This window comes from Notechis scutatus, chromosome 6 (assembly GCF_049901735.1).
Source record: "Notechis scutatus isolate UNSWTSFEM ecotype Mainland chromosome 6, rNotScu1.2, whole genome shotgun sequence".
Lineage (NCBI taxonomy): Eukaryota > Metazoa > Chordata > Lepidosauria > Squamata > Elapidae > Notechis > Notechis scutatus.
Window position 1 is genome coordinate 39292375 of NC_142014.1, and position 144179 is coordinate 39436553.

The 144179-nt window shown below is 36.9% G+C and overlaps 5 protein-coding genes across 13 annotated transcripts; 2 read left to right on the forward strand and 3 right to left on the reverse strand.

Moving 5' to 3' along the window:
* Positions 1–1511: 1511 nt before the first annotated feature.
* Positions 1512–38095, reverse strand: CAPS2 (calcyphosine 2). Of its 8 annotated transcripts, XM_087968007.1 has the most exons (20): positions 37332–37413; positions 36205–36294; positions 33990–34036; positions 32242–32287; positions 29086–29211; positions 27952–27984; positions 27474–27662; positions 26435–26557; positions 24826–24893; positions 21045–21164; positions 19134–19208; positions 18227–18322; positions 18042–18135; positions 13654–13772; positions 10842–10918; positions 10252–10406; positions 8853–8972; positions 8206–8302; positions 5960–6043; positions 3740–3978 (listed from the first exon to the last, which is right to left on the reverse strand). In XM_087968007.1, the coding sequence occupies exons 2-20, from the start codon at positions 36265–36267 to the stop codon at positions 3890–3892; spliced, it is 1821 nt and encodes a 606-aa protein (XP_087824133.1). In that variant the 5' UTR covers positions 36268–36294; positions 37332–37413; the 3' UTR covers positions 3740–3889. The 8 variants fall into 8 exon arrangements, with proteins under 8 accessions (XP_087824136.1, XP_087824133.1, XP_087824131.1 ...); XM_087968010.1 differs by lacking the exons at positions 27952–27984; positions 37332–37413 and adding an exon at positions 37475–37593 and having other exon boundaries at positions 1512–3978; XM_087968005.1 differs by lacking the exons at positions 3740–3978; positions 37332–37413 and adding an exon at positions 37813–37920 and having other exon boundaries at positions 5714–6043.
* An 82-nt stretch (positions 38096–38177) lies between these two features.
* CCDC107 (coiled-coil domain containing 107) lies at positions 38178–46752 on the reverse strand. Its single transcript, XM_026667712.2, has 6 exons — positions 46448–46752; positions 45292–45497; positions 44290–44356; positions 42710–42800; positions 41292–41401; positions 38178–40897 (listed from the first exon to the last, which is right to left on the reverse strand). Exons 1-6 carry the CDS (start codon positions 46599–46601, stop codon positions 40623–40625), a joined length of 903 nt encoding a protein of 300 aa, XP_026523497.2. The 5' UTR covers positions 46602–46752; the 3' UTR covers positions 38178–40622.
* A 7262-nt stretch (positions 46753–54014) lies between these two features.
* On the forward strand, positions 54015–72233 carry LOC113412239 (GLIPR1-like protein 1). Its single transcript, XM_026667710.2, has 6 exons — positions 54015–54332; positions 56929–57174; positions 66036–66142; positions 70970–71058; positions 71441–71473; positions 71806–72233. Exons 1-6 carry the CDS (start codon positions 54150–54152, stop codon positions 71958–71960), a joined length of 813 nt encoding a protein of 270 aa, XP_026523495.2. The 5' UTR covers positions 54015–54149; the 3' UTR covers positions 71961–72233.
* A 2486-nt stretch (positions 72234–74719) lies between these two features.
* Positions 74720–80786, forward strand: LOC113412241 (glioma pathogenesis-related protein 1-like). Of its 2 annotated transcripts, XM_026667711.2 has the most exons (5): positions 74720–75053; positions 76697–76942; positions 78034–78143; positions 79867–79949; positions 80149–80303. In XM_026667711.2, the coding sequence occupies exons 1-5, from the start codon at positions 74871–74873 to the stop codon at positions 80283–80285; spliced, it is 759 nt and encodes a 252-aa protein (XP_026523496.1). In that variant the 5' UTR covers positions 74720–74870; the 3' UTR covers positions 80286–80303. The 2 variants fall into 2 exon arrangements, with proteins under 2 accessions (XP_026523496.1, XP_087824137.1); XM_087968011.1 differs by lacking the exon at positions 76697–76942 and having other exon boundaries at positions 74740–75053; positions 80149–80786.
* KRR1 (KRR1 small subunit processome component) lies at positions 80126–88083 on the reverse strand. Its single transcript, XM_026667709.2, has 10 exons — positions 87916–88083; positions 86547–86722; positions 85632–85766; positions 85350–85475; positions 85118–85201; positions 84245–84301; positions 82899–83069; positions 82243–82320; positions 82027–82120; positions 80126–81211 (listed from the first exon to the last, which is right to left on the reverse strand). The coding sequence occupies exons 1-10, from the start codon at positions 87983–87985 to the stop codon at positions 81066–81068; spliced, it is 1137 nt and encodes a 378-aa protein (XP_026523494.1). The 5' UTR covers positions 87986–88083; the 3' UTR covers positions 80126–81065.
* Between the last annotated feature and the right edge of the window lie 56096 nt (positions 88084–144179).

Here is a 144179-nt window from a genome sequence, read left to right on the forward strand (position 1 = left end):
TAGCCAGCAGCAGGTGTGGACGGCTGAGGAGAGCGAGGACTCAGATGAGGGGCCAGGACCATTAGGGAGTGGACTGCTGCCTTCAGAGATTGTAGGGGCTGGCAGCAGCAATGAGGAGGTTCTTGAGGAGCCTGTGCCAAGTGCGCAGGTGCGCAGGGTTGCTCGCAGGAAAGAGCAGCTGCAGCAGCACAGATGATTCAGGAGTAAGACTGCAAGGTAATGACTCCTCCTTCAAGAAGATAAAAGCCAGCTGTGAATAGGACATTCTTTGCAGGAAGCAAAGATGTTTTGAAACTCAGCCTCAGTATCTTAAGTTGGTATTTGAAGACTGTTGTGTTGTGAAATATTTCTTACCTGTTATTCTTGGCAGACTCACAGAGTTTTGGCGAAGCTTGTGCTTATCAAAGTTAATTAGTTTGCAGCAGCCTTTTAACCGGGGATTCGTAAGAATCATTAAAAGGTTTCTGTTCCATTTGGTTTGTGTTTGTTTTATTGGAAAAGGGTTTGGGTCAGAACAACTTACTGCAGCATCCCCATTAATGTGATCAAAACATGGACACTTGGCAACTGGCATTTATTTATGACAATTGCAGAGTCCCAAGGTCATGTAATTATCCTGCAAACTTCTGACAAGTAAAGTCAATGGAGAAGCCAGATTCATTTAACTACAGTGTAAGTATCTTAACAATTGCAGTGATTCACTTAATAACTGTAGCAAGAAAGGTTGTAAAATGGAGCAAACTCACTTAACAACTGTCTTGCTTAGAAACAGAAATATTGGGCTCAGTTCTGGTCATAAGTGCAGGACTGCTTGTACTGTGATAAAGATGTAACTGAGATACAGGCCCATAATGAACAAACCTACAATAGGGATCAACTAAGATTATCTATAACCAAATCATTTGATTTGTTAACAAATACATAGAACATGTAATTGCACTGTTTCATTTTACTTTCTATAGTTATCCAAATAACTAAAATAGAGAAAGTATTTTGTGTTCTGCTTCTTCTGCAATAGAAATAAAGCATAGAAATCAAACTAATGTTAATTAATAGGTCCCAAGAATTACATATAGTATATTTTTATGTTATCACAATAACTGTTCACTAAAAACAGAACTCATTTATAACTGTAATAAAAATGATATATACTAACTGGTGCTTTTTCCCATATCTTTAGAAATATAGACTAAATACTTAACTAATAATGCACTTTAATTTAATCGTTTAATGTTTAAACAATGATTGAATTTTAATTCATTTTTAAAAGTTAAACCATAGAACTATTTATAAGTTGAACATTTTCTTAGAATACATAGCTAAATGATCAGAATACAAACAGAGAATTAGTAACATAATGTCTCTCTTTTCAAGAATTATGGATTTTTCCCCCTTCAATTTTTCATCTGCCTTTGTATTCAAGAAAGAAATCTTAAAAGAAAATGTGTTAATTCTATACCTCATTAAAACATTTCCCAGAATAAATCTACATATACCAAGAGTGCATTTTCATAATCAATCAATTCTTTAATATAGTTATTGCACAGTTAGACAGGAATAAAAGAAGATAAAGTACTATACAGAAGTTAAAATAAAGCTGGAGTACAATATGGATGAAGTATTAAATACTGGGAAATTTTAAAAATGATTAGATTACTAGAAAACAGAATACTAGATTACTAACATGGTAAAATGCTGAAATATTACCCTCCACATCCCTATTATCCTTATCCCCTTCTTCCTAGCTTTCCCTCTCTTCTGTTCCATTTCCGGATTATGTGGCAGATTACCAAATAGAATTTTGTCTCTGGCCATATAAAGTTGGGGTCATGAGCTTTAAATAAATTTCCATTGCAATTTCCAGGAGGTTTAATTTATATCTGTGAATTATGAAGCCAAAATTGGAGCTTATCAGTCTAGGTTTTATTCATCTTTGCAAATAACAAGACTGCCTACCTTGTTTATAAAATTTATAGGCCACCCATCTTACCTCAAGGTAACTCTTAAGCAGACTTCCAGTTTGGAAACCTGGATATTAATATAGGGGCCAAGATGGAAGAAGACCAAATCTTTCTAAAATCATTCTGCTCAAATTTCCTACATATCCCAGATGGATGAACTCCTTCCACTTTCCTACTGACATAGGAGATCAAGTAAAAGTATATAGAATAGCAGATACCATTTTTCAAATGGGAGGATTGTTGAACTTTGCTGAAGTTAGTAAATGAATCAAGCCCTGCTCTATAGCTAACTATTTTAGTTTGCAATCATGTACTTGTATACTATTTAAAAAACCTAGAAATATCCACGTTGATGTTTAGTTACAATTAGCACTGCATTACTCAGAGTATTTTATACTTAACACTATCCTTAATTATCTATGAACTGAAATCAGCTAACAAGGAATATTCTACTTGAGGACACTGAATCAATCAGTGGCTCTACAATAAATGCTCCAAGTTGTAAAATTTGCATCAAATTCAACATTTCTGCCATATTTGCATTAACTACCTTAAATAAGTAGCAGTTCTACATCTGCTTTATATTGCAGGATGAAAAACATATTTCTTGCCCTGTTTCATGGAGGCTTGAAGTTCATGATAGCAGTAATCTTTCAATCAGCTTTCTACTATTTACAAATTACAGCAAGTTGTAAATCCCAGTCACTATAACCCAAAAGTAGTCATAGATGTACATTTCCCCAAATAAATGCTCCTAGAAAATCTCCCTTAAGTGACACCATTTAAAATAATCAGATTCAGCCTGCTGAAGATCTGCACTAAGTACAATTCAGCATAGTTAGATAGTAGCAGATTGAGAATGGCAAGCAGCAAAGTGAAAAGATTCTAGATGTGGAAGGCATTGTGGAAATTCTTTGCATTACTCACCTACTTCTGACACTGAAATTACTGACATATCAATGATGATTAGTTCTTAAGCAGATTATGGGGGTGGGTGGGTTTGATGTGCCATAAGATGTGCTAAATTTTATTAATGCTGCTATTGCAAAATTCAACTGGGCAAGATTAATTTCCAAAACTTAGAATTTAGTAGAAATAAATATTCAGAGTTCTCACTGTTGTATCTCCTGCCTTGACTCCCTTTTATTGTCAGGGAGATCTAATAAAATCCATTAAGATTAGTTCCTTCTTGCATCCAAGTCTTCTGAAAAAATATCACATTAAAATTGGCTAAATAAAAAGTAAAGTCATATTCTGTTATTCTCATCTTCAGGCACTGAAAGCATATTGTACCCTGAACTAGGCTGCCAAGACTACTAGGCACTATTTCTATAAATACGGATTGCTCTGAAACCTCCCTCTGCATGTCTTCTCCTCTGTTGTTCCTTATATACCTTCTTGGCAGCTATCTAATCTGCTCAATTAGAAAATTATATCTGAAGGATCCTCAATCCTGTCATTCAGTAATTTACTCTCTTGACATCGGCCTATTTCCCTTCATCTTTTGTTAGTAGAAAGGCATTGTTTTCCAATGGAATGTATGAGTCAATAAAGATTGAAACAGTAATCCTTGCTGAGATTCCTGAGTTCCATTCAGACAATCCCGATATGCATCCTGATGAGTGTATGTATAGAAAGATTCCATTTTTTCCCTTTAGGTGAAACATTAAATGTGCTGCAAACAAACTGAACACAGCTTTCACACAACCCCAGCAGCATTTGTCTGTTGTGACTTGAATGAGCTTTTCAAATACCTTAGCCTACAGAGAATATATTTTGACTCAATTCATGAAATGGTTTTAAAACAGCATGACTTTTTTCCCTCCCAACCTCCCAAGTTCAAGCTCTCAAGACTTGGAAGTGAAGACAAATACTACTGTTATGTGGCCTTGAGGATGTCTAAACAGCACAGATCATATAAGACTGATTCATAGTATTCTAAATGATCTCCAAAACTTCATGTCTGCGTGTCCAGGATTTAACAGAGATGAATCAATTTTTGGGTTCCGAAAAGGTTCTGGCAACAAATTAGAGTTAAGATCAATTAAACTGTAATTTAAAGTGAATCCTTTTTAGCAAAGTTAATGAATTATGATAATTGTAGAACTGAATTATAACATACTGAAGGAATACACCATTTTTAAAATCAAAATACAGTAATTTCAAAATGGTTTGTTTACAATATAAAATTAACATATACTAAATGTTAATATTAATTAACATATACTAAAAATCTAGATACAGTATTTAGATGAATTTAAAAAGCACATTATAATATATTTTAAGTACAAACCCCACACATATAAACAGTGGAATTAGTGAATTACAAAGTACACAATGAGACACTTTTGTTTCTATGTACATTCATATGCTTTTAAAAAGTTCTAAGAATATATTCATAAAAGCCTATCTGTACAATCTGACTGCACTAAATTAACTAAAACAAAATGTATCTTGTTAACATATAAACAGAATATAACAAAAAAATCACTTAAACATGCTATTCTATCTGGATAGATACAATCAACCTAAACTTTTCTATGCTTATATATTCTGGAATTAAAACAGTCACTACCAGGACAACTAAAATAAAAAATTTCATTTTAATAAAGGGCCTTCATATATGACATATATGATACAATTATTTAACTATACCCTTGACATAGCACAACATTATAGTTCTATCATGTGTGTGTTTGTGTGTGTATGTATAAATGTATATATATATTTGTTTTCTTAAGATATATATATATATATATATATATATATATATATATATATATATATATATATATATATATATATATATGTGTGTGTGTGTGTGTGTGTGTTTTCGTAGATTTTCACGGGTACAGGTATGTAGGTCTAAGTGTGTTTGGGTCTTTTCCCATGTAACATTAAGAGTATCTTAGCGACGTTTCGGCGAGGTCCCACTCGCCATCCTCAGGCTAGTGCTTTCGGTTTCTGCTTGCACTGGCACGAAGCCGAAAGCACCAGCCTGAGGATGGCAAGTGGGACCTCGCCGAAATGTCGCCAAGATACTCTTAATCTTACACGGGAAAAGACCCGAACACACCTAGACCTACATGTATGTGTCTGTATGTGTCTGTATGTATATATATACATATACATACACACACACACACACACACACACATATATATATATATTCTGAGGTTTTCGCGGGTATTTGTATGTGGATCTTTGGTTATTCGGGTTTTCTCCTACGTAAAATTGGAAGTATCTAGGCGACGTTTCGATGAAGTCTCATTCATTATTTTCAGGCTTGTGTCTTCAGCTTTGTGCTTCAAATCCCCCACCAACTAAGACTAACCTGAGCACAACCAAGCCCCCACCTGAACAGAACACACCCCCAGCCAATCAGAACACAGCCAAACCCCCAACCAATGAGAACACACCCCCATCCAATCAGAACACAGCCAAGCCTCCACCCAATCAAGTCACACCCCCACTAGCAGTTAAAAGGAAGAAGCAGCTGCAAGCTCACATTATTCTGAGAAGCACAAAGCTGAAGACACAAGCCTGAAGATGGTGAATGAGACTTCATCGAAAGGTCGCCTAGATACTTCCAATTTTACGCGGGAGAAAACCCGAATAACCAAAGATCGATCTATTATCTATCTATCTATCTATCTATCTATCTATCTATCTATCTACCCAGTTTCACAATTCATTGATTAAACATATTATTCTTTTACATGTGATATTGTCTGAGGCAATTTGAGAAAAAAAAAATACTATTTTAATGCTGCAGGAAAAGAAACAAGCCATGCTTTAAACATTACTGTACCTTCAGATGAGGAAGGCCAATTTATTAAAGCTATTTAGAATTTAACAAATGTTCAGAGTCTCTATTCCTAATTTTTAACATTAAAATTTTCACTTCTAAATTCCCCAGGAATTCCTTAATATGTTAATAAAATCTTCATCATCCAGAATGCCAATACTTAATCCTTCATAATAATCCTCAAATTCACCAAAAGAAACTTCACTGGGATTGCTGCAGGCATCCTCCAGTGTTTCGAGAAATGAAGATTTAATTTCTTCCTGTGTTGCATTACCTGTTAAAATATTTACTATTAAAGTTGTTACTGAGTATGTTAAAGTTGCAGTAAAATATTAAAAAATAAAAATTAAACCTGTGTTCCAGACTATGTTAAAGATTTCCTAAGAAAAGCAAGTAAAGACAGAACATTCAAGGGATATCTTAGTAAAAGTGACTTGTGTAGGAGTCCAGGAGGCAAATGACAAAATGTGCATCACCATGGCACAATGCAAATTGTTGTTACTTAGATACTAGCATACAACAGCAGTATGTAAATACAAAATAGAGGGATTGTTTTGTTTTATAATGTCACTGCACAGATGCTTACAATAATTCTGTCTCATACTTTAAGCCTACACCCCAAACTTTGCAATATCTTTCTCCAAATATAGTAGACTACAATATACACCAAATGAAGGCCCTGGGCATGCTCAGGTTGTAAAGATTTCCGAAGATGCTGAAAGAAAATAGCATCATTATGTTGGCAGCTAATTGAAAAATGAATCTGGTCTTGGGTATTCCTTTGATCAACATAGGAATGTTGTCTTATGCTATCAGCATAACTGCATTCAGCAGGCAAATATTTGAGACTGCATATGAATTAAATACCTCATACTGAATCATCTTGAGCTTTTAAAAAAATATTCTTGTTTCTTTCCATTCCATTTTTAAAAGGTATGTTTATAATATTTTTGAATGATCAAGCAGGTGCTGAAAAAGCAGGTGCTTGCAAATTATTTAGTAACGTTAAGGCTGATGTAATGGAAACATGATATACGCATAATGAATAGTCCTTATCTGCAGAAAAAAATAAGTAATGTCAGTCTGTCTGGAAAGCCATACAGCTAAAGAAATTACCATTAGAATACAGTTCCATGGTAAGGATCTTAAAATCAAATAATTTTAGAAGCTCAGAGGTAGAATGTAAATTTGCCCCAAAAGATTGAAGATATATAATAAGGATTACCCAAAGCAGATATAATAAATTAAAGTCTTTCTTAAACTGAATGACTATAATGGCTATAATCTCTCTGCACCTAAGAAATGGTAGCAATACAAACCAATAATTACTTCATTAGTAATTAGACTGTGCCATATTGGATCATCATTTCAGAGATATTTCCTTACCTAAACAGAAAAACAGAATGACCACAGACAGGCAAGAAAGCAGTGAGACTGGCAGTGATTTCCCGCTGACTTCCCCTTGACTTTCCTAGTGAGAAGCTGGTAGGGAGCATCAGAAATTGATCTTCCTTCTTTCTTTCCTTCTCCCCTCCTCCTTTCTTCCCCCTTCCTATTATTGCCCCTTCCTTCCTTCCTTCCTTCCTTCCTTCCTTCCTTCCTTCCTTCCTTCCTTCCTTCCTTCCTTCCTTCCTTCCTTCCTTCCTTCCTTTCCTTTCCTTCCTTCCTTCCTTCCTTCCTTCCTCCTCCCTCCTCCTCCCCTCCCTCCCTCCCAGTCTTACTTCCCTGCCTTCTCTCCTTCCCTTCCCCTCTTTCCCTCACTCCATGTCATTCTGCTATTATCTTCCTTCCTCCCCATCCCTTCCTCCCTTCCTCCCATCCCTCTCCCTTTCTCCTTCCCTTGAATTTCTGATAGCTTTCCATTCATTTTGCTTGTGGGAAGCTTGCACAGGAAAAGTAAGATGGGAAACCAGCAGAAGTTGCCAGATCAAGGGCAGCAGTCAAGTAAGATGCTAATGCCAGGTGTGGGTTCAGGTTAGGAATGTATATGGGATGTGTGAGAGGTGCCATCTAGGTTTGGAAGGATATGTGGGTGTGTGCCATAGATGTCGAATGGGTTGGGAGGGTAAACAGGTGAATGGGAAGGATGCCCATGGGTATATAAGAGGTGAGGGTGGGATGGGTAGGGTCTGCGGGAGAGTGGAATAGGTCAAGAAAGATGCAAGCAAATGGCTGCTGCTAGGTGGGGACTACAGCGAGGAACTGCAAAACTGGCTGGGAAACTGTCATGGAACACTGAAAATGAAGATCACATGACCACAGTAACAGCCAGTAGTACTGAAGCAGCCACAAATTTCATTCCCTTGGGAGTCATGGGTCCCAGATTTAGATCTGTAAATTAGCTGATTTGAGGTACCTAGATTCAAAAATGTTTGCCCTTCTAATGCACTGTTTCACCTAGTTATGACAACAAGAGTTTTAGTAGTATATAGATACCTGCTATAACCTGAGGATGTTTTCTAGCACAATAACATTTCTTTATATCTACCATAGGGACCCTGCCAATTTTATTGTAATCCAGCTTCATATAAGCCTAAAAATAATCAGAAAAAAATGTGAGCATCAAATATATGGAAAAAAATGTTTATACAAATCTGGTATTTTTATATAAAAATAAACAAAGTAATATTAACAAAACTAAATCAACATGCTGCATGTAGAATCTATATTTGTAGAATAACTGACCTTACCTAAATGTTTGGAAAAAGAAAGAAATTAAAGAAGAAATTGGTACACCTAACTGAAATCAACTTTAGTGCAAGTAAGCTTTTAAATTTTCCTCAGGACAGTAAATTTTGTTCAATCAATATTATAACAATATATTTTCTACTTATAAATCTGAAAGATTTTTTTTCTCAATACTACCAATTCCTTAACACATTTCCACTGTTGCATAAACAATAAAGAATTTTCTCACTGACTCACTTATTTTCACACTAACGATTTTCTTCAGAGGACAAAGAAAGATTTTTTCTCACAGTAAACCAAATCTTAACATTCTCCCACCCAAAATCAGTGAAACATTATACAGATTAAGAGTATTCAACTTTTTAATATATGAATTATAGTCTTAAAATACTTACTTTCCTAACAAATGCTTTTCTGTATTCATTCATTTCTCCAAGAATAGCACGTGTAAATTCAGTGTAATCAAGTTCACCATTATTGTCCTCATGTAGAACTAACCATAAAGATTCAAATTCCTAAATTTTAAATACAAAGTCAAATTGTTGTACAAAGTGCTGCATGTATAACTAACAATATAAGTACTGTGACATAAACATTAGCAAAACCCAAATTAATGTTTCAGGGCAGTCATCTAAAAATTGGGCATTTCTTTAAAAAACCTGATATTGAATATTAAAATACCAACATTAATATTTAGTGTTTCAGGTGTCACCAAAGCAGCAGATCAAACAATCCATCAGGTTGTAGAAGGGAAGAGAAAGACTAACTAGCTTCATTCACTTTCTTCATATTCACTATATCAGCAACAATCAGGTAAGTAAATAGTAATTTATCTCCAGGTTATGTTACAGCTCTCTCCTATTGGCTAGAACAGTGAAGATGAAGCATGCATGTCAAAAGTGATACATCACTATGTTTTGGATGACATGCCAGCATTCACCAACAACCAATAACTATTCTCGAAATGTATCCTGTTCTTGTGCAATTTTTGGAGGCTACAGTGTGGAAAAATGGGGTGTGCTGCATTCAGCCTTTAGACCCACCAAAAGTTGCATGAGAGGGCTGTGGATCCTCTGGAGCCTCTGAAAATCATGCAAGAATGGGGCATGGTTTCACATGGTTTTCGGAGATACAGAATAGCATTCTTCGAAGCTACTTCAAGAATGAAGGCCTCATAAATCCCAGAGTAGCCGCAGGTAGGCCACGGGGGCCTATCAAAAGAAAGAGAATATGGCCTAAAAGTAAGCAGCAGGCTGGTCCTGCCTGAGGGGCAATTGCACTGTTCCCCAAGCTCAAGAGTTATTTTTCATGAATGTCCAAGTAACTAAATCCTTTTAGTATTATATTTATTTATATATGAATGCATTCATATTGTCTAACCTGTTAATTAAACTTATGTGGGGTAACATCAGATTGAAATACATAAGAAATAAAAATAATGACTGTAAAAAGCACAATGCAAAATAGCCCAAAATTATGAAAGCCTTATACTTTGGCCCTGGAGGGCATTATCAAGATTTTCTGCCTGACTTGGCAGTCCACAGACCATCCTGCAATAATATTATGTTTTTTCCTCATATGAAAAGTCTAACTGGAGTCTCTTAAATTCCCAAATCTGAAAAATTATACATGTTCTTCAATACAACACCATCTCATCCTTCCACTTTATCTGGCCTATTCCTTTTCGGTAAATTGTATCTTTCAATCTTTGCAAATTGCTCAATTACATCGCACCATGTTGAAGTAATGCCTATTAAATTATATCTACTCGCTTATATAAGGATTTCAACATACCTCTTCAGTCACTTCTAAATGAAATGCTTTTAATGCTTGCCTGTAGTCTGCTTTTGTAATAATTCTATTTTGCTTCTTGTCCAGTTCACGGAAATATTTTCCTAGTCCTGAAACAATACGAACTCCTCTTTTACTTAATTTTGTTCTCAAATTATCTAGAGAAGAAATTTAAAATGGTGGATTAAAATTATGCTTTTCTCTTAAGTATAGTAATTGTTTTTAAATATGTAAAAGTGTGACCTAATCTGCCTCAATATTGCCTTTTAATGATATAGTATGATAAATTGAAGGATTATTTTCTAATCCTGCTATATTAGGGAATTACTGGAAATGCTCAGAATTTATCCTAGAATTTATCCTTTATATGTTCTGCATATAAAGAATTATCCCATTCTGAGAGAACATTGCTAATATCAAAGAAAATTCTCACTATTTTTTCTATATCAAAAAAATATATTATCTACAATCAAAAGCCTATTCTGAAAGTATACTGAAATATAATTACCATAGAATAAAATACAATCTAGGTTCCATGAAAATATTTTTAAAGAACTCATAGATGAGAATTATAGCAAACAGAATATACAAACCTTGAACATTCCTCAAAGTTTTCTTCCGATCATCTTCTTCCTTGATAGGATTTTCCTCATTTTCCACATTATAGGTCCTAAAATATACACATTTGCTGAGCAGTCATAAATACAGAAGGTTATTTTCTTAGATATGTATATTCTACATATAAATTAGGAAAAACAGATTTTCTGCTTGTAAAATATTTTATATGGATTCATATTATCTAAAAACTTTGAAATAAAGTTATTCTAAAGTTTTAAAATTAGCCTCCCAAATGTAGCAAGACATGAAAGTATTTTATGCAGGAATATATGTAGGCAGTAAAGCATTGCAGGATGGCTTCATAGATGCAACAAAGAGATCTGTATTTACTCTTGAGAGGTTGGACAGTTTTTGAAATACAGGGGTTATTTGTTACCCAGTGCATGTGATTATTAAATCTCACTCAGCTTGAGCAAAGGATAGCCCAAATTGATAGTTTTATAATAGAGTACAGACCCTTCTTTTGAACTTTGAAGCTACATTTTAACCAGATTACAGGTGAAACAGTCCAGTAGATAAGTAATTTCACCTTATCTAAAGAGATAAATTCCAGTTATGAGTTATAAATTCTAGTTTTGAGTATATGTATTAGAAAAAAGCAAGTTCAGAAATATTCTGTTTCTTGAGGAATTAAAAGAAACAAAGTTTTAATTTGTTCAAGGTGAATCTTGAGAATTAAATCAATAATCTCATTTGGGTATATTTTCTAGTCAGGGATAATAGAAGATATGAGAGAGGAAGGGGATTTTGTGTTAATAGATTTGAGTTGTTACTGTGTGATAGTATCAAAGCTATACTATACTTTGCATTATATTAGGCTTCATATCACAACCAGGTCCAGGTCCTTGATTTGTGCATTTTAGTGTTTCATTGTTGGTTTATTTTGGCATGCACTTTTGACTTAGCCAGGACGAGTGCTAGGTAGTAACAACAGCTCTTCACCAGTACCAAAGCAATCTGGAACTGCTATTGATTTTCCACACTGCATCACATGGCTATTAATATGGAAATACTCTAGGAAATTAAAGTGGCAACTAAACACAGTCACATAGGATTCCAGACCAGAAAAAAATTGCATTGTCAGACATTATCTAAAAACATTTAATGAATCTATTAAATCTGCAAAGGCAAAAAAAACCCCAAAAAACACTGTGCAATCAAGTAGTGCTCGAAATAACCATAATGAACAAGGGTCTTCAAACTTGGCAACTTTAAGACTTGTGGACTTCAACTGCCAGGATTCCTGAGCTAACATGACTGAAGGAGGAATTCTGGGAGTTGAAGTCCACAAGTCTTAAAGCTGTCAAGTTTGAAGACCCCTGCATTAGAAGATACTGAATATATATTATTTTCCTCCATTTTACCACTTTTCACTTTAGTAGCCACAATCTGAACAAACTATTTCTGAACTTTCTTTTAATACAGACCCATAGATACTTGCAATCATCCATTCAAGATGTATCATGCCAGGCTTAGCTGAGATCACAACCATCTTCTTTATCTTTACTTCCGAGAAATCCATTAGATGCCAAAGATGTTTCTTTGAAAGTCTGATTGTTACATTAGCAAAACTCCTCACCAACACCTATTTTATATAAATCTTTAATATTCCTGCTCCTACTGGTACTTACTGACCCAGTCCACAAACTGCCTAATTATGGATTATTGAACAAGCCACCATAGGATAGGTACATATGATATGCAAATATACTAAGCCAAAAAATGACTTATACCTTACAATTTACTACTCATAATCTCTAAATTCATTAAACATACCAAGGCAAAGCCAAATAAACTACATTGTATATCAAAGTAATATATTATCTCAGTCTCTATATCTTATAATCTACTATTTTTGAAGATTATAGCATATTGTCTACCATGATATTGTCATTTATCTCAAACTGTCTACCGTGGACCTCACCCCATTATTAAGAGGTCCTTAAAGGAGGCGTGCATAAGTGCACCAGCATGCCTACTGTCCCTGTCTTACTGTCTCCATTTATCTGAATTTACTTCCTTTGTTCATGTTTATGTTCATACCTATACTTGTTATCTTGTACATGTTTGACAAATAAAAATAAATAAATAAATATTATTCTTATTACCCCAAATATTTCATATTGATTTATTTCTAATCTCTTACATTTATTAGACTATCATTAAAGTTCTAGAAACAGCAACAAGAATAAGAGAGAAGCATGAAATAACCATTACAGTAAGAAACTGGCAAGTCTTTTCCTCTATTTACAGATTTTCCTTTATAAACAATAATGTAACTGCCAATCAATTCTCACTGTTGAAATGAAACTATTAAACTAGTCTTAACTAATCAAATTTTCTTCATATGTATTAAGAACTGGTTTGGAATTCTTGGACCTATAGTTTCAATATTTCTGAGGGAGCTACCTTACATATAGTTCTGCAATTCTTTTTTTGTTTTAATTATATAAAACTGCAATTTGAAGGAAAAATTAGCTTTGACTTGAAATGAAAAAAAGTAAGATGCCATTTTGAATTGTATTGTACCACTCTTCAAAAAATTCAAAATTGCATTTTTTAGAAAGAGTAATTAATGTTAGATGTACTTATGCATTTTTCTGTGTGTTCTGGAGCAGTTTCTATCTTCTACAAATAGTCATATATTAACATTCTGTTATGTGTACTTCTAATCAGGTATTAATATTTATGCTGGAGAAATACAAACAAACCCTCAAGCCAATAGGTATATAAAATATTTTTGATCAACAAAGAGGATTCATGAGCAGATAGTCTAATTCCACTTACTTTAGAAAAGTTTTCGCCATTTCATCAATATTTGTGACACGGATTGTAAACAATGGTTTCTGCTTAACACTTTCAGGAAGGCCAGGATGCTGGAGACTCAAAAAAGTTAGGTCTGCCCCCTGTGATCAATAATATAAGAATGATTTAAAAGTAGTCAATTTTTAGTCTACTCTACAAAATATCAGTACAGTATTAAAGAGGTGAATTATTTCAAATATGTCTAACTTTGAGAAACTAGAAAGCATGATGCAACACCAGACAAAATCTTTTATGTTATCCATTCAGTTTTCTACAAGAACATTAATCTTAAATGGACAACATCTGTCTACTGTTCTCTCTTCAGTTATCTTTTCTCCCTCAGTCTCCAAATGATCTCCTCTAAATAAGCCACTTTTCTCTCACAGTGTTCTAGCAGACAATATCTAACTTCCATTATTTTGATTGTTGTACTTATTGCCTCTGGATTTAATATCACACAGCTGAGAAGAGTTGGAGTACAGGATTATAAATTTCAAGACTACAATATCCTTTTGAGATCCAGGGAAAGCAGAATTTATTCAGGGTTAAGAGCTAAATTCCTTATGAGAATATATGAACAGAACAGAAAAATTCTGTTTCTCATGTACCAGGAAAATATTTTAAGTCATTCAATTGCTCAAGTTCTTTTGTAACTTATTTGACAAATTGAAAGTAAGTAATATCTTGATTCAATTAGTCTACATCCAGTTGTTTGCAGATGCGTTGTAGCATTCTTTGTATAGAAAAAAATATGTAATTCTGAGAACTCTATAATCTTCAGTGAATCAAGAACAAAATCCAAATAGACTTTTTCATAAAGTAATTCTAGATGAATACCTTTTGTATTTTTTCATTTAATTGGTTTATTTTTTCCTCTTAATCAGGCCTGTATATATGAAGATGTTGACAAAACATAACATAGAACGCATGGTGTGTGAATAGTATATTTTTTATCTATGAAAATCAACACAGATTTCCAACAGGTAGAAATAGTTGTCAAAGGTTGCTAATCATGACTCTTGCTATTATCACATAGCCACATCAGAGACTATATATCAGCATCCAATGTATGCATTTACTGAGGCATAAGTATTCTTCACTCTGATATTCATTGAATGATTGTATTAAGGATATAAAACACTATGTTATCTGCTGTGGTTAACACTTTTTCAGTTTAATGTACAAATTCATACTTCCAAGATTTTTTGCTGTATGTTCTAATATTTTGTTAGCCAAATTACTGTCAAGTTAATACAGTGACAAATGACTCTACGTACACATTTCTTTATAGACTGAACATGCAGTTCCTCTAATGAACATCATTGCTATACCGTTATGTGTAATAATTTATTGAATTCTAAAAAAGAGACAAGTAACTATATTTTGAAAGAAATTCCTTTATTGGGCAAGGTTGAGCATCAGGATTTAGTACCCATGGCCTATGAACTTAAATCCTAAAGTTCAATATTGCCCAGCAGAAACCAGCCATAACCATCTACACCAGTAAATTCCTCAATTTTTAGAAGTTCCAATGCATGTGTTTTGATTCTCAACACTTTGATAAAAAATTGTTTATGTTATACCAAATTAAATAAATAGGGAATAACCGCTTTAAGAAGCAACGCAATCCTATTCATTTAATCATAAAAGATAGTTCAAGTTGTGGTTGGTAATCTTCCTCAACTGCCCGTCTGCCCTCTTGTGGCAAAGGGAAGATATGTAGTCTTCAGGCAACTAAAAAATAAGTAACTTTTTATTTAGCTTGGAACTAAAGAATTAGAGTAAGACCTTTCTGAATATTACTTTGGTTGTGGATCTTAGCAATGTTATCATAATAAATGCCTGCCTGCATTCTTTAAATACATTAAATCATGGTTTGAAAAACAAGTTATATTAATAATCTATCTAACAACAAACCCTGAAAATATTCAAGAAAAAAATTAAAGCAACAATTAAAAATAAAGTATCATTGTCTACCCATTACTGACAATCTTAAACCAGCCACAATGTTCTGGGTAGTACTGCCTATGACCTTTGAAATAAATTTAATTAGAAATTAGTAGAAGGAACAAGTACAAGCTGGGTTTCAAAGAGGCAGAGGAACTAGAGATTAAATTGCTAATATTTGCTGGATTATGGAGAAAGCAAGGAAGTTCTAGAAAAATAGCTGCTGCTTCAGTGAAGATGCTAAAGCCTTTGACTGTGTGGATCACAATAAACTATGGCAAATTTTTAAAGAGATGGGAGTACCAGTTCACCTTACCTGTCTCCCGAGAAGCCTGTATGTGGGTCAAGAAGCAACAGTTAGAAATGAATATGGAACAACTGATTGTTTCAAAATAGGGAGAAGAGTATGACAAGGCTGCATGCTGTCACCTTGCTTGTTTAACTAATATGCAGAGTACATCATGCAAAATGATGGGATGGATGAATCACCAGCCAGAATTAAGACTGCCAGGAGAAATATGAAGAACCTTAGATATGCAGACAATACCACTTTAATGGCAGAAACTGAAGAGGAACTAAATAATCTTTTAATGGTGGTGAAACAGGAGAGTGCAAAAATTGGCTTCAAACTCAATATTAAAAAACCTAAGATCATGGTATCTGCTCCCATCACCTCCCAACAAATAGAAGGGAAAAAATTGGAAGCAGAGACAGATTTTATTTTCTTGGACTCCAAGATCACTGCAGACGGTGACTGCAGCCATGAAATTAAAAGACATGTCCTCCTTGGGAGGAAAGCTATGGCAAACCTAAGCAGCATATTAAAAGCAAGGACATCACATTGCTGACAAAGGTTCATATAGTCAAAGCTATGATGTATGGTTTTAAGAGTTGGACCATAAGGAGAGCTAAATGCTGAAGAATTGATGCTTTTGAATTGTGGTGCTGGAGAAGACTCTTGAGAGTCCCTTGGATTGCAAGGAGATCAAATCAGTCAATCCTAAAGAAAATCAACCCTGACTGTTCTTTGGAAGGACAGATACTGAAGATGAAGCTCAAATACTTTGGCCATCTAATAAGAAGAGAGGAGTTGATGTTGAGAAAGATCGAAGGCCAAAGGAGAAGGGGACAGTAGAGAATGAGATATCACTGATCTGATAGTGTCACTGATACAATGAACATGAATTTGAACAAACTCCAGCAGACAGTGGAGAACAGGGGAGCCTGCCATGTTATGGTCTATGGCAGTGGTCGCCAACCAGTGGGCTGGGGACACTGGTGATCCGCGAGAAAATTTTGGTGGTCTGCAGAGAAATACCCTCCAAAGCAATTAATCCAGGCTGTGGGGGAACATAAAGCTGCGCCACCCACATGGCCCATGGGAACACAAGACTTGCGTCGCTTGCATTGCAAACAACATGAGGAAATGAGGGGAGAGGGGAAAGGGCAGAGCGGGGAACTTGCCCCACTTACCCTATGCGCCTGACCTGGCCACCGGGCTGGTTCTTCCCGCTTCTTTCTTCTTCTGCTTTTGACTGCATGTAAGGAAAGCAGCAAAAGTCTTTTTTTCTCTCCCCCAAACTCCACCAGAAATGAGTCTTTGGGACCCTGCAAGGCATCTTGCTCCAAGAGGTTGCACTGGCACGACAGGTCTCACAAAGACTCATTTCTGGCGGAGTTTAGGAGAAAGACTTCTGCTGCTGCTTCTGCTGCTTTCCTTGCATGAAGCCAAAAGTCTCTCTCCCCCAGAATGGAGCTAGAGACGGTATCCTGCGATCCCCAATAAGGAATGATCAATCGGTAGGAAAACAGGATGGGCTGGGGAATTTTCCTACAGACTTTTGGGGGGATTTTCCCAGGCTCTCTGGTCTGCAGGATTTAAAATTATGAGTTTGGTGGTCCCTGAGGTGCAAAAGGTTGGCCACCCTTGGTCTATGGAGTAGTAAAGAATCGGACATGACTTAGCAACTGAACAACAACAAGCAGGAAAAAATATATATCTAGCCAGGTAGAGAAAATTTTGGTCAGGGTCATTGAAAATAAATAGCTTTTGACCTGTTCATATTCAATTATTTCAAGCAGAATCACTAAAATATAAGGGATTATTTGTAGCATATTCATATTTTCAAGATCATCACAATCTTCTTAGCCCGTTTACAGGGAGGAAACACCATCCTTCCTTAATATGAGGAAGGCTCTGTGCTTCTTCCAGCTCAAAAAGCTTATAGAAACAAAAGTGTATCAGTGATACGTAGGCCAATTCTGGCTTTTAGTATTTTCTCCCCTTACTCCTGTAAAAACAGTCTACTTCTCTCCACCCTTATTTGTTCATATACATTCATGGCTCAAATCTCTACCCAACAATCATGCAGTTTCTGTACCCAAAAAGTTTCTCATACTTTCCTCCTATCCAGAATACTTACAACAAAGAAATCATTAAGAGTATATGGTTTTCCTTTCTTCTGTCCACGCTGATGCATATAAATACCCTTCAGAATGAATGGTAGAGCATTTGTTCTGCATAAAATTAAAACAAAAAAACTTGAAGTGATTTTACTAAGCATTAATGGCTAAATAAAATTATGAACTTTTACATATATATGTATACCTATTTTTACCAAACTTTCGATATTCATAAATAGTTAAAGATTTGTCACAAGTAAAGTAAAATCCAATCAGTTCTCGACAAGCATCACGTCCATTTCTATAATGAAAAAAAAGGATTAGATTCTTTATTCTTAAAAATAAAGCAGAATGAATCCTTAACTGCCAAGCAGACAGAATAGAATAGAATAGAATAGAATAGAATAGAATAGAATAGAATAGAATAGAATAGAATAGAATAGAATAGAATAGAATAGAATAGAATTCTTTATTGGTCAAGTGTGGTTGGACACACAAGGCATTTGTCTTATATTTTAAGCAAACCTCATGTTTCTAGACTTGTGTAATATCAATTTAACCAATGTGTTCTGCTACTGAGAGTTCTCCACTAATCCTGATCAGAATATGAGAATTGGAGAATGCATGTTATTTCCAAGTAGGCCCACTATGCATAAGTGATCTATCTACTTTCAGTGCCTCAAAGCTCCACCTAATTAACAGATCTAAGGACCAAACATCACATACTTTGGTATTTAGTATTTAAGATAAAAATAATTTTGACCCAAAATTGCTGCAATAGATCATTCTGCTGGACTATGACATAAGGGAGACAGATTAACAGAATAAATTATTGTAGTCACAAGATACACAATTATCAAAGGACACCAATACTATTTACTAGTTTATCCCTCCTACGTACACAGGGAAGTCAGCATTTTATCATCAATCTAGCTAGAACCTTTATAATTTCATAAAATATGCATACAGCAGGTCACCATGAGCTATAAGAAACATTGGATGAAAGTCTAATGTAAACTGTAATATTGCTATGCTATTGTACTGAAAAGCAATTGGACTAAAATGTGGTTATGGAAGTAGCAACTTCTAAAAAGAAAATTTTGTATGCATACCTTAATAATAATCTACCATCAAACCGTAATTTGTTAGAAAGCATATTTTCCGTCAGTGCTGACCTAGTCTTAATTCTGTAAGAAACAGATACAATATTATATATTATGTGAGTAAAACAAGTCGTTTTGCATGCCAACTGCTTGTAGAACAGACATGTTCTTGAATAGAGTTCAGTAGAATTATCATGAAAAGATACAGCAAAGACAAAACATAAATTCTGATTACTGCCACTACAAATAAACTTAAAATATTATCAGGTTTATATATTTCACCGGAACTATAGAATTATGTATATTTTTTCTGCTTATGAGTGTATGTATCTTCAAGAATCTGAAGCCTTTTAAGTCTTTCTAGCAGATATCAATGCTAAACAAAATCTTACTAATGATTCAAACTGTGTACTTCAGTACCATTAGCAGTAAAGTTGATTTTACTTATTTAATAAAATATCTGTGCGTATGCAACTGCACATAATAATTCATATTTTCAATAAAATAAAAGTGATGTTTTAATAAAATTATTCACAGCACTTAAAACATTCCTAGAACATTTTAGGAAATCTTAGTTCTCGGTTGCATGAACACACAGTTGAATGGACATAAGGGAGACTTTACACAAATATTATATGTAACATTAAATTATTATTCTAAGTATGCTAAGAAGTAAACACCATTCAGTATTGCCAAAAAAGAAACTGAAGGAATTTATTTATTTATTTATTTATTTATTTAAAATTATATCACTGTCTCATCTCAGTCAGTCTCAAACTCATGACTATAGGAAGCTAACAATAATTATTAAAACAGCAAAAAGCCAAAAAAAATCACTGAAACAAAAATATACAGTACATCTAATCTATAACTGAAGTAAAAACAATGCACCAACAAAAATCAACATAACCACTGTATGGACTGCATCATACATATGGATCACTAGACCCAGTGACAATATATATGAAACACTATCCCTGATTAGCTCATTTTGGGAGGAGAAATCACAAACCTTCAATAGAGATTCACAGAGAGCATATTAAATTTTAGATGGATTACAATTTTATAAAAACAGATATCAAAAAGATTGAACATAGCAGAGCAGCTGGAATTAATAATCTATTTAATTCTCATATACAGCTTCCAACCATGATTAATCTATTTCTAGCCATGTCTAATTAAATACTAATCGGAAGCACTATTCTGGACTTCTTCAGAACAATTGGTTTTTAAAAGCATGCTACTTTGATGTCACATGATTAATAGCGATTTGACAGTCTTGTCATCTATGAATGTATGTTAATTTGGAATCTAACACATCATGTGGCAGGTAATTTCATAGATGAACATCTGAAATATTCATGCTAAGTACAACATTTGACTCTGTAGATCACCCTTCATTCAGTGTGAGTGGATGATCCTAGACTCTAGTAGATTGGGAAACCACTACCTATTTAATTTCATCATAGTGCTTAATTTTTTAAACTTCTATTATGTCTTCCTTATTTTCTATTTTTAATTTTAAAAATGATTAAAATGCTCCAAAGTAACAGTAGATATCTTACAAATGGATTGCATAAAGGCATGAGCTACAAATAATGAAACTAATAATCATAGGCCTTCTTGGCTAGTGGGAGTAATAGTATTTTAATTTATTTTAATTTATTTCATGTCTACAAAATGGTGAGCAATACATTATAATTTAAACATATAGTGAAATGCAGGAAAATCTTAAAAAGATTCAAACCATTGTTAGATAAACATTTCTATTACAAAAAACAGATTTTATTTTTAAACTTATAGAGGTTCTCATTTACAGAGTATCAAGATATTTAGGTGCACAATCTGAAATTAAAAAAATCATAATAAAATAATTTTGAGGACATTATCCATAAAGCAATATAGTGTAAGATATCTTACTTTGTTTCATGTAATGTTCTTTTTCTAAAGCGCAGAGGTGCTGTGCTTAATCCAGGGAGAACAGGATCCATCTTATAAATATCTGAATTTCCATTTTGCTCTGGATCACTTATCACAGCTCTAAAAAAAAATACAGAACTGGTTCTATCAAATTAATATATAAACCTATTTAGTGCTTTATTTCAAGTTTTTTAAATTATTAATATTTACATGTTAACTAAGTGTTGTACAATCAGAGAAATATCAATAAAATTACCAATACTTTTCATGTAACATAAAAGTGCTTAAATTGTCCTATATACATTGCAACTTTTCTAAATTGTACTGATAGGAGTATAAATGCACTGTACATTATCCTCTTTGATAGCAATAAATACCCAAGTATTATGAATGTTACATATTGATATAAATTGTTATCTGTCTCATAAAAACTAATGTTAAAGTTCATAAAAACATTGAAGTGTCAGATACTACAAGTTATTTGCAAAGATTTGCTTCTGATACAGTAAACGCAGGAATCCAATACACTATGCGATGCTAATGTATGGGATCGCTCATACATTATGATTGTTCAAAATGTGAAGTATACATATTTTAATACTAAAGCAGTCCCTTCACTTGGTCTCTTGACCTCATCCATCTGGGTCTCACTTGAGCCAGCCTAGAGTAGTTGTCTGGCAGATTCAGAGAGTAGTGAAGCATAAGGTAGCACCCAACTGATCTTCCCACTCCTTATCTGTCTCTGGATCCAAGCATTTGACAACTACAAATAGCTTCTGGACAACGGATGATGGTAGTGGCATATTTTTTATTATTATTATTATTATTTTGTCAAGCGATTATAACAGGTATAAGTATAAACATAGTTATGAATACATGAAATGGATACATATAAGAAAAAAAACAGTAGGACAGGGACAGTAGGCACATTGGTGCGCTTATGCATGCCCCCTACAGACCTCTTAGGAAAGGGGTGAGGACAATAGTAGACAGTCTAAGGTTAAAGTTTTTGGGGTTTGGGGAAGAAACCACAGAGTCAGGTAGAGTATTCCAGATATTGACCACTCTGTTGCTGAAGTCGTATTTCCTGCAATCAAGTTTGGTGCGGTTTACTTTGAGTTTGTATTATTGTGTGCTCTTGTATTGTTATGGCTGAAGCTGAAGTATTCATTGACAAGTAGGACATTGCAATATATAATTTTATGTACTATACTTAGATCGGACCGAAGGCAGCATAGTTTCTAGGTTGTCTCGGTCTAAAATTTCAAGTCTGGTGGCATAAGGTATTCTGCAACGTGTAGAGGAGTAAAGAATTCTTCTTGTGAAATATTTCTGGACTTTCTCAACTGTGTTAATATCAGATACATAATGTGGGTTCCAGACCGATGAGCTGTATTCAAGTGTTGGTCTAGCAAATGTTTTGTATGTTCTAGTTAGTAGTGTGATATTACCAGAGAAAAAGCTATGCAGGATTAGGTTAACAACTCTTTATGCCTTTTTGGCTATGTAGTTACAGTGGGCTCTAGCACTTAGATCATTAGAGAGGTCTAATGATCCAAGGTCCAAGGTCCTTGACAGAGTTTGGATCATCAACAAGGTCTTGACTATTCATTGTGTATTTTATTTTTTGATTTTTTTGCCAATATGTAAGACAGAGCATTTATTTGTTGAGATTTGAAGTTGCCATTTGTTTGACCATTCTGATACATAGTCAAGGTCTTTTTGAAGGGTAGCAGTATTGTTGGTGGTGTTGAATAGCTTAACATCATCAGCAAAAAGAATGCAGTTGCTCTTAATATGATCACAGAGGCCATTAATGTAGAGTATGAACAGAGTTTTATATATATATATATATATATATATATATATATATATATATATATATATATATATATATATATATATATATATATATATATATATATATACATGCAGCTATAGATGTTCTTGGATAACACCATTAGCTCTTCAATCTGGGTACAGGCATGGTTTGGAGAAAGAATCATTCTGACAAATAACTCTCATTAAAAAAAACAAAAAGACAAAAAAGTGTGATACTTTTGACCCTGATGGATTTCTCAATGGCTCATTATATCCTTCACAACATTCCTATGGATTTTCAATTGGGTCACAGAGAATTATATTAGGTGTTATATCTCTAAAGCTATGCTGGTTCTTCGCCCAAGATTGGGACAAAATGAGGTTAAATAACCAGGAATGATTTTTTTTGGCTGCACCAGACAAGGATGGTTGAAGCATGATTTTATCATTTCTATTACTGTAGTTTTTAATTGTTGATGTGAGCCACTTAACAATTTTTTCAAGTCTTTTAAATAAATCAACAAATAAACTAGTCACACAATTAACAATATGGCATGTAGTAAGCAGAATAATGGAATAACAGAGTTGGAAGGGACCTTGGAGGTTTTCTAATCCAACCCCCTGCTCAGGCAGGAAACCCTAAAGCATTCCAGACAAATGGTTGTGATGTGCATCCTACATACTTTAGTTCAGGGGTCCCCAACCGCCGGGCGCTGGACTGGTACCGGGCCGCGGAACAAGCCTTACCGGGCCGCTGGTTGCTGGGTGCCGCCATCTTTTTGGTAAAAAAGCAATTTTCAAAAGATGGCGGCGCCAGCGTTGGTGAGCTTTTCCGGTAGAAAGCCATTTCTACCCGAAAAAGCTCACCGAAGCGCTGGCGCCACTTCATTTTTACGAAAAATCACTTCGATGACGAACCGAAGTGATTTTTCGTCAAAAGATGGCGGCGCCCAGCTGACGCCGGAACCGGGCGCGGCGCCAGCTGACGCCGGAACCGGGCCGCTGCATCGAAAAGGTTGGGGATCCCTGCTTTAGTTAACAGCCTAGAAAAAAGTCCATCTATTTCCTCTGTTTGGTTGAGTGGCCTGTTGTATACACCTATGGCAATGTCATTTTCCCCCAATATGCCTTCAAGACAGTTTTCAACATTGTTGTACTCTATTTCTGTAGATATATAGTTATTATTTATATATAATGGAACTCCACCTCCTCTTTTATTTGGTCTGTTTCTTTTAAATAATTTAAATCCCTCTAGCTTTCTATTTCATTTGTGGGTTTCATCCCACCAAGTTTCCATAATGGCAACAGTAAGCAATACTGTTGCCTTTTAATTCCCCTTTATAACCAATTATCTCACTTCCCCAAACAGGTCTCATATTCACTGATCCACTGGATCCACCACATCCAACTTTGATGTTCAGAGAAGTATAAAGTAAATAAATCAGGATACAACAGATGACTTGTGGGAGGATGGGGTGAAACAGAACAAATCTTCCCAACATATTTAACATATTTTTGCTCCCCCCGCCCCATCTGTTTGTTGCTCAGCTACCGTGATATTTCTTGTGTGTGGAAGCACGCACTTCTGCTCTTAAAAAACTGGGTTCACATATTGTATGAAATAACAATGTCATTTGTTTTTTTGACTCTGTATATCAACTAATTTCAAGTAATCCACTGTGGTTTGTAAACAATGGTTTATGGGCTAGCAGTGGTCATTTTATTTGCTGTAAATCTCTGCATAAACATCCAATATTTTTCCCAGCAAATCAACTATATATGTGAAGATGATCAGAAGCAACCATAATATTATGAAAAAGGGGGGCTACTTTAATGATTCAACAATACAGCTTTGTATGTATTTCTGCTTGTTGGGAATCATCTTTTTCAAAGGAAATACTTAGCCCTGCCATATAAATAGCACTTTTCTAGCTAATTAATTAGCATTTTATTATCTTACCTACACAATTGATCTAACATCACTTGTTCTACCACAGCTTGTTTTTTTCTTTCTGCTGCTACTTCTTCCTGCAAAGTAACCATTGAACAGAATAAAAGTATTGTTTAAAATTTTAAATATTTCAACAGTATTGCTACAAGTGTAATAAACCATAGAATTTAGCGCTCTTAACAAGAAGCAGTGAGCACTGTTGTTTTAAAAATAAAACAGACATAAAATACTACCTTGTTATAAGGTTTTACAAATAATTAATGCAGAATTTTAATCTATGAAAAAAACCATCATTTTATTGAACTGGGTTTAAGAGCAGGTTTCATCAAAAAGAAATTCTAAAAATAGTATTACATTTGTTTCAAATTGGAGTCAGACATAATTATTTATCCTAAACTGTAACTATAGTAAAATTTACTTATTGTGTAGTTGTTAAAAAGTTGTATCAGGAAACTCATGTTCTAGTCTACCCACATACACAGAACCAGTGGTGGGATTCAGTCAGTTCAGGCGAACTGGTTGTTAAATTACACAAACACACACACACGCTATCAAAGTGGATCCTGGCCGCTGCACTGCACTGCGATGGAGAAATGGGCAACGGAGCTGCCAGCTCAAGGGAAGGAGAAGACCGCTTTCCCTCTTTCTTCTCCCTGATCTTCCTTCTTCCCTCGTGCCCACAACTCCGTTTCCCATTTCTCCATTGCAGCGCAGTGCTCAGGATCCACTTTGATAGTGTAGGGGGGAAAGTAATTTAACAACCGGTTCACCCAGGGTCAGGTTGGCCATCATGGGAGGCTCATCCCACATGTGTGGCGGAGCTGGAGGACGGGGATGGGCCATGCCTCCCGTGACAGCCAACCTGACCCTGGGTGAATTGGTTGTTAATCCCATCACTGCACAGAACCCTCTAGAGGACTTTGAGAGTAATTTTCTCTGAAAACCACCTTACGAAGCTTTTTGAAGAGCAATAAGACATAGCATTATGCACACTGCCTTGCTTTCCTAAATGAAAGGAGAAAACTAAATCTAATAAATAAACAAAATTTTCTTAGTGTCAATTCAGTCATCAACCCATGCATGAACATGAACATGCTGACATGAAACTGGTTCTATGCTATCTTGATACAAATTAAACTCAGAGTTTCAAGTTGTTTAAGTAATCTTTTATTTAAATTCTTAATGGAAAATAAAAATAGTAAGGACTGAAAATAGTTTCAACAGCAGTACAATTTATTTTTTTATTTATTTGTACCTCACATTTATTATTTTTAAAATAACTCAAGGAGGCAAATATCCAATATATCTTCCTCTTCCTAATTTCCCTACAACAATCCTCAGGTGGGTGGGTGAGTGAGACAGTGACTGGCCCAAAGTCACCCACCTAGCTTTCATGGTTAAAATGGGACTAAAACTCACAATATTCCATTTTCTAGCCTGGTGCGTTAAACAGTAGACCAAATTGGCTCCATTTCATCTGTGCACAATAAAAAATCATCTATGTACTTAAGCTAGAAGGGCACTATACCAAGATATATTGGGTTGATCTTACTTATTTACATTGCTTAACTATAACTATATATGCTAATTTTTTAGCACTTTATCCTATTAAACTTACAACATCGAATTTTCTTATGCTATGCTGCATAGTATATGGGTTGTTTGTATAACCTTGCTGTAAAAGGGCTTTCTCATCAAGAATTGTGAATTCATCCACTCTTTGTTTTTCTGGCTGTAAATCCTATATGGGAACAAAACATAATATTTGGATGAAATTGGTGATTCCAGTGACTGTTATCACTACAATTTATTTCATTTTAATTCCTTGCTGCTAAAATGTGCACAGGAAATAACCTATACATATTTCCTATATCTAACTTCTCTTGAATTTTTGAGAATTCAAAAGAATATAAATACTGAGGCATTTATAAATCTTGTATACAGCAGCTGTTTCTACTGAAATAAATAAAAACCCATTATGCAAAACATGTTAACATTATCTATGACTTTAAAGGAATTTCTGAATGTTCACATATCTAAGAAATTACTATAATACATGGAATCAGCGTAACACACAAGCCAACTAAAGCTCTTCAAAACATCCCAAGCAAATCAAAAGACCCAGTAGCCCCAGAAGAAATAACAGGAGTCATCTACAATATACAGTGTAATGAATGCAACAACCGCTATGTAAAATAAATAGGCAGAAAACTGGCAGAACACATCCATGAACATCAACTAGCAGTCAGAAGATGTGCTGAAAACTTTTTAATTTCACAAGATGTCGACAGGCTTAACCACAGTTCCAAATGGAAAACTATAACCATCCTAGACCAAGCCTAGTCCTTATCAGTGCAAATTCACAAATCATCAAGGGCAAAAATAAAAATAGCAAATTAACTAGGCAACTATATCCAAATTAAAATGCAAAGAAATGGAACATGATGGAACTATAAAACGAAGAGGGAAATACAATGAGCTTCAAAGGGGAAAAATGTAGTTGATGTTGGGAAAAGAAGAATTTTGGAGAAAAAAGACAACTCCTACATTATTAGTCCATAACAAAAACCTTATGCACTACATTTGCTTTAGTGAAGCTAAGCTCCCTTCAATATTTTAGATTGAGTTGTTATGCTGGGATAATATATGGATGTTACCTTTTTTTCAGCTATCTTGCCTGGAAGTTCATGAAACAGGTTATTATTTGTTTTCTTTTTTGCAGCTCTCTGAGAATACTGCTTATAACCCTCTTTCATTTCTGTTTCATATTGCTGATATTTCAGCTTGTATATGTCTGTCGGGAGTGGCAGATTTTCTGGTATTGTTTTTTGCTCCTTTGAAGAAAGCTGCAAATAAATAATCAGAACAGTAATAATGGTATAGTATCTGAATCAATTAAACATAACATTTAAATATTTATCAATTGTCCAACTTAAGATTGTTCAGATTTGCAGAGATGCTAGATGTAACTGCAAATCTAAAGCAAAAAAATGGAAAATGGAAAGTTACATTTTTTACTAATAGGATTTGTTTCAGAGTAGTAGAACAAATATACACATATCATCACCATCATTGCAAAAGAAGTTCATATTTGTTATTTAAAAGTGTGATTCATTTACTTCTTAAATTATTTACCTCAATTTTCTTTAGATCAGGTCTCCTTGCTGCCTATACAATAAAAAGGGAAGAAAATACATATTTATAGTTCTCCTTTAAAAGTTCATTATTTAAACTAATTAACAAAATGTGATATGTTTTATTAATGAAGAACAAAATCAGTATATCTTAATACCAGAATTAGCAACATTAATTAGAAATCCTATATTTGTATTTAAAAGTAAGCGCTATTATACAAGGAAAAGTATTTCTAGGTAAGAATAACAGACCTATAGGAGAAAATACAATTCTAACATGCTGGCTGTGATAAAGAACTAAGCAGGTATTTATTTATTTATTGAATTTATATTTCCGCTGATTCACCCATGGCAACTCAGCAGCAAGATTTCTATTTTTAAATTCTGGTATCAAAATCTAGTAATCTAGGGGAAGGAAATTGTGGACCATTTTCACTGTGTCTGTTCACCCAGATATTTTATCATAATAAATGGGTCTTTCAAATAATGGCCTCTATTAACCATGCTTATAAGAGGCTTGATACTTTTTATGGCAGATGGAGTTTTAAAATAAGATTCTGAAAGTGAATATAATACATCCATAGCGTAAATAAAACTCCATACTGGATCAAGACCAGGATGGGACATATATAAAACAATAACTATGATCCCACTATCCAAAATATTATTTAAAAAACAAGGTGTTTTTTTTAATCAGTACCTTTCAGTTATTTTTAATAAAAATCCAAAGAATGGTAACTGGTATTTCAAAATGAGCAAATTAGATACTCCAATACACAAAATGCTTATGTAACTGTCATTATGACTCAGAAATTTGAAGCCTAAGAACACCAACTAGAGCACAAATTGAATCCATCCTATTTATCTTAAGGTCATGACAAATCCCACAGCTGCAATGGAATCAATCTCTTTTTTTTCTCACAATATTTTCTAATTTTTACTATCTTATCTATTTAGGAATTCTGAAGAAATGAAAACTTATGCATTATTATGTGATTACGTAAGTTTTTCCTTTAAAAAAATGCTAAGAATTTTAACTACACAGATTCAGTGTAGTTGTGTTATACACATTTACATGAAATTTGTTTCTGGAAGTGTTATGCTTGAAAATAAATCCATCCATAATCCAACTTACCTGTTCTATGTTATGATATTGAGGGTGAGTATTTTGTAATTGAGTGTCCCTCCTAAAAGATGAAGATATATGTGGAGGGCCAGTGTGAGGTCGTCCAGCATTGTAAAGTGATCCATTATCTCCATCCTAAAACATAAGAAAGCATTTATTTAACTGTAATCAAATAAACTGGACTTTCTTAGTTTTTCTTTAAAATGTTTTGCTTCTCATCCAATAAGCTTCTTCAGTTCTGAAGATTCTTGGATGAGAAGCAAAACATTTCCAAGAAGAAAACTAAAAAAATTCAATTGCCTTTTGAAAAGCACCTTTGGGACAACTGTGACATGGACGACTGAGAATCTCCACAGACATGTAATTGAATAAACTTGTCTAAAACATTTAGAAAGTTCAGATTGAGATGACAGAAATACATCCTAGTAACCCAGCACCAGTACAAATAAGCAAATGACTTAAGGAATTTCCTTGCTCAGATTTGCTACTCATCAGTATTATTTTTATGTGTAAAGAATTTAATAATAAATCAGACATTTATAATAGATACCAGGTAATTGTATCTAATTAACTCTGAAATTAAAGAATTGTTTAGTTTTATTGTATTATTGTTTATTGTAATCCAATAGACATTTAACAACCACATTACTAACTGAATAACTGCAGCGATTCATTTAACAATTGTGGCAAGAAAAGTCATAACATGAGCAAAACTCACTTAACTAATGTCTCATTTAAGCAACAGAAATGTTAAGCTCAATTGTGGTCATAAGTTGAGGAATACTTGTATAAAGAATATCCTAGCAATGATCGGAAAATTTAAACAAATAATAATAATAATGTATTAAATTTATATGCTGCCTGTTGTGGCCCACATAAGTTGAGTTTTGTAATACTTGAACGGTGGGTTTTGTAGTACTGATGCACTGCCAAACTAACATGGCTTTACCTTCTTTAATTTAGTTTACATTTTCAGCATAACTTTGTAAGAATGGAATGCTGAAGTTTTCCCTTAGCATGCTTAACTTGCTGTAACTAACTGCAAAATAAGAACTTTCTCAGGCTAAATAACAAAAGGATTTTTTTTCAACTGAGCATGTTAAGAAGTTTCACTTAGCTGAAATTATATTTTTTTCACAATGGATTCTATGGGACTCATGATGTGTTTTCCCATGCTAACATTTTACTTTTTTAATACTTTAATACAATGTTCTTTTCTATTGCTATGCTCACATATTACTGTATGCTTTAATTTTTATGATGTAACTGGACAGGTGATTATTTCTAAACCAATCAACTTTTAATTTTATTTTACAAGTTCTTTGTTGTGCTATAAACTATAAAAAGTAAATATAAACCATTTTTCAAGGTCCTCCCTTTCAAAAGTTCAGTTTACTTTATTTTCATTGCACCTCATACAACAAAATCAAATGCCATCTTCAGTGTACATCATACATAAGAAAACTATAAAAATAAAAAAAAACACACATCCTTCACATTCTATACAATTGAATTGAAAACCCCTGATACTGCATTGGTAGTACACTATACAGTAGAATTCAATATAGTTACTGCTTTGGGATAGAAGCTGTTTTTCAGCCTATTTGTCCTTGTTTTTATTGTCCTGTACCATCTGCCAAATGGTAGTAGTTCAAAAAAAGGGTGCCCAGAATGAAATGGATCTTTAAGAATGTTTTGAACTTTCTTATGGCAGTGGGAACTATAAAGCTCTTCCAAAGAGGGGAGAGGCAACCAATGATCCTCTGGGCAATGATGTTAACCCTCTGGAGTGCTGTCCTATCTGCCACTGTGCAATTGGCAAACCATACACAGGTGCAGTTAGTTAAAATACTCTCTATGCTGCAGCGGTAGAAGGTCACCAGCAATTTTTCATTCAGTTGTTTCCTGAGAAATCTGTTAGTATAATCTCTGTTGGGCCCTTTTGACTAGTGATACAATGTGAGTGCTCCAGGTCAGGTCCTCTTTTATGATAAACTTAAAAAAAAACTTAAAACTGACCACTTTTTCCACTTGGTCTCCATTGATAACCAAGGACCGGATGTCTGACCTATTCCTTCTGTAGTCCACTATAAATTCCTTGGTCTTATTGGTATTAAGGAGCAAGTTTTTGTCTCTACACCATGAAAGCAACCAGTCCACCTCATCTCGATAGGCAGACTCATCCCCCTGGAGATGAGTCCCACCACTGTTGTATCATCTGCAAATTTAATAATAGTACTACTGGTGTGAGTGGGAATGCAGTCATGTACATAAAGAGTTTAGAGTAAGGGACTCAACACACAACCCTGTAGTATATCAGTGTTAAGAATAAGGGCTGAGGAGGTATGATTACCTAATCGGACCCTCTGAGAGCGGCCAGACAGGAAATCCATAATCCAAAGGCAGATTGAATCATACTAATTGAATCATACTAATCTATGTGGAAGAGTTGTGTTAAATGCAGAACTAAAATCTACAACAAGCATCCTCACATAGTCCTCCCACCCTCACTGTTCCATATGAGTCAGAGCAATGTGAAGAAGGATGGCTATAGTGTCCTCTGTAGATCTATTTGTTCTGTATGCAAACTGGTGTTCGCATACATAGGGAGACCCCTCTTTATCAGACAAATCTAAAACTTTAAAATCATCCTCTGACTTGGTTGCTTATTATAGAAAGTAAGCCAAGGTAGAACCCACAGCCAGATTTGGCCATTACTATGAAATTAGGGTGAGAACAAGCAGCCATGGTAGTACAATTGCCAATTTGGCCTAAATTAAGCCTTATTATATTTAGCAATTTTCCCCATACTCTGGATAAATCTAATCTTAATATCCAAATTGCTGACAGCTGCTTTTGTTCTCAGAATGCATAGTACTTAGTACACACTTATCTGGACTTTTGTAAGTTAATAATAAGATGATTAAAAAATGAGTTTTTCATTTATTAAATGGCTAACTGAAAAATATAGCTGCAGATAAACTTCTTTTAAAAAGTTGATATAAATCCAGAAAAATTAGCAAATGAACAGGAAATAATAGCTAAGGTAGACCATGAGAACTGGTTTCATTTCTGTTCCAGTATTTGTATTCTAACAACTGTCATATTTAGTATTTGCATATTTTTAATAATTTCCAAAAAAAAAAAAAACCAAATAGCTATTACCTCATCTTCTGAATCTCCCAACTTTCCCAAGTCAAGACATGGCACCCTACAGAGAATTAGAAATTTAAAATTATACCGTGTTTCTCATATAATAAGGCTGGGTCTTAATTTTTTTTGAGCCCCGAAAAAATGGCTAGGCCATCTTTTCGGGGGTGACTTAATTTCCCCCCCCAACTTGCATCTTTGGGCGGGCGGCAACGGCTTGGATGTTGACTTCAGCATTGGTGGGGCACTTTGTATCGGGGTCAATGCAGGCAGCACCATATCCGGGTGTGCAACAAAAGTACTTCCTAACGGCAAGCCCCCCCACCATTCCCCCCCCCCATTTCGCATGTTTTAATATAGGCCTTAATTTGGGGGAAGGAGCTTAATTTCATTTCATGCCTATAAAACATGCTGGGACTTCCTATTGGGGGAGGCCATATTGTTGGAGAAACAGGGTAATACTTCTCTGATGTTTAGATGTCACACATCTTTTTCCTTTAGAGTAAGGTTGCTGATTTTTAAAAATAAATTAAAGAAAAAAAGCAGACCACTTTTTTTTCAAGGAAGCAAATAAAGAGAGTATTTGACATTTTTAAAAAAAATCAGCAAGTCAACACATTTAAAAATGTATCACAAAATTTTATTATTATTAAAAATTTTGCTGCCCATCTCACTATAGGGCTAATTTACAACAATAAAAAATGAAGAAATAAAAAGGAAATTTAAACAAAGCAAAAGTAAAATAAAGAGAACAATAAAATAAACCAAGAAAAAGAAAACCAAAAAATACATCAATATGACTAGCTAAAAGTAGGTGCTTTAAGTTACCAGAAGAAAGATGAGATATAAAAGTAAAAATATATTTGAGGAATTCTAATATTACACTTTTACTTCTCAATTGTATCTAGACAACCACAGAACTCCATGCAAACAGAAGCAAAGAAATGCCAATTTTTGCCAATATCCCTTTGAAATTTGCTACTTCAAATTAATATTAGCAAATGAACAATGTGACATTAGTTAAAAATACTGAAATTTCAGGGTCTCCTTGAATATTTTAAAAACACAGAAATTCCAGCCAATGAAACCTTTAATGAAACTATACAATTTCTGAATCTGACACTACCACTTACCATTCAGCAAGTTTAATTCCATCACTGAAATATTTGACAAGATTTAGAACATCATTCCCCCCAGATATTAGAACAGCCCCCACTCTAGAACTTTTTTGGAAGGCGCTAAAGACCTGGTTCTGCCAGCGGGCCTGGGGAATCCAGAGCAGGATGGAGCCCATTATATGGCTTGTGTGATCTGCTGTTGCCGGGGCAGATGGTTGGGAGTTGGGGGAGGATTTTGTTATATTGTACTATATTAATTCATTTGATACTTTTTGTTAGTTTTTATTGTTTTAAATATGGTTTTATATTCTGTAAGCCACCTTGAGTCTCCGTGGGTGAATAGGCGGCAATATAAAGTAATTAATTAATTAATTAATTAATTTTATATATATATATATATATATATATATATATATATATATATATATATATATATATATATATGATTTGATATCAGAACATAGGACATCTCTTTCTTTGCACTATTATCCCTTCTCAGATGTCTGCCAAACAAAAAAGTGACATTCCTAGATCAGCAACATTTTAAGGAAAAAAAATATTTCTTCAACTGTTTGATTTGCTTCATATTAGTATTCTATTATATTATCATATTTGCATGTACATTTTTTAAAAGGAAATACTTACTCCGCTGGTCGTGGACCATGGCTTAATCTGGTGTTTGGCCTCCAACCCTGAAAAAAAGAATATAAAGCTTTTGTTTATTTCTTTGTTTGTTTTTATGTTCCTCCATATTCAATGAAACTGTGAACATAAATAAGAATCAATTATTAAAAGAAACAAAGAAATACAATAAGAATATTGAATTTACTATAGAATAGTTTAATTCAGGAGAAATCCAAAGGAATGGAAGCTAGGATTTTAAAAGAGTTTTGGTCAGTTCAGTGGTACTTTATGGAGTAACAAGAAAGTTATTGAAAGTTTATTTCAAACATTTACATAACCACGCATCTTACACCAAACTCTGATGGATTCTTCTTTTAACACAGCTAAATAAAAATTAAGATTATTTAATTTTGTTCTGAAGTATGGTATCCAGAGCCCTAACAGATAACCTTCCTCCTCCTTTTACTATTTCATGGTATTTTCTTATATATTGGATTGGAGATAATATATAATATTATAATATATATATTTCTTTCAAATTATTTGGGGAGAAAACTTATCAACTTGCCCTTTCAAGCAGATACAGGTACATTAGCTTGTTATTTGAAAGAGTAAATTAATGCAGAAAATTACTTACAGAAGATGCTCTATTTTCCTGTTCTAATCAGAAAGCTTAAAAACCGAAATTGTTTCTTACATAATCGGTTGAAACATCACTAGGGCCATTTCACAAAAAAATAACACTTGTTTAATGAAACACTAGCTTTCCTATAACAGAAGTAAGAAATAGACAGCAAGACAGAAATTACAACTAAATTACTGCAGATTATATTATATAAACTATATAGATTATATAAACTATAACTGGTATACCCTAAGGATGCAGATACATTACAACAAAACAGTACCTATTGGAAAATAATGATAGTTTTATATATATAAAAGAAACAGAGTACTTGTAAAAATGGAGAAATGCAATTATACATCTAAACCAGCAACACGCAATGTTGGGAATATGAATCTTTTTTGCTTTTACTTTGCAAATATCTTTTATTTTCTCCATTTTCCTAACATTTAACTAGAAGAACAGATCTATGATGTGCTCTTCAAAAAGATGTCTAAAACCACTCCATGTCTGTTTTTTCTGAAATATTACTCAACATTTCCTATTAAAAAATTACACATTATGCCTCTAGCTAAACAAAAATAATCTCTAAATTATTTTATTTAGAAAACACATGTAGCTGCCCATCTTATGCACCATAACTCTGGCTGGCCTATAAACAACAAAAACAACAACAAAACATTCTAAAATAAACCTATCATGGAAACTTCCGGGGCCCAAATAATATACTCTTCCACACATCAACTATCAACTTCACTGGGATTCACCCAGTGGTGGGATTCAATTTTCTTTAGTACCAGTTCTGTGGGCGTGGCATGGCTTGGTGGGCGTGGCATGGCTTGGTGGGCGTGGCATGGCTTGGTGGGCGTGGCATGGCTTGGTGGGTGTGGCAGGGGATGGATACTATAACATCTCCATTCCCTCCCTACTCCTCAGGGAAGGTTACCACCGGTTCTCCGAACTACTCAAAATTTCCGCTACCGGTTCTCCAGAACTGGTCAGAACCTGCTGAATTCCACTTCTGACTTCACCCTCATTCTACCCCAAATCTTGAGCTCTTCAAAACCTCCTGAAGGGCTGAGAGGGGTTCTTGCCAGATCTCAGTGGGAAGGTATTCCAAACAGCAGGGTCTGTTACAGAAAAGGTATGCTTCCTAGATCTCACTAAATGGAAACATTTAAGGGAAGGAACCTGGAGTATCCCCACTCTACCTAACCTGATTAAATGAGCAGATACTATAAGTCACAGAATTTAGGCAGGGTTGCTAAACTACAGGGGGGAAGATAAGCAAGCAGGAGTCCCAATTGATCCCTTGGCCCAATCTCACAAAGTCTCATATCTGGCTATATCCGAAGCAGCACTCCTAGTCACTCTACCAGCCCTACCTCAGTGCCATGCTCCAAATCAGGAGGACACACTTTGTTTAATTAGAGAGGGAACTCTCACAAACATATACATACAAAACCAGGATTCAATTATGTACAGCCTTGTTTCTCTAGTTAATAGATGCATATACATCACAAGGTACAGTGATTTTGTGGTGTGTGTGTGTGTGTCTTTTTCAAAATGAACATTCATTTTTCAATTTTATAAAGTTAATTTTAAATGTACCTGAGAGGATAGTAGAACTTGTCTTTTTGGAGATGCAGCAATTCCTTTAACCTCCAAGTCCATCTGAACTGTTTATAACTTAAAATAGAACTGAAAAGTAAAATTATAAAGTTACTGGAGTTACTGGACCAGATGCTCTAAGAATGGTTTTGACAAAATAAAAGTGATATTTCTTTCACTTTAAATATATTTTCTACTGAACTGAAATTCTGTTCAAAAGCATTGAGCCTAATTTATTACAACAAACAGTTTCAATGCATATCATTTTCCAATCCCATCAGCAGAATACAGTAGTTTAAACCAATGGCCCTAAAGACATATATTTCTTAATACATAAACCAAAGATTAACTAATTAAGAAATAATAGTACAAGGTTTTGCTCTTAAAGCCATACAATAAAACACTTATAGGTACAATATCTACAGACTGACAATTTAACTAGAGGTGGATGATCCATTAGAATTCATACTAATTCAAATATCAATTCAATTTACAGTATCTGGAGCCACTATATGGTATTAGAGAAAGATGTGGCTGTTTTAAAGAAAACCAGGCAAATGCTGTGTTCACATCTAGGTATGTTGGAAACTCCTCTTTAAAGATTATAGACTTAATAAGCAATAATATTAATATTTTTACCTAAGCAGATATGTGTGTGGATGATAGGAAAAGGTACTATAGAGAACAATTCAAAAATACTGTAGTTTTCCCCAGATTCATTTTGCAGTGTGCAAGTTTCAAAAGAGGCACAGGCAGAACTGATCAGCTGTCTGCAGAGAGGAGGCATAGAAGAGGCAGTTTGGTGTAATGGTTTAAGGTGCTGGCCTATAAACCAGAAGACTGGGTGATTTTGATCCAGTCACTCTCTCTCTCTCTCAGTCACTCACCTCACAGAGTTGTTGTGGGGAAAATAGGAGGGGGAAGAAATATGTTCTCTGCCTTGAATTATTTAAAAATAATTAATATCCTACTTGCACGAAAACTTCAAATCGGAAGCTGGGCAGCAAGAAGAAAGCAGTAAGTTCTAGCCCTTAGAAGACCTGCTGAAAGTATTCATATTTTATCAGTCAAAATAGAGCAAAACAGAAACCTGTTGTGTTGAGAACTGGCTAGGAAATCAACTTTACTTCCTAGCGAACTAAGCAAATCTGAGGCTTTCGCGGATAGTGACAAAGCTCGATTTTCCTGCACCAGCTCAATACCTATCAGACAAAATGCCCTGCACGCCGAAAACACGCTCTGTGTTCAGAGACAGACGCTTCTTTCTTACATGAGTTGGCCCAGCTTGTTTCTGTAAAAATAACTCTTAACAGCCGTACAAAGTCAGAAGAGCGAAGGGCGAAATAGGCATCTCCAACTGTTTTCACCTTACAGTTAGAACAAGGCGTTGCAAGTCTTGTTTGTTTTGGGGGTTTTTAATGGCAGAATATTCGATCTGCGTCTCATTGCCCTTGCTGGGGGAGGCGCGCGCACTGCCATGGTTGCCAAGGTTCCCAATAAACAGGCCGAAACCCTTTCCTTTCCCCGGCGTCACGCTTTGAAAATTAAAAAGTGACATCGAAACTGGAAGAGAACGCGAATGACCGACGTTTCTCTTTTCCCACCTACGTTTTTCTCGCTCGGTCCCCGGCTCTCGCTCCTGCCGTCCTTTTTTCGAGGGTCTCTTTTAACGGAGAGTCTTCATAGCCGGGTTTTCCTTTTCCTGATTTCCATCTGGTTTTGTATTTAGGAAGAACCTGTTTGGTCCGGTGTAGGTTCTGCTTTCTTCCGCCTAACTGGGCTCCCGGTAATTTCGAAAATCATTAAAGGATTATTTATGCAAATCATGAGAATTATACTACACCGGTGTTTGTGAATCCGTGAGGATTCTGTTTTATGGGTTGGTTGGATCTTTTTTCGTAAACTGTTGTCTGGGACCTCAGTGTTGCAAATGAATAATTCTGAACAGACCCAGCTTCCTCATCCTTTCTCTATTTTTATGAATAATTTTATTAAAAGAAGATTGTACAAAGATTTTAACAACTACAGAAACATAGTAGAAATATAAAAATATTATAAAAGAAAATTAAAAGAATAACAAAAAACAAAGCATATAAAAGCAGCAAATTATCATCTACTTTGCAACAGTTAAACAGCAATTACCATTTTCACCCTCATATTGCTATCAGTTCCCTTCTTTCCATAAACAAACCTTTTAAACAAATCCTAAAATCAGTTCATTTTTATCCATTTTCAGCAAAGTTTATAAAAGTTTTCCAATGTTTTATATAGTTGTACTTCCTTTATTCATCCTTTACCCAGTTTTTCCAAAGGATAGTAAGCTCGTAATAAATGCCAAATATGCTGCAACAAATTCATATCATTTGTTCGTGATTGCATAAATCAAATTGAATTATATGGACTGTTGTAATTGAAAGCAATCCTCCACAACCTGAAGTTCTTTGTTTTAACTCCCAGAACCTATTAATTTACGACCAAATTGGTGTGAACTCTTAACTATATAGATGTCTCCATGACGACATTTGTACCTAACCTAATTTGTATCTAACCCATTCTTTAGTTCTTCAAATCTTCACTCATTGCCACTGTAACAGAATTCATTCACTTGACTGCTGGTCATCCTCTTCTCTTTCCACCTTTCCCAGCATTAGAGCTTCATTCAGAAAGCTAGGTTTTTATAGGTATCCAAAGTAAAATAATCTGAGCCTAGCTATTTGTTCATATTGCCCAAAAATCCTGACAGCTAAAGTCTATTCATTGGGAGATCATTCATACTGGAATGGGAGACCATTCATACTTGACTTACTATAGTTCTTAAACTTAGAAAGGCTGTAGAAAAGAAATAATCCATTCCAAATTGATACAAAATCATTGATATACAATATTTTGACTTGTCTACTTCATGCAACCCATAATTTGATTTATGCAATTAAAAAAGTTTATATACCACAGAATGGGTCTTGGTTATATTTATCATAATTTTAAAAAGCAGCTGGAAAGATACAACATATTTTTAAAGAACTATAATACTATCCTATCAATTTACTAGATATTACTAGCAAACTCTGTCAGATTTTATACTAGAAACTGTTGGGAGGGGAGAATATTTTAGCAATTGTATAGGCAGGCCTTAGATCTGGCCAATCCACTCTCATCTTAAAATTTTATTATCCAATAAAATATATGTTGCCAGTATTAACTTTCAATAAAGGACAAAAGATCTCCATTATTACCTAAAATTAAATGTTTCATAAGACAAACTCTTCTAACATTCTGGTAGCTATTGAATTTCCTGGCAATGGGCCACTGTTGACATATTGCTCTGTTATGGATATTCTCCAGAGTCACTACTGCCCTTATTTTATAAGCCCACCATGATAAAAGTTTAAGGAAAAAAATTCTGGACAAATTCAATGTCACAGAATTTCTACAAGGTGGGAAATTGCCCTGGTACCTCAATCAATTTATGAATATCAAAAAGTTTTATAGGGATTCAATTTGACACCTTAACATCAGCAATAAAAACCAGCTTTGAAAAAAGAATCTACCCTTGTAGAGTCTATGGTGATGTCCTGCTTTATGACTTCTACAGGAAATGCCAAAATACTCATAGCAACTATTCTCACGTTATTCTCAGAAAATAGATGGGTCATATCACTGCCCAGAGCCCCTCTTTGAGGGAGATGGGCAGAATGAATGAATGAATAAACAAATAAATAAATAAATAAACAAACAAACAAATAAACCATCAGTCAGTCAATCAGTCATCTATGAGGATTTTGGAACTTCAAAATTTGCATCAATAGCCTGCAAAAATCAGCAGAGTAAATGATAGCAAATCCCCTTACTAAATTAAGCATTATAGTAGAATCAGGATAATGTGGTTGGCAATTCATCATATAATTAGCTATCATAATGCATGCATTGTATTTAACTGCTCCATTTTATATTTTCATTACTAACCAGTTACAAATAAAATCTAAGGCTTATTGATATTTAATGAAAGGTAGGTAATTTGTCTCAAACATAAGTAGTTTGTCTCAAAGAAATAAACCTATTTCCACTGTTTCAAAAAAAAAAGAATATCAAAATTCATACTAAAGTTACACTGAAATGTAAAGTAACTAAAGTAATTAATACAGGTACATTCCATATTTGTTGCAAATAATTTCTGCAGAGCCATATAATACAAACTTACAATATCTTTTATGCCCATGCCCATACTTTAATAACTTTAAAAATGAAACTGTGTGATTATGATACTGGATAGAATTTTCAGTGCAGTATATGCAGAAATTATTTTATTCAGAATAAATAGGAAATGTTCATAAATATATCATTTTATTACATACACCAGTTATTGTGAATATATTTTACAATTTTAAAGTGTGTTGTATAGTATGTCCAATACAGTTCATTCATTCATTCCTAAAACGTCGTCTTAATCCAGTATCTAATTCTTTTATATCTTGATTGGTTACTTCTATCTTCTTTGCTTTCTCCATTGTGCTAAGTAAGTAGTCATGATCAAAATGCTGATACTTTTTTACACCATAAGATTCTTCCATATCTTCAAATAAGGCATCATGCTCACATTCTTCATAAATATCCTCATCTATTTTTACTTCCGGATGTTCGCTGAATGATTCTATCAGATTTTCAAGCTTCTCTTGGCATGTATGGTGGTTAATATCTTAATACACACAAGAGGAAATTGGAATACAACATTACAATTAGGTTACTGTTTTTGCAATTAAACCAATTTACTACCAGAAAATTAGAAACAAGATATTTTGTTTTCCTTACAATAGAGAGTGCATTAAAATAGTTTGATAGATCACCAGTTTTTATGATATCTATTAAACCATAAAGCAAGTTGTTGTTCTAAAAGCAAGTTAATAGGTCAGTTAAAAGGTCATATATAATATGGTAGATAGTGGGCAAGAAACAATAAGAACTCTGGCCTTGCTTGGAACTTTAGAATAGATCAAATGGAACAAGCCAATTCATATGCACAAACCTGCTTTTTAAAAAATCAAGATATCTAGTAGTAATTTATTAGAGAGTGTAAAATCCTCCAAAAGTACCTTGTGGTTTCATGGCCGATTTGTCTAATCCACTTTCTTTCATCAGTTTTCTAATGGACTCAAGTTGTTCCATAATTTCATCTTTTTGATCAGAAGCCAAAGTATTAATACTGAAAAGCCAAAAAAAGCTGTATCAGAATTAATCAGGACGGAAAATAATTATAATTCCATTAACTTAATATTGAATTCATTTGTATTATTGGTAAATTTAGATCAGCCACATTACCTATTTTACTTAAATGAAACTAAATTTCAAACGAAGATTACATTGCTCATTTCTAATCAACTCTACACAGTATAGGTGAAAACCAGCCTAATATAAAATTCATTATATTTCTGTTCACTGAATTAAAGCTATTCCAGGATCTTTTACATACAGTACTAAAACACAGTACTATATCCAAACCTGCTTAAACTTAAAATCTAATTCCTTTTTAAATGGAATTGTTGAATAATATCAGTATAGCCTTTTTAAAATTCCTTCAATTTGTCAGTCACTACATTATTTTAATTATATTAAAAAGCCATTGCTGCAAAAGTTCTAAAATACAAATCTGTAGTGATTTTGATAATGCAGAAACAGAATCCAGCTATATTTCCTTTAAAGAAGGCATAAGCAACTATAGATATCTTTACATACTTGTACTTCAAGACAAGTATGTAAAGATATCTAAAAAGGGACGCAGTGGCTCAATGATTAAGATGCTGAACTTGTCAATCAGAAAGGTTGGCAGTTTGGTGGTTCGAATCCCTAGCACCGCGTAATGGAGTGAACTCCCGTTATTTGTCCCAGCTTCTGCCAACCTAGCAGTTCGAAAGCATAGAAAAATAGGGACCATTTTGGTGGAAGGTAACAGCATTCCATGCGCCTTCAGCGTTTAGTCATGCTGGCCACATAACCATGGAGACATCTTCGGACAGCGGTGGCTCTTTGGCTTTGTAACAGAGATGAGCACTGCCCCCAAGACCCAGAAATGACTAGCACATGTGTGCGAGAGGAACCTTTACCTTTACACTTCAAGACATAGGTATAGCAAAAGAAATAATGTACACTTAATGTACAGTATCTTTATTTTCCCCCTTTATTTAATGTTATAAATTGTAAATTACCTAAATCAGTAATATGATAGTGGTATAAGTTTTTCAAAAATAAATACAAATTCTGTGCTTGAAAGAAATGGTTAAAAAGCAATGTTGGCATCTTTAAATTCTAATTATCATTCCTTTTTACCCTAAAACTGTCTTGGTAAAACATCAGTTGTAATAAGCATTGCCAAAAAATAAGAGGAAACATGTCATATTGGCATTCTGTTCTTATTTTAAGTTCACAAATATGATCTCCCAGATCTCTTTCCCATATCTGAAATAAACAACATAACATTTAAATGAAATGCAATGATTTCATCTATTTGACTCACCAGCCTGAAAGTGGATCTAACTGAGTCAATAATGAATTTAACATTTTTTCTGTTTGTGCAAGATGTTGCTCCAATTCCAAAAGTTGGTGCTCTAAAGTGATAATATACACTTTTTAAAAGCTAGCATAAACAACATCTTTAAGATTAAACAAAAAACTAAAGCAACAGGCAGAAGTGGAAGTATAATAGCTACAGTTCTGTTCAGATTGTAGGATCTGAAACAAAGCATTTTTCTAATAAATACACATGAAAGAATTCCTACTGGATTCTAAAATAGATTGTTTTATGCCTTAAATATTTTTTTTAAAATGATTTAAAAAATAATTGAAAATGAAGTACCATTTCTAACAAACAAAATTACTACTGACAAAGCCACAATGCATTGAAGAGGAATTTAATCTGATCTAGTCCCAATAAAAGCAACACAATAAACGCTCCATTTAGACATACTTTAATACTGTATTTCTCTGAAGTTATATTTACACTGTCATAATTAGCAGTCAAGTTTTTTATGTAAGATTATTCAAATATCCATTCCAAACCTTATTCTCAAATAGTATTTCCACATAAAGAATATAATTTTTCCAATTTGAATAGAACGTTGATTAAACCATTTGTATGCATATACAGTATACCATTTCTCCAGAATTAAAACAAAATATTGTTTAAAATTAAAATGAGATAATGTCATTGTTTAACTGTCAAAAGAACTTTGCTAAATAGCTTATCTGTTTATGAAATCAGATATGATTCCACCTTGAAAACAATGTTCTGCAACAGAACCTCCATTCCAGCTAGGAACTGAAATATAAATCTCACAATAAGCATATCTGGAATGAAAAGAACTCATGTATATATTTCTCTATAACTATTGGTATTTTTCTCAGCACAATGAAAGTAAGAGTGCAAACTATTAAATAAATAGAGAGATAGGGAGGGAAGGAGGGAGAGAGAGAGGGGGAAGTAAATTATTTCTGCCTAGTAAATGGGCCATTTCATCTTGAATGTCTTTATTCACGTTGAGCAATATGTCAAGGTCTAAGACATATTATTTATCAGGATTCTCCAGGTAGGTGAATCTTTCACATGAATTAATCATTAAAGCTTTAAACTATGCCATTTTCTCATATAAAAAAATCAAGTCTCTTGTCTCCAAAAAGCTGTTGCACTGATCTGCTGTATTTGGATCAACGTGAATTCTGCCTTTCTAAAAGAAAGTTAAAGAAATGCTATTCCACATAACTTTTTTTTCTTTGCTGATACATTTACATTCTGACAAAGTAAATTAAACTTTTGGCTGTTTTTCAATTGGATAAGAAATTGTTCTCTGGATTAAGAGAGAATTTATCACCACAGAACTGTACTTAGAAGACAAAAAGTTTTCTACTTGCCAATGAAGCAATAATAAAAACTGGAATAAACTGTTTTGTCTAAATGGGGAAGCTGTGGTTAATGAACTCATGTATAAATCTTATATATGTATAAATGTATACATTTATATGTATAAATAAAGTTAAATTTCTAACTAGATTAATAAGGATGTAAAAACTATAAGCAAAACATTTTGACCCAATTCTTACCTGTTTCTTTTGTTTTTTCTTCTGCATTTTTTTCTTTTTTTGATAAACTTTCTTCCTGCGATTTCATCTATAAAATCATAAAACAATCTCTATAAGTGTATTAAATGTGTAAGACTAATAAAAGTACCAGTACTATATAAACAAAATATTTACATAATTATTCCAAAACATTCCTACATTAGCATGTTTTCTGTTTAGTTTCAGCCCTTAAATAAAATAAATTATAATAAAATTATAATTTCATTATACTTTCAATTGCATAATGCAAGTTTCAAAAAGTTAACAAGGACAAAATGCAATTAAAATATAGCAAATTTATTTACTTCACATATACATACATACATACATTTTTCCCCTTTTGTCTCAAAAAGAGTATTTTGAAAGGTTCTAGGAGCTGCCACAAAAACCATGCAGAAAATACAAGGAGACCTGGAGATGCAAATTGTTCGCTCCTCCTGTACACTGGTACTTTTTATTACCCTGTTTCTCCAACAATATGGCCTCCCCAAGAGGAAGTCCCAGCATGTTTTATAGGCATGAAATGAAATTAAGCCCCTCCCCCAAATTAAGGCCTATATTAAAACATGCAAAATGGGGGGAATGGTGGGGGCTTGCCATTAGGAAGTATTTTTGTTGCACACCTAGATTTGGTGCTGCCTGCGTTGACCCCAATACGAAGTGCCCACCAACGCCGAGGTCAACATCCAAGCTGTCGCCACCCGCCCACCCAAAGATGCAAGGGGGAATTAAGTCACCCCGAAAAGACGGCCTAGCCATTTTTTCAGGGCTCAAAAAAAAATAAGACCCGGACTTATTATATGAGAAACACGGTAGATTATATGTGCCATGATATTTTAACTTTTACCTCAGCATTTACTAAGTTAAGAAAACTTGAATGTCTATGTGATACTGTATATTTGGCAAAATAAGATATATTTTAAAAGGTGCTTATTACAAAGTAAGTCCACAGAAGTCTAGATTTGATTTTTTTTTAATATTTACCTTTAAGAATTTGTATAAAGCAAACACACCCACACTAATAGCATATAGTGGCATTAAGGTTAAAGCAAAGTCTCTGCCGTTGCCTCTAGTCCTTTCAGTCTTCAACTCCTTTTCCATTGCATTTTTTATTTGCTGGATGCTTTGATATGTTTTACTTTCAGGAGTTTCAAAATTTGTCGGTGTATGTGGAATTTTCTCAGCTCTGCCTACAGAAAAAAACATTTTAATAATTCAGAGCCTGTGAAATCCAAAGCCAGTTAATAAAAACTAGGGCTGTAATCTGGGATTTATGTGTTGAAGTACAGTATAAGTATAGATAGTTCCTGTCGATAAACACATTAATAAGAATCCCTGCATTATTTTAGCTTTATTAACAGTTTGTGGGAAAAGGGATAAGAATGATTAGAAAGAGAACATGGTATGTTTTTCCTTGAGAGAGAGAGAAAGACAGAAAAAGCCATCCCTGCAACACAAAAGGCAATTGTTTACCTTCTAAATTATCCAAAGCAACCTGATCAATATTGGTGCCTTCCAAATGTGTTGCAGTACAAACCCTCTTTTCATTAGCACATACTTTACTGGCCAGGCTGTCTAGAAAGGATATAATAACCCAACAAATAGGGACATGAGCCCAAGAAAAGCTGACCTAGCCTATGGAAGGCCCAGTTTCTTAAAATAATTCCAGGTATAGTTGAACATGGTGTAAATGTTAAGGAACTTCTCCATAAGGCATTTTAGGACTAGTTTCGTTTAACAGAAGTCCCCTAGTTGCAGACGGAACCCTGACATCAAGCCAAGCAATCATGGAAAGAAGGACGTTTTTTTTTTTTATCAGCAGAAGGGTTATGGCAATTTCATCAAGTGACAGTTTAAGATGAGGCCTTTCCATTTGCTTTGCTCTATGGCGTCAGTAACCAGTTCCTCTTTCATTAACAAAATCTCCTTCATTGGAGGAATAAGCCCAGGGTTCCATATATATATATATACATATATTTCAACCTAAGTCTTTCCAACGACCCAAAACAGAGCTAGCATCTATTCAAGGTTAAGCCCCTTAAGAAAAATTAGAGCCGCCTCCCTAGCATCTCGGTCTCCCTTTGCCTGCCCCGAAGGGACGGAGTGTGGAACAGGGAAGAAATGGGCGCCGGTACTATACCCTGTCGGGGCTGGTGAGGGGCTGGCCGGCCAGAGGAGGTTCTGGCACTCCGCGGAGACTTCCCTCCCCCACTGAATATCCTGGGCATCACTACGAAAAGGCAAAGCGCCAGCACGACGGAGACCAACACCTGCTGCATCGAAGAAAGCGCCATGGGATCACGTAGGGACAAAACTGCCCTCTTCGGCCACCTACAGTCACTCAAATAAACCAATACTGGCTGGACGGAAGCTGGAAAAGGGGAGCGGAAGACAAACAAACCACAGATTTGCGAAGAAAGGCCATCCTCTTCGGTTCATTTTTGTGCAGCGCTCCCTAATGGGCTCCAGGCACTGTTGGCGTGGCGATAAATGGAAGGAAGGGGACAGTGAATTCAACGGAAGCTATCTATGCATCTCCAGCATGAAATCTCACTTTTGTTCACAAAGAGCGAAAACCGCTTACAATTGTGAAAGTATATTATAAATATGGAGTTCTGCAATAAAACGGATGAGAAAAAGGTAAACGGGATCATTAATCCTCCAGTGTTTTGGAATCAGAATTCAATTTCAGTTCATTATCACACTATTGTAAATTCAGAAGGAAGCTAAAGGCTATTAATAGTGTTAATGTCATAGAGCATATTTATGGATACTGGAAAATGTGGCTGATATCAGAAACAATGTAATAGCAATAGCAATAACACTTAGACTTATATACCGCTTCACAGTGCTTTTACAGACCTCTCTAAGCAAAGTCAGCATATTTTATTTTATTTTTTATTTATTTATTTGATTTGATTTGTCAATTGTTTACAAGATAATAAGTATAAGTGTATACATAGTTATGAATACATGAAATGGGTACATATAAGAAAAATAAAAGAAACAATAGGACAGGGACGGTAGGCACCCTCCAACAATCTTATTATTATTATTATTAATATTGCCTCCAACAATCTGGGTCCTCATTTTACTGAGCTTGGAAGGATGAAAGGCTGAGTCAACCTTGAGCCTGGTGGGTTACAATCTGCCAAATTGCAGGCAGCTGGCAGTCAGCAGAAGTAGCTTGCAGTACTGCAATCTAACTACTGTGTCGCCACAGCTCAAGCAGTATATGTTGATATTTAGAATATAATTTTGGCCACACATTGCTTTCCGACAGGATCTAAAAATACTTGCTCTAAAATGAGATATGCACCTATAGAATATTAAACACTACATACTCTGCAAACTTTGGGCAAATTTACATAGCCTTCACTCTAGGGGCTATAAAGTGATAAAACAAGAGCCTTATTTGTTTTTGGAGAATATGTACATGTACCAATGCACATACACAGGGCTGTTTTCATGCATGGACCTGATGGGCACTTGCCCGTGGGCCCCACGAGCACAGGGGCCCCATACTAAGCTGTATGCACCTTGTATCATATAAATACAGCGACATATTTATTACATTTTACTGTACTTTTTAATTAACACCAATGTGTAGGAAGTTAGCACCCACCCCTCTCCTAGAAAAATGAAATATCCTGGGAAATATTAAAAAGGCAGAATATTTCCTCTAAAAAGAATAGAAATTCAGAAGCAGAAACTCCCCTCAGAAACAGAAGCTCACCCCCACCTTTGTTAATGGATTAAGGCCTGGGCCAGAATACTTTACATAACAAAGATCTCCAGGTAAAGCTATAGCAATTGCTCAAAAGCCCTTTCAGTCATCATCATCCAGCAAGGCTCAACCAAGCCTGGAACTCAGGACAGCCTACAGAGTTGCCCCTGCGTAGCCTCATGGGAGTCTGACAACCAGGGGTGGGATTCTACCAGTTCGCACCTATTCGCTAGAACCGGTTGTTAACATTCTAAGCAGTTCAGAGAACCGGTTGTTAGAATAAATTACTGGCCTAATCCTGTAAGGAAGGCAGGAAGGAAACATTCTGGTGTTGCTTACAGAAACTGCCACTCCGTTAACCCTTATTACATTTTTGGCAGGACTAGACTTCCTGTCTCAGGAACATTTCTGGAGTTTTTTCCCCCTCCTTTGCTGGTACTTTGCTTGTGTGGAGTGACCATTTAAAATTACAATGAGAAATGATTATTGAAAAAATCTCAAAATGCGCAGAAATGGATAAATTGACTTTGGCGCTAAAAAACAAAGACACTTCACTATACTACGATAGCTGGAATTGTTGGTATAATTGGATTGACCAAAGATAAATTATATATCATAAGGCATAAAAGAAAAGTATCAATACATAATAACGAGGTAGCGATATAAGTTAAAAACAGGTGTGGTTATATGACACAAGTTAAGGTGATGAAAACAAAAGAAGATCTTGCAAACTGTTAAAATAAGAATACTTTTTATCCTGTAACCTCTTTCTTTCTTTCTTTTCTCAAAATTCTTTCCCTGTCTTCCTCTTCTCTCTTCTTTCTTTTTTTTTTCTTTCTTTTGCTTATTTGTGTATGTATTGTGACTGGTTTTAATTGTAAAAATTAATAAACTATATTTAAAAAAAAAAATTACAATGACACTGAAAAAAGTGACTTATGACCATTTTTCACGCTAACAACTCTTACAGCATCCCCACAGTCATGAGAGGCCAGGCGAGGAGATGCGTGCCTCAATGTGAGTGATATTGAGTTGGCCACACCCAGCCAATAACATGACCACCAAGCCATGTCCACCCAGTCACATGACCACCAAGCCATGCCCACCACCTAAGCCACATCCACAGAACCGGTTGTTAAAAATTTTGAATCCCACCCCTGCTGACAACCAGTTAGAAACAAGCTTCAATTCAAATCCCAACAAAGGTTATAAAACCCAGGCACTCTCAGCATATTACCCTTTTCTTGATCTCTTCCTTCACCTTGAAGCATGTGATCATCCTTCCTTTTCACTCTGAAGCTCCAGGCCATGTGGTCCTGTCCACCATTAAACCTTCCAAGCAGCCTCCATGTTTCCAGTGTCTTTTTCCCCACTTGGAACTGAACCCAGAGAATATTTCTTCCAACACATGCAAATATGTTTAATTTTATCAACTATTTATATTTTTGTTCCTGTGAGTAGTTGTCGTAGGGGCCCCAGTAGACTGCTTTGCCCAGGCCCCACAATGCTGTTAATGCACCTACAACTATCTTGCTTACCACCCACAGCCATGTCACCCAAAGGGTTAACTCTCTGCTCCATTTTTATATTATCTCACTCTACTTTTAAAACACTCTCTCCCCCCTTCACATGCACACACACATATACATCCCTCAGTCAATTGCCTAACCGGAGGAAAAAATGATGCAACAATCATTTCCTTTGCCGAGTCAATGCAGTTATTCTTAGATACATTAGTTTTAACGTAGTATTTCCCTCCTTAAATTGATATTAGAGTGTTCTACTATAGCTTCAAAATGTGCAAATCTGAAAAGGTTTCTCAGCCTCCACTCTAACTATCTCTGTTTCACTGTAATGTCAACACAAACTTTTGGCATTATTGTAGCCACTTATGGATACCTCTGCTTCATACTGATCATCTCTCTTCCCCACTATACTTATCATCTCCCCTCCTCTTTATCTTTTTGACAGCTATTTGTCTTTAGAGTCTAGACTATCAGAACAGCCTTTACTATTTCACTAGGGGGAAAAGCAGAGGTGGTATTCAGCAGGTTCTGGAGAACTGGTAGTGGAAATTTTGAGTAGTTTAGAGAACCAGCAAATGTGGTATTTATTCTATTCTCTGCCTCCCAACTCCCAGCTGAATGGCTGGGTCTTCTTTTGTTGTCCTGCACAGGAGAACGGAGCTGGAAAGCAGGTTAGTGGGGTGGGGAGGGAATGGAGATTTTACAGTATCCTTCCTCTGCCGCGCCCACCAAGCCAAGCCAAGCCCATCAAGCCACACCCACAGAACCAGTAGTAAAAAAAAATGAATCCCACCACTGGGGAAAAGGGGAACATTGTTATTGTAGAATTGGTGAATGTATTCCCTTTCTTTCTCTTAAACAGAACAGCTGTCAATTTCGAACTGAACCTGGCAGAAGCCATTTTTTTGGTTCTCAATTGCCACACAGTTTGTCAGGGGGAGCCGGGGCGGGAATGCACTGCCAGACACAACACCAATCTTTCTCGTGGGAACCAAGGTCATCTCCACAGGTGTCGGATGAGAACGGAGAGGAGTGCCTAAGGACCCCAGCAATGAACCTAATTAGACAATGACTGTTGACTAGTGACACCTGGGGAGGGGATCATTTACTATTTTAACTATACCGAAACAGCGGGAATTATTCAGAGTTGGTTTTACATTTAATTGTGCCAATATTATGTGCCTAATAAAGAAGTTCTTTGAGAGAGATCTGAGTCTCAGAGTTCTGATTTGCTTGGGTTTGTTGACAACAGCATTTATTGATAAATTCCCTTTAAAAACTTTACTTGAAAAGTTATTAAGATATAGTAAAATTTCACAGATTTATAAAAAGCTGATGGTATATATTCAGTTAAGAAAATATATCAACATTTTACTTTGCTTTCCTCAATTTTATCTTAAATGTTAAGTTTCACTCTTTATTAGAAACTTTTTAGACATGAAAAACTAATATGGTGCTACAATATTTCAAAAGATCTAAAATAAAATTGTAGATACAATTGTATTTGATTTCACAGCAGAGTTTAAATTACTTCTAAAAATATTAGAACATCCACAGTTTTGTCAGATAAACATCTAATTTTACGGATCTACAAGGCTGAAGTCTTGATAGTGCAGTTAACAGAGACAGATGACAAAATGTAATTAAAGTTGGGTCTTGCATCCTTTGCAGATACACAAATTATGCTTGGAAGTATACGGAATCCTGAAACTACATAATTGAGAAAATCTGTGGGGAGAATATGCCTCAAGACAAGCAATTCACAATGATGGTGCCATTGAAAAAAATTATGAGAAAATAAAATTCTAAATTTAAGATTAGTCAGGAGTTTACAAATGTATGTGGACATAATATTCAGATTATTTTATCAAAGAATGAATAAATATAACCAAAACATAAATATGTGGGTTCAGACAGTATAGTTATGATAGCTATTACAATAACTCAGCAAAAATAGCTCTATATATTTTGCAATTCATCTTCTAGCAAAAGAAAATATGCATACATAACTAAGTTTAGAATAAATGATATTATTGTAAAGGCACTCCATATAAAAAAATAAATCTAGGTCAAGTGATTACTATAGATGAATTCTAGTGCTTGCAATTTAATTTGGTTCAGCTTTCAAAAAAATGTTTGGTGTGATTAATCAGAAGGTCTCCACTATTATATTTGAATTTATCTGTGCAACTCTGGAATGATGTCAGTGGAACATTTTTAGATGCCCTGGGCCTTGCTTCTGCTTGTTGCAGTAACTTGAAAATACTGAAGGGTATCAAACTAGGCTTTTATAGATATTTTGTCAATTTCAATTTCTTCTCTTCCTGGGAAATAACACAACTAGTATCAAGTCAGTTTCAGTTCTCCAGCTATACAAAACCTAATTTCTTGCACAATCATGTGCAAGACTCTTTCCTTCCCCCTTAAAACTGCTCTACCACTATGTCTATTTGTGTCTATTACCCTTTCAAAATTAGAATATGTTTGGTACTGTTTCATTAAACACTTTTGTAGAAACATTTTTATGATTGGAGGCAATCTCATATATTTATTTATTTCACATTTTTATGAAATTGTCAGATGCCCAGATGGGATGTGGGAGGAAGGCCAGACAAATCAGCCTACTGAAGTTGAGGCAGAGTCTGCAAATAACATAATTGTACAATATTGTCAAAACCCATTTATACTACAATGTTAATTGGTGTTTTCCTACTACCCAATAATCTGCTAAGGGAGACAGCAGCAAAGCTAAGGGAGAAAATCCATTACTGTAGTGGCTGGTGATCCAACGATCAGAATTACTTGATTCTGCATGGAGTTGCAACAGAAGCAAAAAAGAGGGACTGATATGGGCAGTCTATTTTATGCTGTGGTTCTTTTGCACTCACCAATAACAGGATACATTTTGCTTTATCAATAATAAGAAAAGAAAATATAGTAAGGCAGACAAAACTTTATTTCAACCATTGACCAATAAAAGTACAGTCAATAAAATGAACAATACAAAAAGTTCGTTTTAGGGATAACACTGTAAGTTATGTTTTTCCCAGCTCAAAATGGCAATATTTTGTTCATCTAGTTTAAACAACTGCAGAGAGAATTCAAAAGGCCACAAAAGTTCTTCAGACGTAATAGACTGGTGGTAGGATTGTGGACTGCTCACCCTTATTGAAACTCACCCTATAACATAGAACAAAAGTATACTTGAGATATTTCCATTAATTGAATTGCAATAGAAATTTTAAAAAAGATACAAAATTATTTTTCTTCCAGTGTCTTACAAAGTATTAATACTTGATAACTGAGGATTCTATTTCTCTCAGAGCAAATAGATACCCATGAAAATACCACTGGATAAAAAGGAGGAAAAGCAAATCTAAATTGGGTATTATTCATATTCTTCTCTACAGATATAGAGAGATATAACCTGATTTCCCTTATAGTGAAATTTTAGGGTTTTTTTAAAAGATTGATATAATAGATGTAATTAGGTGTTATTTTCAGCCCTTAACAGGATGGAAAGGCATTTATTGTAATATCTGATTATAATTTTGTGTGAATTACAGTAACACATTTTGGAGAACTACCATTTTTACAATAAGACTATCAATATGCAGAGTTTCCTCTTTATCATTAGTTGAATTGCCATGTTATTACTTATAGATTGCTATGATTTTCATGTTATGTTATTTAACTAAAAAGTGATTAGCATATTCAGCTGCTATCCAGCCTGTTGTGTGCATCTTGAGTCTTAGAGTGACTTTTCTTGAAAGAAGTTCATATACATTGATCTCCTAGAAGAGGAGGGTGACTTTCCTTAGAAGAAAATCACTAAAGGTATATGACATTTCTCCAACATTTATACAGTAGGAGTATACATATGCATGTATTTATAATGCAGATAGTATCTCGCCAGTCAGTTTGTATTACTTGCCTGTATTAGTCATGTCTTTCATTTGATGTCCTCTGACTTCCAACAGTATCTTCATATGAAATGCTTATTCATACATATATCTAAATACAGTACATTTTACAGGCCTAACTCAAAGTAACAGCCTCCCACAGAGAACAGATGAGAAGAATGGGAGGCAGATAATTTGTTGACATTCAGAGGAACTTCATCTGACAGATTTTTTTTTCAAAATAGAAAAGGGTATTTAGAAAAAGGCAATAGGCTCTCCTTTTTCCAGATATAATGTCTACTAATAAAACATAGTGTATTATACATCTGAGAGATAAAAAATGTCACTGAGTTATTTCTAGGAGACTGCTAACTAAGCCCTGCCTAGGATTAAAAACTGAACAAAGAGGAATTCAGGTATGACTTCTGAGAAATAAACTTCAAGGACTAGGGTAGAATTTACTCCCAAGTAAGCCTTGTACCATTCAGATAAGGCTAGCAAACCTAACCGAGGAGGAGGAGGAGGGCGCTAGAGACCAAAGCAACCGTTTCTCACAGCTTTTACAAGATTAGCAGGCCACTCCCTCGGGAAAACCTCGAGCGCCGGGCTACCAAGTCGCTGGACGGCGACCTCAGGAGGACCGTTAATGCGCGCGCAGTTTCCCGCCAGGTCGCCGTTGTCGGAGCCATGAGGAGCCACTGGTGGTGGTGGGGTGCGGCGGGGCTGCTGACACTCCTCGCCGGGGAAGTGAAAACTAAATTTGCGCCTTTGCCCGACATCAACAACCGCACCTTTATCAAGCAATACATCGACGTCCACAACAAGTTCCGCAGCCAAGTCCACCCCTCTGCCTCCAACATGCTGTACATGGTGAGCGGTCCGAAGGGTTGCCGGTGAACGGGGGAAGGAGGCCCGGGGGCGTTAGAGGGGAAGGCCGTGAGGAAAAGAGAAGCTCTCTGCCTGTTAGCGTGCCGCCTCTTAAACGACACCCAAAGAAAACTTCGCCCGCGGAGGGTGCTGCTTCCTGGGGGCGATAGTCATTCGGGTGTGTGCCTGCGATAGTGGCGAAAGTTTGTGGGACCGTCGAGTTGGAGGAGCTTAACGAGGGGGAAAAGCGGTATCTCAAGAAAATAAGAAACAGACCCCGTTTTTCTCCAGGAGCTTCAATTTAATCATCCTTCCAAAATTAATCCCATTCCCACAGTATAGGATAACCAGGGCTGAAAGGTTGGGGCGGGGGCAAAGTCATTCCGCAAGTTTCCAAGCTTGAACCAGCAAATCTGAACGCCCTTATCTCCACCTAATTTTGCAGTCCTAGTGGGACATTACATGCCATGATTCCTGACCTGTTTTCCATAGGGATTTTCCTGCCTATTTTCACCTAGTGCCTATTACCGGTATTAGGAGTTTACTTTTTCCCAAACAAGTGGATGCATCCTTTTCACAAGAATAGTTTTATTGTTTGGTTTCATTAATTTATGTATATTTTTACTGTATTTTGGGGTATGTATGTGTTGAATTACATGTAAGCTGCAATTGTACACTATGCAATTTATACAGTAAAAGAGTATATAAATTCAACAAAGAAATACAAAGAAATTAATGCATGTATTTAAGAAAAAAATGCAAACCATTGCACATAAGGTTTCCATTAGGTAACAATAAGCATCTGATTGTGAACTCTACCAGTAATCCCTGAGCCACATTCAGAAGTTAAAAGTTAAGATTAAAATCATGTAAAAAACATTTAAGTTTTAACTGTTAAGTCATTAAAAGCATATCTAAATATAAAAGCAAACAAGCTGCCGGAAGTTTGAGACATTCTCCAGTTCTCTCAGAATGTGTAACTTTCAAGTGAGCATTGAGTCTGGCTGCTGGACTCCATCAAGCAGTCTCAGCCTGAAAAGATTGGTGACTGTCATTTAATAAATCAGAAGGCAAGAAAGGAGTTAGCTTATAAATTCTGCAGTGGGAAGAGTAGATTATTCTATCTCATGCTGCAGTTACATTTACCTTTTTGACTCTAGTTATTTATAGCTCCCTTCTTTTTCATTTTAGGACATATTATTTTTGCCCATTGTGGGGATATTTTAAAGTTGAAAGATAACCTGTGGTAGGAAATCTCTCAGTTCACAGATGGATACCAAAACTGACCATAATATACAGAACTAATGCTGGTAGTTGTATGCAGTCCACATTGAAGTTTGCCACTACTGCTATAGAGGAAGGCTGAAAACAAACTTTGAATACTCTGTTCCCTACCCTGTATAATTGCTACGGTTCTTTCTGCTAATCTATGGTAATGTTGAAATGCATTTTAAAAATGCATTTTTAAAATATACAACCCATGCAGTTGCGGTTGTATATTGGGTCTGGAATATACAACCCATGCAGTTGTGGGATTCAAATTTTTTTACTACCGGTTCTGTAGGTGTGGCATGGCAGGGGAAGGATACTATAAAATCTATAAAGTCAGAGGTGGTATTTGCCGGTTCTCCAAACTACTCAAAATTTCCGCTACTGGTTCTCCAGAACTGGTAAGAACCTGCTGAATTCCACCTCTGAACTCATGGCAGAATGAAAGGGTGTGATCTAATAGTAATTTCTAACATAGTAATAACTTCTTAGAGAAAAAGAATTATGATAATTTTGTCCTGGTTCTGGTAGCTTTTTTCTTATTCCTTTAAAAATGGGAATTGCCAACTCTGGATTTATAGACAGTACTAGGTGGTGATAGTTCACAATGTTTTTTCTTCACATCTGGTAATATATTTTAGCTGAACATCTCATGCTAGTTCATATTCAGATTATGATCCACTAAGAAAATTAATAATTTATTTTGAAACCATATTGCTTTGAAGTACACTTGCATGTTTTTAATGTACTTACATTAATCTCTTTAGATATATAAAGTAAAGCTTGGAAGAAGCAAAGGTGCAAAAGATCTACACATATTAAGTAAAGTTTGTGTAAATTCTGGTTTACTGACAGGTAGGGTAAGAATAGAAAGTTGAAAAGAATATATTGGAAAAAGATATAGCTGATCATTTAAAAAATCAATCCACATTGCAGCAGTTTGTTGCATAACCATCCTATTACATCTTCACAGGAGACTATTCTGCTTCAGTATGTAATCAGTATGTAATTCAAAGCATCTATATATATAATGTTTTCTTGCACATATATTAAAATTATAAATATTACTTTTATAATATAGTTTTAAAAATGCAAAACCAACTTTTTATATAGACATTATAAATAAATAAGAATAATCTCTGAAAGTGTTTTAAATGTTACATCTTCTTGAAAATTCCAGATTTTAATAAAAAATAATAATTTTCTTTATGTCAACTGCATGCATGGAAATTCCTATCAGTATTTGGATGGGTCTCAGTTTGATATTTGTGCATTTACTAAGGGAGATAAATATGATGAATAGCTTAACTGATAATTTTATCCTTTGCAGACATTTGATTTAGCTTTAGCTAGAATTGCTAGAGCATGGGGAAATAAATGTGTTTGGAAACATAATCCTAATCAAAAGTACCATCCTGATCATAAATTTAAGCCAACCGGAGAAAATTTGTGGATGGGAAGTGCAAGCGCAAGGCCAATTAATATTGAGAATCCAATTGCAGCATTTAACAGTGAAGTAAAATACTACACTTTATCTACCCATCAGTGCACCAAAGTATGTGGACATTATACCCAGGTAAAGTATGTAATTTTGTGTTTATATAGTCCATTGTCACAGTAAAGTATGAATACTGATTACAGCTGCTTAGTAAATGATTGTGTAACATTGCTTATTTACAAACATAGAATGGTAAAAAGCAACTGAGAAATTTAAAAAAAAATTGATCTCTAAATATTTGTTCACTTGTTTTCTTGGTTTTATGCTATCCAACTCCAAATGACTATGTGCTGAATATAATACCTTTGATATAAAAACAATATTAAGAGAGAACAAACAATAGTACCAGACTTTTAACAAAGAAAAAGAAATATAAGAAAAATGGTAAACCACCTAATGAGATCTGGCAAGATAGCCTCCAGAGGAGGTAGGCAGTCAAATAACCAGTTCCTATACCATGTAGCACTTCATAGATGATAATCAGTACCTTGAAAGCAAATTGGCATCCAGTGCAAGTTATGGAAGTGTTGTATCATCATGTAGCATGTGCATAACTTCTCACACTGTTGTAGATATGGATCTGTTGAAGGTTCCAAGTTGCTTTTGATACAGTCCCATATAGAGTGTGTTGTAATAGTCAGGACATGACTGGCTATCTGAAGGGCCTCCCAATTGAGGAAAGGCTACAACTGCTGCACCAGATGAAGCTGAACAAAGACTTTTTTTAAAGGTCCCTTATGGTGGTTTGACATTGAAATGAGACACAGGGAACTGTCTCTGAGAAAAATGCCAACCCTGAGAGAACTCAGGTAGCAGTATTTATTGAGAAAAACACAAGCAAAATATACAGTATGCATATTCAGAAAACAATGACCTCAACGGAGATTACTTCACCAGCATGAGAACACACAATCTTGGAAAGTCCCAGATGTTACCTTGCTAGGGTGAGATCATACAGCCACGGAAAGTCTCATGGGAAAGTTTGGAAAGTCCCATGAGAAAGCACAACTGTGTATCTTGTACCTTGAACTTTCACCCATTTTCCTATTCCTTCTAAACTGGCAGAATCAAAACAGAATGAGGCACTCTGAGCAAAGATACTCCTACCCCACCAAGAATGCCCACATCTTCCTAGACTTACTGCTAGTTATACAAAGGCCTTACAGAAAATGATAAAATGATCAATAAAATATATTACCACATTCCCTCCTTTTTTATTTATTCAAAGATAGGGGGTGTTTTAGTGGCATAGTACACAGTTCCCTCATGACCTGATCCCTCACGCCGGAAGACTGAGGTACACATTTGTAATAGATTAGGAATACATTGAATAAAACAACATAATAAGATACATATAGCAATAATAATAACAACCCCTTGCAATAAGGAGCGAAACCATGATCCATCAGGAAGCCAGGACCACAGACTGTCCCAGAATGATGCATTAAACCCATCGGCTCCAGATTGATGCTGAGCAATACGATCTTCCATGTCCTGAACAGTCTTTGTAATGTTTGGCTCATAATTATGTATAAAAACACAACAATGTGAATGAATTAAAGCACAAACTCCTCCTTGAGCAGCTAACATAATATCTAAAGCATATCGATTTTGCAAAGTAACTGTACGAATTTCAGACATTTCTACATTAATCATCTTAATATTCTTTATAGTATCATTAAACATAGCAACAGTAAAATTATTTAAAATATGAATATCTCTATAGTTCATAGCAATTCCCAAAGGCGGGATAAGACCTCGAGAAATTTGTGTCCATAGATTACCTCCCATGGTTAGACCCGATTCCAGTTCCCGGCGATTTCGGATCCGAACCTCAGGAGGTAATGTATCTAACTTATAGATAACCGGAATGACAAACCCCAAAGTACATGTCCCTGACCAATTTGCAGGGATTTGTCGATATGCCCACAGTCCACATAAAAACCAAAACCCTTCCAGCTGTACATAACCTTTTTGACTTGCCGCTTGCATCAGCTGTTTCATGTCTAGATATTGATACTGGCCAAATCGTCAGACTCATTTTTCCCATTTACCCAAGTTATGTTGTTCTCTGAACCATTTGTCCACTTAATAGTGTAATTGCAGACACTATGATTCCCAAAATTGTGAGTTTGTAATGTGTTGGAAACATAAATGTGCTGGAGACTGCAGTGCAGTCTTCACCTTGACCGTGAAGTTCATGGCATATGAAATGTTATGCTTTCCGGTCTGCAAAGTAGACCGATTAAATGGAACTCCATGTAGAGTCAGTCCTTCTCCCACTCTCCCAGGAAGGTGCATACACAACCAACAATTGGTGATGTTCAAGTTTTTGGCAGTTGTGCGCAAATCTTTAATGTAATTATTATCGGTCCACAAATCATCGCCCAAATCTCCGGCACGCTGAACATGCTGTCGCTGCTCTCTCCGCACCCGAGCAGCCCAGGACAGATTAGGCAGAATCAACAGGATCAGGAACCACAGATGCGCCATCCTGCTGTTCTGAAACTTCCTTCACAGGTGCCTGCGAATGATCAGGCCGAACACACCGACCAGGAACCCAACGAATTTGACCAAGATGTTCAACTGCTGCATAACCACGTCCCCACGTTATCAGCTCAGCAGGAACCCATGCCGGATCCGGAAGGAACCGCACCAACACCCGAGGTCTCAACGCATCTGTAGAAGGAGAAGAAAAATGCCTGCTGGCCGCTCAGGGGTTACCAGACAAATTTAAAAAATTTAAAGTATACAAAGCTAGATTTAATTGATCTTGAATCGCGGAAGCCCCAGGAGCTTCCCTCCTTTTTTATTTAATTTAGTCAACATGATCTTGAGCGTGGCAAATTTATGTTCCACGGACCATTGTTTGCAAAACTGATCAAAACCGGTGCTCCGATAAGCGCACCATTATCAGTTTTTAAAGTTTTAGGTGTTCCAGCAACTGAAAAAGTCTTAATGCAATGATTGATGACATGTTTAACCATCTCACCTCTTTGAGGGGTAGCCATTAAAAATCCTGAGTAAGTATCCACAGTCACATGTATATATTTCCAAGGTGCAAATGGCGGATATTGAGTAACATCCATTTGCCAAATCATTGAAGGTTTCAACCCTCTGGGGTTAACTCCCATAGGGATATTCGTGCCCTGCTTTGAACAAGTTGGACATTGTTGAATTATGGCAGCAGCTTCTGCAGTAGTAAGTTTAAATTGCTGTGCCAATGCTTTAGCGTTTTGATGAAAATAACTATGACTATCCCATGGCTGGACAGTGAGGACTGAAGTTACAGCACTGTCAGCTTTGGCATTACCTTGTGATAAAATTCCAGGCAAATTACTATGACTACGAATATGAGCAACAAAACACACATTCACACGCTGCTCCAAACATCCTTGTAACAACAAAAGCAATCTTAAAATATCAGGTGATATTCCAGGAGACAAATAAGAACCTGCTACAAAGGGTAACAAATTATACACATACAATGAATCCACTATTAAATTAAAATCCTGATTGTGAAAATTTTGAAAAGCCAAAACTACAGCAGCAAGTTCTGCCTGCTGGGCAGACTTCTGCTCTGAAGTCACTTTTGTATGCCAAATTCCAGATTTATCTTTCCAAACACAAGCACCAAAAACTTTCCCTCCATCAGTAAAAACTGTAGGAGCATCTGATATGCCCAATGGTATCCTTTCTTACATTTTGGACATACTGATTTAGGACGAACACCCTGTCCCATTGATCTCTTATTCTGCTGACTTTGACCTCCTCCAGGAGCCCGACATTGTGCTTTAAAATGTCCAGGCTTCCCACAATTGAAACAATTCCCCTTTTGAGCATGTCCTGTTTGTAAAGCCAGAGCTAAAGTTTCCATGTTAAAAGACTGACTCCCAACCTTCCTACATGCATTAATCAAATCTGCGATTTCTCTCTCTCCACTTGCTACCAGTGGATTTAAAATCTTTTTGCAATCTGTGTTAGCTTGTTCTACTGCTAACTTAAAAAGCAACTCTTTCTGGGCGAATTGATTATCAATTTGTCTTTCAATAGCCAATTTCAGTCTGCTAATGAAATTTTCATAGGGTTCATTGTTCCCTTGTTTGATGTTAGTAAAGGTCTTCTCACCACCTTCGCCGTCAGGGAGAGACCCTATGGCTTGAAAAATTATTTGTGGGAGAAGAATGAACCCTTCCTCAGGCATACCATCTCTCTGTTGTTCCACTGTTGTAAAATTACCAGCTCCGTAAAGCTGATCTGGGGTAACATTTGCTGTTCCCCTCTGGACTGCCAGCTGTCTCCATTTCTGATCTAACACCAAATATTGAGCTGGAGTTAAAATCATATTCAACAGAGCTTTCCAGTCAGCCGGAATCATTTTATTTCCATAACCAACTGCTTCTAACAATGCCTGAGTATATGGCGTTCTAACACCATATTCTTTTGCTGCTTGCTTAACTTCCCTCAAAATTCTGAGCTGTAAAGGCTTCCACTCCCGCTGCGGATTTAATGCAGCATCCATGACAATTTCTACTGGATTAAGTTGAACTTCTACTCCAAACTCCACCAAATCATCTCCTGATAGTTCCCCTCTATTCTTTGCTTCTTGAATAGCTGCAGTAACTGCATCCACCTGAACCCTTAAAGGTAAACTCTTATCTTCTGACAAAGTATTTCTAGCGCCGGACAGTCCCCAGATTTATCTGGAGGTGCCGTCGGCGGCAACAAACGTACCGCATGGTAAAGCGGCAAACCTTCTTCGGGGGTGATAGGAGCGGTTGTTCATAAGTAGCTAATGCATCCATAATCACTCTCCAGGTTAACAAAATTGAAGAAGGGGCACGAGGTTCCTCATGCAAAAATTTCCCTATCTTTTTCCAGGACTCTACTTTAATACTACCTCCCTCCGGATATGACTTAATATTTTTCCAAACATACTGTAGTAAGTCCTCAATTTCTTTCTTTCCTACAGCACAACCCCTACTGCCAATTCCAAACCCAAAACTATTCCCAATGATCCCTCTCAATTCCCTGATGTGCTCTTTCTGAGCCTTCGAGAGATCTCCCCCATACTCACGAAAAGAATCTATCTTCGTCCAGCGAAGAAGATGAGGGCCCAGTCGACGTCCGCGACGATGAGTATAGGATGCGGGAAACGTATAGCCTTCCAAGCTATCACGTCGGGGTCACCATTTATGGTGGTTTGACATTGAAATGAGACACAGGGAACTGTCTCTGAGAAAAATGCCAACCCTGAGAGAACTCAGGTAGCAGTATTTATTGAGAAAAACACAAGCAAAATATACAGTATGCATATTCAGAAAACAATGACCTCAACAGGAGATTACTTCACCAGCATGAGAACACACAATCTTGGAAAGTCCCAGATGTTACCTTGCTAGGGTGAGATCATACAGCCACGGAAAGTCTCATGGGAAAGTTTGGAAAGTCCCATGAGAAAGCACAACTGTGTATCTTGTACCTTGAACTTTCACCCATTTTCCTATTCCTTCTAAACTGGCAGAATCAAAACAGAATGAGGCACTCTGAGCAAAGATACTCCTACCCCCACCAAGAATGCCCACATCTTCCTAGACTTACTGCTAGTTATACAAAGGCCTTACAGAAAATGATAAAATGATCAATAAAATATATTACCACAGTCCCTAGATTTCAGACCAGCTTTAAATGGAGAAGTGTAACTCCACCCAAGGTCAGAGATGTGATAAAAAATCAACCATTCAGGTTTTCATACAACTGGAGACTTGTGAACAATAAATAGGAGCTTTATTATGGAGCTTTTGCAAAAGGGAATTCTGTTCTCATAGGCGGAGCCACAGAAGACATGTTTCCTAGGAAGTCTGGGGTTTACAGTTTCAGATATACAGTCTCTGCTCCTTTCCGAGTTCACTATCCAGTTACGTATTTCCCTACGCAACACCCCTATTGTTATATACCATCTGTTTCCTTAATTTGTTTACCTGTTTCCATTTCCAGTAATCTCCATCATTAACATGACACAGGACAGCATGACCTGCCAAATATATAACTTTTATACAAAACAATCAAATTCTTACATAATATTCCAGTAAATTATCTTAGATTAACACAGAGGTTAAAAATGGTGTTACCATTGCTTTATATTTTCACAGGTATAATATTACATATCTCAATCCCCCTTTTCTATTTCACCAGTTTATACCTGTGAATTACCACTTCCTGGTGGCTTAACCATCTCCTTTTTCCTTGGTTTGGCTTGGTTGTGTTACAACAATATTTAACATAATTATATATAGGCATACATTGAATACAGATACAAGAAATGAAGCCAATTATACCGATAATGATACAAATGAATAAGTCTTCCAACCAGGTAAAATTTGATAACGAGAAGTTAATCTATATCAGATTCCCCTTTTCACCCATCTCATTGGCCATAGCATCTATAGCTGATGATGTTGTATTTATACTTTTCAATAAGACACCTGGTTACAAAAGATAGCTCCCTAGGAAAATAATCCTAAATGCCCTGCCTCTACTTTAGATAATATTACCACAGTACCATTACAATCTGCAGAATATATCTCAAATCTCCTCAACTCCTTCAGTTCTACTACTTCCATTAATCACATGTCTTAAATAACTTAGAACCAAATGGTCTTAGAACCCACAACCACTTCATCTTGGTAGGATTGAGTCAGAGGCAGTTCTTCCACATTCTACATGCCTTTATATCCTGGGACAGTATATCAACAAGTCTCAGCAACTATAATTGCTTATTGTCATGTAAACCATGTCCATTGAGATATGTCCATTTTAGCCATTTGTGCATATGTTACATTGTTTTGGATTAAGCCATGTCTTTCTCTTCATGGCTTTGCATAACATCTGGCTTTATCTTTGTCAAAGTCATTGTCTGTAGTTACTATCAGTATACTGATGATACTAATCCCCAAAGTGATGTCGGACATCACACAGTGGGTTTATGTTGATGTTGAATAGAAACAATAGAAAGAGAGAAAACGTTGAACATTATGGTACTCTACAGATGAGGGGTCTAGAGAATGACCTTTCTCCCCAAACAAAATAAACTAGAATTGTTCCTAAAGGAAACAAGAGAACAACTATAAAATAGTGCCACTCCCTTTGCAATTCCTGGAGCCAGTCCAGAAGGATATCATGGTTGATGGTATCAAAGGCTACTGAGAAATCAAGGAGCAAAAGAATGGATACATCACTCCCATTGCAAATTTGCAAGTAGTCTACAAGGAGAATCGAGGTGATCTGTCTATCAAATCCTGGCCTGAAACCCAACTCAGATGGGTCAAGATAATCCACTTTCTCCAGAGTTCTGGAGTTCCTGGACTGCAGCTACAGTCTAACCAAAAGGGAAGGTTGGAACCAAATTGGTTTTGATTCTGGCAGGCATACCATTGTGTGCCATCTCTCCCACAAACATAGCATGGACCCATTTACATCTCCTTGGCTGCTTTGCCAATGTGGAAGGGCCCCAAATGCAGTATATGGGTAGCTAAGCTAACAGCACAAAGAATCAGTTCTTCAGGCGTCAACAGTTCATACCCATCCCAAATCACCCTAATCCCCTTTCTGATAAATAGTGAGATTTCTCTGTCCTTTATCTACAAAGTAATCCCTAACATGGCTCTTCCTCATATTTGATGTGCCTCTTCTGATCCTTCCTCTCCTGGATCTCCTTAGTTAATGTATTCTAGGATCAACACACAGGGAGGTATGTCCAGGGCCACAGCCACTCATTCTAGGCAGTAGCCAAGGCCTCAGCTGGAAGCTTTCTACATACTTGGAAAACTTCAAACCTTTGGAACCCCATAGCATTCATCAATTGTTTGGAACAGCCTGATTGAATTGGGCCTGTCTCCCTGTAGTAATTATGGCACCAACAAGACAAGAAAGTAAACATCTGTCTATGGCAATGGATTGATGTTAATGTCCTTTCCTACCACATCAGTTACAAGACAATAAAAAAAACATCTGAAATGCAACATCAGGTATGTTTGGGGCCATCAGAAATAAGTCAATGCCACTATTCCAAACTACACATGGCTAGGTGGCAGATTAAAATCCCATATACTATTATCACCAGCCCAAGAATGGAACCCTACTGGCCAGACAAGGATGATACTGTGGAGCAAGAATGGTACTGTAGCAGCAACCTTCCCAACTGCTCTCTAAATCTCAACTTCAGAGATCCTCACATCTGATTATCTGCAGAGCCTCTGAAGAGCTTGTAAGAACTCACAGGTGTGTGTGTGTGTGTGTGTGGTGTGTGTGTGTGTGTGTACCTATGCCAATTCAAGTGGAATACAGCCAAATTGAAATATTTTGATACTAACACTTTAAAGAAGGACTGTTTAGTTTCAAAGTACAGGTAGACCTCAACTTAAAACAGTTCATTAAGTGTTCAAAACAATGGTACTGAAAAAGTGACGTATATTTTTAACACGACTGTTGCAGCATCCCCATAGTCACATGATCAAAATTCAGGTACTTGGCAACTGACTCATATTTATGACAGTTGCAGAATGCCAGGGTCATGTGATCCACGTTTGCAACCTTCTGACAAGCAAAGTGAATGGGAAAGCCAGATTCACTTTACAACCATGTTACCAACTTAACAACTGCAATGATTTACTTAATAGCTGTGGCAAGAAAGGTCTTAAAATGGGGCAAAATTCAATTAACAAATGTCTCACTTAGCAACATAAATTTTGGGCTCAATTGTGATTGTAAGTTGAGGACTATATTTAAGGCAAATCTTAATGTAATTAACTCCCTCTTTGAGGAAGATGGGTGGTTTACAAATGTGAAAAATAAATATTTATTGGTCAAATGCAGATCAAAATAGAAAGAGATTGGAGAGAAACTTAAATTATTCAAAATAGATGTTCTTCCTTTTTTAGGTAGTTTGGGCTACTTCATACAAAGTTGGCTGTGCTGCTGTTTACTGCCGCTACATGGATGGAAAGGAAAAAAATAATAACATTGTAGTGTGCAATTACGCTCCAGCGTAAGTTAAGACATGTTAAACACATCTGAAATTCTGTTCATACATTTACATATATTATCCTGAACAATTTATTTTCAGTTAGTTTGCTGTCTGTAACAACTTTTTGATGTTTTTTTATTAACTTTATTTAAAAAATCAGCTGGTCAGTTATAAGGAGACTACATAGAAAATGTTCAGACAATGGAAGAACGTGACTAAAAATATATTTAGTTCCTAGACAACCATGAAAGAAGTGGGGGGAAACAATTGGAGCAACTTCCTGCCTCCTTCCTCCTTCCCTCCCTCTCTCCCTCCCTTTCACCCTTTTTTTATCTCCCTCAAGAGAAGCTATATGTGTCAGGGAAGCCACATGGGGGCAGTGCAGGTCGAACAAGGCACATAGGGTGGCAGCATGGTCGGGAATGCACAGGCTGTGGCATGGACACTGTGTAGACTTCCTTTCCCTTCCCAAAGGCAGGTAAAGGCTGCTGCTGGGTGGAGGAGGGAGCAAAGCATTGCAAGACATGCTGGAAAACTCACGGAATGTTGAAAATGAAGATCATGTGACCACAGTAGTCAGTTCATCTGCACGATAGCCTTCCTTCCAGAGGAAGGAATACATATTTTGAATATATTCTGAAAGTTAGCCCATTTGAGGTACTTTCCTCTTTGATACACTGTTTCATCCAGTTAGGTCATGACAATTAGACTTTTAGTAGTATATGGATTTCAAAGCTACATCTTAACTTTATATAAATGTACAGTGGAGCCTCGGGTCGCAACCATAATCTGTCCTGGACTCTGGTCGCAACCCAATTTGGTCGTGTCCGGAAGTACGACCAACTGCGTGTGTGCGCAGTAAAAAAAAAATGGCACCGAAGGGGAAATTGGCACAGAAAGGGAATCTTTCCATGCCGATTTTGTTTGATACCTGATTTTTGAATTGTGAGCCGATTCAAAAATCGGATGGATTTTTTATTTGCCACCCAATTTGGTCACGAACAAGAGCATTCGCGACGCGAGGTTCCACTGTATAAGTAAATGTAATCTCTGTTTGATAGAGGTCACACTTCAATGGTAGAATACATATTGTATTTTATATAGAAGAACCCAATTGCTAGCACAGGTAGTCCTTGGGACCATTTGTTTAATGATAGTTCAAAGTTACTATGGTGCTGAAAAAACTGACTTATGAACCATCCTTGTACTTAATGTTGTACCATCCCCAGGTCATGTGATTGTGATTTGGGCACTTGGCAATCAGTTTGCCTTTATGATGGTTACAGTGTCCTGTTGTCACATGATTGTGATTTGTGACCTTCCCAACCAGCTTCTGATAAAATCCATGGGCAAATCTGGATTCACTTTATGATGTGGTGATTCATTTAATGAACAATTGGTGTAAAATCGTGTCCAGTCATGTGATAATGCATTTAACCATTGAGTAATTTTGGTCCAACTTCATGCATCTGATAAATACATTTATATTGTGGAAAAAAGGTGGCAATTTTTTTTTAATCCAAAATGTACTTGAATTATTTTGCAACTTTATTCTATAAACCTTTTCCTACTGTTAAAAAAGAAAACTTCCTATTTTATAAATTATAAAACTAGATTTGATCCTGTCAGATTTTCTATCTATCAGATTTTTGCCTATCTGGTGCTATTTTCAACTGCCAAGACATGGGAAAATATGCAGTTTTGATGGTGGAAGAAGATATGTAAATAATCTTATCCAATTTGCCCTCTGAAGTCTGCGTCTGTCCTGTTAAGTTGCAGAACCAAACCAGACAGTTATAGAGGTGCAGATAAGAGACTCAATAATTCTTCTGTAGAATTGTATCAGCAGCTCCTTGGGCAGTTTGAGCTTTCTGAGTTGGCACAGAAAGAACATTCTTCGTTGTGCTTTTTTGATGATGTTTTTGATGTTAGGTGTCCATTTTAGGTCATGTGATATAGTAGAACCTAGAAATTTGAAGGTCTCTACTGTTGATACTGTGTTGTATAGTATTGTAAGAGGTGGTAGTATAGGAGGGTTTCTTCTAAAGTCTACCACCATTTCTACGGTTTTGAGTGTGTTCAGTTCCAGATTGTTCCGGTTACACCACGAGGCAAGTTGTATAACCTCCTGTCTGTATGCAGATTCGTTGTCTCAAAAGAGACCAATCACTGTTGTGTCATCAGCAAACTTCAGTATTTTAACAGATGGATCATTTGAGATGCAGTCATTGGTATATAGGGAGAAGAGAAGTGGAGATAGCACACAGCCTTGGGGCGGGGGGGGGCTGTGCTGATTGTACCGGTATCATACACAGCTATTAGGAGAAATGAGAACTCACGTGGAGAGTAAAATGGCTTGCAGTTGATGTGTAAAGACTCTAAGTTTTCATCACAAAACTTATATATTATAGTTATATCCTGAGACTAGCTGTTGTTGATATATAAACATAGTCCTCCACCCTTTGTTTTACCTGATGTCTCTTCAATTCTGTCTGATCTAAATGTCTGAAATCCTGGGATGTATATGGTGTTGTCCCCATGAATTTGTGGATTAAGCCAGATTTCAGTAAAACAAGGAACAGATGAATTATGAAAATCAGAATTCCATCTATTTAAGAGATGAATTTCATCCATCTTGTTAGCCAGTGAACATAAATTAGTCAAAAAGATTGAAGGGAGAGGGTTTTTTTCCCCTCTATTCCTTAGTCTGTTTAAAATTCCCGCTCGTTTACCTCGTTTTCTCTTCCGGCGTGGTCGCTTTTTGCTTTCTTTGTTGTAATCCATAGCACTGGGGAATTGGTTAGAATCTCCTCCACGTTTGCGAGGACAGGTGGGGGTGGAGAATCAGAAAGCTGCTCCTTAAGGAAACATTGCCTAATTCTTAGCAGATGGTCTTGTGAGTATGAAATCTGTAGTGAATTGCAGATAATAATAAGGAATAAAGAAACCATTAGAGAGCATTTCACCGAGGCAGCCGTCATTGGCGCCACCTTGGCTGAGCCCAAGCTGACTGGCAAACGCATGTCTTTAGGCCCTTACGAAAAGATACGAGGGTTGAAGCCAACCTCACATTGGGGGAGGGGGGGAATATTCCAGAGGGCATGCACAACAGTAGAAAAAGCCTTGCTCGACCCCGCCAACTGGAATAATAATAAAGACAGGACCTGCAGCATGCCTTCTCTGCCGGCATGAGTGGTATGGGCCAATCCCAGTGGGATCAGTCCCTCAAGTAACCTGGACCCATGCCATGAAGGGCTTTAAAGGTGATCACCAACACTTGGAATTGCACCCATAAGCAGACTGGTAACCAATGCAACAGTAGTGTTACAGGTGCCACTCTTTAATTCATATGTTGCATTGAGCCAACAACCTCTAGAACTATCTACTCAGGAAAAGTTCTGCTTGATTTTTAAAAAATGTACATTACAGGTAGTCCTTGACTTACAATAGTTCCTTTAGTGATTGTTCAGAGTTACAATGGCACTGAAAATGTGACTTGTGACCGTTTTTCATAGTTAACAACCTTAGCAGCATCACCATGATCATCTGATTAAAATTGAGATCCTTGGCAACTGGTTCATACTTATGACATTGCTGTGTCCCAAGGTCATGTGATCACCTTTTGCAACCTTCTGACAGTCAATGGGGAAGCCAGATTCACTTAATAACCAGATTGCTAACTTGTCTACTACAGTGATTCACTTAACAACAGTGCCAAAAAATTGTAACCAAAAAATTGTAAAATGGGATAAAGCTCATTTAACAAAATAACAGAAATTTTGAGCTCAGTTGTGGTCGAGGACTACCTGTAAAGGGACTTTCATGATTTCAAATTTAGGCTATGTGTTGGCCCTATAGCATTGGTGCACAATGTCTATAGACCTTCTCAGTCAGTCATCCAGGTCTTGGTTATTCCAAAGGTGCGTTTTCAAGAGGCAAATGTACTTTCTTGTTTTTCTTTGAAGATGTTTCATTTCTCATCCTTCTTCAGCTCTAACTAAAAGGACTTGTAGACTGGAGATAGATGATATTATATCCCTCCTCTATTGAGAGAGGACTGTTCAATTTTGACATAGATAGCCTATTTGAAACCCTCTTTCAAACCAGTTGTCCTCTCGACTTTGCTATCTTCAAAAGAATAGCTTTTGTCTTATAAATGCAGATGGACTGCTGAATCAGGATAACACAGTCCTTTCAGCAACTCCAAGAAGGATCCCCACCAGTGGTAGGATTCAATTTTTTTTACTACAGGTTCTGTGGGCATGGCTTGGTGGGTGTGGCAGTATTTGCCAGTTCTCCAAACATCTCAGAATTTCCATTATTCCGGAACTGGTCAGAACCTGCTGAATACCACCTCTGATCCTCACCCATTTGCACTACTCGGATGACCCTGAGGACACAGATAAACCTCCAACTGTCTGCAAGACATATAAATCCTTCCATTTGCCACCATCCAGTCAGAGCTGTGGAAGCTTGGATGAGAAATGAAACGTCTTCAGAAGAGAAAAAAAAAAAAAAAGGCCAGTTGCCTCCTGAAAAAGCACCTTTGGGACATCTGGGCACAAGTACATCTGTTATTCTGAAAAACATTAAACATGGAGTCGCTAATTTTTTTTTAAAAAAAAGATCAGATTATTTTCAAGAATTATAAGATTAATTTAGCAGTACCACAAAAGATAATTGAAATTCTGTAAGATGCGCCATGTAGCAAGATTTTGCACATTTTGACATTTTGACTTGGGATCTTCAGGTAAGGTCACTGACATTTTCAGCTAAATTTTCAGTTTAGCTTTGTCTACTTAATAATAATTGGTTTGATTAAGAATGTATTCATCTACTGTTTTTTAGGGGCAATTACCAAGGAGTACGCCCTTATAAAGAGGGAAAACCATGCAGCAACTGTCCAAAAGGAGACACTTGTAAAGACAATCTCTGTAGTGAGTACAAATCTGAATAAAATAGTTCCAGGAGGGAGAAAAAGGAGTTTTTATTACAGTTTTATTACAGTTTTTTAAAATAATTTTGATATTCAATCTTTTCAGATTTTATCTTGGTAGAGCAGAGTTAATTTTTTCTACTTTTTAGTGGGGAAAGAGAGGTATGTGAGGCTTCTTTCCATTGCCCAAATGAGTAGCTTATAGAAATAGGAGTAAACGGTGCATTATCAATTTGATAGCTCTGCTTGTATTTTAAAGACTGATTAATGTGGCATCACTGCTACTATTAATGTATTCATTTGTATAAGAAATGAAAATGTATCAAGAGAAAATCTAAAAGCTTTAACTGGCTTGTCTGAACCTTGTTTGTTTTTAAAAACAGGAAATTCTGAACGCGAGAAAGAAAACAGCTTGCGTATGTATTACAATTGCCTTTTATATTTTAAATTTACTTTTACACTCCCTCTTTTTTTTTTTGAAAGTTTTATTTGGGTTTTCACACACCCCCAAAAAACATAATACAAATAAAACATCTTTTTTTGAAAATAGCATGGTCCCGGGTTACACTTCTTCATACAGACACAAACTCAATTTCATGCTCATTTTTGTGTTCTATTCCATATCTTATTACTGTTTTACATTTTCTACATAGTTTTTCCCCTCTTTTAATTTTTTCAATTTTAGTTTTATTATCTCATCTCAATTCAAATCATTATATTTATAACTCCCTCTCTTTTTTAATCCTAGGTTATTCACGATGGTATCCACCATTTGAAAGGCGGATTATATGTGATCCATCTTGTATTGCTGTTGCAGTTTTAAGGCCATTGTTAATGTTTCTGGCATTTGCTGTTGTTTATTACTTACAAATCTGTTATCCGGGTTTAAGTTTTTCTAAATAATCTTCAGTATTTTATATGCATAAAATTTTCTTTGACTACTTTGGTTAATCATAAGATTATATTTACATGAACTGTTACATTATTTTCTAGTTCTATTTTTTTAAAGTAGATTTGGTTCAAGTCATTGTTTTTATGGAATTTTGTCAAATTCTTAATGCTTTTTTATTGATGATACGAATGTAAAAAAAAATATTTAATATGTTCCATGTTTTGTAAACATGTATATTAAAACAAGGGAGTTGGGATTAATAAATGTTAATGTGATAAACTGCACATACCTTCTGTATATGTTAAATTCCCTTAATTCAAGTATGTATGATTGCACCAGTAGTCATGTTCAGAAGACACTTATATATGATTATTGAATAGGACACAATTGTGTGGTTCATGGTTACTCAGGCAGTGCATTTAGATTTAGGAAAACACAAGATCAGGCTCCAGTAATTTAGCAATAGGAATAGCACTAAGCAGGGGTGGGATTTTACTGGTTCGGACCAGTTCTATAGAACCGGTTGTTATGATTCTGCGCAGTTCAGAGAACCGGCAAATCATACCACTGGCTGGCCCCGCCCTCCCCACCCCTCGCCCACACAAACAGCTGATGGGCGGCGGGGTGGGGAGCTGCTCCTAGAAGCCCCGATGCTGCAAGAATCGCTGCCATTGCCACCATTACCATTGCCATCTTGCCACTGCATCCCCCCCCCAGGTATGGCAAGCCATGGGCTCGGGCTCAACAGCTTGCTTTTCCTCCCCCCGCTATGCTTCCCCTTTGGGGAAGTGAGGCTGGGAAGTTTGGTCGACCGCCATCCGATTGCCGCAGCCTCAAGTTGCCCTGCGCCCGCCTCCCACCTGTCTGATGGACCAACTCGACCTACCGGTAGATCCACCTCTGCCTCCTGCTCGTCTTGGCCACTTCAGCAGCTGGTAAGCACAGTCGGGTGCCCCCTCAGGGAAGCGGGCCTGGGAAAGGTGGTTGGGCGTGGTCTTGCCCTGTAAGCATGCCCCTCGTGCAGCACCTTTAAACTTTGTGTGCTTCACAAATGGGGAGGAGGGGACACCAGCACCATTGCCGCCGGCACCTCATTTGTGAAACGTGCTAAAGTTGGTGCTGAGGAATATTGGAGGGGGGGGGACATGCGGTTTTTCTCCCAAGACACTGACGCTGTTGCTCTTGCCATGGAGGAGAGAGAGAGATGAGAAACAGGGAGAGAAAGAAAGAGAAAACTATACTACCATAAGTATTCCAGAAGCAATATGCTCCCTTCCAGTTTCCACAACCCCAACCAATCTCCCATGCAACAGGAGCAGAAATTTCATCCATGCAAAAGCTGCATGACAGGAACAGGAAATTAAGTCTTCAAGTTCCTGTATACTGTTTCTAGCCGTCATTGAGCCTCAACAAACCAATGTTCTTTTTTTCCCCCTTTGGGATAATTGTGTTATTCATCGCATGCCTCACCTTCAAAACATGCTATGAATCTTTAAAGATAGCATAAATGAAGGACGTTACCAGGATTTTTAAAAGATAAGGAAAATCAAGAATTTTAAAAGGTAAAGCGCGCACACACACACCTTCCCAACTCATCCACCCAACAGAAATACAGATTGATAGGATGAAGAGAGATACGATATAAGAAACTGATACCCTTTATTCATTTGCTTGGTTAACAGTATTTGCAATCTATTCACTTCCAAAACATAGGCAGCTAACAACAAAATACAAAGTAAATGAGAACCATGCAAAACGAGCAGTGTACCATAAAGAAAAACAAATAAATTAAGCCTATCACAATATATCCAAATCTATATCACCAGAAGCAGACCCAGCTCAAGATATTTTCCTGCCCCAGATTGAGTAGCGAACTGCAAATTATTTAAATTCAGTCAAGTTGTAATTGCTTCAGTGAAATTCCCATAGGTACTTTTCTCCCAGAAAGTAAAAATACAGTTATGACTTTCAGTCCTTTCATGATACCGAAGATGAGTTGTCTGAAGCAAGGGCCTCACTGCCTGTTTCCCCCTGCTTGGACAGGTCCTAACGTAGGCTTAATCCCTGCAATATAGTGGGAAAGCCACTATAATTCCCTCTGCCCATTTATTAAAACAGAGTGAACAAATTGGTGTTGGACAGGTCTTTTTAAGTCAGTGGCCCACAACCTTTTGGGCACCAGGGAAAGGCTTTTCTGTGGACCTGAGCGGGTGTGGTTTTGTGTGCTGCCTGTATCCCACAGATGGGGCTTAGCTTGTTTGTGAAGCCTAGTTGCTGGCATACTGCAGACCAATGCTTCTCCATTGGGATTGGGATTGGGGACTGGTGTTTTAAGTGACCAGGGCATTTCTGAATTTATTTTTGGGTAAGAGTTTAAGCTTTGCAATTAGCAAATAGTAATTAATTCATTGGTCAAACAACTATCCTTGTGTGTGTGTGTGTGTGTGTGTGTGTTTCATTATCTTTCCTGCTATTTACTCTATGTTTTTGTTTTGTTTTACTGATGAGATCTGACATCTTAAACCATTGAAGTTCCAGCAATTTAATTTTAAGTTTGGATTTCAACACTTAAGCAAACCATAAAAAACAATGAATTTTTAAAAATTAGACAACTTCCCAATATAAATCACAGGACATTGTTAATGTTCTCTCATTACTTAAGATTTACATACAAGATAGAATTATAAAACAGTGTAAGAACAGGAACAATTCAGTGGGTGAAAGTGACTCATCCATCACTAGGCTCTGCCTTCAACTTGTAGGTATTTGTTCATTTCCGGGTGCCTTTAATTGTTAACAACGGAACCAAAGAAAGATTAAATAAAAGCCAAGCAGAAGTTGTTAAACAGAATAGCCTAAAGGACTTCTTATAACTTGGTTTTTGTTTTAAAATATTTTGGCTCATTGTGTAGCAGTCCAGAATGACAGAAAAAAGCCTGATCTTTGGTATTTTATTGTTCCTGAAACTGCAAGTGTGCTGCTGTTTTTATAACCAACATACCTTACCGGATATTGAAAATGCACACTTTATTGAAGAATGTGTCAGAGTGCATAATAGATTCCGATCCAGTGTGGACCCACCAGCTAGCAACATGAAACGGATGGTAAGGAAATCATCATAATCTGTAGCAATGAAGAATGTACATTTCATACTTCCTGCAGGTTTAGAATTGTCTTAGATATTTCTAGTTCTTTTAAGAGAATTTTGCTCTGCTGAAACTAATTCTCTGACAAGGCTTGATACTAATTTTGTTTCTTTTGAAGCTGGAAATTTTGAGAGTGTATAGCAAACATCAATTCCAAATGGAAGCTATGAGAATTCCCACTGTTGGCAAAATAGTTGCTGTGGGAGACACCATTTACACTTTAACCCTTTAGGTCCTTTTTGTTGTCCTAACATCCGTTGATTTCTGAACAGGAAGGCACATTTTCAAACAAACCACTAATCTTCCTCCCCCCTTAAATATGTCTCCTGCTGGGTGGTTTTCCAGTTTCAAAAATAATTATATAATTTAAAAAATAGATGGGATAGAAATCTCAAAAGAGTACTACTGTATTGTTCCTTAGTACGTCTGGCAAATGTAATATAGTGCAAAAAAGGCCCATTTTTCTGGAGCAACTTTGGCATTGTATCAAAGCCATGCTCTGAATAACCATGTTACCAATAACTTACCAATGATTTGTGCAGCAACCAATCACACCAATTGGGTCTAAAGTTATTATTTAGGAAATACCAAGTTTCACCCACTTTCTCCAAGAAATGCTACTAGCATCCCATGAACCTTGGCTTCAAGAACACGTTGGCAATGCTTTATAATATCACAAGCCATTCAATGTTTGGAGTGTATGTTCCATTCTGGGCCTTGACATGGAGCTCTGTAATGAATATATGGGCTGTTTCTCCTAGCCTTTTCTTGGTGGTCTACATAAGCAAATGGGGGCAACTGCCTTGTCTTTAGTTGTTCTAGTTCTACCCAAGTGACTGGCTGGAATCAGTTTAATCCTACGCAAGTATGAATATCCTGTGGGCTAAATCTAAGCCATGAGGGATTACTTGACCCAGTTAAGCACTTTATGAGAACAGACTACACACATGCTTGATCTTAGCTGAAAGGCTGAGAACCAGTGTCTAACCAGAGATTAAATGTGTATCCCATTTAATGTGACCAGCTATTGAGGCAAATTTTAAATAGCAACTGTGAGAAGAATATCACTAGTGTGATGCAAAATGAACATTGTGCCATGGTCCCACAGGACCCCCTTCTTCCTAAAAGGCTGTTACTTTTTGAAGAAGGAAATACTATATAAAATAATTTTAATGCCTTTTCTGACTTTTCTTCAAAGCTAGTATGCCAGTTTGGATTCACAGATTACATGATTTATTTGTCTTAGTTAACTGTAGTTTATTCTACAACATATGGTACAGTGCAATGCATAATAACAATTTTTTTTCATTTTTGCACATGTATTTATATAGTTACATTCATATCCATGTTGATGAGTCAGGAATAAGCAGGCAGCTAGCTTGTTTTTGTAAAAACTACAAAACAGTGCAAAGCCAGAGGCATTGAGCATTCTGGTTTATATATTCCCCAATCTGCAGTAGAAGTGAGTTAGAACCGAGGGATAAAATTTATATACAAATCTATGTGGTAGGGTGAAATGGGGAAACAATTGCATTATTTTTTTTAAAAAAAATCCAGGAATACCAAATAAAGTGATCATAATATATATTATGCTTTTGTAGAGCTGGGACCATGATCTTGCAAAGACTGCTCTTGGCTGGGCAAAAATGTGCCAATTCGATCATAATCCTGATCTCCAGTCACCAGGGAAGGCCCACCCAAACTTCACAATAGTCGGAGAAAATATTTGGACTGGAAGCATTTGGTATTTTAATGTAACTTCAGCCCTCACTAATTGGTACAATGAAGTCCAATATTACAATTATGCTACTCAACATTGTAAACATGTATGTGGGCATTATACTCAGGTAAGTCATTAATTATATCTTGCATTATGATTTCTAAAAATAGCAGTTGTCATTTTTTTAAAAAAAAATCTAGATTACTGTCGTTACAACTTCCAAATTGATTGATTCCACTTGGCAAGCCTGCAATTGTACTTTAAAATTGCCTAGGCCAAAAAAAGTGACCAATCTATAAAGGCAAATGTTGAGCCACCACCAATCCCAACTTTTTAAAAATACCCATTTTCCATGACCCAATGGCTTTATGCCTTACTGTTAGCATTTGCTATGGCACTGCCATCAAACCCAATCTCAAGCTTAACAGCAGCTGACTAGCTATTCTTGCATCCATTTTATTTAATAACCTGAAGGAAAAATAAATACAAATATAAAATAAATACAAATACAAATTCAGAGATGTATTGTTTTTTTGCTTTGCCCAATCACGAAAAACCTTCCTTCTTTGTATTTTGGGCCTAGCCAATAAATCAGAAATCATCCATTTCTAATTATTCTTCATGGAATGATAAAAGTCACAGAGAAGTTTTCATATGTTGTTTTTAATATATAGTTTGGGAGAAAACATTAAGTTGAATCTCATTTTTTTCAGATCTCTGAAAGTTGATCTCGGAACAACTTTCTATATGTTTAAGGAAACACTTTTCAGTTATAATAAACCTACAGATTGGTCACACAAAAATACTCTTCTCTATCCCCATCCCAGTCTGTATGTAAAAAAGCTGAGTTTATTTTGAAAGATTTTTAGTATTTAGGTATGAAAAAATAAGAGAAAGTGGTGTTTTCAAAATAATTTCACAATCTAAGTCTATATATCGATCTGAAAAAAGCAGCAGCAGTGAGTTGAATCAGGCAAAGCAGCAAGAGTACTTCATGTTAAGCTTACTTCAATATATTAGCTGTCAGTGATTGATTTAATATGCCTGTAAATTAATTTTGTTAATATTTTGAACATTAACATGTTATCATCATTAAAGAAAATGCTACACAGCTGTCCAATTTTTAGCACAACTGTGGGCTAATCTTATATACTAAATTACCATAGAATATACCATAGTGTACTAAATTACCACAGAATATACCACTTTTATTTTCAGATGGTTTGGGCAGAAACCTACAAAGTAGGCTGTGCTGTTCACTATTGTCCTGTAGTACAAGGCTTTGGTGGATCTGATGCTGCACACTTCATTTGTGATTATGGACCTGGGTAAGATTTTTCAATTGCAATTTGTCAGAAATTATCTTAGAAGGAAAATCTCTCCTTCTTCTCTCCTTTTGGAATTGAGAAACTGATACCTATGTGTATTAATGTCCATTTACTCCTTTGATATGAAAAATTATAAAAGATTAAAACCCACAATAAAACAAATGTTGAGTTCTATCTCCAGAATGCAAATTTAGCTTTGGTTGATCATGTACCAGATCCATACCAGATTACTCTAACTGTAATTACATGAAATGGGCTGAATTATGAGGAAATCAATCCTATTAATATTCTGGATCCTTTTAAAGTGCTGGGGCAACCTTTCCCATCCTTTCCTGTAAACTACAATTTAAAGAGTTCCAAACCAGTATGGTTAATATTTTCGAATTGGCTGGGGAGTCAATATCCGTACATCTTAAAAGTTGCCAAAGTTGAGAAACACTAATGGAATGACTGCTACTGGGCCATTTCTCTAAGATTGGTTAATGTCAGGGACAAAAGCATTGCAAGCAGCAACTGTAAAATTCTACTGGAAGATGAATCCAAGGACTCACTCACTCATAATCCTTGACTGTGGAGATTTTTGATTATAAGTTTTTCAAACAATTAAATAAATTCTCAGCTGAGTTTCATTATTTTATTTTTGTGGATTTCATTATTTGTTACTGCTAAGGCTCTGATTTTTAGAATCTTTTTAGAATCTAGAAGGTGAGGAACTAAGGCACTTTGGGAATTTTTTAAAAGTAGAAATGTAGTTGAAACAGAGAAAAAGACTTCTCCTAAAGTCTTCTGATTTTACACATCTTGACCCTGCCTTAGTGCCTTATTATTATAGTTATAGTGCCATGACATACTTTCTTCGAGACCTTTATCTGGCATTCACCCTTTTAATACCATCATATGAGAGAGATAAGGCCCACACAGCTTGTGGCCTTACTTGCTAGCAAAAAAAAAAAAGTGGAAATAAAATTAATGCTATGTCACCTCCTGTTGCTAGTAATTTTGGAGTATGTGGCTAAGAAAGGAAGTAGCTTTCTTCCCTCTTTGGAGAGCAGATCAGTAGCACAGGTTATAATGTACAGTACAGTATGTAGGCGGCAATATAAATTAAATAAATAAATAAATGTAGAAACAAAAAAACCTGTTGGACAAAACATATAGTAGTCTAAAACCAACATCTTAAAAGAATCTCTCATAAAAGCCATCATTGGAGAATATAGTCAGGAGGTTCAAGATGGATGGGAACTGCTACAAAGAGTCCAACATCACTGAACCATTTAACATGTGTAAACACAATAAACTTCAAACATTATCAGCAATAGAATTAGAACAAGCATAGCAAAAATAAAGCAAAAAGTTCTAAGAAAGCGTTTTTAAACTATTAATCTTTGTTCACGTGTTACCTTGAAGTTCAGGCCATAGCTCAGCCCAGTATGTGAATTTCTCAACTACACATTTAATGGATACTATTTTGGTAATTATAGATTTCACTGATGTGGTCAGTGATTGTTTTAAATCATTTCATTGATTTAAATGTAAGAAATCTTCTGTTGTAGTTGGCTGTGTTCGTTTCTAGTAACACCATTCTATGGTTTTAATAACCAGTACTTACCAAATATTATTTCAGATTATAATTCAGTTAAAGCACTGACTTGAAAGAAGAGTGGTTCAAACTTCTCTCCTGTCTCTGTATTAAATGAGCTGATAAAATTATTGTTTTGCACAGTGGAAATTATCCAACATGGCCATATAAATCAGGAGTAACTTGCAGTGAATGTTACGGAGAGCCTTGCGTAGACAGACTTTGTGGTAAGTAAAATTTCTTCATCTCCTGGCCCAAGTTAGGATCTTTTAAAAAAAAAACTTTTCAAAACAGAACTTCCAGGAATGAAATACCAATCTTTAATTATCTAGCTAGGAAGCCCCAAATTTACAAATTTCGTATGTTTATATTGATTTGTCATTAACCTAGATGCAACTGTAAATAACTTTTGAAATTTATTTGTAGGTGAAGTATGGGTGAAGCCATATTGTGATACCTACTGCATCATTGTTCTAGTCCTGAGAACATCTTCATTTTTAATAACTTTTTCAACTGTCTTTTTCCTGAAGCAACATTATCCCAGAATGTATATGTATAAATAAACTGGAATAAAAAACTAACACTTTTGTTATTAAACAATAAATTGATAAGAATAGTAAGACATCCATTATTTTTAGATACATTTTCAAAACGTTTTTTAGGAATAAAAAAGTACAAGTAGCAGAAAAAGTTCAACAGGTAAACATGCAATGAACATACATTTATTGACAACAACATTCACAAAGTACCATTCTACTCTGCTTATCACACTCTTGGCTCTTTGTTGATCTGAATAAAAAAAGTAACTCAATATTCAAACGCAACCAGCATTTGGAAAGCCAAATTTTCCAGTAATATAAACAAAGCATAAAGAAGACCCATTCCAAAAAGATTGAGTAAATATATAAATAGTTTATGAAAGCCTAGTAAACAAAACCATCAATAAAGCAATATACATTTTTGTTTAGAAAATGTTTCATCTGTCCTCAGAAAACCAGTTATTTCTTGTAATGTATTAGACAACTATCTTTCAGAGTCCCATGCAATAAAACAAATAAAAACAGTTTGTTGGTAAGTATTTGTACTCTGCATAAAATCTTTTCAATGATAATCCTGTGTATACTATCATTTTTACACCAATAGCTATAAGTCAACTGTTTATTCTAATGGATATCACATGTATGGAAATATTTTCCATATTGCTAAAAATACAACAGAGCAAACTGTCAGTTTTAAATTAAAAAATTGGAAAGGTATTTTTCCCTTCTTCCCTCAAGGAAGGCAAGTTTTCATCTTCTACATTAACTGAGTTCATAGCTTTCCTCCTTGCAAAAAGTGAAGTGCTATAGCTTTAAAGATGGTTTCTTTTTCTTTTCACCTGCTGCAATTTTTAATTTAACTTCTTCTGGTATTGCTCCAAGCTTCTTCTTCTTTGCTTTTTTAACTTTTTCTTTAATTGCTTCAATATCAATCTTTGTTTCAGTTGTCGCTACAGAATAAAAGAGTATATTTTTCTTATGAAGATGTCTTATCCAAGAGATATGGTAAACATTTCCAAGCATAACAAATAAAGTAACTTTTCAAATGAAAACATAAAACACGAAAAAAGTGGAGTTACATGCTAAGCTAATGAATCCAGTTATATTAACGTGTCCTACAAAGATGTTGCTAAAGAGATTATTTTACATTGTAAGTTTTAAATTCAACCATTAGATAGATTTTGGATCCAAAGCTATTAATTACATTTAAATAACTTCCAAGGCCTATAAATAGTATTTCAGATTAATCTAGTTATTAATGCTCTGAATAATAAGCTTGGTCTTAAGCTAATATACCTAATATTTAATCAGTCATCGTAGAAACTCTGGGAAAACAGAAATAGAAGCTATGTGAAGATAACTTTATAAAATAATTTTGTAATTGTTTTCGTCTATAAAAGGTAGATAGAGTCCATGCTACAGTAGAGTCCATCTTGTTTAAAATACTATTTATGGGGTGGATAAGTTCTCGGTCTTGCATATCACACTTAATTTTATAAATTAACTTTTCAGACATTTTCAGAATGTAAATGTCAAGAGAGAGAGATTCTTGATACCTTACGTATTTCAAAAAACAATGTATTTTCTTGGATTAGAATATAATATTTTTAGCACATTAAATTTCCATTTTTGGCCCTCAGTCTTCTCAACAGAGAGCCCTGAAAGTAGTAATTTATTATGTGAGTAACAGATCAAAATGCTTCCTCTCAACATGGAGACTCCCCTTTATAAAACATTAATAATAATAATAATAAACCAATCTTACTTTTCTTTGGTTTTACAACAGGCTTTTCTTTAGGTGGAATAAAAGCTTTATTTCTCTCTTCTTGTCGCTTGCTAATTGCTTCTGCTTGCTTTGCCTAACAATAAAAAAGATCATGTAGCATATACAAAATTAAATACATATTTTAATTAACAAATCAATCTTCATTCTGGATACAACCAGCAACTGTTAATTAACAAAGAAATCAAGGGACTGTACCTTTATTTCTTCTATTCTCTTACGCTTCTTTTGACTTTCTTTCAAGAAATATTCACCACTTGCTAATTCTTTATCAACCTGTAAAAATAGTATGAACATACATATTCCACAGTAAAAATTGTTGCCTTGGTTCCATATTTTCAAAAATCAGTTGCTATGATTCCTTATTTTAAAAAATCAGAAGTTAATAGTTTTCATAGTGCAACAACAAAGCCAAGTGATATTAAAATTGAAAAGATACTGTTAAACATAAAACTCTTAATTTAAACACAATCAATTATACTATTAGTTTAACCTACTAAGTTATTTTGGGTAGCAAATCATTACACATATATATTGCAATTAAAGACAATTATTTCCAATAAACTGCAATGGGTTATTGTTATCTTTAGGTTATATTCATAGGGAAACATTGGTTAAATTTCACAATACGCTAAAATAAGGAATGGGGAACCTGTGCCATCCAGATGATGTAGAGTTATCATTTATTTATTTATTCACATTTTGAAACACCCCATCTCCCTCACTAGCCACATTTGAAGGCTACCTTTTCTCTTAAACATCTGGTATAACATAGTTTGGGATTCATGTACTAAAGGCATCATATGTCAGGAAATTCCATTAGGTTGTTCAGTAAAATTTCAGATTAAACAGACCTGACTCTCTGGTTGTGGAGGTGGGAAGGGAGTGTATTCTTTCTTGACATTTTTCTTCTTTGGTTCCTTCCGTTTGTTCAAATTCTTATGTTTGAACTTGGGCAAAAAACGTTCCCAGCTTTCCAGTCTTAATTCAGGATCTTTTGACAATTCTCTCTTAATCATTAGTGTCTTTAAACATATTAAAACATCAAGCAGTTAGTTACAAGAAAAACTCTATTGATTTATCTAGCCTAAGGAAAAATCAGGTTTCATATATCACAGATACAGACTCATTTAATAATTGTACACATTAACATAGGAGAAAATAATCAAGTATAAGTAACAATTATCTCAATTTAATGATTCCTCCTCTCCAGATCATTAAAACAAGTAGTCCTTGACTTACGACAGTTCCTTCATTGACCATTCAAAATTACCACACTGCTGAACAAAAATATAAGACTTACAACCTGCTGACTTTTCAGTATGGCTGTTAAGCCCAATGGTTTTGAGAGCTTTTGGCTTGTCTTTTGTGGGTTAAAACAAAGGCACACATTCCTAGAGGAAACTAACCTCAATAGGAGCCATTTCCATTTAAATGGAAGCAGCCACACTATAGCAACCCCATAACTTGCACATGGCTGCAGTAGATGAGGATTCCCTCTCTGCCTTAGGTACCCCATGCTCTATTTAATGACCTGCATGGTCACTTAAGGAGAAAGCCACAGCATGGTCCTAAAGTTGAGCCATGTCATACGGTGACCCACTTAATAATTCCAATGACATATGACCAAAATTCTAGACTTTATTGTGTTTGTAAATCAAGGACTTACCTGTAGAACCAATAAACTGCAAAAAATAAGAAGCAAATGGCATATTTATTTGAATTTTGTGTTCAAATGAATTTGTAATCCCAAATATTTAAAGAAGCAAATCTATACTCTTTTGACTGAAAGACCGTTAGGTATAGAAAACTTCCATGATCGTTTCATGGATGGGCAGTTGGAGGAATTTTTCCATTTTTAGCAGCAAAGAAACTGAAAAGAAAACAGCTAAGAATCAATTCAGGATGCAAAACTACGGCTTTCCCTTGTTCTCTGACTATGGCTTACAATGTCAGAATTATAACCTGCATTCTATAGAACTGATAACATTATTTTTATTTGATGGGTTTATTTATTATTCTCTGATGTCTACTGAATATTGGGTTTGGGATTCAATTCAATCCAATCAATTTCACGGCAGAATTCTGAAAAAACATACAACTCCTTTACCCAAAACACAGCATGTTCAAAGGGATGCTAAAAAGACAATACATCAACAAGTCAGCCAAAATGATTTTAGATCAATTATTTTTATTTTACCTTGATATTATATATGGGATGAATATTCTTCATGGCATCCAGAACAACTTTTCTAACCTATTTTTTTTTAAAGACAAGATTGCAAACTGATTAATTTTAATGATTTAAACCAAAGGTGAGCAAAGTTTTTAAGTCATGTGGCCACATACTGTACACTGTTTCTGCCCTGTCCAAGTCCTATAGGTGTAGAACTGAAATTTAGGTTCCATTTCTCCTTTTGGATATTTTTTGTTGGGCAGTAAGAGAGTAGGGGATGTTAAGAGGCAAAACTGGTATCTTATACTCTGATTATAAGAAAAAAAAAACTCTGGAATTGCTAATGAATGGTAAAGGCTGTATGTAACTTGTAGGATACAGGTTATTTACCCTGAGTTAATTCCTAGATGATTACATTTCTAACACTGGAAGATTATTTTTAAAATGTTATTTTCTTTAAGTATATGTACCCTTTAAAATTTTAATAAAACTAATGAAGACCTAATCTGGAACAGGATTATTATACATATTGCACAAAGGACTACTAGTGTGTAAGAATTTGGATCATGTTAAATTTGGATTCTGTTCTTAAGTTGCATACTGTGATTTGTTCGGCAATTATCAGAATTCTGACAGCAACACATTCCGACACAATGCTCCATCTATATCATGTTTTGTCTTGCACAGCATAACCATAGAATTTAGCTTGTTTCATAAAATTATGTTAATACAACAAATAGAACTTCAATATAACTACTGATTTATTCGGTAATTTCCCAAAATCAAATCTTTATTACAATTATGGACTAGTATATAGATTCTTTCTTTAAATTTAAATGAAATTCTATTATAGCTTGAATTGAATGTGCAAAATGTTCTATCCCAAGGTGATCTTACCTCTTTTAAACCATTAAAAGGTCCAAGAGCTGAAACAGTGTTCCCCTGAACCATGATATAGCAACGGGTTAATATTTCTAGTGCCTACATAAAAACAAGATAACAGTATACATTTCAGGATGCAATTATCATAGGCACGTATTTTACTAAATATGAAAACAAGCATTCAGATCACATTTACAGAGGACCTATTTTAATAAGTATGCATAGAAGTTAAAAGAACAATACATACCTTTAGAGTAGATCCATTTGGACCAATAAGTCTCTGTCTTCTTTTTATAAATCTTTCTCTATTTCTGACCAAGGATCCTATTTTAATGATGTCACATGCAATATCATCTTCAAGGACACGTACAGACTGAATGGAAATCAGAGAGATATAACCAAGTATCTTACTATAACATATTCATTTTCTTTTAAGAAACTTCTGAATCAGGATTCTTAATCAGGTTGAGTTTGTTATCAGACCTCTTGAAATTAAAGAATTAAAGTTTAAAAAGACAGAAAAACAAACCTGTTCAAACGGAACACTTCTGGCTAAAAGTTTTATTAAATCTCGGGCTCTGATGATGATATATGGATCAAAGGTCTTCTTTGTTGTGCTGACAGTCATGCTTCCTTCAATTAGGTCTAAAACTGCATTTATATGCTGTAGCATAAGACAACAAACTATTTTCAGAAGAACAGAACAAATTCTTAATGATCTCAGAAATGTATGTGATCAGTAAAATTTATAAACAAAAAAGTATTAGTATCTAGGAACAAAGAAGAATTAGACATTTTCATAACGGTAAGGGTTTTATTTAGAAGTCTTAAGCAGATGCCTTTTTAAATTAAAAGATTTTATATGAAGAATGTTTGGATTTGTGTTGTCAATTAGGGACCATAGCCCTAACAAGGCTTCAGCTGCAGCCTTTGAAATCTTCAGGTCCTATTTCCTACTTTTTCCTTTTGTTATCTATTCTCTGCCATCTTCAAAAATCCTGGACTTTTTAACTAGGAAGTCAATCTGGAGCCAGAAGAATCAAGCAAATGCTAAAACGGGGGATGAGTAGATGGGCATATTTTAAGGTATGTAACTCATTAATTACAGCCTGCCCTGGGGACCTCAAAATCTTGGAATCAGTATTACCGCTTTTGCTTTCAACTATGTTTGTAATACAAACTTATTAATAAATCATCTGAAATTCATTTATTTCGAAATAACTGACATGATACACACTATTATAGGAACTCTTGTGCAGTGAATATAGAAATAGCTTGCTTGCGGAACATATTACTACAGGCCTCTTTATTTGCATATTTGGGAATTCACAAAGTAGACAGTGAATAAGGGAATCATCTATAGTAAACACCTGTTATTTATCAATACAGGTAAGTCGTGATTTTCCTCAATATCCTCTATGAAAGTATAAGTAAAGATTCTTACATGTTCATTCAAAGCTTTCTGCACTAATGGCCAGCATTCCTTCAAGTAAGCTTCTCTGTATTTAGGGAAAAGAGTAGCAAAGCTGCTTTCTTCCAGAAGTCCTTTAGGGTTATCTTCTTTTGTAAAAGGTGGTTCTTTCCATCCATCAGGAACAGTGAGAAGTTCGGATTCATCTTCTGTTGGCAAAAATATTTATGTTACAATGTCTTTCAAACATAAAAACATCTGGATTGAAGATTATTAGCCGGAGAAACAGAAGGTTCAGCAACAAGTTCTATTCCACCTCATCAAAAAAAGAATAGCACTAAGTGTGCATCTAGCAATGAGGTTCCCTAGCTGATCAAAAGGAAGCAGTGCTATGACAGTGCCAATCTGGAGCAAGAAAAAACTGGCAAGGAGATGCATTTGCCCCCTTTGTTGGTGGCAAATCTACCATAATCCAGCAATTACTGTTATAAATGCAGCCATTGTAAGACTTTCATAAAAAAGATAGAGACCCTTTGAGAGCTGTATGCAACGAAATTTCATTTTAATGTATGCCAATTAGTGTACATTCAAAGTGACAAAGTTATTCTAAGTTCTAAATAAGCCAACTTTTTTTTTAATAACTGGGGACTTCTATGTATTTTCTTGCAATCGTCTTCAAAATGTTTTACACTGCCGCTTTGGAAAAAATGGTAAAAGCAGAGCATTTCCTAAGACCTGCTGCTGCTGCAGCTAAAAAAAAAAACCCTCCTAAAACAGGTAACAGTAAAGCAGTGTCTCTTTTCTTTCAGACAACAGTGTGATTTGACTGTTCTCTCTCATTCTAGATATATAAAAGTATTTTGTCTCCCCATATATAGAACTTTAATATATAATAGAAAAGCTGGAGGGCCGACACTTCTGTACCATATATATGCCTTTATACATCATCTCTTGAAAGAAAGGCACAGCCACTCTGAATTTAGCTATTTTGCACTTTAGCCCAAGAGCATTCACAGCAACTAATAAATATATTGAAGAAAAAACAAATACGAACACACTAAAAAGTTGGCTATAAATGTCTAAGATGAATTTATTTTAAAAATAAATAAATGACATCCACTGCATGGTTATCATCCACGTAGAAGATAAGAACAGCCTATCTGGTCTGCAAAAATACGGACGGCCAAAAGGTGCTTTGCATTTCTTAATGATGCGGATTTTGAACCCCAGCTACGGTAATTAGTACCGAGCAGCAAACAGCCAACGACCTCAACACACTATTCACAACCGACTTCAACACAAATTAGCTTATGGGCCCAAGTGCTTCCTTTAAAAAAAAAGCACAAGCCACCATGGCACGTCCAACTAGCAGTCATGCTTCGACATGGGAGGATGGCATCACCTGGAGCCGCGCTGTCGGTCTTCGGGAGTTTCCGGCGTCTCCGGCGTTCAGCCTTCTCAGAGGCCGCCATGATGCTCTCACTTCCCGGCGCCGCGGAATCTCCGCCTCCGCCACGTGACAAAACGGAAGCGCAGATGCGGTGGTCCTGGGAGTACGGAGGAGGTCGGAAAAGTCCTCCATAGAGATACAAATGTAGAATATTACACAAGTTAAAATTGCGGTAAATTTATCTGGTGAATCTTTTTCCCAACGCTACCTCGTATTTGTCTGTCATTTGCGTTCGCAATAAAATGAATCCGGAATCAGCATTATTAATACAGAATCAATTAAGGGGAGTGTGATTAACGATTCCTTCCCTTTAGAAACGTACAGCTCTCCGAATCGTAATTTTAAAGGATGCTTTGCAATAGTACACTCGGAAGATGCTTTCATTGTTATGATTTCTGAATAAGAACCGACCTATTGTACTGAAAGCTGAGCTTCTAATAAGAGTTCTTTTTTGAAGTTCTAAAAGTACATTTTTTAGATTTTTGTATGTAATTAAAAGCAATAAATGCAGAACTTGTTTACCTTGCTGTCACTAGTGTGAGACTGCAACCACCCTTAAAACTGAATCCTACTGTTGCTTGGGCTGCAGCTACTGCTATTTCACCAGCTGAGCTCCTAGAAACTGGGGCATTTTTAGTGGAAATGCTCCCTCTGAACTAGAGGGACATGGTAGCCCTTAGTTCAGTGGTACGGTAGATGATCCAAAGGTTCTGACATCAACAAATTGGGTTAGAAAAAACTCGTGTATAAAACTGGAAGACTAGTTAGAGCTAAAAATTCTGCACTAGATGGATCAGTTATCTGTCTCAATTTTTAATTGCTTCCTGTACTCCTGTAAAAAGATGTGCTGCAGCTCTTATCTCCTATTGATTGATGAATGATCACAAATTGTTTTCAATTCCTAGCAACCACATAGATTTTCCCCCCCACAATGATGTATCCCACACCTGTTCTTTCAAGTCTCCCAATGGTGCTGTCAGGTTTCCAAGTGACGAAATTTATTTTAAAAGAAAAGTGCAAAGTCCATCTTCCAAGACAATTTCTTTTATTTAGGAAAACATCAAATTGGCAAAGTCCGTGGTAATTCCGGATCTGACACAACCCAGAATTACCCCACAATATTAGAATTTAGAAACAACCCCCAAAAGTCACATTCTCCAATAGAAGTTATTCAACATTGCTTGATGTCATAAATCTCCACCTCAAGGGGCCTGAGCACAGTCAGCGCGTTTTCCCACGGGAAGAAGAATCACCTAGCCTAAACAACTCTCTATCTCCCCTCGTCCCCCCTTAGGAATGTGTCGAAACCCTTTCCCCATGGCCGCCAAGAGAAAGTAAGAAAAAAATATATACTAAGCCTAACTAAAATGGCTACACATATGTCAATTTCGGGCTTGACAGGTGCACTCATTGCACTGTAATGGAATCCATCTACTTTGCTATTGGTTGTCCCCTTCTTCTCTTTCCTTCTACCTTTCCAGTATTAGAGCCTTTTCCAAAGAGCTGGGTATTCACATCATATGTCCAAAGTAAGATGCCTGAGACTCAAGTAAGAACTCAGAGTTGATTTTTGATGATCTATCGGTTTGTTATGTTGGCTATTCATACTATTCTCACTCTTCTCACCTTCAAAATTTAAAGGCATCAATACTTTTCCTATCTGCTTCTCTAAAGTTCAACTTTCACTTCTATAAAATGTCACAGAGAATACCAAGGGACAAAACAGCAATAGCACTTAGACTTATATACCACTCCGTAGTACTTTACAGCTCTCTCTGAGCAGTTTACAGAGTCAGCACGTTGCCCCCAACAAGCTGGGTCTTCATTTTACAGACTTTGGAAGTATGGAAGGCTGAGTCAACTTTGAGCCGGTCAGACTTGAACTTCTGGCTGTGGACAAAGTTTGCCTGCAATACTGCATTCTAAGCATTGCACCACTACAGCTTGATGTATCTACCTTAAGTTTCTACCATTGATTAAAAGTTACCCATAGTTTTTTAATTACATTCATTCAACTCTTATTTAAACTTCAATATATACCTTAAGGTTATGACCTTCAATTTTATACATAATACATAACTTCCAATCGAATTCTGCTTGGTACATTCTTATAATACACATTATATTCTTTTTTTAAAAAAGGATTATAAATATATGTAATTATAAACCCTCATTCCATTCCAATTCAGTTCTATCATTAATAATCATTAAAATCTTAACATCTTTAACACTTCTTTTCAATTAAATATCATACTTCCTTGGGGACACATATAATCTTTCCATAATTAATTTTTCCCTTATTTCTCTTCACATATGTTTCGTAAATCATTAAATATTCATTTTGTTACATTTATTTATTGACAAACATTCCACTGAATTACGATAGCTATTTTATCAAACATTTTAATCATACATTGTTTCATATTTTCTAAAATTATTTCTGTTTCTAATATAACAATACTATCTTATGTACCTTTGCAGAATCCCTTTTTCCATTAAATTTTCACCCATTATCTCTAAATAGGCCCTGTTTCTCTATATTTTGTTTCTGTCCTTTATAACTTCTTTTCCTTTCTTTCTTCCCTCTCATCTTCTCCCTCCCCTTTTTACCCCCTTGTCTCTCTACTTCTAATTCTCTCTTCTGCATTCCCTCTTCTTCTGTTGCTTTTTGATTTTATACTTATTTTTCACTCTCTTTTTTTGGAGTTGTTTTTCCCAATCTTAAACTTTCCATTTTCTTTCCCCCCTTTCCTTTTTTCCCCCGATCGAAGATTACTTGTTCATTAAAGATGGCTTCTTCTTTGTTGCAATCTTCTTGTTCTGCAGGCATTTCTTGTTGTTTCTCATAATTACAAATCTCCATTTCTAAAAACTGAAATATGAAGCCAAAAGAACCTCTCCCTTCTTGTGCATCTTCTTTGTGCTTTTTAAGTTCCATTTTCAGTTCGTCTAAAAGTGGAGCCATTTTAAACAGTTTTAAACAACCACCCGATTGATTTTAGTCATTCAAATACAATAACCAAAAATCCAGAAATCATCAAGTAATCCAAATAGTCCCAAGTTATATCTTCTTATTTCTTTTTCCACTTTCTCTTCCTGGGGTTTTTGTTGCGATATTTCAGTTAGAATGTATCTTTTGGAAGTCTTGTTGAGATTTTGCTGTGAGTTCTTTTTTAATTCCAGGCAGTCTCCTCCCTTCCAGATCCTTCCCTTTTATTCTTTTTCTCTCCTTTCCTGTTTTCAAAAACTTTTGATTATCCAGAAATCTTTATTATCCCTTTGACTTTTTATTTTCAGCATTAAATGCCTATTGATGTCAAAGTGGATTTTTTTCCAATTTCTTGCTTAAGTCTCTAAGCTGTCAGTATAGGAAAAGGAGAAAAAAAAAACCTAAATCTTTTCCCTTTTCTCTCTCCTTCGCAGCTTAAAAATCTTCTTAGGGAACAATGTTATTGTTTTTCTTTTAATAGTTTCAATTCCAGGGTACCTTATTTGTTGCTTTTGCTGTTTGACCCGGTCAACCAAAACTTTCTCTTCTTATCTTCCTCCTGCACATTCTTTTCCGGTCGAGTTCTTCTTTGTGGTAGCCATTTCTGACCACCACTACAACCGCCTTCGGGAAAGGGAGTAATGGCCAGCTGGGGAGGAGAGATGCGGCTCTCCTCAACCCTGCAGGCAGTCTCCCCCCTCTTCACCACCTCTACAGGGTGGCTTAGCCAAGGCCTGTGGACTGGATCCAGCCTGTGAGGTGCTTAGATCTGGCCAGCAGAGCCACCCTGGAAACAGGGAAGGACCGGCCCACAATGCTCACAGCAAAAATGGAGCTCAGGAGGGCCACGTGGCAGAGCACTACAGGAGGCCGTCACAACAGCGTGCATAAGCGCACCAACGTGCCTACCATCCCTGTCCTATTGTTTCTTTTATTTTTCTTTTATTTTTCTTATATGTACCCATTTCATGTATTCATAACTATGTATACACTTATACTTATTATCTTGTGAACAATTGACAAATCAAATAAATAAATAAAATAAATAAATAAACCAAAAATGTAGTCTGGGAGGGGTGCCTGTGACCCAAGTGATGTTGAGCTGACCATGCCCCCACCACCACACCCTGCCCCCCCGGGGTCAAGCACAACCCTGATGTAGCCCTCAATGAAATCAAGTTTGACACCCCTGATCTAGAAGAAGAGCAAATTCCTGGGTAAATTTGGCTGAATTGTAGAAATGTCATTTCAAAACAAACATTTCCATTAACATAAAGCATTGATAAATGAAATATAACAGAGGAAACTGATAAAGCTTGCCCTTAGTTGCAAAAAATGTGTAAATATTATTATGAAAATATTGCATTGTCTTTAAGGGGTTATTTAGAGGAAAGTTGTCATCTCTGTTAAATTTGAATTTAAAAAAAAACAATGAGTTTGAATTGACCAAGCTGACTTGGTATTAGGAAATTTTAACTCATCGCATCTAGAGACTGGAAGAGAGATGCTGCAAAAATTGAAAAGCATATATAGAGCTGAGCTCTAGGAATAATCAATATTCCTTTTCCCAATCATTCACAAAGATTCAGTCTGGAAGGAAGAAAATAAAAGGCAGGAAGAGGGCTTAGAAAGGAAATCTTTTTTAGCTTATTGCATAACTGTCAATAAAAGGTGATTTTTTTCTCCCCTACCACTAGGTGGGAGTCACCATTCAATTCCTTTTCTTTGAGACTTGTTTCTTATTTGCTCTTCTGTAATGTGCATTTAGAGTAGCATTTTATAGAAAGAAAGGTCTACCATTGTATAAGCTTCCTACTAATCCAAATCAGAGTTAAAGAAAATCTTCCATTAGATTGCAGTGCTGAAGCTTTCTAACAACTGTTCAACCTTTGGGGTATAATTATATCATTCTGCAATCCCATAAAAAATTGGCAGTTTTCAACTGGTGAATCATAATTACTTTAATAGGGGTTTTGATAGTAATTATAGCTGAACAGACTTTCCAATAAAAATCTGTTTTAAAAGTTTTTTTTAGTTTGTTCATTGGTGGTAACTGAATTTTCCAACTGCTGGAGTATCTAAGCGATATCTATAAACACACATTCAATTGAAATATCAGTCATTGGCTAAGCATCAAACTAAGAGTGTTGCTTTAAAAGGCTGATTTGGGAATTGTAATAAATTGTAATTTCTTCTTCCAAGCCAAATATGAATTCTTGTTCCTCAAGATTTGTTATGGTTTTTGAGTATTTGAATCACTCGAGCTAGAGAAATCATTTATTATCTTAATAAAAATAAGACATTAGAAAAACAAAAGAGCTAGGATTGCATCCCATAAAATGCACTAAAACATCAAATGAAGGGCAGCTGTTGCATTTTTTCACTTTGTCTTTTTGCCTACTCACCTCCTTTGCCAACTGGAGGAAATAACAAAATAATAATAATAATAATCCTGCTTACATAACAGAGAAGATAACTGGATGAATTGAATAAATCTGTGAAAGACCTATGAAAAATAGATTAGAGTCACATATTGCAGAGAGCCCTGGTTTGTTCAGTTTTATATGAGAGTCTCTGGGTGTTAGGCTAGCCTTGTCTAGCCTAAGTAGCAGTAAGCTGCAGATAGTCCTCAGCTTATGACCACAATTGGGACTAAAATGTCCATTGCTAAGCAAGGCGATGGTTAAGCAAAACACACCCAATTTTATAATCTTTTTTGCTATGGTTGTTAAACAGATCACTGCAGATTTTACATGAATCACATGAATCACATGGAAGTTAAAAAAAATCTGGCTTTCCCCAATGATTTTTGCTTGTCAGAAACCAGCTGGGAAGATCACAAATAGTGATCACATGACCCTTGGATGCTGTAATCATTATAAATACATGCTGGTGCCAAGCACCCAAATTCTGATTGCATAACTCTGGGTACGTTGCAATGGTCGTAAGTGTGAGAACGTCATATGTTACTCTTTTCAATGCTTTTGTAACTTCAAATAGCCACTAAACAAATTGTTGTAAGTTGAGGACCACCTGGAATTAGTATGCAGTTGGGAAATTACTATAGAGTGAGGGCAACAAGCTAAAAATATCTGGGAAGAAGTCAGTGGGCAATCATTTCTGTCCATTGCCAAGAAAATGACATGAACATGCCCATAAAATCATCAGAGTTTAGTTTACTTGAAAGAAAATTTACTTGAATCCAGAATTAATAATATTGCTTCTGAGAGCCAACTCCAATAATCTGATGATGTTGCTCCTGAGCAGGATGAATAGTTTTGACAGTGGTGAGTTGACCTGGTTAAAAGATGAAAATAATATGTTTTGTCTCCTTTTGTGTGTGTGGCTAAGCATTTTCACAATCAAAAATCAGCCAGCCATATCAGCCATAAAATTATATCAGTCATAAAATGTTAGTGATACAATCTGAAAGTAAAGGTGATTCCAAGCACACATCAGCAAACATGTTATGCCTGGCAGTACCCATTTAAATAAAATATATCTTTTCCTGAAACAGGAAAAGTTCTAAGGATTCTGACTGCCATTTTAGTAGTGTAGCATCTCTAAGAAAATAACCACAATGATATCAAAACTATAATCTACTAAATATTTACCTGGGGAACGTTTGCCAGAATAAACCAGAATATTTTCAAGGAAATATGGATAAAGTTATATGTACTAGGAAATATTTTATGTTGCAATATTTTTAAAAGCTAACAATAATCTTCTCTTCCAATGTTGAAAATCAAAATTAAAGCATGTACAAGGTAGCCACGCTCTTGGCTAGTTATTAGTATCAGTATTATTCTGATGGGTTAAACTACTCACTTTTCTAATAGTTGTAAATCCAAGGTTTTTTTTTAATGTATCAGTACCATAGTCTTGTCTTCCTGGTATTATCTTTTAATTTACAGACCATAAAAAGATGGGAAACTTATATTGGTGTTTATTACTATTTATAAAAGGATGACATTAAAGAAAGAAAAAGAAAAAACTGGATGACATTTCCTTTCTTTCTGGAATTTAAGCAGTTGTTAAAAAGCTTTTCTTAAGTATACGTTATATGCCTGGATGCCTGGACTTACATGGCTTATCTAGTCTGTACCAACCTATAGAAGTGTATAGAACCATACACTTGCAAGTATAATACACAATATTGATAACATAATACAAGACAGAGATAAATATTAACTACCCCAAAATATAAGAAGAAATAATGCCATTTCACCCTAAGTCCTACTAAAACACTCTGATTTTGGTGGTCATCAGAATAGGGAGGTCTGGATCTCAAAGGGAACATTGCTCAGGGAAGAGGAGCAGCAACTGAAAAGGACCATTCCTGGGTCCAGATGATGACAATTCCTGAGTGAAGGGACCTGAGAAGGGTTTTCTCTACATGAATTTGTCAAGCAGACAAACATAATTGGGAAAAGATCATCCTGAATATATATAAGTCCTAAGCTATCAATGGCTTTTAAATTGACAACCCACACCTTGAATTGAACCTGGAAGCCAACATGACTCTCAAAGTAGTAGCATCAGATAGGTAAATCATTACTACTTGAGCTTCTGTTCCAGACCAACTGTAAGTTCTGAATGGACTTCAAGATTAGTTTCATGTGGGAAAAAAACCTGCAACAATCCAAACAAAAGGTGACTAAAGTGAACAACTGAAAGAAGGGTGTTGTAAGAAAAATCATAAGTGTCACACCAAACTGAATAGTACAATAGTACTTCCTAACAGACAGGAAGCAGCAGGTGAAGCTAAGCAGAATCACATCTGATACCTGTACAATTAGCAGAGGGCCCCCCCCCCAAGGCTGTGTGCTTTCTGCACTTCTCTTCTCCCAATATACCAATGACTGCATCTCAAACAATCCATCTGTTAAAATACTGAAGTTTGCTGATGACACAACAGTGATTGGTTTCATTCGAGACAACGATGAATACGCATACAGACAGGAGGTTATACAACTTGTCTCACGGTGTAACCGAAACAATCTGGAACTGAACATATTCAAAACTGTAGAAATGTTGGTAGACTTTAGAAGAAACCCTCCCATACTACCACCTCTTACAATACTAGACAACACAATATCAACAGTAGAGACCTTCAAATTTCTAGGTTCTACTATATCACATGACCTAAAATGGACACCTAACATCAAAAACGTCATAAAAAAAGCACAACAAAGAATGTTCTTTCTACGCCAACTCAGAAAGCTCAAATTGCCCAAGGAGCTGCTTATACAGTTCTACAGAGGAATTATTGAGTCTATTATCTGCACCCTATAACTGTCTGGTTTGGTTCTGCAACCCAACAGGACAGATACAGACTTCAGAGGATAATTAGGACTGCAGAAAAAACAATTACTAACAACCTGCCTTCAATCGAGGACCTGTATACTGCACCAGTCAAAAAGAGAGCTGTGAAAATATTTACAGACCCCTCACATCCCAGACATACACTGTTTCAACTCCTTCCCTCAAAACGATGCTATAGAGCACTGCACACCAGAACAACTGGACACAAGAACAGTTTTTTCCCAAAAGCCGTCACTCTGCTAAACAAATAATTCCTTCAAAACTGTTCAACTATTTCAAAGTCTGCCCTACTATTACTGTTAATCTTCTCATCACTCCTTATCACTCATCCCCTCCCACTTGTGACTGTATGACTGTAACTTTGTCGCTTGTATCCTTACGATTTATATTAACTGTTTCCTAGTATGATTTGATTGCTTATTATACCATATGATGATCATTAATTGTTGTACCTATGGTTCTTGACTCTTGACAAATGTATCTTTTCTTTTATGTATACTGAGAGTATTTGCACCAAGACAAATTCCTTGTGTGTCCAACCACGCTTGGCCAATAAAGAATTCTATCTTCTACAAAGATAGCCTCTTGACAACAGTTGCTATCTGCTCTTTAAGCAGGAGCTAAGAGTCAAGTCTGGGTGAGAAAAAAAACTGGTGTATGAAACTGGAAGACTAGTTAAAAGCTGAAAATTCTCACTACATGGATCAGTGATCTGTCCCAATTTTTTATTGCTTCCTTGTTCATTCACTTGGGCTCTCTTTGCTTCTCTTTCTCCTCAATTCTTTTATCCTTTTCCCCCTCATTTTGTTTTTCTTCAACACAGCATCTCCTGTAAGCTAATGAATAAAACTGAATGAATTGACCATGCCAGTGCCCTCCATTAGCAGTTTACTTTCTTCTCTGCTGGTCAATTTATTTGGGGCAGAATTGGCTGAGCCAATGGGCCAACTCATTCCACCCTTAAACATGCAACACAGCAGGGATATCTAGATTGTAGAAAGTGAGGCCACCAGCAAGTGCCTAAAGCCACAGAAAGAAACTATAGGAAACAACAACAGAAGAGCAGCAATTGAGAATGATCAGAAATGAGACACCACAGTCTGGAACAGCCAATTAAATATTTGATTATTCTATCATCTATGGGCCATCTGTGCTACCAAGGGAATTTTCAGCAAAACATATAAGATTTTACCCATCTTGTAAATGCTGCTGAAAGCTCTTGTGCTTAATGTTGGCGAGCAAAGGATGACTTCATTCTGTCTCATTTATGGATTGGGGTTGAGATGAAGGCAAATTCAAGGATATGTGGCAGGAAAAATATGTTGCTGGAGCATATTTGTAATGTGCTTATAAGGCACTGGAGGAGGACCCTTAATACAGAAATGAAATGACTTTTTATTAAGCAGCAGGTTTTTTTTTAATGGCTGGGCACAATTGGATAGTGTGTGCCATACCATGTAGATGATTCAAACAGATGGTAAGGAAGATGGGGAACTCAGGCACAAGGAAAAGTATAAAAAGTGGAAAGAAGGGCACATAACTAAGGCAAAATATCAGCAAATAGCCTGAGTCTGACATCTTTTCAAGTTAGGAATGCTAAGGCCAAAAATGAACTAAAGCTTGTGACAAAAGTAAAAAATAACTAAAAATGTTTCTTTCAACATATAAAAAAAACAAGGAAACAATTGGTCTGTTAATGGGAGAATGTGGCAAGAAGGTAACAAGCAACAGGGAGAAAGCAAAACTGCTTAACTCATTTTTTGTATCCATCTTTAGGAATATCCAACACTCCAGCAGATAGGCTTAAGATAAGAAGAATCTTAACATATTTGGCACTATTTAACAAAATAAAATTCAATGGTGAAAAAAGTAAGGTTATACATTTAGACAAGAAAACCCAAATGCACAGGTATAGTATAGGTGGTACCTGACTCAATAGTAGTAACGGTGAGATGGATCCTGGAGTCCTAGTGGACAGTCACTGAAATATGAGCCAGCAGTGTGCTGCAGCTACCAAAAGAACCAACACAGTTCTAGGCTGTGTTAACAGAGGGATCAAGATCATGTGAAGTGTTAGTGTCTTGATAAGACCACACTTGGATACTGCATCCAGTTTTGGTTGCCACAATGTAAAAAAGATGTTGAGACTAGAAAGAGTGCATAAAGGAGCAAGAAAGATGATTAGGGGACTGGAAGTTAAAACATATCAAGAATGATTGCTGGAGTTGGGTATGTCTAGTTTAATGAGGCAAAGTCATAACCAAAAGCCAACATGGGTTTGTCAAAAACAGATCATGCCAAACAAATCTTATTGCATTCTTTGACAAAGTGAAAAAATTAGTGGACCAGAAGAATCAAGTTCTGAGAAAGAACAATGAAAATATGTACCATACAAAAACCAACATACTGGTAATAAAAGAAAAACAAACAAAAAGCATTAATATCTAAGCAACATATAATTGAGGCTACTGATAATAATAACTTTTGTTGCATAAAATAGGTTCAAGAACTATTCTGGCCCAATGCCTTGGACCCCAAGAAATCCCAAAAGTTAGGCCACATTGGGAAGTTAAACAGAAAACCACAAGAATTTATCTGTGAAGTCACTGAAAGTCACTCAGTTTGAAGGAGACTTTATCAATCCTTATCTATGGCTATAATGTAACTACCTCACTATTTCAAGAGGCAAGCAAGTTCTTTTTTCTAGAAGTTTGATTACCAGCAGGATGTTTGTAAACTGTCTTGCAGAGATGCCATGGAAAGCAATGTTATGCTGGAGTTGACTGTTCTATTTTTTTCCCTGTTTGCAGTATATGTTCCTGCTTACCCATCTCTGGTCCTGAAAGGATCAGATGGTTGAGCACAGCTGCACATTCCAACCCTCTCCATAGGGGCAATTCACATTAATAGTTTAAAAACACCTCATATATTTTTGGAGGAGATATAAATAAATACAATACTTCCTGTTTAGCAGCTTATCAGAATAGTTAATCTCTGAGGTGGTACTACTATGCTAATTCAATTTCCAATTTTTTTCAATACATAATTGCAAATCATTTCAGCTGGGTGCTTTGCAGAATTGTGTAGGGTGTCTCCATAAACTGTTTCTCTCTTTTTAAAAATGCCTTTTCACAGTTAAATAATTGAAAGCTTTTTGAGACAGCATATTGTTTAGAATTATGAAAATGTATTCATTTATGTGCCTTAGAACTTCGCTTAGAAAGGCAGAGATTTCAAAAAGTTATACATGGTCATCTGGAGTATAGTGCCCAGAACCAGTGAAACTGGTCACTCTTAATCAGCTCAGAAGACTTAGAAGTCTGTAGATCAAGAGTTTTGCCAGTGCAGGAGTCTCCTTATATTTCCTTTCCAATCCTTCAGTCCTAAAATGTAAATATATTTGGAAGAGAAATCTGTATTTTGACAACATTACCCAAAACAATCTCACCTTGTATTGAGCATAGCTTAAAATCTTTTTTTAATTAAAAGTCAGTAGTAAAGAACAGTCAAAAAATATACCCAAAGCCAAGACTAATAATTGATACACCAGCTGCAAAGGCCTTATATTGAAATATGGCAAATATTCAAATACCGGGTTTATCTATCTCTACAAAGATCAGAATTGTGCAAATAATGATATTCCCTGTGATATTCTATGGAAGCAAAGCTAGGTTTTGAAGAAGCAGGCCAGAAAGAGTATTGATAACTTGGATGTTGGAGAAGACTCCTAAGAACATCATGGATGGACAAAAAAACAAACAAATGGATCATTGAATAAATCAAACCAAAGTCCTCACCAAGGCACAAATGACCAAGCTCAAGTTATCTTACCATGGATACATTATACAAATACCTCACTCTCTATTTATTTATTTTTATTGTATAAAATACAAAAAAGAAAAGAAAATAGGAAATTAAGGGAAGGAAAGGGAATGGGAAAAGAGGGTATGAAATATAAGGGGGAAGAGAAAAAGAAGGAAAAGGGGGCATTATGTCAGCCTTCAAGATTTTCTCCCTTTGTTTTGCATCTTTTGGCTGTCATAAGTAGCGGGGGGAGGGGGGAATGGTTACGGGAAGTGAGCTGGAGGTGTTACAAAACAGAACTGTATAAGCTGGGGGGGGTAGATTCTTGCTTAGGCTTCTATCCTATGCTATGCACACCTGCAACTCTTTATCAAAATATGTCAAGGTCAACGGACAGAGGTCTCATCACCACCTGGAGATGCCCACATGATGATATACACAACTTTTAATTGGATGAGCCAATTGAACTATTGGGGGTGGAAACATTGCCATCACTTTGTATATGTGATTTACGTGCCTATTTTCTCAGATTCAGAATTCTTTTGTTGCTACCACTTGATTTCCAATAAAAGATATCTTTTCTCTAAATAATGGAGTCTAACTATTTTCTTGGATTTTGAATGGAGCACCAGCTGACACATTGACTTCCAACTCTTCCTCGTACAGTACAAGATAAATACACTCCAACCTTCAATGACCAGGCTCAAGTTATCTCACTATGGATATATTATGCAAATGCCTCACTCTCTAAAGAAGGCTCTAATGCTGCGAAAGGAAAAAGAAAGAGAAGAGCACAACCTGTTGCAAAATGGATGGATTTAATTACAGTGGTGATTGGTTGACCATTGGAAGATCTGAAGGATCAGGTTAGGAAGAGATTGGAGGTCTGTTATCATGGGGTAAAATTATCTACCCTGTTTCTCCAACAATACGCCCTCCCCCAATAGGAAGTCCCAGCATGTTTTATAGGCATGAAATGAAATTAATCCCCTCCCCCCAAATTAAGGCCTATATTAAAACATGCGAAATGGGGGGGAATGGTGGGGGGGCTTGCTCTTAGGAAGTACTTTTGTTGCACACCCAGATACGGTGCTGCCTGCGTTGACCCCAATACGAAGTGTCCCACCAATGCTCAGGTCAACATCCAAGCCATCGCCGCCTGCCCACCCGAAGATGCAAGGGGGGGAATTAAGTCACCCCCGAAAAGACGGCCTAGCCATTTTTTCGGGGCTCAAAAAAAAATAAGACCCGGCCTTATTATATGAGAAACACGGTATGTGTTCAGTAAAAGACAACATCAACTTGATGATGCATTATCAAACAAAATCAATTTAATCAAAGTATCTGTCACTGTTATTCAAGACATTAGAGGTATTTTTCTATTACTATTTACAATATAAGAACATCATTTGTATTTCTGCAGATATACTGTATATGTGAAATTCCTTTTAAATTAAAGGAAGTATTTAAAAAAACAGAAACAAAAGAGATATAAAAGAGTCACCTATATGTGAGTTGTGCAGCTATATAAATTTGTTGAATAAAAATTAAACAAAGCTTTTCCCATGAGATCAGCTTAGGCACTCTTCAGGCTGCAGGCTATGTGTCATCCTAGCCCCATTTTTCAAATTCCCTGAGAGCTCAAAATTGTGTGTTCAGAATCACTAATTCTTTGGCCCTTTTTTGGTGTTTATAAAATTAGATTTTATACAGTCCCAGTTGGATTGTCCCTACCTTACATAAGTTGCCTCCAGCCACACTAGTTTCCTTGGCGGCAGAACTAAAGAGATTGGCCTCTGTCTTTGTCTGGAATGAGTTTTGACCTCTTAGTGTAGCTTACAACACCCTTGGCAAGTATTAAACAGGCCTAACCCTGCTTAGCTTCTAAGCTCATACAAGATTAACCCTGGTCTCAAAAGTAGAAAAATGACCAAATTTCTTCAGTTATGTAACCATAACACCATCCTTATGGCTTTTAGAAGCCCCCAAAGTTTTTTTTACTGATCCCTGGCCACCAAAGGTGACCAGACTGTGCAGTTAAATTATTAGTCTGGAATTCAATTAAAATGTCCATCTATTTCTTTAAAACATACCCCTATATACTGTAAGTCTTTTATGTACTCTCTGTGTGTGTGTGCGTGTGTGTGCGTGTGTGTGTGTGCACACGTGTACATGTGTGCATGTAGTTAATTCATTTTTGGTAAGGAAAATTAGGAAATCCTAGTTAGAATCTTCCAGTTAATCCACTGGGCTACATATTACACAAAACATATGTCTGTGAATAGAACAAAGCCCATTAAAATCATTTAGAGACAGGAATTGCTTCTGGAGGTACAATTTTTTCCTGTAAACATGTATTTAACAAAATAAACTTGCTCCCAGGGAGATGTTTTCAAATGTAGACTACACTTTTGTGGTATTTTCAAAGCTTTCACATAGTCTTAGACTATTTTTAATTGTGGTATTTTCTAATAATACACACTAAGTATGTATGCAGCTACTGTACTTAGTAGATTATTTCAGAAACTCAGCTTATCAGACATTATAGTTCTGTTTTCGGTCTTCCTACAAAAGCACAGCACAATCTTCTGGGATTTTTAGCAAGATGATAGGATGGTGGTGGGCATGGTTGAACAAACTCCCTGCAAATTAGATCTGACATGCAGTTCAATTCACTCAGTGCACAGATTTGTAAATAAGGGTCTTCCTTCTCCCTCAAAGCATCACCTTCCGAGCAATGCCAGCTGCTTTGGGTATTCTGTGCTTTGCCCAGTGAAGGGAGGTGAGCTGAACTTGAAGACAACACGAACTGTTCTTGTGAATGCACTTGGCCATCCCAAAGGCGACTGTCCTTTCACATTCCTTGTTTTCCTAGATCAGACCAGACCTGGGGTGTAAAAGCCATTCCACGCAGGGTGAGACAGGCAGCAATTTACTCACTGCAGCCACAATTTTACCTTTGTACAGGATAAGGAAGAAACTACAGCATCTCCCTTTATCCTGAATAGTTGAAAATGATAGCCACTCTAAAGGTTATATATTTCTTTCTATCCTAGCAAGCCCAAACAAACTAGGGAAGCTATTTTTAGGTTAGTAATTTAGTCTAGCCTGAATGTGTAGCTTCTAGGCTTTCTCACTGGGATTCTTGTTCTTTAACAGCCACACTCGATATATCCAAAAATGCTTTGTGGATATCTGTTTGGATGGCATCATGCCAGCACATCAGCATTTTCTCCCATCTTTCATTAACTACACTGAGATATATTTAGATGGACAACATACTAGACAACACAAAGACCATATCTTCTTCAGGGAAGGGAAAAAATACTAGTTGCAACGACCGGATACTTCACACCACTTTATACTTAACATCATTAAATTCTAGATTAGCCACAGCTTGTGAAGGACAGTTTGTATAATGTAATGCTTTACAAAATTGCAACACAATGTATCTACGCATTATGAAGAAAAATCCCAAGCACAGCAGAAAAGTCATCAAAAATCCAAAGCAATTTCAATTATCTAATTTGATCTCTTATTTTGGAACAGGATGATGCATCAGTTTGTAAATCTACTTCAATATGGTGATTAAACAACATTTCATTACTTGTTCAAAACTTCTTAGAACCATACAATATCAAGTAACCAATAAAATTTTACATAATGACATCACTGATAAATTAAAATAATTGATAGAGCAAAGCACAATATTAATCTTAACAAAGGCAAGCATTCTCTTAGAAATTCCTGAAACATGAAACAATGGGAAGATTTTTTTTTTCATATTGCCAAATCTCTTTGGGAAAAACTAAGATTTTATTTGGAAAACACTAAGTCATTTTATGCTGCTACTGATTTATATAATAAATTGTGTCTATTTTTATTTGGACCATAAACATCCATCTACTTTCAAACAAAGAAATTGTCCTGTTTTGGGGGAGCTGAAAGATCACTGGTAATCTTGGCATCATTTTTCCTGTACACTGACGAAAACTGCAGTGTTTTCATCAATGGATGGCTGCACTGCTTAACTTTAAATAATAGTATAGTTCATCTGGAAAAATTATACACAAAAAAACAGTACAAGGGCTTGATGATTGTCTCTCAATGACTTTGGTACTCCTCATTCTTAAAATGATGCTGATGTTGAATTGGGTTCCTTCCTGTATATCTTTTTGTATCTTCTTCTAGAGTGGAAGCATATGAGTCCAATATCCAACTCTTCATATTCTTCAGTAAGGCTTATCAGTTGTGCAGGAATGTTATTTTGCTTTATGTGAAGTTTTAATGTCCACAGGGCATTCAGTTACACAGCACATGCTTTAAAATAACTTAAAATAAGTGCTTTGGGCTATGCACAAGAGAGAACATGGCATCTCTCTGCTATTGTTTAAAGAGCTGAGGCTTTTTCAGGCTCCCGCATAAGCCTTAGGTAGCGACATGTTTGCCCTGTTTGTTATACAGTTATTAAACAATGCAGACAAAAAACAATGAATGGAAATTAACCAAAGAGAGATGCAACCTAGAACTCAGGAGAAATTTTCTGACAGTTAGAATAATTAATCAGTGGAAGAACTTGCCTCCAGAAGTTGTGGGTGGAGGCTTTAAAAAAGAGACTGGACCTGCCACTTTTCTGGAATGGTATTGCTTGAGCGGGGGGGTTGGACTAGAAGACCTCCAAAGTCCCTTCCAACTCTATTATTCTGTATTCCATCAGCTGTCTGAATGAAACCCTGCTTTGAAACCTTTCAGCAAAATGAAGAATTACTCCAATTCTGTTCAGTGAAGCAGCACCATCAGAGTACAAGCAACAGCATTTTCTGCATATCTGCAGTACATGCACTGAAGCTGTTATACACAAAGAAATCTATGATTGAGGTAGACTGACCCCCACCTCCACTATCTCCTGAAGCAGTTTCATTTGCAAAGTGAAATACTGCATTGATGCAGACTGCCTATAACCTGCTTCCTCATACTGTTTATAACAAGTCATATCAGCTCTATTGTTGCTTATCTTCCAAAACTATGAAAATTATGGGTTCTTAGATTAATATCCCAGCTAGACTTATTTACTGATCCTGCCTCTGACCAGTAACTCTGATAGTACCGGAACAAAGGACCTTTATTATTCCAAAGTGTTATTGAAATTTAGTTGGTAATTTCCATTACTTATTATGATTGGTTGCACAGTCAGCCAAATGTTTATATAAGATTTGGCATTTTTATCTACCTAATGAGTCATTCCCAAGGACCTGGAATAGGCAAATATTGCCTGATGTTGTTAAAGGCATCATCACAGGATGTAAGCTGCCTTTTGCAAATGACTAATGGTGGTTTTGTCAATGCTAATTGTGTTGTTCCAGTTCTTTGGAGATTGCACCCAAGGTGCCAATTACTTTTTGTACTATATTTGCTTTCTTTTGCCTCAGTCATTCTACTTCTATTTGCAGGTCTTTGTATTTTATTATTTTTCTCCAACTAGCTTTGCAGGAGGAACCAGTGAGATATATTTAGATCCTAGTATCTGAAATAAAATTCTGAAATTACATTTTAGTGTACTAAATGCATCTGGATTCTAATAATTCTTTTGCCCTGTGAAGTATAATGAAAACAGGCTAGATTGCATTTAGAAAACGTTAAGTATGGGACTGAGAGAGAAAATGATACAGCCATTCATTTGAACTTGAAGCATAGCTAATGAAATGCTGCAGAGGAGTGTCTTAAGGAGGCCTTCAGTTTGATATGCTTCATCTGTAAGGACCCTTTTATGCTGTATTTTTAATTTCTATAACACAGGGATCAACACGTTTGATAAATGTCAATGATGTAAAAATATACTATTGTAAAAGAAGGAAATTTTTCCACTAACTTTCTGTCAGCGAATTCACACATGTTCTTTACAACTTTGTCTGAAATTTGTTTTCCATTTCTGTATCAATAGCTACCCACTTTAGAACAATAACTCTTAAATCTCTTCTGGTTTATAGTAATAGAATTGGTTGTGCAGCAGAAAATCAAGCAAATTGCAAGTGCCCTAGCATGCATAATTTATTGTTTCATAATCTTCATCTAATGTATGGTCTTGTGCTTTTTTTAATATAGCTAATATTATACTGGTCAATGTTTCAGTCATTAATTGCAAAATATAATTAGATTTTGTAAGTATATTTGAAAAAGTCTTCTCGGGAACTATCAAATAGTTTGTGGAATTATATTTTAATCGTTTTTAAGATTATCCTCACTGGTCAAAAATTCAGATGAATCCCAAGCAGCTGTGCCCTCCAGCTGTCCTAGTTGGGATTTCTGGGAATCTAAGTTCCAACATATGGGACTTAGATTCTACATTCAGGTGGAAAAATTCCAGAAAGATGGTTATGCTGTAAGCATGTTCCCTTCCCCTTTTTTAATCTTAGAAATTTTAAACAAAAACTAGTACACGTCTAGCATCAACAATTAAGGTTTATGAGACAAGGAGTGCACAGTTGAAAGTTTCAGGCCACCTACAGCCACCAAAACCTTGCATACTGCCCTGAAGGATCTCCAGAGACTTTTTCTGATTTGTAATATGTAATGTGATACTATTTATTCAGAACAAAATATAATACTGAGAATAATAAATTAAATTTATTTTAAATTTAATCACATTAACCTGTTTCCTGGAGCTGTCTACTTTTTTTAAAGTCTACCTCCTGGATTGGCATTCAAAAGCCTCAGGAGAAAAAATATCATGGTTTTCTATGTCAAATAATACTGGCTTGAAGCAATACTACTGAAAAATGCAATCAATGCTTGCTATAATGTCATATACCTCTATTTGACCTTGGGCCGGTCATTTGCTTTGTCTGGTTGGCTGTTTCTCTTGGTTCTGTGGACATAGTATTTTTTTTTTATTTGTCTTGTTTAGCTTAAATATCTATGTCTTTGTAATGGAGAGGTTTCTTAATATGTGTACATGCCCAGTTCCTAGCACAATGTGTGATCTTGATCTCACTGGAGCCTTTAGGCACCAGAGCGTGACTGATAGGTTATCTTTGCCGGCAGCCCAATATGAAAAATTGTAGATAGCTCAGACTAAAACAAAGCAATACTTGTCAAAATAATTCTGAGATGCAGTTAAAAGCAAACATCAGCAATATCTGTATCCTTGGCAAATATAGTATTAGTTCTTAGTCGGCAGGAAAAAGTAAATGGAAAGTTTCCATGTTACCCCTTTCTTCCTTCTGTGAACCTAAATACTGATTTATAAACAACAATGAATTTAGCAGAGGGTTTTATATTGGTCTGTCACATATTTTTAAATTTTGTTTTCTATGCAGGCAGAGAGAATTTCTCTTATGCAGCTCCATGTACAACTGGACTACCACTATTTTGGCTGGTTCAGGCTTCTCAGACAGGGAGACAAGAGGTGAAAGCAATGTCTTGAGAGTACCTCATACAAATACAATCACCAGGACATGCTGTTATCATTGTTAAATGGAGGAAAAAATTCTATGTTTCATTATCAATATTGATTTGAGACAATTTAGGGCATGTCAAATTTTTCAACTTTCAATTTCAAAACATTAGGGGTACTCAATGCCTTGGGGATTATAAAGATATTTTGGTTACTTTAATATAATTTAGATGTGTTTGGTAAGTAACTACATAAATATAACTTCTTAACATTTTGTTTGTTTCATGTATGTTTTACACATTTGCTAAATAGTATGATATCTCCTGATATAGAAATATATATATGCATATTAAGAATTAGATTAATGGATGAATCCATATTAAATTTATGCCACATACATAAGGGGTTTTGTTTGACTCTATTTTTGGCTTTCAGAACTACATTTTCAAAGCAAGGCCTCCTGAATAGGATGCCACAGATCACCGCACCATTGCACTTAAGAAAACCTAATAGAGATGGCATTTGCCAGGTAAACAGAGAAGAAATACAGTATTGGCAGTTTGGAAATACTTAGTATCTATAAATCTGAGATTTATGCATACCAGTTTGGAATTAAGTCTTATATCATTCTGTGGATTTACTTCTGAGCAGGAAAAATTGAATTACACAGTTACATACTGTAGCTAAATGAAGTCCTTCGGGGCAAGAGAAAAGGGATATTAGCCATTCATTGCTACCAGCTGCAGGCATTTCCGGCTGTTGCTTGCTGCCAAAAACTCTGGAGTTTTCTAAAGAAAGGCAGAAGAGATAAATCCTTGTTTCCTTCTTCTTTATAATGTACAAAAGCCACTTCTCCCTTCGGTGTCAGATTGGTTCATAGAGTTTGAAAATGGATGTTGATCTAGATAATTAAATTAGTATTAATGTCCCCTTCCCAGGTGGGTTTATGACAATTTGCCATGGCAATTCACCATGGCCAACTTGCCATGGCCAACTCATCACCCAACTCGCCACAGTCGACTCATTGCAGGACAACTCACTACAGCCAACTTGCTGCAAGAAAAGAATTATGCTAATATCAAAGAAATAGTGGAATAGAATAATTGAAGAAAAGATGCAAAAGGAGGAATATAATGAAATGTGAATGGCAAAAACTAAAATATTTTTATTTATTTCAAATAATTAAATAGAATTGTTAAATTGCCCCACAGTGAGTTGTCCCAAGGTGAGTTGGTCATAGTGACTTGGCCATGGTGAGTTGGCTGTGGCAAGTTGTCCCATTCCATTTCCAAGTATGCCTTCAGTGATCCTTGTAGCAGCACTAAACTATAGGTTGCTGATTAGCAAGAGGGGATGCTTGGCTAGGAATCCATATCCTTTACCACTTTTATGTTCCTGAGAATTTATATCTGATCCTTACAATTAAGAAGCTTATTCATCGTTTTGCTGGTAGATTAGTTCATTTGCTGCTTAACATTTTTCACTACTAAACTAAGATAGGTAGCTTTACATTTGATATAGAAAACCTAAAGATGATATTTCTTGGGGAATATTTATGTTCAGAACAGCCTATCATGTCATGAGCACTTAAGGATACTGTAGAGGGCATAACATGAGATTATCCCTGCAGTATAATCAGTTCAAACTAAATATTTCAGTTAATTCCATAGTGGATATTTCTCACCATGACAGGACAATAGTAGTCTGGATATGGGAGGAAATTCATGGCACAGGATTATCATTTTGCAATGAATTTAATATTACCATGTTTTCTTTCCTCCAGAGGAGTGCTGGACTGAATAATAAAGTAAAGTTATCACATGATTAACTTTTATGACCCATGCCAAAAGGGCCCTCCTGAGTCCAGAGACAGTAAATATACAGATTTTATTTGTTAGCTTGTGTCAGCAAATTCACAGTAGCCAGGATAATTTCAAGTAACATTATAGTGTAATTTCCTTAGTAGGATAGGAAAAGCCCACAACTATTATTTACTGGTGGAAAATTCTATTTCTATTTCTATTGTATTAAAGATTTATTTGGGTATGAATTCATTAATAAGCTCAAAGTACTTTTTGCTAGTCTGAATCATGAGGCAGTCACTAGCACTGATGATGTTCCCTAGTTTGGGTAATGAAACATCTGCAAAAAAACAACCAAGGTCAGAGATCACCAAGGACCCCTTGTAGGACAAAGTGCTGGAGAGAGACCATTCCCTTAAAAGAGATTAATATTGTTGGGATTGGAAAATAGTTTTAAAACACAGGTAGGCAGTATCTTTGCAAAAGTTTGTGAGTGGGAAATATACACACAGAGAACCAGTTTGGTTTAATAATGGATAAGACACCAGTTTACAAAGCAAGACCTTGAGTTCAAATTCTACCTTAGCCATGAAACCCCGCTGGGTGATCTTGGGCCAGTTACTCTCTCTCAATTCAACTTGCCCCCAGGATTGCTGTTGTGGATAACTAGGAGGAGAAAGGTATGAGAAAGAAAGAAAGGAAGGAAGAGAGAGGGAGAGGGAGAGGGAGAGAGAGAGAAGAAAGGAAGGAAGAAAAAGAATAAAAGCACTCAGGAAATGGTAACTGATTTGATTTTTCTTGAAGCAGAAACAGGAGAATGGGATGACAGTTTCCACCATGCTAATTTCCATAAAACCTCTGGGATCAAAATATTAATTTTGGGAAATACTGTACTGGGATATTTGTACATATAAAAATTCAATGTCTAAAAATTCAAAGTGGTAGGTAGAATCATGTAATCATAACCTTACCACTTGTTAAAATATTGTACACCTCACATGCATATTAAAAAAGGGCATGTCTTTGATTGTGCAGTTGCATTTTCAATCTTGATTGAATCTTTTTGACATACGCACACCACAGATATCCCTGTCCTTAAAGGGATTTCCAGAAGGGGTCCTCTTTGATGTACTGGATTTCCCAGATTCTGGTAGTGTGGCAACCATTAATAAGAGCATATCATTAGCAACATTACCTGAGCAACTTTTCAACCTCCAGTATGTTACTTTGGGTTTGTTCCTTCTTGATACAAAACTACAGTGAAGAGGATAACGTTTTTGTCTGCAAAAGGAAGAGGTTGGGGAGAGTCTCTTTGGGGTAAAGGCTAAGGTCCTTGAGGTGGAAATAGGGAGGTGTCTGAATTAGCAGCTGTAGTGTGAATGTGGTTGTGAAGGCTTGTCTTTCTGCTCATTACAAATGGTTGTCTATGTCCTGATAACGTATGTAATGAAAAACAACGCTGGTTGTTTTTCATATCTGCATGCTCACCAAATAAAACCAAATGAAAAGGGAATGGAAGGAGGGCAGAAAGTGGAGTAAAAATAATGAAATAAATTCAATGACTCACCAATACCTCTCTATCAAGCAAAGTAGAGCATATCTTTTGTTCTTTATTTCTTCCATGCATGTGTTTTATCTTTATGCTTTACCTTCAAACATTTAGCTGACAAAAAATAAACACGTGGGTCATTGTCATATGTTTAATGCAGGAAACAGGTTTGTTCTCATTGGCATTACCTCAAGGCATATTGCAAAAAATACAATTCCCCATTGTTCTTAAAGGGCATTTGCCTCCATGGTGGTTGTAATTAAATGATTAATCAGCCTTGCAAAGTTGCATGTATAAACAGTAAAAGAAATTTCATCTATTCAACAATGGAAAGGTTCTTTGAAAATCAAAATACTTTGGAGTCAGTTTAAACTAGTGGTTCCCAAAGTGGGTGGTACCGCCCCCTGGGGGGCGGTGGGATGCCTTAAGGGGGCGCTAAGAGGCAAGGGGGCTGGCAGGGGGGTGTTAAGAGGCACCAGGGGGGCATTCGAGGTGCCGGCCCTGCAGGTTCACTCATTGACTGTAGCACTGCTCCAGAGCTGGTGCCACCACAGCCGCGTTCGATGTGCCGCCTCCCTGCCACCTCTTAGTGCCCCTCTGCCGGCCCCCTTGGGGATGCTAAGAGGTGGCGGGGGTCGTTCGAGGTGCTGGCCAGCCCTGCAGGTTCACCCATTGACTAGCACCGCTCTGGAGCTGGCGCCTCCAATGCAGAAGCAGTGGCACGTTATGTGCCACCATGGCCACATTTGACGCGCTGCCCCCTGCCACCTCTTAGCATCCCCAAGGGGGCTGGCAGAGGGGCACTGAGAGGCAGCAGGGGGGCATTCGAGGTGCCGGCCAACCCTGCAGGTTCACCCATTGAGGCACCGGCTCTGGAGAGGTGCTACAGTCAATGGGTGAATCTGCAGGGCCAGTGCCTCAAACGCCCCCCTGCCGCCTCTTAGTGTCCCCAAGGGGGCCAGGAGAGGGGTGCTAAGAGGCAGCAGGGGCAGCGTGTCGAACGCAGCTGTGGCGGCACGTAACATGCCACCACTTCTGCATTGGAGGTGCCAGCTCTGGAGTGGTGCTAGTCAATGAGTGAACCTGCAGGGCCTGCCGGCACCTCGAACAACCCCCTGCTGCCTCTTAGCGCCCCTCTGCTGACCCCCTTGGGGATGCTAAGAGGTGGCAGTGGGGCGTTCGAGGCACCGGCCCTGCAGGTTCACTCCATTGACTGTTGTACTGCATCGGAACCGGCGCCTCAAATATGGCAGCACGTTGGGAAAAGCCACCGCCACCGCTTGCCCAACGTGTTGCCACTATCACATTCTGTCTGTCTGTCCATCCGTCCGTCCATCCATCTATCCATCCAAAAGTTCTGTCTGTTTACCTGCCTGCCTTCCTGCCTATTTACCTACCTGTCTGTCTTTCTGTCTAACTACCTACCTACCTACCTATCTACCAATATAGATCTATCTATCTACCTACCTATCTACCTATCCATCCATCCATCCATCCATCCAAAAGGTCTGTCTGTTTTCCTGCCTGTCTGCCTACCTACCTACCTACCTATCTACCAACATAGATCGATCAGTCTGTCTGTCTGCCTGCCTGCCTGCCTGCCTGCCTGCCTGCCTGCCTGCCTGCCTCTCTCTCTCTCTCTCTCTCTCTCCATCCATCCATCCATCCATGTTTGAAGCGCCGGCCTTGCAGGCGCATCAGGAAAGTAAAGCAAAGCCACTCTGGGAGGGAGGAAGGGAGGGAGGGAAGGAGGGAGGGAGAGAGAGAGAGAAAGACACCTACTCGGGCGAACTGGTGGCGGTTATTTGGTGTGGTTCACCGAACTGGTGGTGACCCCTGGCTGGCTACACCCCCAACCCAGTCACCCAGTCACTCACTTGCGATCGCTCTCCTAGCTTTCTGTTCCCCATGTCCTCTTTCTCCCTGGGGCAAAGGAAGAAAGGCATGGATGCTGCAAGTATCGCTTTCCCCGTGTGAGTAAAGTGCGTGGAGTGAGAAGGAGTGTGGTTTGACAGAGTGGGTGGGGGTGAATCGAGCCTTGGAGCACTTTTTCAATGTAAAAGAAATGCATTTTGGAAGCAGGTCCTTTAAAAACTTCTCCAAGGATTCCCCATGGACGCTGCAAGTATCGCTTTCCCCATGTGAGTTAAAGTGCCTGGAGTGAGAAGGAGTGCGGGCTGACAGAGTGGGTGGGGGAATCCACTCCAGCCTTGGAGAAATTTAAAGGAGCTGCTTCCAAAATGCTTGTCTGTTAAGTGCTCTGTGTGTGTGTGTGTGTGTATGAGAGAGGGGGGGAGGGAGGAAGGGAGAGAAAGAAAGAAAAAATAGGAAGAGAGAGAGAGATAAAACTCTGTGCTATTATTTTTAATTGTTCCATTATTTATCATGTGTTAATATTTTACACTGTCCCTACACCTAGAGTGATTTTTCTGCCTTTCTTTTGCCCAGGGCTATCACATATTTTTCAGGGTTTACACCATTCAATGTCAATAGTCCAGAGCATAAAATATATGTGTGTTTAACAAGAGTTGAAAGGGACCTTGGAGGTCTTCTAGTCCAACCCCCAGCTCAGGCAAGAAAACTGAGGATGCCAAACTCTGAGTAGAAATCCTGGGAAAGGTGTCAGAATAATACTTAGAGGGGACCTTGGGGTGAACCCTATACCATTTCAGAGAAATGGCTGTCCAGTCTTTTCTTAAAAACTTCCAGTGATTGAGCACCCAGAACTTCTGGAGACAGGAAGTTCCACTGGTTAATTGTTCTCACTGTGAGGAAGTTTCTCCTTAGTTTTAGGTTGCTTCTCTCTGTTCAGTTTCCAACCATTGCTTCTTGTCTGCATTCTGCTTCTTTGGAAAATACATTGTCCCCCTTTCTTTGGGGCAGCCCCTTAAAAGCCTGTTGCCTATCACACTCTTGAGTAAAGCATGTGAGCCATTTCCTCCTTTCAATGGTCCATGAAAGTACATCTATAGTATGCAGATAATAAAGTCAAAAAAGGTGAACAACATTTTTACAGAACTATAGATAAGTTGAGGCTGGGTGACAAGGAATGGCTGGGAGGGGAGGGGCCAGGTGAGGCACCCCTTGATGTGGATGACATTGAGTTGGCCATGCCCACCCAGTCACATGACCACCAAGCATGCTCACCCAGTCACATGACCACTAAGCCACATCCACCCAGTCACATGACCACCAAGCTACACCCACAGAACCAGCAGTAAAAAAAATTGAATTCCACCACCACTATGAACCCACCACAAATCCTCATTCTGTACATACTGAATAACTGAATGTTAGATTCGTAGCACTATTTACAATTATAGTTCTGTCCAATTCCCATATTACATAACTAAGACAGATCTTGGTTCTTTGTTTAATTTTTATTTCTGCACATTCTGTTAAAGCATTTTGATACAATTCCTGGCTAAAACAACAAAAATGGCAACATTAAGTTTAAAGTAAAAGTAGCATTTTAAATAGAAAAAAATGCTACTTAAAATCTAGTAGAAACAAGTCAATAGCTTCATATTTCTGTTTTATTGTCTCTGGCCCAAACAGTTCTTACAGGCTGCCAGAATGTCTATACCTGAGAAAGAACTGAGCATTTTTAATTTAAATATTAGGCTTTGCTATTTATTCATTCCCCAAAATGGCTGGAGATTCTGAAACTTAAAGAAATTGAGAGAACAGCAGGTGCATTTACATCAAGAGTTCTCTCCATGCAGCTGCAGCTTTCATGATTAACACTTGAATGGCTTATGAATCAAAGTTGCATTGATCTTGGATGCCACAGTACATCTATTTCCTGTTACTCAAATGGGCTTCCTGCTAGGATGGAGTTGGCCCAATTGGATATCCTACTATATATAAAAGGACAAGAAAGAGTTCTTGAATATCCATTCTAGTCTCTTCACCTGTTTCATTGCAGGTGGGTTTTTTTTCTGGAGCCATGAATAGAAAAGCACATAATTAAACTACATGCCATCATCCTCTGGCTAATGCAAAGTATTCGTCCTTTTTTGTCTGAAGAAACCATTTCATTTTATCAAAAGCTTTAATTGTATATTCTTCCAGTAATACTGGAAATGTAGCAGTAAACTGGATTGCTCAATTTTAAAAGCAAGTACTGTAGTTTAGTTTGCACATAATTACCAGAGAATGAAACTACTGAACTGAATAAGTTTTATGTTCAGAATCAATGTGAATTGTGTTATACTGTAAGAAAGAAAATCCATATGAGTTTTAAATTTATTGCACTTTACAAAAAAATGTTTCCAATTATGATGGCTTCCCATAGCAGTTGCAGGCCATGAAAGCTAGAAAAGGATATGATACTGATGTTTCTTCCTTACAACTGCACTAGTATGCTACCTTCATGGCTGTGAGGTGATACAAAATTAGGCTGGCATACTAGATGCAGCCATCAATGCTGAGTCTTATTTTGCCTCATTTAAAAGTTTCTTTAAAAACCAATGAGCAGTGCTACTGTTTCACTTTTAATTGAGAAAATGTGAGGGAAAGCAAATGATGGTATTACCTGCCTGTGAGAGAAAGCCATCCACAATTGGCATTCCCTGTGGGTTAGGGCTGTAATTTATCAGGCAAGAGCATTAATACTTTCCACTGCTAACTCTTAACAATTTAATATGACATGTTGATTCTAATGCATGATGTCTTACTAGCAGCTGTGAAAACACACTGACTTCTTTTGTTTTGGGCAATTCTTTGGCCCAAAGTGTGTGTAGCAGGAGAGAGGGAGGAGTATTTGTGTGTGGAATTCTTTCCTTCAGTTAAGAATGTTGAAATGAAATTTGAATTCAGTCCCTTAAATTTTAAAGGAAAGAGATATTTTGTTATGTATGATAAATAGCCACTCAATAAACACACGGCAATCTCCAGAAAGACCTGGGCATCCGTTCATCTTGTAATTGAGACCACCTGCACTTCATAAAACTGGCATATCAAACCATGCAGAGAGATGTTAATAATTAACTGTCTTATATTATTGCAGGTCTTCTTCAGCCACAATCAAAGTTGCTGGAAATCTTTAAATGCTTTTTCTCATCAAGAAATAGAAAAAGGAAATGGTTGGTTCTTCAAGATAACACAATACAGGGCGAAAGATTTTTCATACTAGTGTAGATACCACAGGTTCAATTTCTGTATATGCACTTATACATTCAATTTCAATCCATATTTGATCTAAAAACAAATGTTTATAAAAATACCTCATTGGAAAAAAAAATACTTTTGCAGTTGTAGACAGATTTTGAGTGAAATAGGTCACTCAGATTATGACTTTCCCACCCTGCCACTCTCCCCTCAGTGTTGATTTTCTGCTAGTATTTTGACCAGTACTTTGAAAATAAATGCCACATTTACTCAAAGAAAAATGATAGTGAATTTAATGCAATCCTGTATAAAAACAAGGTTTAAATCACATTCTCAAATATTCTACGTGAATAATTGGAAAGGTAAATTGGGGGAAATTAGTCTTCATTTGTAATAAATATAACTTCAGATATAGCTTTCTAGGCTCAGATGAAAAAAATTGAGCCAGACTTGAATATGCATGCAACACACACACACACACACACACACACAGAGAGAGAGAGAGAGAGAGAGAGAGAGAGAGAGAGACTTGTTTTACATATTTGCCTTTAAAAAACCTTCATTATATATGGGCTTTGAGTACAGAATCCTCTTGTGTAAGCAAATGTATTTGAAACACCTAACGTGCTTATATTTCTAAAACAGGCTCATAAATAGCAGATTGGTCTTGCAAAGCTTTTGCAGAGAGGGCTATTCAGGAGGGAAAAGTAGAATTCTAATAACCACAAAGCTCCCACATCTCATCACCTGCAAGTTTCTCTAAACACATTAAAATACTTACTGCTGAGGCAGTAGAATAGTCAGGGGCTCGCCCCTCCCTGTCTTTTCAGAAGGGACAACTAGCTGTTGCAACTGCTTGCTAAGTGTGCTTATGGTAAGAAACCACCAGACAAGAAGGAGAAAGGAATCTTATTTCTTTTTTTTTTTTAAAACAAGTTTTATTAATTTTTAAAACACACAAATTATCATTATTCATTACATGTTTAAACCTTTTTCCCTTGTAAATTTAACAAGTCAGATAAATTATGATTCTGTTTTAAACCATTTCCATATAATATACCAAAACCTCTTATTCAATTTCTCTTTACTTCTCTTTACTCTTATTCAATATCATTATTATTATTTCATCTGTTTCTTTCTGACTTAGTTACCATTATTCTCATTCTATATTTCTACAAGTTTTTACCAATTCTCCCCCCAAAAAAGACATATACACACAACACACAAAACATAAAAAAAAAATCTTTTTGGAAAGTAACTTGGACCCAGGTGTCTCTCTCTTCATGGACTTCAATTATATTCATGCTCATCTTACATATCATTACTTATTTTATTTACCATTCTAAGCCTTCTATATTAACTTCTCCACATATTTCACACTTCTTAATTCTACCTTAATTAATCATCTTAGTTTAAATCATTATATTTGTATCTTTTGTCCATTTTTTATCATCCCTTTGTCTCATCCCTTATGAAAAAAAAGAAAATCAGTTTCTCCTGAAATCATTAATCAGAGTATGATGCCTTTCTATCTCCCCCTAAGTTAATCAAATTAATCTTTAAAATAATATCTAATACCCAATCAGATTTTGCTTGGTACATTCTATCTAACTAATACATCCAACACAATTAAGTGCATAATTAGAGAATAAATCCAAATATTAAAAAGAAATACTATAATAAAAATTTTATAATAACATCAATACCATAATTTTATTAAACTCTTTAATTAAAACAATATTCTAAACCTCTCCTATTATTAAGTTTTAAAACCAATCATTTTTAAACATTTTAACATTTTAATCTCTTATCAACTCTTAAACCATTGCAATACTACCATCTCATCTTATGTACCTTGCAAAATCTTTTTTTAAAAAAAAAATTATACTTTATCCATTATCCATAAAAATTCCTTTTTCCATTTAATTTCAAAACGTTGTAGCTTTTCTCCACCTTTCCCTTTCTTTCTTTTCCCAACAAATCTTTCTACCCCCTTCTTCTAGCCTCTGCCTTACCGGCTTCCCTTCTCTGTCGTATTTCTTTTCCCCTTTGTTTACAATCATCATATTGGTTTTGCACTTTATTTTTCCCTTTCTTAAATGTTTTTTAGATCTTAAGTCCTTAAATCCTTTAGTTTTCTTCTTTTCTCTTCTTTTCTTTTCTTTCTCTCTTCCTTTTTCTGGATCAAATTCTGAGATTCATTAAAGATGGCTCCTTCCTTTCTTTCTTGTTCCTCTGCTGTCTTCATCTGTTGTAATTTTTGTTGATAATTAGTAAGCGCCATTTCTAAGAAAAGGAAAGCTTCTTCCACACCATTTCTTAGTTCCTCAACAGAAAGAGCCATTATAAATCTTTTCTTTTCTTTTCTCCTTCTTTCTTCTTACAACAACCAGAATATTCAAAAGAAAATAAAAAAGATAAAACAGTCCCAAAGTTATCAATCAGTCCAAACCAAGGCAGAGTTCTCACTTTCTCCTTCTGGGGTGATATCAATCAAAGAGAAAGAAAGTCCAAATCTGTTTAAAGTCTTGTTACAATATATTCTAGTCTTCAAATCCTTAAGGCATCTGCTCCAACAAATCTTAGCATACAAATATTTTCTTTTTAATCCTCTCTCTTCCCACTCATCGCTTAAAACCAATTTCCACCTAAAAAAATAGGTTTCTTAATATCCAGTTATTTATTCCGTAGGAAAAGAGGGAAAGCTATCCTTTCAGCACCTTCAAGCAGCCGCTTTTTTCCTCTTCTGGCAGGTATTATTCAGAAAGTCATACATTTCAGGAATTTTATTAAATATGTCTTAGAGTCCTAGGAGCCAAGAAAAACTTTCTCCTCTCAATCACTTTCTCCACTTCCTCCTGCGCATTCTTACCCGGCTGCCAGCTTCTTTGTGGCGGCCATTACGGACCGCCGCTGCACCGTCCTGGGAAAAGGGGTTCTGCCGGCCAGGGAGGGGTCTGCAGCACCCCCAAACCCTTCTCCGGATCCCCTACCTTCAGCTGCCCCTGCAGGGCAGCCTAGCTCCGTACCGGCTGGGTCGGAGCCCCAAAAACGGCTAGCGCGGCAGGGATCGCGCAGCCGCCAAATCCCTGCCGCTCGCGAAGCCGACAAACCGGAAGTCCGCGGAATCTTATTTCTGTCATAGTCCCAGCAATGGGGAAAGCATCGAGACCAGAATTGGGACTTACCAATAGAAAGCTAGAGGGTGGGATTGGCTATCTATCAGAGCCTGATCTGAGAGGGATACCATTAAAGCACAAAAGTCTATTTCCCAACCCCCACCCTGCTTTCCCAGGAACCCATCTCTAGATCATGCTGCAGTGCCTGATCCATCAAGAAGTGGTGATGAACCCTAAAGTCTGACAAACAGAATGCTGCAGCAGAAGTACCATATTGAACCATCTGCCTCTCAGCCCTTCCCTGAATGGATGACTAAGAGATTATCAGAAGTTTATTCAGCTTTGGCTGTTGATGGGACATGGGGATGGGGTGTAAGCTGGTGCAAAAGCTTCCTGATAGGGATCCTATCTATTTGCCCCTGCCCACCTAAATCACCTGCAGTGCCTGATCAACAAGAATTGGGTCACTGAGGATGCTCCACGACCCCTTGCATGACTTGCTATTCTTGTTGGCATCTGTATTGGCTCATTGGTTGGACTCAACCTGCTGTCAAAGCTGTTGATGTTCCTTCCAGATTTGGGACTAGAGGGCAAATGTGATTTCAAGGGGTCCTATTACTGTATTTGTCATTCTATGATCCACATCTCAGTCTCTACCCACTGTAGGCCACTGGGAGGGAAGGGGTTTGTCTGCATCAACTGAAAATGGCCAATAGGAATTGAGCAGATACCATCCACTGTCAAGTTCTGGTTCATGATGACCAAAGCACTCCACATCATGCAAATAGCATGTGCCGGGAGAACAACCTTATTTCAAAGGTCCACAACTAGCTGGTTTCTGCAGACATCGGGGGATGAAAGAAAGGCTGTTATGTGGAGGCCCTTCAAGAATACATAGGCATCTTCCAGATTACATTCAAAAGATATTAAGCTAAAATATGCATCTTATGTTATGTAAATATTATGGCCCTTAGCAAAAACATGTAACAGAAATGCAGGTGAATAGAATGAGAGTGTCTCTGTGTGTCTGTGTGGGTAGGTGGATGTGCATGTCTGTGTATGTGTGTGTGTGTGTATATGTATGTATGTAATAGACAGAGCCCAAAATTCCACATATCCAATATTCATTCAACAATTGTTTAAGAGCCCATACCTATATTAATTACTGCAATATAAAAAAACAAAGCATTATTTCTAAATTGCTTCATATAATACATTCAAAATACACTCCAAAGGTAAAAAAAGACAAATGCTTAATAATTAATATATATATTAAGCAGAAACTATACATCATGAAATTTTCAGAATTTTTCTAATATCTGGCCAGAGTAGTGGATGCAAATATCTGTAACACTCACGATGTTCATATGAGAAAAGCATATGAATATTTTGTTGGATGCAAGTTTATTTAATGGAGAAAAAAACATACACAAAGAAAATTATATTAACAATCTGTATGTATTTATAGCTTGATGTCAGCAATAATTCTCATGTGCTCTCCATTAACCTATACAGTACGTACATTTCTTTGCTTTCTTTGCTTATACAGAGATACTTCACCAAACAGCCCTTAATGTAATATAGAGAACCCTGGTGACAATATATATATATTCAATTGCATTCTTTAAAATATTTTTTAAATGATCCTGTCTCTTTTTTTACCTGCAGGCCACTGATTGAACATGCAGTTTAAATATTGCATCATTAAGCAAGCAATCCACATTCAAGTTGAAATATCAACTTCCCCTATCTTATACAATCCACTGACGGGAATTTTTTATCCTTGTACAGTTGCTGCAGGTAGTAGATACACAGTGAACTTAAATGTCTGGAACTTTATTGGTTAGTATTCCTGGAGTGTAAAGTAGATGAGCACATTCATCAAATATTCATTCGCATGGTTTCGAAATGGCATAAAGCCATGACTGTCCTGCTTTGGACTTTATGCAGAGAAAAAAACTTCAGAAGGCGTAACTCCTGTTTTTGATCTTCAGAAAATCTGGTTGTGGATGAGCACGGTCAATTCTATCTGCCATTTTGCTATAGCTTTGTATGAGAATATCTACAGGTAGAAACTGGAAGCATTCAAAGACCAAGTACAAATGATAGGTTTTTTAATGTTTGGTTTATTTGTCAATACAGGTAGTCCTTGACTTATGACCACAATTGAGCCCAACATTCTGTTGTTAAGTGAGGCACTTGTTAAGTGAGTTTTGCTCCATTTTACAACCTTTCTTGCCACAGCTTGTTAATGAATCACTGCAGTTGATAAGTTAGTAACCCACTTGTTAAGTGAATCTGGCTTCCTCATTGACTTGGCTTGTCAAAAGGTTGCAAAAGGTGAGCACATGACCTTTCGGGACATAGCAATGGTCATAAGTATAAACCAGTTACCAAGCATTTGAATTTGGATCACATGAGGGAATGGGGAAAGTTACAAAAGTTGTAACTGAAAAATCATCATAAGTCACTTTTTTTCAGGGCCAATGTAATTTTGAACGGTCACTAAATGAACTGTTTTAAGTCAAGGACTACCTGTATACAATCATCCTCCATAATGAATAAACTCTCATTGCGGCCATGGCCACAGATCCTAGATTTGGGATGGGAACTTTTTGTCTAGAAATGATTTCCTACTGATAAATTTCACTAAGGCACATGAAAACATCAGTAATGACATCATAAGTGGTCTGTTACTGGGTTACATTTGTGTTTCATTGCTATACAAGCCTTTGTTCTCTCCACCTGACCCATAAAATGCATAAAGAAATAATACTAGTTTTTTTGTCTTTTAGAAGAGGCCAGTGGGTAGGATGGATTAGATTTAGGCTGATATCTCTGAACTGTTTCATACTGTAGAACACATATCTTCTTGCATGAAGTGTCTGTAGGTGGATCCCACTGCAGGCAAGGGAGCAACCAGATGCCTGCTGAATGTCAACATAATTTTCATCTGTTGCAGACCAAAGGCTGGTGGTAAGGGAAATGATGGGGGGGAGGGATCACTTTCCTCAATCCAAAGGAGGATTTGCACAAAATCCTCCTTTGGAGGTGAGGAATGGAAAATAAATAATAGTAATCTTTGTAAAATCTCTCTCCTGCAAAGGGCGAGGGAATATAAGGCATTTAAGAATGTATCACAAAGCATCATTGCTTTGTGATGTGTGATGAAGCTGCAGAGATGGGGAATTCCACAACCGCCTTTGTGCATGCTTCAGTCTGCTCTTTTGTTTTCAGATCAAATAAGCTTTGTTAACCTGCCACAAAGGATGACGTAGTCTGATGTTGCACTGTGAATATTCCACCGCATTCTTTTTTATGAGTTCACTAAATGACAGTAATGGTTGGAGGAAAGAGCACCATAACAGTGTTTCACAAACAGAAAAGTTATTGCGTTGACCTTGCTTATTGCTAAGGAAGGCACAGTTATTCACAAGGTTGCTGTTGTGGGGAAAATAGAAGGACGAAGGAGTATTGTACATGTTTGCTACCTTGAGTTACTAATAAAAATAATCAAGGCATAATGTAAATAAATAAATGTGGGTCATTTAAAAACAATCTGTTAAAGCAGTAATAAGTGTATAAGTAAACATGTACCTGTTCCATCCTGGTTTATCTAATCCAGATCTCTTCTCCATTCCCTGATGTTCCTCTGAGCTCTTCAAACGGGGATCTCCCACCTCCCACCCTAACAAAGTCACCTAATGCTTTTCTTTCTGATGATCTTGCCAACCTCTCTCATGTTCCCTCCTAGTCTGCTAGGCACTGTGCCTGCTTCATGAATACTACCAGCTGTTTCCATTTCTTTCACCGTCTCATTGATGCCAACCGAAATGCCTATTCCCTTGTGCCCCTAAATTGCTGCTCTTCTCTTTTATCGGGAGAAGGGAATTCCTGCCTGACAGAAAACCAAAATGTGTGTGTGTGTGTGTGTGTGTGTGTGTGTGTGTGTGTGTGTGTTGAGAGGGGAGGAACCATTCTCTCTATTATAGAACTTTTCCACCTTATAGGCAAAGTTTTGGTAGCTAGAGCCATGTTTACAGGCTTTTATTTTATTTTATTGATGAGACCAGGCATATAGATAGGTCTGAGTTTTTCCATTTTTACACAGATCAGGAAGATGTTTGGAGGCCTGTAGTTTTATTTTAGTCTATTATACAGGGATTTCTGGTGCCACCCAAAAAATAAAGATTTGAGGGTCTTCTGAGAGAACAGCTCAGCTCTGTCCTGTGAATTTGTTTTCTTTGCTTGCTTAGACAATGTGCTTGGTGAAGTGAAATAAATGCATGTACTATTAACATACTTAGACTTAATGTGTCTCAAGATACATTCACACAATCATGCTGTAAAACCTTTCAAAGGCTGCTGCATACCGTGTGCAGTTCACTATAGCGCTCGTGTCATTGACTTGATTGCTTTGCCTAATATCCACAATTGCATCTCAAATTTAGTATTTTTCCAAGTTACTGAAATATAATTGAACTAAATGCATTTAGTACACATCCTATCATTTCTCAATCTGTTAAGCTAGTTGCTGCTTAATAAAGCATAGAGTCCAGAGCTGGAACATACAAGAAGTACATTCTTCTGGGATTTTAAACAATTGTTATACTTACAGCAAAACACCACTGATCACTTATAAAAGCATATTTATCCTCATGTTCTCTTTTACAGAAGATAAGGAATGGCCCAGATGGATAGCAATATGTTTACAATATGATTTATATTAGTTATCAAGTTAGCTTTTTAAGATGCAGCTGTTAGGAGCTTCCCAATCTGGCACTTCATTAAATTTCCCTATAAATCTTTCACATTTTTTTTCAATATTTTATCAATCTTTAGAAACAATTGCAATGTTTCCCTCTCTTCTTTATTATTGCATTAATTATAAATAAACATACCATTACATAACAATACAGTTTTATCTCATAGATTATTTACTTACCGTATTTGCCGGCGTATAAGACGACTTTTTTGCCCTGAAAAACATGCCTCCAATTGGGGGTCGTCTTATATGCCGGGTCGCCTTATACGCCGGCAAATAGTAATTGGGAAGCACTGCGGCTGCCGCGGCTGAGGCACTTTTGGGACCGTGGAACGAATCCCGTGAAGCCGAAGAGCAGCCAGCCTTCTCCCAGCTCCCAAGGAAACGAGGCTCGACCGCCCGAGCTCCGCTGAGGTATCCGGCTGGGGCTGTCAGGAGTTGTTACGCTGGCGCGGCTCCGCGCTCCAGTCCCACGTTGCCTTGTGAAGGGAAAGGCAAAACCAGGAGCCGCTGCTGCCATTGCAAAGCGCCGCCGCGGCTCTTCCTTTTTGCCTTTCCCTTCCCGAGGCAACGCAGGACTGGAGCCGCGGAGCCGCGCCAGCGGTAACAACTCCTGACAGCCCCAGCCGGATACCTCAGCGGAGCTCGGGCGGTGCGAGCCTCTGCTTCCTTGGGAGCTGGGAGAAGGCTGGCTGCTCCTTTCGGCTTCACGGGATTCGTTCCACGGTGCACAAAAGTGCCTCAAAAAAAAAAAGTGCAAAAGTGGAAGGCGATGGAAGAGGGGCGAGTATATAACAAACTATATTTTGAGTGGAAATGTTGGGGGTCGTCTTATACGCCGGGTCGTCTTATACGCCGGCATATACGGTATTTCATTTCTAACTCATTATAGTATTCTACTGTCACAACACTATCTTTTGTACCTTTGCAGAATCCTTATTTTTAACTTAATTTAACCATTGTCCCTGTGTTTTCTAGCTGAGCAAATACCTTTAATCCTAATACGTTTCCCCCTTTTCTTTATTTCCTGCTTTTGTCCCTCATAAGTTCTTTCCCTTTCTAGCTTTCCCCCCTTTTTCTCATCCCTTTTTTTATACCCTTCTCTCTCTAATTTTCCCTTCTGTAGTTTTCTTTTCTGCTTCTCCTTGCGGTTATACTTCTTTTTCAGACTATTTTTCTTTTTGGCTGTTCCCTTTGATCTCAAACTTTTAACTCCTTTCCCCCTTTTTCCCCTTATTACCACACTTTGCATTATTTGATCATTGAAAATGGCTTCTTCTTTGTCCCACCCTTCTTCTTGCTCTTGAAGCTTTTCCTTTTGCTTTTCATAGTTCAGGATCTCCATTTCAAAATATTCAAATATGAAGCCAAAGGATCTTCCTCCCCTTTCTGCATCTTCTTTCTGTTTTTTAAGACTCATCTTCAATTCCTCCAGGAGGGATGGCATTTTAAACACTTTTGAACAACTACCCGATTGACTTTAAGTAAAAACAGAAAAAGAAAGAAAAATCCAATGCCAAAAACTTTTTTTTAAATCACCAAATGATCCCAGACTGTTCCTTCTTGTTTCTTTCCTTTACTTTTCTTTTCTGTGGGTTACTGTATCTTTTAATAAGATTTCAGTTATAATGTCTTTTCAAAGTTTCACTGTTAATCCTCTTTATTTTTCAAGGGGGCACTCCATTTTTCCATTATTCTAAGTCCCACCCTTTTGCCTCCACTCTTCTTTTTAGGGCTTTAAAATGACCAAGAAAAAATATTTATTCTTCTTTCGACACTTAGATTTCAGCTTAAGGTTGCCTATTAGTGTCAAAATAGATTAATATCAATTTCTTTCCATACCATTTGTAATTGTCAATATAAAGGTAAAGAAAGGGTTTTTAAACTCCTTTTCTCTCTCCTTCGCCACTTAAAGATCTTCTTTCAGAAGTATCCCTCTAGGTACTTTTAGATTCAGGGTACCTTGCTTAGATGTTCTCTGTTGTTTAGCCCAGTCTGTCCTGCTTTCCTCTTTGTCTTCCTCCTGCACAATCTTATCCAGTCGGGTTCTTCTTTGAGGTGGCCATTTCTGACCACCACTGCAACCACCTTCGGAGAAGGGAGTTTAGACCAGCCAAGGAGGAGAGATACGGCTCCCCTCCACTCGGCTAGCAATCTCCCCCATCTTCACCACCTCTATGGGGTGGCTTCAGCCCCGAATCCAAAGGATCGAGGCACTCCAGCAGTGAGCACAGATCGAAACGGCACACGATCGAGGATTTCAGTCTATCGCTGAAGAGACCCAAACTGGAAGTCCCTTTTTGAAAGATTTTTGATTTCTCATTTATAGATTTAGAAAATCTACATTGGAGATAGTAGCATAATTCCAGACATGATATCATCATTGCAACTGAATGCAATGGACATGTCACAGCAGAGAATGACAGTGTTCCTTCCACTTATCACCAGTTGTTTCTTTCCTTCCATCATATATTTCCAAGAACTTATTTCATGTGGCAAGTGGAAACATGAGAGCAAAGACCATGGACATTGCAGCATATAGATATGGGTGGATAGTTGAATTAGGGGTGAATTATGTGTAAAATCTGTCCTTCACTCTTCAGTAAAGGTGAAAAGATAGTAAAGTTCAGTATGTAGTGATAAAGTGATAGTAAAATATAAGATAGACACAAGTGCAGAAACAAATGTGCTACCTTTAGAAAAGTTTAGGCAATATCATAAAAATGGTTGGTGTTAAGCTCTCAAACCAATTTAGTATTGTACACAGTGTAATGTATCATGTGGTAGACATCTCTGCATGTACAATGTTAGGTGCGGCAGTATGAAAAGAGTTGTGTTAGGTATTAGCATACTCACCTCTGGTTGGTTGGTCCGTGGCAGCAGGAATTTGAACAGCCATAGGGGTGGGATTCAAATTTTTAACAACCGGTTTTGTGAGCATGGCTTAGGTGGTGGGCGTGGCTTGGTGGTCATGTGACTGGGTCGACATCGCTTGGTGGTCGTGTTATTGGCTGGGTGTGGCCAACTCAATATCACTCACATTGAGGCATGCATCTCCTTGCCTGGCCTCTCATGACTGTGGGGATGCTGCAATAGTCGTAAGTGTGAAAAATGGTCATAAGTCACTTTTTTCAGTGCCATTATAACTTTGAATGGTCACTCCACACAAGCAAAGTACCAGCAAAGGAGGAAAAAAAACTCCAGAGACGTTCCTGAGACAGGAAGTCTAGTCCTGCCAAGAATGTAATAAGGGTTAACAGAGAGGCAGTTTCTGTAAGCAACACCAGAATGTTTCCTTCCTGCCTTCCTTACAGGATTAGGCCAGTAATTTCTTCTAACAACCAGTTCTCTGAACTGCGTAGAATGTTAACAACCGGTTCTAGTGAATAGGTGCGAACCTGTAGAATCCCACCCCTGAACAGCCATCACTGGTTGAAGCCGTGAGCAGCTCTGCTGTAAAAGGAGCTGCTGTGCCTGCCGAGCTCAGTTCTGCAATAGCAAAATAAAGAAGTTAATCGATCCCGCATCTTCTCTTACACACGATCTAACACTGGCAACCAAGATGGGATTCTGAAGCAAGTGGGACCAGCGAGCATGTGGCAAATGAACCGGACAAAGAATGAAAAATGGCCAGAACCAACATGCCACCCGCACCATTCGATCCCACAACCGAGGACTGGGAATTGTACATCGGCCGATTCCACATGTTCCTGGAAGGAGGCGACCTGATGAACATTTTGGAGCAGAGGAAGCAAGCCATCTTCCTCACACATTGTGGCCCCGCCATTTCCAAAATGGCCAAAGCTCTCTCGGCATCCAACAATGTAAAAACGATGGCCTGGCTGGACTTAGAGAGAATCCTGAGGGGCCACTCCACTCCACTGGTGTCCTGCCTAATCAAGAGGCATGAATTCTACCGGAGATACCAGTAGGCTGGAGAGAGCAACAACAATTTCGTTGTGAGCCTGAGGGAACTTGCCAGAGCATGCAAATTTCTGAATATGGATGAGGCGATGAGGGATCGTGTAGTCCTGGGATTCAGAAACCTGGCACTACAGAGCCACCTCCTGACAAAGCCCAAAATAACACTAAAGGAGGCCATTGAAGAAGCATCGGCCATAGAAGCATCCCACAAATCCGCTGCAGCCATGAGGAAAATGAATAAGACACCTCAACCCCCACTGAAAGAAGCCGCTGCCATTCACCACAAGGACCTCGAGTCCGAGTCAGGATCGGATGACGATAAGGAAGCGAACCAACTCCATTCAGAAAGATGCCAAAGAAGCTGAGAAGGGAAGAGAAAGGATTTCTAGTGTGCAGGATGAGAAGGAAACTACCCTCGATCAGAATGCTGTTTCCGCGACACTATATGCCAACGATGCGAGCGACGAGGGCACATCGCGAGGGCCTGCCGAGCATCCAAACCCCACACCAGAAGACAAAGACAGAGCACACCTCCATGTAGCCGAGAAAACCAACCTGAGAGCCGACGGAGCCAATTCAGCCAGAGCCGGCAGAACAACGAGTCGGCCACCGCGAGAAGTGAAATGCACCAGACAGTGACAGTGGGCCATTCCAGCACAACGAACGCTAGGAAAGTCCATGTCCAAGCCCCAACCTTACCAAAGACCAGCTAAGCAAACAGAGACTAATCCTAAAAGATTATCAAGGGAACAAGATTCCCGTCATAGGCATAGGGAGATTCCGAGTGACCTTCAAGAACTACTCCAGAATCCTGCCCTTAACCATGGACAACTGGAACCGGCTAAGCCTGCTGGGGCTCGAGTGGTTCAAGCCATTGGGGATTGAACTCACTGGAATACACAGCATCACTGAAGCGAATAGGAAGACAACCTGATGGAGGAATTCCGGGATGTGTTCGATGGAAAATTGGGCAAATACTCGGAGTCCCCTATTTCTTTTAACCTAGATCCAACCATAGCCCCAATCAGACTAAAAGTGAGGTGAGTCCTGTTTGCACTTAAACCCAAAATAGATGAGCAGTTAAACAAGCTCATCGCCCAAGGAATCCTAGAACCCATAGACCATGCTAAATGGGAAACACCTACTGTCACACCTATAAAGCCAGATGGGTCTGTGCACCTTTGTGCTGACTACAAGGCCACCCTGAACTGCGCCCTACACCAGAGTGCATATCCCGTCCCTGTGGTGCAACACCTTTTACATTCCCTGGGGTGGGGGAAGATCTTCTCAAAGCTCGATCTCACACAAGCCTACCAGCAATTACCGGTAGACACTGAGACAGCAGAAGCCCAGACAATTGTAATACACCAAGGGGCTTTTAAATGTAAGTGCCTCCAATTTGGGGTCAGTGTTGCCCAGGACTATTCCAGAGCCTCATGGAATGTCTATTACAAGGGATTAAAGGGGTGCTGCCTTACTTCGACGATGTCCTCATTATCAGCAGAGGACAAGGAACAATTACAAGAACTCCTAAGGGAAGTCCTAAGCTGATTCAAAGAGGTGGGACTAAAAGTAAAAAAGGAAAAATGCCAACTGGTAGCCAACAAAGTAGAATTCCTGGACTATCTAATAGACAGAGAAAGGATCCACCCCACGGACAGTAAAATCAAAGCAATCAAAGAAGCCCCCAGGCCAACAAACAAAACAGACTTGCAAGCCTTCCTCGGCCTCATTAACTTTTACAATATATTTTTATCACAGAAGGCAACAGTGGCAGAGCCACTCCATGGATGCCTTGACAAGAAGGCAGCCTGGGCCTGGGGGAAAAAGGAAGAAACAGTGTTCCAAGAAATAAAAAATATAATCACATCAGACCACGTGCTAATCCAGTACAGTGAGACCTTACCCCTAATCCTAACCTGCGATGCATCACCATTCGGGGTCGGTGCAATCATCAGTCACATGCTACTGGATGGAAAAGAAGCCCCCATAGCATTTTAATCAAAGACTTTGTCCAAACTGGAAAGGAATTATAGTCAACTCGACAAAGAAGCCCTAGCCACAGTCACTGGAATCAAGCAATTCCATGAATACATTTATGGAAGGAAATTTACCCTGGTCACCGACCACAAACCTTTACTGGGAATCATTGCAGGATATAGAGCCACACCGAACATCCTGTTAGCCAGAATGCACACTGGACAGAATTTGTAGACGCCTACGATTACAACTTAATCTACAGACCCAGAAAAGACATTGACCACGCCAACACATTCAGTCGATGCCCCCTACCCAACCTGGATGAAGACCCAGCACCAGTCACATCCACATTCCTGATAGAGACACTTGAGGAAGCACCAGCGACAGCAACAGACATCTCAAGAGCAACCGCTAAGGACAAAACTCTGGCACAAATACTGAACTGGGTAGCGAGGGGATGGCCCAATATGGAAACAGCCAAAGAGACTAAACCATTCAGGAACAGGCAAAAAGAACTATCAATACTGAAAGGGTGCATACTGTGGGGGGACCGGGTGATAATTCCCGAGAGTCTAAAGGATGATATAATGGGGATGTTGCATGCGGGACACCCGGGGATAGTAAAAATGAAATCCCTGGCAAGGAGCTATGTGTGGTGACCAGGGATGGATAAACAAATAGAGGCCTGGGTAGCAACCTGCAAGTCCTGCCAGGAATCCAGGCCATCACCTCCAATAGCACCCACCCACGAGTGGGAAACACCCAAGGGACCCTGGTCAAGGGTATATATTGATTTCACAGGGCCAGTTAAGGGACACACATTTTTAATAACGCATATTCTAAATGCATATTCCAAATGGCTGGAAGTCAGCATAATGCAGTCCACCACAACAGAGGTCGTCATTAGAAATCTGAGAAAACTATTCACAGCACACGGCCTGCCAGACATAATCATATCTGACAATGGGCCCCAGTTCATGGACACCCAATTTGAAGGGTTCCTAGAGCAGAACAGGATAAGGCACACCCTAACAGCACCGGGGCACCCTTCCACGAATGGACAAACGAAACACATGGTATGCTACACCAAGGAAACCCTCCAAAAGCTAGGGCCCAGGGACACACAAGCCAAAATAGACAAGCGGTTAAATGGCTGCCCCAGCCAGAAGGTTCCAGGAGGTTCCAAGGGGAAAAACAGGAGAGACGGTAAATCCACCCAAACCGTTCGAAGACCAACCCGCAACTGAGCTACACAGGTCCAGTCGCACCCTCAAAAGCCCCACTTACTTACATGATTACATAAGGTAGGCAAGGACAGGATTGGGTGGACCGAACCAGGAGGGGAGGGTTGTTAGGTATTAGCATACTCACCTCTGGTTGGTTGATCCACGGCGGCGGGAATTTGAACAGCCGTCACTGGTTGAAGCCGCGAGCAGCTCTGCTGTAAATGGTGCTGCTGCGGTTGCCAAGCTCAGTTCTGCAATAGCAAAATAAAGAAGTTAATCGATCGGAGCCTCCCACGTCTTCTCTTACCCACGATCTAACAAGTTGTATCTAGTTTGTTTTGTGGATTTGTTATTATTCAGGAATTTGTTGATATTTCAGAAATATTTCGATCTGTTCCTGGCTCCAAAATATGACTTCCCAACTGCCATAGCAGTTAATATACTTTAATATAATATACTTTATATATAGCATCAGTGAGAGGTTGATGCAATCTGTCTGTTTGTATCTGGAAAGCCTGCCATGTTTCTATGAGATCTCTAAACCAGCTGTTCAAAACAAAACAAAATAAAAACTACTCATAAGATTTCATCTTAGTACTGTATGGCTAGAACTAAGTTACAGTAATGTAGAGTCCAAATGGCTGTAAGTTTTATGAATGCAATCAATATGCATATTTTAACATAATAGAAGTCTTGGTAACTTCAGGATTATCTGGATAATTGGAAAGTTGGTAGAAAGCATGAACATTCTCCCTTCTGTTTCCACCCTCTCTGAAAGTGCTGTTTACCATTGACAAGGAATTTCTATTGGGTTCAATGGGAGTTTCCTTTGGAATACAGCCATTTTCAGACTAACAACCTAGTCTAGCTTCTCCTCCTAGTCATCCTTCTCCTCCCCCAAAAGCTGTGTAAATTAACTATAAGTATAACCATGCAGTAAATGTCACATCTGCTTTAGTCCTTAAACAAACATGAATGCAAATGGTACTTCCTTTGGATTTCAACCAACTGAGTATTCAGGCATTGTCTTCCATAGCAGAAATGCTCCTAATAACAAGATTGGTTCATTCTAAGTGCAGTCTGCTTAATCCTGTGAAAGATCAACAAAATCACACTGGGAAAAAGAGAGAGAAAATATACCGAGCAAACCAGGAAGAGAAGGGAAATTATGAGTACAGTAATTTGAATTATAAAATAAATAAGAAAGAATAAAGGATGGTAAAACAACATATAAGATTAAAAAGAATTTAAGAGACCTCTTCAAAGACATTAGTATTTAGATGATAGATGATAGTAGATAGATAGGTAGGTAGGTAGGTAGGTAGGTAGATAGATAGATAGATAGATAGATAGATAGATAGATAGATAGATAGATAGATAGATAGATAGATAGATAGACAGACAGACAGACAGACAGACAGACAGACAGACAGACAGACAGACAGTTTTTAGATCTTGATCTTGGTAACTTGAGAGCTCTCTTAAAAGAAATTAGTAAATACATAGGAAATATCAAAAATACAGTAATAAATTTCAAAATGTAGCCAACTAAATAGTTGGAAGGAGAAATAATAATGAACAGAACAGAATGGAATGGAATAAAGTGCTGCAAAACCAGTCTATTGCCTTCCATCAGTGTTAAAATATTCTGCAACCTTCCCACATTACCCAAAGGAACAGAAACAATAATCAGATTTGGTTCATTTACTTCAGTGATGCAGAAGGCCTTTAGGCAATGTATCAATTAATAAAATATTGAAATGGTTAATACAGATTGCAACAAAAGAAAGATGTAGCTGGATAATTTTGGACCTGACACGCTTTTAGTTCTACCTAACTCCAAGTGTTTTTGTGATTGGGAAAAAAAGGCAAGAAGAAGTGCTATGTATGTTGCTTGAATTCCTGCTAGAAAGGTTCAATATATAAAATAAATAAAATTCAGCGCATACATATTTAATCCTGTCCACTTGATCTTATATAGATTATTTTGAAGATCTTTGTTGTTTGTTTTCGGTATTTTTAAAACTTGTTTAGCTATTCAGAAGTGAGAGGACCAAATAATTAAATGTTAATTGTTTGAATAAAATGTATAAACCACATTTTGTTTTTTACTGAGTGTTCCAAGCAGCCCTATACTTGCTTACTCAGAACTAAAAAACATCATTCAAAAAAGCACAACAAAGAATGTTCTTTCTGCGCCAACTCAGAAAGCTCAAACTGCCCAAGGAGCTGCTGATACAGTTCTACAGAGGAATTATTGAGTCTGTCATCTGCACCTCTATAACTGTCTGGTTTGGTTCTGCAACTCAAACGTGATTTTGAGCTCAGATGTAACTGAATTTTAGACGGATCTCTTATTTTATAATATACTCTTAACAGATCAGCTACAAATATATAATTCAACAAACAAAGTCCTTATACCTGTATGTGCAGGTAACATTCAGACAGACTGAGTGGTTTGGATAAATCTAGGCTTTACATCTGGCTAAGGGTTCCTTCAAACATCAACCTTCATTTATTCCCAATTCAGTTTAAAACATATCTGGGATTGACCTAAGCAGCTTTACACTATTTGTAGGTCACCCAAGATGCTTCAAGCTTTAAATGTTGATATGATTGCAAATCTAAAGCTTGCAGAGAGCCACTAGGAATCAGTTTTTGTCCTTTCTAACCAAGAACTGGGCACAGAGAACCATTAGCCAATCAATATTGACAACAATATTGCATGTGAATAACTAAGTGCCTTATCATGCCTCAAGTCCAGATCCATAATATCTATTTAAAAATATAAGTATTAAATAGCATTTTACATGTTTCCTGATAGCAAACCTGTGTTGTCTTAATTTCCTTTATCATACAATGTTATTATGCTACTACAATGGGAGCCAGCAGCTGGAGTATGCAAAGTATCCCTTCCAATGAGAGTCTCTTCAAACACAAGCAGGGCTATATAACTATTTGTGAAGCAGCATTTGTTGCTTGAAATGAATTTCTCATCCACAGGCACAATGCCACTGGCACAGGGATACAGTATGTTGAAATTCCTCACCCCTGCAAGCCTCCATTTTCATGCCATGTTCTCTACTGGAATTGCTCCTTCATCTGGAATACTTCCAGCTCTATTAATCTGAGTGAATCAGCACCTCCATTCATTCATATGATATAAATACTTTTCTGTAGCATCATCAGCCAGATTCAGTCAGGACACATTCTTCATCAGTTTCCTGATCCTAGACCTTGACTCTCTTTCACCGAGTCTTTCTGGATCTTTGCAGCTGCAAGGAAAAATAGATATGGAAGATGCAATAATCTCTAACCTTTTCAAATATTCAGGTTGAAATATAGTAGACATGCAGAAGACTTTGACATTCACCCTAAATAAAAGTTTATTTTCCTTAATAGCTACTTATCTCATCAAACTGAGGGCATTCCATAGTTATATATCTCTAAAAACAACTGTTGGGATAGTGTTCAATAATCTCATGAATCTCATCTGGTTTGTTCCATAGATTTATGAACCACTGAAATATTGTATGTTGTTTCTGCTTTATTCAAACTGATGTTTGCTCTTTTCTATTATGGCTGGACACAGCAATAGGACTGTTTGCCTGCCTATTGTTACCAAGCCATTGTCCAAAAATAAATGTGGGCTAGGCTGGGGACGGGAAGTGACTTTTTGCTGCAAGGTTGCACAGTACCTATTGTCATATAGCTCTGATCCATGACTGCCATACCATCATCAGGATACTACCAACAATCAAAGCAATTTGGCATGTAAGTGTATGGCAGGCATTTGAATGGCTTCCTGCATAAGACAATTTGTATATAAAATGCAATTACCAGAAGTTCGTCAAACCCATAATCAAGTGATGCGGTGTGTGTGTGTGTGTGTGCGTGCGCGTGTGTGTGTGTGCGTGTGTGTGTCTTCTGTTATGGATCAAATGAAATGGAATAATAAGTGCTGCTGGTTACTAGCTGATTACTAGTCTTCAAAAGTTGTGAAAAAAGAAATGTTTGAGAAAGTTATATCTAATATTGGCAATTACAAGTTTTAATAACCATTTGGCATTCATCAATAATTGAATTCTTGTTTCATTATTCAATAATGAATAATGACACGATTTCATCAAGAGTATGTCAGTTACAATGACTTTTTGTTCTTCCAAACTTATATGTGGATCTAGCCACTGTGTCTTTTCTCAGCCTCTTTTTTATTGTTTTTCATGTTCTTTGGAATTATGATTTTTAATGATTACTTTTGCCTTTGCATTATGCATCCAAAATATTTACATTTTATCTCTATTATTAATGCTTCTGATGGACTGTCTAGTTTTGCTTCATCTAGTATTGAATGCTTTGTTGTTCTTGCAGTCTAAGGTAATATTGACTATTTCTTCCAATACCACAATTCAATCACTTCAATAGTTCTTTGTCCAACCCTTCTGGTATCCACTTTTCAAAATTATCTCTTACAACTGGGATACATAACTCTTTTATCAGTGTGAAATTTCTGCATCTTAATATTTTATTTAAATATTTCAAAGTCTTGCTTTCAATTAGCAGACCTCTTTCTAGTTCCCATCCCTATGTATCTTTGAGCCTAGGAGGATAATGTCTCATCCTGTATAATTTATTCTCCAGAATAAATTACATTGAACTGGTGCTTCCTGTTGATATACTTTCAGCTTTTTGAGCAGCAGACCAGAACTTTCACTTTCATATTTTACCTTCAACAAGAGATATCTTAAATGCTTCCCTCTTCCTGTCATTGAAATGGGACCATCATTTATAACAGGTCTGTTAATGTGTTTTTCAGCACTTTAAATATAACTTTTATATTCTTGCAGAGCCACACACACAGAGGATACACAATGAGTGATGATGTATCCTGTATGTATATCTAACTGTTGCTTCCTGGTCGTCATAAAAATTATTCAGTGAGGTGGCTTGGTACACCAATGTTTTAAGGTCAATTTTTTGTGATTTACACAGTCAAAAGCCTTAATGAAGCCTCAATGAAAGTTTCAATACATATAAGATTTATTTTAAAATTGCCATGCCTTTTCCATCGTCTATCAGATGTTAACTACCCAATCTTGTATGTTCAATGTGGGTGTTCTTATTCCATGTTGAAATATGGATTATAAAATCATGAGCATGCTCATACTAGTGACTGAGGTGTGCAATTATTTAGTCATCTGAGCAATCTTTTGCACTTCTGTTTTTGGTATTGAAATATAAATTGATCGTTTCCAATCCCATGGCTATTGCTGTAGTTTCCACACCTGCCTATAAACCCCATATAGCATGACAACAGTATAATCATTTGATTGGCATTTCATTAACTTCTTCAATGTTTGTAATATTATCTAGAAGTTTTGCCCATTTAACTTCACTTTCTGGAATGTTGGTCTCTAGTTTGGTTATCAAACTTTTGTGTCCATAATTTCTATAATAATTTTATATCCATATATTTGTAATTTTCTTCAATAAATCTGATGCCCTTCCCATTTGATTATTATCCTCAGTTTCTTTCTGTGGATTTTTTAGATACAACTTCTTATCCTACCTTGGTCTTCTCAAGCTGTGGATCTCAGTATCTACTTTGAGCAAATTTTCCTCTACTCTCTCTTGCTTTTTCTTTCCTTTTCTTTTCTTTCCATTTCTTCTTCTTCTTCTTCTTCTTCTTCTTCTTCTTCTTCTTCTTCTTCTTCTTCTTCTTCTTCTTCTTCTTCTTCTTCTTCTTCTTCTTCTTCTTCTTCTTCTTCTTCTTCTTCTTCTTCTTCTTCTTTTTACATTTCAGATATTTTTTTAATTACCTCATGTTACAGATTTCAGTCTACAATCCTTTGGATACTCCATTTACCAAATCTAAAGCATTAAAGCTATTGTTTACCTGCAGTACATAATCAGATGGAATATAGCTGCAGTTGCATCTTATTAGTCTAATTAGTCTAGTTTAGTTTAATTTCACTTGTTTTATTTGTAATTTTACAAGGAGTTTGTATAACACCAGGTCTTATTTTTGCTGACTGAAATAGATGTTCAACTTTGCTTTAAGAATAAACGGTATAGCCTATTGTTCATCTTGCCAGAGGCATTGATTAGTTGGGTGCAAAAAATGATATGTAAGCACATCCCTAGAGCTATGATTATGTTTCATGTAGGAATAAGTGGAACAGTCTTATTTTTAGCTTGCCTGGTTTCATTTAGATAGTCTAGCATCCTTCAGATAACTAGGACTCATTTCCCATGGGATCGGGAATATCTTTAGATTATTTTTATACGTATATTATGTATAAAATACATATTTATACAACTGGGCAATCACATTCCAGTTCCACTTAGTACAGTTGCCTGGATGAATAGACTTCATCCAGGCAACTGTATCCCACGCCACAGCTTTAATGGAGTAATCAAAGATATGTGCGTTTTCTCTGAAATCAGTATAATAGAATTGGAGAAATTGAAGAATGAACCAGAAAGTCGAATTTATGTCTAGTTATAGCTACAATAGTTTGTTACAAAAGTGACTGCCTGTGAAGGCTCCTGGATTGGGGCTGAAAGGCGAAAGCAGAAGCTGTATGCTCCATCCCAGTGGTTCCCAAACTTTTTCAGTCGACCGCTCCCTTGGTGCTACAATCCTCAGTGCTCCCCACCCAGAGGTGGGATTCAAATTTCTTAACTGGTTCTGTGGGCGTGGCCTAATTTGTGGGTGTGGCTTGGTGATCAAATGACCGGATGGGCATGGCTTACTGGCTGGGCATGGTTTGGTGGTCATGTGACTGGGTGGGTGTGGCCAGGTGGCCAGATGACTTGCAAACCAAATACAAGTGGTCCTCATTTAATGGCTGGTTGTTTAACATGTGTTCTAATTTATGACTGACCTCCCCAGAGCTACTTGACCTGTTTTTGGACTTTTGATAGCCATGCACACACAACACACACACACACACACACACTCCCTTCTAACCCTGCTGGAACAGGTGGTTGGACTAGATATCTCATTCACTTTCTTCTCCCTCCCTCCCTCCCTCCCTCCCTCCCTCCCTTCCTTCCTTCCTTCCTTCCTTCCTTCCTTCCTTCCTTCCTTCCTTTCTTTCTTTCTTTCTTTCTTTCTTTCTTTTTTCTTTCTTTCTTTCTTTCTCTTTCTTTCTGTCCCTTCTTTCCATCCCCTCCTCTTGCTTTGTCTATCTTTTTTCTTCCTTTCTCTTCCTTTCTCTCTCCCTTTTCCTTTCTTTCCCTTTTCTCTTTCTTTTCTTTCTTGCCTCTTCCTTATCTCTCTCTCTCTCTTTCTCTCTTTTCCTCTCTCTTTCTCTCTCTCTATCCCTTCCCTTTCTCCTTCGCTCTCTCCTCCTAAGCTAGGAGACCCACCTGAAACACACACACACACACACTCTTCCAACAAGGTAGTCACCTGGCAGCATCACTCATGACAAGTCTCCCAGAGTCTCAGGGACCGGGCATGCCCAGTCCCGCATTGCCTGGAAAAGCCTTCTGGGTCCAAAAAAGGGGCCGCAGGTGGGACTTCCACCCCTCCCTCTTTTGGGGAAAGGGCTGGGAACTTCAAGTAAGCTGCAGCCTTGCCCACCGCAGGAGCTGCGGGAGAAGTGAGCTTCAGGAAAGGTGAACCAGCCCACCCTGACTGGCTCACAATCAGGGCAGACCGGTCACTACTCAGCTCTCCACCAGCCCGCATCTCATCAGCTGCTGGGGCTCGCGGGTTGCAGCTGCTGAGGGGGAGTGCGGGAGGCAACCAGGAAGCATGAAGCTTACACCGTCTGCATTGCCCCTCTGCCAGCCACCCCTCTGAGCATTTTAGCCAAGTGCGGGCCACCACTATGCAAGCTCCATGGGTGGAAGATCTGCTCTCATGAGGCTTGACTCATATAATTCTCACAGCCTGCGGCGGCCCACATTCAGGCAAAGTGCACAGGTTGGCGGGGGGCAGAGGAAAGGGATGGCAAGCAAGGGGCGATGCAGGAGGCATAGCATCGTGCTTCCTGGTCACCCCAACCCCCGCCCCTAGCAGGCAAGGCACAGCAGCTGCAGAGAATCCAGGTGGGACCCAAGCGGCAACGGGTCAGCCCTGGCTCGCCTTCCTCTCGGCCACCAGCAAGCCAAGCAAGTGGGGGGGGGAAACTGAATTGCACCCTGTGGGGGGCCGACCTCCAGCACTCCTCTGCCACCCCCTTGCCTCTTAGTGCCCCCCTAAGTCATCCCACCACCTCCAGGGGGCGGTACCACCCATTTTGGGAACCACTGCTCCCTCCCATATTTGGGTAGACCAGGTTGCCCTGATAGGCCAGTCTCACCAGAAAAAACACTGAACCAGAGTGTCCAAAATTAAATTTCAACCAAGTTATGAATTAAGGCTTAAATAATCTCAAGCAAATTAAGCAATTTTTAATCAATAATTTTTTCACTATATATATCTTTTCTTTATAGGCATGTCTTAAAAATAATGCAGAATTTCAGAATAAATATAGTGACTGTAGCAGAGATATGATGGTTCTCTACATATTCATGCAATATAAGAGTCCCACTGATTGGGAAATGCTTTGCATGCACTGTGCATGTGTGCATTAATCCTGTTGGGCATCTGGCCCTGACTATACAACTGTTTGGGTCTTAGCCACATTGTCCCTCCTGTCAAAAGCTCTTTGGAATTTATTGCTCTTGGCTTTTTATGCTATCAGGAATTATTTTCCCCTTCCAACTCTAACCAAAGTAATTGGATGCCCATTTGGGGGATCTTTTATATATTTATTAAAATGTATATAGCCCTTCAACTCACACATGGTGACACCAGGTGGCAATCAGCAATAAAAAGCCACAATTTTTAACCCTTCCACACACCTCCGCTATCCCCTTGATAAGAATAAGTAAGAACCTATTTTTGCAAGCTGAAACCTATATTCAACATCAGGGCATTAAATGTCCTGCAATGAAGAGAAATGGTTCCATTTTATCTCAAAAATGTGGCCAGCTTTTGTGCTCGCCAGATACTTTCCCATTTTTACAGACAAAAGATAAAGTGATTGGGAGGGAATTAAAATCTTATTAACAGCGTGGACAGGATTTGTTCTTAATTGGAACAAATGCTATGAAATTTTCCATCTAGATTATTAATTACTTTGAGTAGATTTCTAAACTGTCTGGCTTACTGCATCTCATATTTTTTCAGATCACTTAAGATTATAAGGGTAATATCTCACATGGAAGAAAAAGGCAATGAAGCTAAAGAATGGGACATTACTAACTAGAACATTTCATGGCAATGAAATACTAAGTAGCTCCTAAATTCTGAGTTTCCTAACAGCAATTAATACTATCTCATTGAATTGCTCTGCTAATTTATAGAATCCACAGCCTAAGTTAACTGTTGGTTGAGTGTTTCCTACCATTCACTGCTATAAAGTCAGATAAGCTTCCAGAAAGGAGCAATGATGTTGTATGGTATTAATAGTGGATGATGAATGTTGTACAATGCAAGATTGTACAATCTTTATGGAATCATCACTATTTATTGTTGTAAGGATTTAGAAGGAGACAGGCCTTGGCTTATGAAAATTAGAGTCTCTCTATGAAAATCTCATCCCTTAGTCTAACTAAACACTTTCAAAATAATTTAAGAAAATATAAAAAAGTTTATCTGGATCAGAGCAGCACAAACCTAATAAGACCGTTGTGATGTATTTCTTTTCAGTTTTCAGAAAGTTCTATAATTTCATTCTGCAGGTTCCTAATGTAAAGCTGGTAAAAAAAAATACCCAGATAATAGAAGAATGTCCCAGGAATGCCCACTGATCTTGGAAAGTCAGTGATTTTTTATAGAATCCTTCTTCTCCTACACATTAGAGTTCTAATATTAAAAAGAAAAATAGCAATAGCACTTATATACCATTTCACAGTGCTTTACAGCCCTCTCTAAGTGGTTTATAGAATCAGCATATTGTCCCCAACAATCTGGGTCTTCATTTTACCAGCCTTGGAAGGATGGAAGGCTGCTAGATCTTCTGGATCTGCAGTTTCTTATCACATCATCAGTTGGAGAAATGTTGGCCTCGTTCTGCCTACAGTTTAATTTATTTCAGTTCCATTGCTTGTAGAAAATATGATAGCAACATGAATTATAAATAAGCATATCTCCCTGACAAGTCAGTTTTTTGCTATTACTATAGGCCTATCTTTTGTTGGAAGGGAAGAGCAAGTCAGATCACTCCGATGCTCTTCAAGCTACCCTACATCTAAGCCAGGGGTGGGATTCTACCAGTTCTATCTGGTTCTATAGAACCCCTTGTTAACTTTCTAAGCAGTTCAGAGAACCGGTATTAGAAGCAATCTCCTTTTGTTTTTTTCCACCCTTATTACATTCTTGCCAGTACACCTAGACTTCCTGTCTCCAGAACCAGTTCTTAAAAAAACTGAATCCCACCCCTGATCTAAGCAGTAGATGTAGAAATAAGAAGAATATTATATTTATTGAAGAGATTCAACAAACATAGTACTGCATATAATGTCCAGGATTACACTGGATGACAATTTTTTTGATTCCTGAACATTTTTGGGTGTATCTTATAGATGTTTGGCTGATACTCATGAAAATAACCTTTAATTTAATCTATCAGATACCATTTCATCTTCTTATTTTGTACACCCTTTAGTACCTGTTGGCTATGCTGCATACATGAAAGAAACATATGAAAACATGTGATTGTTGTTGAAGCACATCCAGTACACCAAGTAGAACTATGGAACTATTTAGATCCATGGGGATCTAAAAGTAGTGGCTCTAATGAAGGAGAATATTTGTAGCTCAAGATCGAAATGAAGTAATAGCTCTGCTGCTTGGAATGCAGCTTGGATATACCAGGTTTACTGTATTGGTAGTTACATATGAGAATGGGATAGCTGTGCAAGAGAGTACATTAAAAAGGGTACCTTATGCAGTACATTAAAAAGAAATGGCCATTGCCGAAGAATTTGGTTCCAGAATAAAAAAATGTGACAAATGAACTGCTTGTTGACCTGGCAAAGATGTTTTTGATTCTGCACTTGAACTGATGAAAAATGTTATGAAAGCGATGAGCAAGAGAACATGAAGGTTTTCAATATTTGAGACAGAGGTTTCCAAGAATACCTCATGCCAGCATTAAGGAAGGCAGATTTTTGGTGCACAGATCAGATACATCATCAATGATAAGTGGTTTGAAGATCTGTTAGTTGGGCCAGAGAAAATTGCTTGGAAAGCATTCAAGAATAAAGGAAAGCATTCAAGAATAAAATCCTATGGTATCTCTGGACAACTGAATAACTGGATAGAAGCATTCCTGTCAAACAGACAACAAATGGTCAAAATCGGAGCGCCCTATCAAATCCAGTACCTGTCAATAGTGGTGTTCCCCAAGGCAGTGTTCTAGGACCAACTCTCTTCATACTCTACATAAACGACCTCTGTGATCATATTAAGAGCAATTGCGTTCTCTTCGCTGATGATGTAAAGCTGTTCAATACCACAGACAATACTGCTACCCTACAAAAGATCTTGACTATGTATCCGAATGGTCAAACAAATGGCAACTTCAAATCTCAACAAATAAATGCTCTGTCTTACATATTGGCAAAAAAATCAGAAAATAAAATACAAGCTGAATAGTCAAGAACTTGTTGATGACCCAAGCTCTGTAAAGGACCTTGGAATACTCACCTCTAATGATCTAAGTGCTAGAGCACACTGCAACTACATAGCCAAAAAGGCATTAAGAGTTGTTAACCTAATCCTACGTAGCTTTTTCTCTGGTAATATCACACTACTAACCAGAGCATACAAAACATTTGCTAGACCAATACTCGAATACAGTTCATCAGTCTGGAACCCACACTACGTATCTGATATTAGCACAATTGAGAAAGTCCAGAAATATTTCACAAGAAGAGTTCTCCACTCCTCTACTCGCTGTAGAATACCTTATGCCACCAGACTTGAAATTCTAGAACTAGAAAACCTTGAATTACGCTGCGTCTTCGGTCTGACTTAAGCATGGTATACAAAATCATACATTGCAATGTCCTACCTGTCAATGAATACTTCAGCTTCAACCATAACAACACAAGAGCACACAATAGATACAAACTCAAAGTAAACCGCACCAAACTTGATTGCAGGAAATACGACTTCAGCAATAGAGTGGTCAATGTCTGGAATACTCTACCCGACTCTGTAGTTTCTTCCCAAACCCCAAAAACTTTAACCTTAGACTGTCTACTATTGACCTCACCCCTTTCCTAAGAGGTCTGTAGGGGGCGTGCATAAGTGCACCAACGTGCCTACCGTCCCTGTCCTATTGTTTCTCTTATTCTTTTATTTTTCTTATATGTAACCATTTCATGTATTCACAACTATGTATACATTTATACTTATTATCTTGTAAACAATTGGCAAATCAAATAAATAAATAAATAAAATAAATAAATGTCACTGAGAATTTCATTTTCTGCATTCAAACTTGGACTTCTTTCCTGAAAATCTAGGTGGAGTCAGTGACAAACATGATGAAAGTTTTCATGAGGACATTATCACAATGGACAAAAGGTATCAGGGCAGCTGGAATCCATCAGTGTTGGCTGGCTATTGTTGGACCCTACAGTGAGATGCATTGGACGTTGAGTTGAACTCATGCAATATGTCAGAAACATTATGCCATTAAATATATTATGTTGTCATTATATAGTCATTAAAAGATAATGTCATATTTCCCAAGATTCCTATGTGACACATTCATTGTTACAGCCTCAAACCCTTTCAGCTTCAACCTCAAACTGTCTACCATGGGCTTCAGCCCATTCATAAGAGGTCCGTAAAGAGGGCATGAATAAGCACACCAGCATGCCTGCCATCCCTGTTTTATTGTTTCCATTTATCTGTATTTATTTCCTTTGTTCATGTTTATGTTTATACTTTACCTGCTATCTTGTACATGTTTGACCAATAAATAAATAAATAAATAAAATTATATTTGTGTTCAGTTTGAAGGATCTATCATAATCAACAAAAGTTTTTCAGGAAGCAAAAATTTGAAAAAATTGTCGTCCAACGTTATTCACAGAAAGCACCTACTTCATGTGCCAAATACTGTAGTTAAACTAAGCTAAGCAGTACCATATAATGCACTAATGATTACAAGATCAGATAGCTTTAAAGAAAGGATATCAATATACATAGAAA

What these genes read in the sequence shown, in the direction of transcription:
- CAPS2 (XM_087968005.1), bottom strand. Translation starts at nt 36,267, where the DNA reads ATGGACTTGGAGGTTAAAGGAATTGCTGCATCTCCAAAAAGACAAGTT. An exon ending in GCATAAGAAAATTCGATGTT is followed by an intron (nt 24,894 to 26,434) that starts GTAAGTTTAATA and finishes GTTACTTTGCAG; the next exon opens with GAAGAAGTAGCAGCAGAAAG. An exon ending in ATTTAGAAGTGACTGAAGAG is followed by an intron (nt 8,973 to 10,251) that starts GTATGTTGAAAT and finishes TTTAAAATTTAG; the next exon opens with GAATTTGAATCTTTATGGTT.
- CCDC107 (XM_026667712.2), bottom strand. Translation starts at nt 46,601, where the DNA reads ATGGCGCTTTCTTCGATGCAGCAGGTGTTGGTCTCCGTCGTGCTGGCG. An exon ending in CCCTCACCAGCCCCGACAGG is followed by an intron (nt 45,498 to 46,447) that starts GTATAGTACCGG and finishes TTTTTTCTGTAG; the next exon opens with GCAGAGCTGAGAAAATTCCA. An exon ending in CTTTATACAAATTCTTAAAG is followed by an intron (nt 44,357 to 45,291) that starts GTAAATATTAAA and finishes ATGATTTTATAG; the next exon opens with ATGAAATCGCAGGAAGAAAG.
- LOC113412239 (XM_026667710.2), top strand. Translation starts at nt 54,150, where the DNA reads ATGAGGAGCCACTGGTGGTGGTGGGGTGCGGCGGGGCTGCTGACACTC. An exon ending in CCTCCAACATGCTGTACATG is followed by an intron (nt 54,333 to 56,928) that starts GTGAGCGGTCCG and finishes TATCCTTTGCAG; the next exon opens with ACATTTGATTTAGCTTTAGC. An exon ending in TATGTGGACATTATACCCAG is followed by an intron (nt 57,175 to 66,035) that starts GTAAAGTATGTA and finishes TTCCTTTTTTAG; the next exon opens with GTAGTTTGGGCTACTTCATA.
- LOC113412241 (XM_026667711.2), top strand. Translation starts at nt 74,871, where the DNA reads ATGACAGAAAAAAGCCTGATCTTTGGTATTTTATTGTTCCTGAAACTG. An exon ending in CTAGCAACATGAAACGGATG is followed by an intron (nt 75,054 to 76,696) that starts GTAAGGAAATCA and finishes ATGCTTTTGTAG; the next exon opens with AGCTGGGACCATGATCTTGC. An exon ending in TTGCGTAGACAGACTTTGTG is followed by an intron (nt 79,950 to 80,148) that starts GTAAGTAAAATT and finishes ATTTATTTGTAG; the next exon opens with GTGAAGTATGGGTGAAGCCA.
- KRR1 (XM_026667709.2), bottom strand. Translation starts at nt 87,985, where the DNA reads ATGGCGGCCTCTGAGAAGGCTGAACGCCGGAGACGCCGGAAACTCCCG. An exon ending in CTCCACAACCAGAGAGTCAG is followed by an intron (nt 82,321 to 82,898) that starts GTCTGTTTAATC and finishes CTATTTTTACAG; the next exon opens with GTTGATAAAGAATTAGCAAG. An exon ending in AGAGAATAGAAGAAATAAAG is followed by an intron (nt 82,121 to 82,242) that starts GTACAGTCCCTT and finishes TTTTATTGTTAG; the next exon opens with GCAAAGCAAGCAGAAGCAAT.